This window comes from Schistocerca gregaria, chromosome 5, assembly GCF_023897955.1.
Source record: "Schistocerca gregaria isolate iqSchGreg1 chromosome 5, iqSchGreg1.2, whole genome shotgun sequence".
Lineage (NCBI taxonomy): Eukaryota > Metazoa > Arthropoda > Insecta > Orthoptera > Acrididae > Schistocerca > Schistocerca gregaria.
The window spans coordinates 642,071,445-642,200,758 of record NC_064924.1 but is presented as its reverse complement, the minus strand read 5'-3'; the positions used below and the strand labels follow the sequence as shown (position 1 = coordinate 642,200,758).

General features: G+C 39.5%; 1 protein-coding gene across 1 annotated transcript; it reads right to left on the bottom strand.

Moving 5' to 3' along the window:
- Positions 1-9,504: 9,504 nt before the first annotated feature.
- On the bottom strand, positions 9,505-114,845 carry LOC126273094 (phosphorylated adapter RNA export protein). The gene is made up of 6 exons (XM_049976520.1): positions 114,054-114,845; positions 99,850-100,160; positions 76,560-76,864; positions 25,817-25,908; positions 17,287-17,461; positions 9,505-9,968 (listed from the first exon to the last, which is right to left on the bottom strand). Exons 1-6 carry the CDS (start codon positions 114,090-114,092, stop codon positions 9,628-9,630), a joined length of 1,263 nt encoding a protein of 420 aa, XP_049832477.1. The 5' UTR covers positions 114,093-114,845; the 3' UTR covers positions 9,505-9,627.
- Between the last annotated feature and the right edge of the window lie 14,469 nt (positions 114,846-129,314).

Sequence of the window (129,314 nt, the reverse complement as noted above, 5' to 3'; positions counted from 1 at the left end):
ACGGCATTGTAGGAACGTAACTTCGCCTGGGTCTCAATTTTTTCACTGTTTTAAAGGGAAATGAAGGACGAGAGATTGGGTTCAATGTCTGTTCCACTTCCTCCCTTATGACCTCTTAAACCGTCTTGGTTTTTTGTGCGCCATGCAATCCAAGTGCCTTCTGAACTTCCTCTCTCACTATCTGACGAAGAACACTTTTGGAATCAGTTGCTTCCTCCATAACAGACATCTATACGACATTTGGAAGCCATTCAAACTTCTTGCGTGTAATTCTTTTTTTATGGATTGTCTCGATATACTGGCATAATTTTATGAAGTCGTCTGCTGTTGAAACCTTCTTCAGGAGTAGGGCTTGATACATGTCCTCAGCAACACCCTTCATGAGATGTGCAACCTTATCTTCCTCCTCCATTCTAGGATTCACTTTTTTACACAGCTCCAAGACGTCTTGAATGTAGGATGGTGTCGTTTCTGCTAGACGCTGGGTCCTGCCTTCAATTTATCTTCAGCCTTGCACTTCTGTCATTGTATGTTGCCGAAATACTTGTGCAGTTCTGCCTGCAATACTTCCCAGCTTGTGAACTTCTCCTCGTTGTTCTCATACCATTGCTTGGCAGTACCCTCCAAGTAGAAAAATACATTAGCAAACATACGGTGTCATCCCATTTGTTAACTTTGGCTATACGCTAGTACACCTTCAGCCAATTGTTTGGATCTTGGCCATCGTCACCAGTGAATCCGGAAGGATGTCTCATGTGGTGGCACACAGTTGCTGTCATCATGACGTCCTCTTCTTCTTCTGTCTCGGATAGATTGCGATCTGTTGAATATGGCTCGAACTCGGGTTTCTTGTCACGTAAACGGCGGCTCTGTCGTGGCCTGATGGGAGCCTCTGTGTCATCGATAATGTGCGCTATCACAAATTCTAATACCCGGAATCTACATCAGAATAATGTCACATAGAAGAAGGTGTAATTAGATGAATGACAAACACTAACTTCACTTAACGAAGGTTTATTCGACACTTGCACATACAAGAGTGCAGAGCGAACTGCCTCCGGCCAGAACACAGACAGTATATATCGTATATATACAGTTACACAACATTCCAGTACAATGATTCTTCTAGAATCTACTCGAACCGAATATGGAAATTAAAATTTTACAGTTCAGGTGAGTTTTGAACTCAACGACCCTCTATGCAACAGTTTACTATCATAACCACTACACCACAGTTCTACTCAGCTTCTTCTGTGACGTTGGTCCCTCCTTAAGAGAACAGTGTCTCAGTGTTACGTCCTCTTAGTCCGGGAACAAGTCATCGTAACCGCTACACCACAGTGATGGTGCTACTCAGCTTCTGCGACAATATTGATTTGATGTAAGAACCATGGAGGATATGCAGTACAGATATGATGAGAATAGAAGCTTTTGAAATGTAGTGCTACAGACCAATGCTGCAGATTAGATGGACAAATCAGATAACAATGAAGCAGTACTGAATCAAATCAGGGAGAAAAGAAATTAATGCCACAACTTGACTAAATGAACAAATTGATTGACAGGACAAATTCTGAGGTATCGTTGAATAATTAATTTTGTAATGGAGGGAAGTGGGGTATAAGTAATTACAGGGAGACAAACAGAGACTTGACACTCTTCAAGCAGATTAAGTGGCTGTAGGAAGAAATGTCTTGCACACCGATTGACTAGTAGAGAGAGCTGTATCAAACCTGTCTTCAGGCCTGAAGACCAAATCGACATTATTTCTGTACCTACATGGTCAATGGCCCACATGGCAAATTTTCCTGTTGTCCCCCAGTGTGCTTTCCACAGTAATTCCAAAGTGATGGAATGCTCTCCTTATCTTTCAAGTGACCAGAGTGAATTAATAAAAATCAGAATGATTCCAGAATTACATTTTTCACTCTTTTGACAAATTGCGGGCTCTTTTGAAACTTTGTAACACATTAAAATTCTGTGCTACACTCAGATTTGAAGCCAGAATTTCACCTTACCGACTGAGTTATCCAGACATGATTTCTGAGCTGCTCTCACAGCTTCAATCCTGCAGGACCTCTCTCCTCTACTGTTCTAACTCCCAGGAAGTGCTATCCCAGCACAGTATGCAAGGGACCATCTGCAAAAATTCTAGATAACAAGATGTATTGGCAGAAATAGGGCTGTGAAGGTAGGCTGTGAGTCATGACTGGATAGCTTAGTCAGCTTGAATACTGGTCTGTCACACAGTTTTAATTATGTATGTTGACTATACTCATTTCCTGTGATTGAATTTTGAAATAAGAGTTGGAACCTCTCTCTTGTTGATGCATTTCTCTTAGCCATGAAAAACTCAAGCCTTTCTTCCCATGTTTATCACTTGGTTAAAGAATGAAATTAATATGAAAGCCCATTATTGCATATTTCATGTTGTTTTGGATTTCAAATTACGTACTCCATGAAGTCACAATTTTAGGACTTCTTGCTTCCTGAGCTGCAGCAGTTGTTTACATATGTTCCCAAAGTAAATAACACACAAAAACATGCCATCAAAAATTTATGCAGCAGATTTGTGCACAGTTTAATGTGGTATTGCTAATTTCACCACCTATTTTCTTTATTTTCTAATAAAATGATCTTTTTCGTTTTAGAGACACTCTGGAAAAGATTTTTGTTTTATGATACTGTAATTTTCCACATTTTCAAAATTTTTACTTTGTCTCTATATTTCATCACAGCGAAGAACTTATTATTGCAAAGGAATAAAGAACAACAAGCTACTCTCACCTATAGATGACTGCACAAATATACAATACACTATTTCAAGTGTGAGAGACATTTTCACCCCTAAAAATAGATTGACTTATGCACAGTGTGTTTTAATGTTACATGTAGCCATCAACAATCATCCATATACCACACTGCCAACAGTAATCAAAACACTGCATGATTTAGGCATGACTCTGCACAGGTATGTCTAGTATTAGAACTACATTTTTACAATCATCTGTAAGTGAGTGGTGGCCATGTCTCCTGTTTCAGTTAGTCCTAGCTCAAATTTTGACTGTCACAATACATTTCTCTTTATGATTATAATTTTTTTTTTTTTTGAAATATAAAAAATTTGCCACACCATCAAGAACAGACTATGAAGGACCCTCTCCCCCGCCCAAACTGAACAACTTAGCCATATCCTTTCCCAGGACTCTGCTTATCATCATACCCGAGAATGAGGAACACATTACTCACGATCCTTCCCACCCCTTCCAAAATGGGATTCTGCAGCCTACCCGATCTATGAAATATCCCAGTCCATATTTATGACACACCTATTCCTAACCGCTTGCCATAAAGGTCACACACCCTTGTGGTAGGTGCAGAAGCAAGGCTACTTCACTCCAGTCACAAGTCAGTCTTATCCTGTCTGAGGTAGGTCCACATGTGACAGAAGTCATATCCTAGTCCATCCTAATGACAAACTTACTCCTAACCCCTTTCTCTGCTACAACTTCTGTGTAACATTCTATGTGGTCATGACCAACAACCAACTCAAATGAATGGCCACCATAAAACTATGACTGAGTGCAGAGTTTACAACATAGTGGCAGAATGTCTTGTTAAGCACAAGATGCTCAATTTCAATGGCTACTTCGCAGTCTGTGCCATCTAAAACCCACCACCACCAGCACCTTAATGTAAATGATGACAGTCATTGTACCACACAGTTCAATCCTGTACTAATCCTTGTCTCAACCTTCACTAGCACCTGCCACACACCAACTTTAACCCATGATCCAACTCATCCTCACATTTGTCTCTTCATAGCCTTCCTCCTGCTCCTCTATGTCAAATCTAACCCATCCACATCATTATGTGCGCCAAACAACTACCTCTAACTGCTGCCAGAAGAGGTCACTGGTGCTACATTCCTATCCTGTCCATCTGCTGCCCCTCCCTTCTAGCTGTCAACCAATCTTCCCCAACCCCTTCTCGTACTCCTTTCTCCCATTCCCATCCCCACCGAACACAACCTCACGCCCCAGGCAAGCTGTAGTGGTACCACATTGCAGCCAGCTGTGCATATGTACATGTAGGTCAAACTGCAAGTCCCTCTATAACCTAGTAAACCACTGTGGCATTCAGCTTAATCTTCTGGCTGGGAACAGTGTTACCCATTTTTTTAAGTCACTGGAATCATCTGAAATAATGTGTGAAGCTGACTGAGGATGATATACCTCCAAATAGAATGGTAGGTCTTCTAAACTTTTTTTTTTTTTTAAAAAAAACCCTATAAATTGATATCTACACAGCAAAACCTATTGTGGAGTCAGTCACAACAAGGTAAGGTTATCAAAAACGGAATGGTGTCAATATCTCCCAAACCCACACTAAAAGTAACTAACAATCTGTCTTCATTCTAAGTTTCAGACAAAGTGACAACAGATATTTCCCCCACAGCTGTTAAAGGCTAGACAATAATAGCTGTTTGAACATACACACTTTTTCTAGTTTTAGGGAAAGAAGTTAAAATGTCTTCTTTCCATGTGTCAGAAAATATTAAATTAAAAAGGTATAGAAAAATAATCTTATCACTCATAGTAGGAGGTTACATAAAGGACTTTGTTGTAGTGCAGTGAACTGTTATGCACTGCAGACAATGCTGAATTCAAACCCCATTTGCAGGAGCAGTCATTGTGAACTTAATTACTTGCAGAACTAGAATCTGGACCACCACTCTTACTCTGCAATAGTGGTGTCCTGGATTCTAGGTGGCAGTAATTTAAGTGAACTGCTTCACCACTGTACAGGCAATGACTCCTTTGCTAGTCTGGAGAATCCCAGTCTTGATTATAATAGTAATAGGACACTTTCTAACACCTCCTATACATAAGCTCACCTGACAAAATATTAGTCACTCCCTTAAAAACATACTGATCACTCTGGAGCACTTCATAGCAGCAAAGTGGTGTGTGCCAGTTGGACATATAGAATGAATGCAGTAAAAGGTCAACATGGAGACATGACAGAATGGTAGAAAGGAAATATCGTGCTTGGATGTGCCTATAACCACACTGTGAATAAAGCTGTCCAATTTGTTCGTGCATCAACACACACTGATGCGTCTATAAGTAGTAATGTGCCACTCACAGCCATACAAGAAAATTGTTGTAAAAAGATTTAAATCAGACATCCCTGGAGATGAGTGTCATGCCTGTACTCCAATGTTTCCTTAATTTTCACTCTTCAACTATCTGTCTTTTCCTGTTCATGATTCTGGGTGGATGTATTGTGCACCTATCTGACAACAATATATATTTGTGTAAAAGTTTTTACAATATATCTTCTTTCATTTATAAATCGCTCATCTTAAAAATGATGCCTGGATACACCATAGTCAGCAAACTTCGGAAAACAAGATGATATTATTTGTGATTGTATTATACTGCTTTCTTTATCAAGGAGCTGAAACGTTCATATTTTCTTCACAAAAGATGAGATAAATATCACTCTCTTCAATGGACAGATAATATATAAATCAATTTAGACTGCTACAGTGGTAATCGTAGCAAAGGACTGTAGAGTTGCAAACTTAAGACGTGTGAATTGCTGCTGTTCACAGTATCCACCAACCCCTCACTTTGAAACAATCCATATTATTTGCACCTTCTTATGGCGCCAGTATAAGTGGCATGTACTACAGACAATGCCTATTATTATTACAAAAAATTAAGCACATTTTGAAAAAAAAATATTTTTACAGGAGGTTTTTTTTATGCATTTAGCTTCTTAGCACTGTTACTTATAAGTCATTTTAATTCCTAAATATATTTTGAACATGAGATTTCTGTTCATGAAACATTCAGGGAGCTATGCTCCAAAAAGGTTTTGGTACGTTTAGTGTTCGAAGTCCCTGATCTACGAGATCACAGTGGAAGAGCTGCAGACTATTTAATTCCAAGAAGACACTGAGGCTATAAACTCAAGTAGGGACATACATAATTCAGCCAAACTAATAAAACTATGGCAAAGGAAGTATCCCAGATGTTGTTCACTATAGACGGTTTTGGTTTCACAGCTCTCCATCTCCAATGGCACACATTAAGGTTGACTTCTTCACATAGGAGCTTGTACCATTATCAAGGCCGGACACTGAAGTTATAGTGAATGTTCTGTTAACAATATGTGTAATACAGAGCTTAGCAATTGGTGCCATTTGCTATTCTGAGACGTAAAACTTGCAACCATCTCCTGTCTTGTCTACATATTTATGAAATCTTGGCCAGTTGCATCGAAAGAAAAATTCAAATGACAAGACTGCAAAATTACAAGGAGCTAATGGCCAGTAATTACCTTCACGAGGCAAAACTCCAAGTATATATATATATAACCATAAAGACTTAAAAATGGAGTGTTTGCTTAATCAATGGAATTTCGTTATTTTCTCAATTAATTTTTATTTCCATCCTTTCCTCTCCCCTTTTTGGTAACTATTAACTACACTAATTATTCTACCTTTCATTTTTCGTCCTCCTTGATCCACCTCTACTTCCCTCCCAGTCTTTTCAACAATTATCTGGACTGAAACTTATCAACGTGTTATCCTACACAGTACGTATATACCACAGGACAACCTGGAAATCGAGGAATTTTTTCACCTGAGTATAATCTGGGGAAAACCAGGGAATTTTTTAGAATACCAGGAATTTTTTGCTGTTTTAGTTTTCCGTTAAATTTTTATAATTTTGACTAGTAAGAACTGATATTCTAACAAAGAATTTCCCTTCAGCCCACTACTGCAGAATAATACTGTACCAACCAAACACAAACAAGATAACACCAAAATACAACTTTAGCTGCAAAGTAGCTGCATCATTTACAACAAAATACAGCGTGCGTCTGTTGACAGCAAAATGTGTCAGAGGTTTTAGGAAGAAGATTATGCCATACTTCGTAACAATAAACTGCTTTCAATGACTGACATTACAACTGTTTACATTTCTAACAGGTCGTGGGAAAATATTGCAAATGATGGTTTGAGAAGAGTTATTTTCAATGTAAATTTCATTTTACACATGATGAATTGTGTTATGTGTGAGAATGTGCGATGAATTTCTTACATTACAGAGTGTCTGACTCTCATTCAAAACTTATCACATTTTAAGGACCAGGCACTTAGAAAAATTTTAGACCCGGAAGACCAGCCATTTATGCCATTATTTGAAATTTTACTGGCACGTGTGTGTGTCTGATGTATCTAAATGGGTAACATGCACTGAAAGAGGCCAAACAAGGTTAGTTTTACATATTTATTTTAGTGCTTTTGTAGATTACAATTTATGTGGTAATGAGAGCAAAAAGCACAATTATCCTTCAAAAAGAAAGTGCGAGGTGAGTTATTGAGCAATTTCACAGATTCTTCATAGCCACACCCCTTAGAAAAAATAGCAAAACATTTTTGACAACCAATGTTATATGTAAAGCTTAGTTTTTCTTGTAGCTATACTTTACTTTAATTTAAACCAGTAACTTTTCCCACCTGTGTGTTTGCACTGCTTAATAGTGATGTTACTATTGGCTGACTCCATCATGTGTCCTGTGCTCTGACTATCTGCTGTCACCGAACTGGTGAGATCACTTGATATGACCTGTGACTGGCTGACAAAAGCACACTGCAATCTCAATTTCCGTGGTTCAGAAGTTACCATTGTGGAATTCGTATTTACACATTTTTAATACAAAATACTCATTGTATATGTTCCCACGCTTCAAAGATCTTTCCTAAATGCGTGGCTTTTTTTATCATGTGTTTCATTTCTTAAAGTGCTAGAAGTTCTAAGCTGGTGTATAAAACCTTTACCATTCAAAGGACTGATAATTTTTACAGCTCCAAGGGGAAGTGTATTGCCTCTTAACATAGAAAATATGTGCTTTCACCAGGCAAAAAGTGTATTTTCACCCATGAAAAAGTTTATTATCAACCAGGAAACTTTTTTGTCCCCTTCCCCTTCATCTTTATCTCTCATTTTCTTCATGACAGGTGGATTCCTCTCAGCTTGTTATCTGTCATTTGTATCCCCATCCCAGTATTCCACAACCTATCCCTGTTTCTTCCATGAGGAAGGAACACAGTCTTTATGAAATGTTTATCTTTACAACAACCCAGTTACTTTAACATCCATACACTGAACAAAAGACAACGTCAAGTTCCATTCTACCAAAACTCTATCCCCACACTTTACTCCATTCTTGGACACACAAGCTATTATTACATAAAGGAATTTTTTGGCAACAAAAGCATTATCTTTGGAGTATAAGGCGAAACTTGTGCGGGCGGTTGAAAATTAAAGATTAACTTAGACATTTCATATTATGGATAATGTGTCCAAATTATATTAATTATGTTTAAAACGTTGTAAATCATCATTCTACTAAATACACCATTTGTACTAGCTGAGCCACCAATACATTGATTAATGATTTAAATTTGTTCGTAATGAAACAATAAAATTCTGATTCACTGGGGGCACTTCAAAGCTGCCCCCCCCCCCCCTCCCTCATACCCATCTTCCACCATCATCAGTATTTTAACTGACTAGTAAACGGCAAATACAGGACAGGTTTTAGTCATAAATTCCAATAACTTGGGCAAAGAATCTTCCCAGTGATACAATGTAATTGATTTCTTCAAAATGGCTATTAGCATCGCATAATTCATTTTTATTTTTTTAGAGTATATGGAGGCTGATGGTACTACTATCCAAAATGAACTACTGCTTTTATAATAAAACTTTCTCTCTTTTGTCATCTGATTTTGGCCAAAAATTTCTCTCTGAAAATTTAGGTAACAACTCACAGAACAGTAGAGGTGTCAACAGGCACATAAATAAGACTGAAACTTTGCTAGCTTTCAGACGAATCAGTCCTAAAAAGGATTCGTCCAAAACTAGCAAAGTTTTCAGTCATGTTTATGTGCCTGAAGATGACTCAACATCTCTAATATTTGGTGAGTGGTTATCTTTATTGCTAAATTATTTAAATTCTTCTATGATTTTCCGCTACCATTTCTGTGAATTTAGTTTGATAAGGAGGAGTATAGCAGCATATACTAGTTCTGCTCTCTACTAGATTCTTGAAATTGACTTCCAAATTGGTTTTGTCTTTTCTGAAATTATGGTCTGTTGTATTCCTGAACAGATACAACTATCTGAGCCCCATCCAGACACCTAGCGCTCATACTGCAACTTCATCACATCTGATAACAATAAGCTTCCATATTCTGTGAGAAAACTACATTAAACAAATTTTGATATCAGGCCCCTTCTGAATCTCTCTCTGAGCAAGATTTTCACAATGTTTTCTGTGAGAATTTAGATTTGGTTGCATACCCTATTCAGAAATTGGCTTTTGATTGCCAATGCTGACTGAAATCTGTAATTGAAGCAATAGTCATCATAATTTTTCAATTGCAAGTGTTACTAAGAGCACACCAAATTAACAGTCATCTCCATTTTTATAGTAACTTTATTTTAGTGAACAAGTAAAATTTTTCATCAAAGAAAAAAGTTCAAGTTTGCACATTTAATTCTTCTATCAGTCATTTAGTACACTGAACTGCACATTTGAGACCTAAAAAAGGTCCATGGGGTTGCAAGACACATCCAGAAAGTCGTCATCATCGTAGGTGACAGTACGGCGGTTGCTTTCACAATCTCTGTTTTCAAACGATATCTGTGCAGTCCTATCCTCTCCGTCACTGCTGTTATCCCGTCCATCTGTTGCTGGTGATGGGGGAGGTGGAGGATTAGTGGTGTCTTCCTTGTCTGTAGCCTCTGCTTCACCCTCTTCCTTGTCTGTAGCCTCTGCTTCACACTCTTCTCGTTCATCATCATCGTCTTCATCATTTGCCTTCGCTGCAGCTAGTTCTGCTCTAGTTAGTAGTGTTGGAAGGTCCACATCTGACAATTTATCTGTAAATAAAGATAAAATCATGTTTTTAAACAGATACATAATTTGGGGAGGGGGGGGGGGGGGGGAGGGAGGAGGAGGAGACTGGTGAGTGACACAACCACACAAGTTAGAGAAATATCCTTGTCAAGAAATTCTCTCCGAGTTATGTGTATCTAATTTCATTAACTCATGCCTCTTTCACTCCTCCATTCCCACTATTTTCATCTATATCAACTTAGCTTACTCTACTGTTAAAATAATCTATTAGTGAGAACACAATTCAGTTGCTAATGGCACTTTTCCAAAGGAGTAATCAACCAATTTCATTAGATCTGTTTAAAAATACAACAATGGGTGCAATTTGTTGGTGTTACACATAAGGAAGTAAAATAATTTACAATCTATGAAATATGATCTAATTTACAGTAGGTCAAACTATTGCAAACACACTTCTTCATCAATGCATTTTTGGCCTCTAGATGTGGATGTGTTTGGTATTCATAAAAAGAATACTTGCTGTTATCCTACATGAACAAATGTTTTAATTCGCTGGATTAGTCGTAAACACAATGTTTAAGGCCAATGTGACCACTTCTAATATAAAGAAGATAGACAGACTCCATACGGATAACTTTATATGTTTATTCAGATTACCAGTTTCGACCTTTGTTAGAGATCATCTTCAGATCCATGTCTAATTACTGGGAATTATAGCTCATCACCAGGACAAGGATTCTGTTAAAACTACAGAATTCAATATCTTCTCCAATGAAGGTAAAAACAGGAATCTGAAAAAAAAACATAAAAAGTGACCCATATGGAGTTGGCCATCTTTGGTAAGTTAAGGTTTCAGGAGTATTTTCATTCAAGCATGAATGTTTCTGGCTATGATGGGATGCAAGTATAAAATCAATCCCATTGTCTTTTGCTCCCTTTTGTCCAACATGCTGTGTTGGAAATTGCAATACAATGAAACAGCATGTGATTTTAAGCATTCCAAAAATTTATTTATATCCTCAAGTTAAGTTCATGAGCAATTTTAGTCTAACGAGGATATGTTCCCAAGAGTGTGACTTACTTTTTTTAAGCCACATATATGGTGATGTAGGCTGTTGGTTTGTTGGTTTAAAAGAGGGGGGAAACGGACCAAACTACGATGTCATTAGTACCTTGTCCCGAATAAAACAATGCCACAAGTGCGAGAATAACACAAACGAGACTGACAACTCAAAACGGAATGAAAGGAAAAATCACAAGAACAATAAGGGGCAACAGACATGTAAATGGACAAAAGGGGACAAGAAAACCACAGAAACACAAGAAATGGGATGAAGTGATTAAAACAATAAAGCAGATTACCATGGCTGGCTGATCATGAGAATAAAAAATGAGAAGCCAGCCACTCTGCAACACATTAAAAGCTCCACCCTAGAAGCACTGGGGTAGAGGGCACCGAGGGACAAAGGACATGCACTAAAACTTAGATCAAATGATAAAACCCTCCCTCACAAATAAAGAACTGAATGAGCTGATGAGGCATTGTCAGGTAAAATTAGCAGCGATGAGTCCAGTAACCCAATATTTCGTTACTGGGCAGTCAAAGTGTGACAGTGCACCACAATATGGGCCACTGTCATCTAGGTGCTGCACCGACACTCAGGCGGGTCTTCACGGCGCAGTAGCTAACCGTGCGTCGCCCAAGCGTGGCAAATGCGAAGCTGGCAAAGGACAACTGATTCCCTGCAAGGCCCGCATGGAAGAATTCCACACATTCGTAGTCTCCTTAATGACACGCTGTTTGTTGTGTGTACTGTTATGCCATTCTGTCTCTCACAGCCAAAAAACCCTATGGCATATAAGTCAGAACAAAGGTCAGGTTCAGGGATGCCCATCTCTAGAAACGGCTTTCGCGTAGCCTGTTTGGCCAACCTGTTGGCAAGTTCATTGCCTGGGATGCCGAACGTCCTGGGGTCCACACGAACACCACTGAATGACAGGACCGGTCCAGGGCATAGATGGACTCCTGGATGGACACTACCAACGGGTGGTGAGGGTAGCACTGGTCAATAGCTTGTAGGCTGCTCAAGGAGTCAGTACACAGAAGAAACGATTCCCCAGGGGATGAACGGATATACTGAAGTGCACCAGAGATGGCCACTAGCTCTGCAGTGAATACACTGCAGCCATCGGGCAAAGAATGCTGTTCAAAGTGGCCTCCGTGGACGTAGGCAAAGCCGACATGACCATCAGCCATTGAGCCATCGGTGTACACCACTTGAGAGCACCAAAACATGTCAAGATTCGAGAGGAAGTGACAGCTGAGGCTCAGGTGACAGGTCCAGACGAATCTGCGGCTTAGGTGTACACCATGGAGGTGTATGCAGACGGACCTGGATGGGAGGTGGTAAAGGGTACTCAAAGAGCTGATTTTTAAATGAGTGTCAAACGCTCTGTAATTTAAGAAATTCATCATACATTCTCATACATAGTTCATCTTGCGTAAAAGGAAATTTACTTTGAAAGTATGGGTTTTCAAACCACCATTCGCAATATTTTCCCGCGACCTGTTAGAAATAGGTTCGTTTCAGCAGTTGCCAGAGAGCACCAGATAACTAGCGTCACTGTGTTGCGCAGCTACGCAGGAAGCCCGTATGTTTGTACGTGTAAAACATTAAAAGATCTAACATAATGCCATAAGAGAAACAAGACATTAGAGGATATTCCAAGAGCACGGGAATTGCGTGCACCATACTAAAATGCATAATTCGGCTGAAAGTGAACATTCGTATGTCCAGATTCGGATGTAGATTTTCTTGGAGCACCAGTACTGTATTATTGATGTTTGGTTCTTTATTATGGCATAATGCCATATGTGCTAGAAGATGAAAACATGCACTTGAAATGCAGCGAACAGTTGAAACTGGCCAATAGTGTGGAATTAAATGCTCCGTTTCAAATAAATTGGCTGGCTCAGCAGAAAAGATTAATTAAAGCCAAATTTCTTTAGCAAATCGACAAAAATAACTTCATTGTTCTGCAAGGCAATTAATGCTTGACTGTCAGGAAGGGGACATAAAATAAAATCTGAAACTAGTAACGTATTTTAGCCTTCCATAATTACGTAAATTTATTTTAATTGACTTGACAGCTCCCAGCAACAGAAATCCATTTTGTTTTCATTTGAGCAATAAACAAAAAGGAAACAGCAAACTCACTAAATGTAAACATGGGTCACGTGAGACTACCCACCTCCCCATTACAACTTAATACTGCTCTGTGGATCAGCCACAGATCTACGGTATTTCCGAACCAGAGCGATACTAGATAGTGGTGCCGCTCCTCCCTAGAGTGTTTGGGGTACGACGCCAAAAATTTTAAAAATCGACTTTTAAAAAATATGTGCATTTTGTAGCACACATCTCTCTGAAGAGTCTGAGACGTAAAATATACGAGTATGAGGAAATGTTTGGTCTTATATGTGCCAAAGTGCAGTGCCACGTCTCTTCACACAGTATTCTTCTATTGCATGTCACTGTATTTCGCTCTGTGGAACTCAAACATGTGATGTTTTCTAATGGGTGCCATCAAACTGTATTCAGGACAGTGGAGATTAAAATGTCCTGTGGTGCCTCTCCTGCTCCCAGTCGGCTGGTTTGACTATCTGCCCCTGTTTGAAAAAACTCACAAGAAATACTGGATGGGGTTATTTGTAAACGGGAGAGCAGGAACTCTTCCGAAAATTTGCACTCTTAATTGCCTGTTAGCTAATAACTTAATGTTTTGTGTGAAATAAAATTAAATATAGCATACATAAAACCAGTAAAGACAATAGACAAGCAAGACAGTACACATTTCTTCAATCTTTAAGTCCTAGCATTGCTTCTCACACTAACCTTAGTACAGCTTTACATGGAGTGCTTTCCTTTTGGGAAAGAATCCATTAGCTCATCAAAGTTCGTTAAGTTTTTGCTACATGAAAAAACCAAATGTCGTTGGCTAATACTGAAAAAGTTATTAATACCTATGAATAGTACCCAAGACTGGTGTGCTTTCTCGATCTTATAACGTGTATTTTGTCACTGTCTGCTAAATAACACGAAATAGGTCTGTCTAATATTGCAGCAATTGTAACACACACCACCACTGTTTTGGCACAAATGGTCATTTTTATGACACGACAGAATATAATCACAAAGCATCAATATCAAATGCCTATTAGGCCTACTACAAGCAAAACGCTTCATGTTAGGAAATAGTTTCACATTTCATTCATACGCTCTGGCTTCTGATGCATGAGATCAAAAAGTAGTAGTATATAAATTTGGAATCATCATATTCTTCCATAATTTGTGTGATGTCCCAGTTTCTTCTCCTTTCTCGTGCTAACAAACAATCTTGTCATAATTAATTCTCTAACTGTTCCTGTCAGGGCTAAAACTTATTCTCCAGTTAACTTAACTAACCCTGCCACAATCACCAGTTTAGTTACCCTGCATTTATTCTCCGGTTACGCGTTATTACATGTTCGTACAATGTGTTTTCCATGCTACTCCCAGAATAGAACTTTAGCGGCTTCTAACCGGTGACTGCACAACTGGCCCTTACCAGTGTAGCATTCTGGCAAAAAATTTTCTGCCAAAATTTCATTTTCTTGGTTACACCGAGAAGATAATACGTAATCTTTCTTACCTGTTATTCAACAGGGATTCATTTCAATATCCCCTCAGCCAAGTGAAATTGCCACTCGGGACAGATATCCCGGTTTGTCACCCGACCCCTATGTCCAGGCCTGTTGATATATGCGTCAATCTGACAGCTTAGGTGTGCCAGTAAATTTTTTTTTTCCGGGTAGCATCTGGGTTATTGCCCCTATTGCTTATACAGCTAACTGCCACACTTCTTTAACTAGAAGCGGGAGAAGGTACTACTCATACACGACTCAATTGAGTATGCGCTCGCTCACAACTGCTCAAACGAATCAAATGTAAACAGTTGTGATGTCACGCTCATCGGAGGCAATTTGTTGTTATGAAGCATTGCATACTCTTCCTAAAGCCGTTGACACGTTTTGCTTTTGGCAGATGCATGTGTGAGCACTTTGTTTTGTTGCTGTATGCGACACATTTCCTTGGCAACTTAGTTTTATTTTTGTTTTTTTTGTTCTCTTTCGTGTTTTATTGCTGCACTATTATTCTGCACTAGCGAGATTCAGTAATATTATTTGTTAGACTATTGGTTCTTACCTGTCAATGTTACAAAAATTTAACTGGAAACTAAAACAATGAAAAATTCCCGGGTTTTTTCTGGATCTCCCGGGTCGTATACACCCTGGTATGATACATAAAATTACAGAACCATTTTCTGACCATTTCATTCCTGTGAAAAGATTTAAAGCAGCAGTTATGGTTCCAGAGTTACAACAATTGTTTTGTTGCAGGTAACTGCAGATGGCTTTGACCAAGGAGCAGAGAACTGAGCTCATTTTGATGCCTGCAGAACAGAGATCCTTGTCACAGCGGCAGATTTAACCAATCAGCACCCAGAAAGAACGTGCAGTTTCACACAACACTGTCAGGTGCTCAATTTTCAAATTCTGAGAAACTGGGACTGTGGCTGGCAAGGCACAGATTGGCTATCCAAAAAGTGCTACTGAGAAGACAACCTCAACAATGGTTTTGGAACCTTCATGAAGAGGCCAAACCGCAACCACCGCATACAACGTTTGTCAGCAGAATCTGGAATCAGCCAGTCACTGAGCGTACGAATCATTCGTGCTTATCAATGGCATACATTGAAGATTCAGCAACTCTAGCACCTACAGGAGGATGACCCAGGCAGAAGTACACAGTTTTCACATGAGCCCTGAAGCAAGTTCAACAAGATCCCTGTTTTGTGCAAAGCATCTTGTTCAGTGATGAGGCAAACTTTTTTGATGGTGGAGAAGTCCACTGTCACAACCACAGATACTGGAGTGACAAGAATCCACCCTGGATGGAAATCTTCCAAGGTAGATGGTAATGTAAAGTTTATGGTGTGGAATGTGGGATACTTGGGTAATTGGACCAATTTCCATTCACAAGAACCTAAATGTTCAACACTACCTGGAAATGTCGCAACAAGAGGTGTTTCCCTTACTTATAATGAAGATGGCAGCTTTCCCTCTCACTTCCAACAGGATAGGGCTCCACCACACTAGGGAGCAGTTGTTCGTCAGCAGTCAGATGGTCAATTTCTGGTCATTGGATTGGCCGACGTGGTTCTGTCGAATGGCCTGCCAGACACCTGATCTCATACTATTTGACTTTTATCTGTGAGGTCATTTAAAGCAACTCTGCAGAGAAACTAAGACACAGACATCATCTCAAGCAAACACTGAAGAAGTGTGTGTCAGTATTTTTGCGGAAATCCTTCTGCTTGAGAATGATGATTGGATTCAGCACTTTCAAATGCGTGTTGACCGACACAATGTTGAACACAAAAAATAACTGTCGTTTAATTGAGAACAGTCTAGCCTGTAATTCCAACCAAAATGTGTTGTAACTTTTGACCCATAACTGCTACTTTGAATATGTTTACGGGAATGAACTCGTCAGGAAATGCTGATGTTATCACACGACCCCATTTCTACTTAAAAAATAAATAAATTAATTAAAAAATGTAGAAAAAACTACTGAAGATGGCTAATTTCAAGATGGTGTCATGGCTGGTATGTACCATAAAAAACCGATCACCTCACCCATACTTCACAGGAATATTCAGGTTTCCCCATTCCTGCAAGGTTTTTGACGTAACCTGGTGTACTGTGACTTTTGACTCACCCTGTACAAAGTGTACAGTCAACTGGTTGCAAAAGTTTAATGTAAAAATCTTGACCACGTTTCAATATCACTAAGGGTATCTGCTTCAGAAGGAAGTCACATAAGTTACACAACATTAAAACTGATGATGAGATCATCATCATGTATGTTTACAATTTTAATGTCATATAATTTATGTGATTTACTTCTGAAGAAGATACCCTTGGTGATATTGAAGGAAGTCACATAAATTACACCACATTAAAATTGATGATGACCTCATCATATATGTTTACAATTTTAATGTCACGGTGACTTCCTTATGAAGAAGCTACCCTTAGTAGTGTCAAAATCTGCCTGAGGTTTTTATGTTGAACTTATGCAACCAGTTATATACTTTATATATTGTTATGTAACTGAAGAAATAGACAATGCACTGACCATTTTGGTTTCATTTGAATATTTTCATACTGCTATTTCACCACATGAAACCGGAAAATATCTGGTATTATTTATCTGAATATAATTATTTACAACATACCTGATGACAAGGTCTTCTTAATAAACTTCCGTTTCTTCCTAATCTTCTTAAGCTTCTTCCAAGGATCTTTACCATTATCCATGAGAATTTTTTGTTTCTTCTCCTGTGGTACGCCATTGTCCATTTTCAGTAAGAACAAGTAACTTCCACCAGGTGTTCTCCTCCTCTGACCATTCTGAAATTGTTTTTGTGATACCATTAATAATAATAATAATAATAATAATAATAATAATTTAGTAATAATAATCACCATTTAAATTGCTGAATTCCAATTTACATAAGTGTTTGTTTTGTCAATGACATGCAGGTCTCTGAATCCATGTAGGTAGGGAAGCAGAAAACATTGTATAGTTAGATTTAGATTTGAAAATTAAATATTCAGTAAATAGCGATAGTGACTCAAATTTGGCCTGCTGTGTGGTTTAATATTTCTGTAAACTTTCAAGAAATCAGACCATGAAATTTTGTTTAAGTACTAACTACTTAAGTTATCTATGACACTTCAAAAATACCCGAGGAAAAAAATGAGTGTTTTAGGCACAACTAACACCCTAACAAGGGCAAAACATTTTCAGAAGTGTCTACTTACTAGGAACAGGAAAATTTCTTGCCTAGTCTTCCTTAAATGCTGAAGCAGCCCCAACAATTTGGGAAAATCTGCCAACAGACGTTCAGCAGCTATGGAGTTCTTGAAAGTGACACATGTTGTCACAGAGACAGAACTGTTACATCACTTGGCAGGGTATCAGTAGCATAGGCATCCTCTTTGCCTGTATGTTTCTAATTGTCTTGAAAAGACAGGAATGTTTGCAGCATCCATTTTTAAAAGGCTGCTGGTTTTCTTGATTGGTAAAAGTACCAATTCATTACCAGGAAAGAAAACAGCACTGATGTTAAACAGCTATGTCTACTGTCTCATTAAGTAATCATCATGTCGTCATGAAGCCCAGTCAATCTGCAGCCCTGCAGAAGGAACTCTCAGAGAAACTCGTGGTCCAAAAGTTCAGACACATTTATGTGTGTCTAACATTCAAGTATGGCAAAAGGTTATCTTCACTACTTCATTTGTTTTCTACTCTATCGAATATTATCATTTCACTTGTAACTCCACTATGTGTAGCAACTGAATATCAGAACAATTGAGAAGAGTCACTATGTTTATCTCTGGCTAGGATGCTACCAGCAAGTGAACCACAGAAACTCTAGCTGACAGATCACGAGACCAGACAGCCAATCAATTTCAGCCTGAGAGGCCATGAGCTTCCTCTCACTCTCTGCAAGACAATTGATCCAGTGCTCTGATCGTAACAGATGCTTCCACAGACGATAAAGTTATATTTATGGACATTTCCAGATAAAAAATTGGACAGCTCTTACTGTTGTGCAAGTCGGCTACACTTCTCTGTGAGATTGCTAGAGTGAATTCACACTTGGGCACCACTACACTGGTATACCCAGGGTATTTTTATTATTATTATTATTTCTTAATTTTCAAATTCACAATTATTTCCAGATTAAAATAATGATTTTCCAGGTTGCCAGGTCACATGTTTTTACCTAAATGAGGTTAGCAAACATACTGTGCTAGAAATAACAAGTAACTTATTTTTAAAATATATGTAATAGAAACTGAACCATATCACGTTATGATGTACAACACCGAGTTTGAACAGTTGGAGGATATTGCTCATTATAATGTGACATGGTCGTATTCGAAGTGCATTCATTTATACAACTCTGTTCGTTTAAGCTAGACTTCTGATGATCATCTGATGGTTTAAACAATCAGTCTGTGACAGAAGCAATAAATGCTGGACACACTACAATAGAGAGTCATTTCTCATGAACTAATGGCTGTAGAATGTTGCATTTCATCATGAAACAATACTTTAAGTTTCATCTAGAACTTTCTCCTTGAAGTTTTTTGAGGCAACAGTAACCTAAAATTGTTTCTGTTAGCAAAAAAATGTCGTCGTATGATTCCAAAACCAATATTTCGCAGCAAATCGTATGTTGCACATACTGTTTTTCTCAATTTGTCTACATGCCTAGACTATGAAGTGACAGATCAGTGCATGGGTTATTTTTGAGGAAATGCTGTGGGGAGCCATCAATTATTGTGTGACATATAGCAGTTTGAATATTCATCAAAAAAGTAGAATCCTCACCTCTACAACACACGCAAAAAGAGAAAGAGAGAGAGAGAGAGGTGATTGACAACTGATTTCCAAAATTTGAAAAAAATAATGCACTTCATATGACACACTGTACTTTCATGAAATGAACAGCTATTTTTCCTGTTTCAGATTTTTCCATTTATATTTTTCCCAACAACAGTTTTAAAACATCTGTGTAGTTAAAAAAGTTTTGTTCTGCACAACTCTAGTACCACATCAACGAATTTTAATGCCTCAAGTGTGTGTAACTAACACACATGCCTAAAGGAGAATGTTGGAAGTTATGAGTTCTGGAATTCATAGGAGATGAAATGGAAAATGGAAAACAACATAACAGGAATGACGGACATGTAGGATTCAGCCTCCCAGAGTGCCCACCCATAACAAATGTATTACAAGTACATGCTCAAAAGCGCATTTTAAACGAAAATATTATTTTGTTCTAATTAAGACACTCAATTTTTTTTGTTCTTACAGTTCTAAAAAGACACCAAAATAAACAGAGATGGTATGCAAACCACATAACTGCGAGGTTGCACACTTGTGTGACTTTCTTTTTATCAGTTTTAATACAAGTTGTACAACTCTGCTTCCGCCGTTTGCCGATAGGTGGCGACAACAGTAAGTAGCGGTTGTAAGAAACAGATCGCAGATGTCAGACAGTTAGCTTGGACCTCGGTCAACATAACTTCATTCAAATATCAGTCGATTTGTGTCTGCATCATACAGTTGTTCTTGATTGAAAATGTGTTTGTTTGAGTATGAAGAAAACAGCAGCTGAGTGTCATATAATGCTCTCAAGTACATATGGTAAGAACACTATCAGTGAAAGAACGTGTCGTAAGTGGTTTCAACGCTTCAAGAACGGTGATTTAAGCATTGTTGACTGGCATAGTGGTGCAAGAAAGAATGTTTTCGAAGATGCAGAATTGGAGACATTGCTGAGTGAAGACTCACGTCAAACTCAAGAAGATTGGCATGATTAGTGGGAGTGACACAGAAAGCCATTTCAAAATGTCTCAAGGCTATGGACATGATTCATCAAGAAGGAAGTTGGGTCCTGTGTGGGCTGAAATCAAGAGACATTGAACGGCGTTTGTGTGTTTGTGACTAGTTGTTTCAGAGGCAAAAACAGAAAGGATTCGTGAATCGCATTGTGACCAGAGACGAAAAATATGTTCATTACGATAACCATAAAAAACTCATGGTAATATACTGGCCATGCTTCCACGTCAACGACCAAACCGAATATTCACAGCTCCAAGGTCATGTTCTGGATTTGGTGGGACCAGCTCGGCGTTGTGTACTATGAGGTGTTAAAACCAAGTGAAACCATCACAGGTGCTCATTATCGAATGCAATTAATGCATTTGAGCAAAGCATTAAAAGACAAATGGCCGCAATACAGCAAGAGGCACTATAAAGTGATTTTGCAGCATGCCACTGCTCGACCACACGTTGCAAAAGAGGTCAAAACGTACTTGGAAATGTTAATGGGAAGTCCTACCCCACCCAGCGTATTCTCCATATTTTGCTCCCTCTGACTATCACCTGTTTAGATCAATGGCTCATGGCCTGGCTGAACAATACTTCCGATCTCATGAAGAAGTCACAAATTGGATTGATTCGTGGATTGCTTCAAAAGATGAACAAGTTTTTCAACGCGGGAATTGTACGCTGCCCGAAAGATGGGAGAAAGTGGCGGCCAGCAATGGAAAATACTTTGAATGATACATGGGTAACCAATTTGTTTCATTGAAGCCTCAAATCTTGGGGAAAAAATGGCGGAAGCAAAGTTGTACACTTTGTAATATTGTTTGAAGCACTTACACATGATACTGCTTTTGTCTCTATAAATAACAAGTTTTACAGAGAAATAACTTGGAACACCTATAAAGTCTTATAATTTATATTGTATTATGAACAATAGGATCAAAGACCAACAAAAATATTTAGATGACAACTACTTTTTCAAATGTTCAAATTTAGCTGTAATTTTGGCTGCTTCCGCCAACCTTTTTCTTCTTCTTCTTCTTCTTCTTCTTACATTCTAACATCTTAATTTCTGGCAAAATCTTGTTCTTGTTGTTTCACTTAGTTGTTTCTTTTTATCGTCTTTATACAATGAACTTGTATTATGCATAGACAGAATTAAACTTTTGTAATTTTGAAATTATCAACACCACAATCATCATGGATCACAGTGTAAATAGGTCTGCGAGCAATAAGACTTTTTTCCATTTGATTCTAAACAATACGCTCCGAAGTTATTGAAAAACCTCAGTCCACAACAACATTTGTACGTGAAAATATTAAAATCATTTTGAGAAAAATCTTCAAAGCTATAACATTCTTTTTGTGACAATTTAATCGCTTTCATCCAAAATTCATCCAAACAAGTTTCCCTTCTTTCGAACATTCTCATTTTGTTTTGAATACAAGACCCATTACAAATATTGAAAAATTCTTAATTAACACTATCTGCTTTTACGCCACATAACCTGTCACCATGGACAAGAATTTCAAGGCACAATGTCAATCTTTTTACAGCCATTTCTTGATTTAATGATACTCAAGGGTCCAAACATGAAACAGCATGTGTAAGTTTTTATTTCAGTGGTGATCTTTCAAGTAGCTTTTGTATCATGGCAACAGCACAAAAATGCATTTCTTCTTTAAGCCTCAAGATGTCAGTCAGGTCCTTAACTTTCTTTAGGGCATCTTGTGTAGTAAAATCCCATGCAAAGAACTGAGAAATGATCACATTCTTCTTATCCTTCATGTCGATTTTTGTGAGGGATTCTTTGTTTACCAAAATGTCTGGTCTGACAACTTGCTGCATCAAAGGGGTGGTACGAGTGAAAAATTCATTGTACAAAAAAGGAGCCATTGGAAATCACATAAATAACCTCTGAATGCACGTGCAGTCACAGGAGGGAAAAAAAAAAAAAAAAAAAAAAAAAAAAAAAAAAAAAAAAGTACCTAAGAAATCATCTTTAACAGCTTCCGATATGGTCTTACAACTCGCAGAATTAGGGAGGTTCTTGGTGTTGCATAAATATATTCATTGCAAAGACTTCTGTTTGTTTGTGGAAAGTTTATGTTTTTGGTTGTTAGCGTGGCTGTCTAAAGCACTTTTCCCCATTGTCGAAATATTTATTGTTGTGCTGAACCAAGAGCAAATGCATTTGTTAGTAATTTGGTGTCACGCTTAGCCTATGTACTCTGGTATCAAGTTATACTCTATTTAGGCATGGAGAAAAAACACTGCACTCTGAAAATGTCATGAACTTTTTCAATTGCACGGAAGATTCGCACAATCTGTCTCCATTACTTCTGGTTTCTGTTGTGACCTTCCATCTCGGAAAGATGTAGATAGCACTAGTCTCGGAAGAGTTGTAACGATGGGTTCGTTTAAGCAACTGCCAGACAGAAACTTTCAAGCACTAAAAAACCGGTGTTAGTGCGATGACATAAAAACCCATGAGCTAATTGTGTGAATTTCTTTCTTGTGGATCATGTCATTTCTTTTAATGTGAACTTTTGTTGCAAGCTGTAGTGTATTTATACAAATGTAAAAAATAATTGCTGCCATAGAAAAGTGAGGCACAAAATCACTAATATGTCATGCCACAGATGTAAAATAAATGCTATTATAATGCTAATGAAGAAGACGGGTTGCTACTCATCACATAGAGGTGTTGAGTGGCAGACAGGCAACATGAGGATAGAGGGGTGTTGGGGGTGGGGGAGAATACTGCTAGACATTATTAGCTGTTGTATTAAGCCCTTCATCACACGTACACAAAATAAAACGCACACACCTTCACACATGCTTAACTCACACACACGTGACCACTGTCATCTCCAGGCACAAAGAGCAGATTGTGACTGACAAGGAGAGATCCCCATCGGAGTGACATAGGTTGTGATCCCACGTATCACATACTGCAGTCATTCACCCTGGTGGGCCCTCATTTGCGAGTAATGAAAAAAAAAAAAAATAATAATTTGGAATTTTGTGTGACACTCAATAGTGTTGTGTTACATAGTTTGGTTGCATGGTGTAATCAATAGGATAACAGCTTCACATGCAGGAGGTTGTGGATTCAAATCTTGTCAGGGGCACAAAATTTTATTTTTAAATCTTTTCTAAATGACGCAGATTATCATTTTTATTCAATTAATTGATATACATGTAAGTTTTTAATTCCTTTCCTTTGTCACACAATTTTAATCATAATATCAACTTCTTTATTTGCTGTCATTTTTCTCCCTATCATTCTTTCTCCACTTGAAATATTTATTCATGTGCTTTTAATTAATTTTATGTATTATTTTTTATTTAATTTCTATTGTTTCATCACTCTATTCTTTTGCCCACACTATTGTGCTCATTATATCTGTTTCTTATTTTGCTTGAATTTTGTTTTACTTATAAACTTACCTGTCATTTAAATTTCCATCTGTATTATTTTCTCCACAGTGCAATAGATGTTTAGGTCACGTTTTAAACGTTTGTATGACAATAACCATGAAAAAAAAAAAAAAAAAAAAAAAAAAAAAAAAAAAAAAAAAAAAAAAAAAATTTTGCACAACTGATAACAAAAATATATTTTCACACCATTGAACAAATGTAAATAGATTATTTCATCTTTTATATTAAAAACAAAGATTCCAAGACTTACCAAGCGGGAAAGCGCTGGTAGATAGGCACAATGAATAAAACACACAAACACACACACAGAATTTGAGCTTTCGCAACCGGCGGCTGCTTCGTCAGGAAAGAGGGAAGGAAAAGGAAAGATGAAAGGATGTGGGTTTTAAGGGAGAGGGTAAGGAGTCATTCCAATCCCGGGAGCGGAAAGACTTACCTTAGGGGGAAAAAAGGATAGGTATATACTCGCCCGCGTGCACACACACACACACACACACACACACACACACACACACACACACACACACACACACACACACACACACACACATCCATCCATACATACACAGACACGCCCGCGTGCAAGTATATATCTATCCTTTTTTCCCCCTAAGGTAAGTCTTTCCGTTCCCGGGATTGGAATGACTCCTTACCCTCTCCCTTAAAACCCACATCCTTTCATCTTTCCTTTTACTTCCCTCTTTCCTGACGAAGCAGCCACCGGTTGCAAAAGCTCAAATTCTGTGTGTGTGTTTTATTCATTGTGCCTATATACCAGCACTTTCCCGCTTGGTAAGTCTTGGAATCTTTGTTTTTAATATATTTTTCCCATGTGGAAGTTTCTTTCTATTTTATTTATTTCATCTTTTGTTGAATGACTGTAGGGCAAATGGCTGCAGTGTATGATACCTGGGATCTTCAAACAATGGAAAATCCAGGCTGGAAGGTAACAATATTACGAAAAGTATACTTGCTATTCACCATGTAGCGGAAATGATGAGTCACAATTAGGCACAGCAAAAAGACTGTCACAATAAGCTAAAGGTCTTGTTGGCTGAAAGCTTACTGTGTGACAGTCTTTTTGACGTGCCTATTCTGTGAGTCAGCATCTCTGTTATATGGTGAGTAGCAACTATCTTTTTCATATTGTTAAGTACCTGGGATCTTAATTTACCTCACCGCATAGGAAGTGAGGTTACAGAAGAAGTGGATTGGTAGGAAGGGGGGGGGGGGGGGGAGTGTAGAGGCTGGTAAGGGGGAGGAAGATGGAAGATGCCAGTCTGCCTGTGGGAGAACGCAGGAATGTGGTGGGGCCAGGAGAGTGGGAATATAGGACCAGCATAAGGAGGCTGTGCTGAGAGAGAGAGAGAGAGAGAGAGAGAGAGAGAGAGAGAGAGAGAGAGAGAGAGAGAGAGAGAGAGAGAGAGAGTGGGGATGGTAAGAACAAAGTGAAGAGGATAGAAGATGAAAAGGGTGAAGGACTCCACAGGTATACTAGTAGGATAGAAGGCAAGTGTAGGGGCAGGGGTGGGAGCAGACAAGGGGATAGGTAAGTGGAAGACAGGGACTAGTAACGGCTGAGGTCAATGGGATTACAGGAAGGAATTATATGCTGCAGGATGAGTTCCCACTTATGAAATTAAGAAAAGCTGGAAGAATCCAGATGGCACTGGCTTTGAAGCACTCACTAAAATGATTGACTGATTAGACAAAACAACCACAGAAAGCTTGTAATTTCAGGCTACTGATGAGCCTTAAAAAAATGAAAGGTAGATATGCCAAGCATAAATAAACAGTACGCCAACATTTTATTTGCTTGAAAGACAACAACATAAAAAAGTTCAATGATTTATTTTCTTAAATATTGGTAAATGGCAGAGGAGTTTTAGAAATAATGTAAGAAACACCTACTCACCATTATCATCAGCCCACCAACTTCTTCTACTTTTCTTGTTTTCTCAAATAGGTCTATGGCTTTCTGTTTTCCTAGGACTTGAACAACTTTCACTGTAAAAAAGGCATAATAATTATTCAGAATTCCACTAACCCTAAGGGAATAACATTCAGACAAATCTTTTTAACAATATTTATGTGCCAGCAGTCCTCTGTCATATCATTAACTCAGATATATGGTTACCAGCATTCTTGTGGCAATTATCACCCCTTCCCCCAACTACCCACACTCATGCTCCTGCAAGCATTTATGTAAAATGAAACAGCTCTTTTACTGTCAAGGTAAAAAAAATGTGTAGATATACTGGATTGTTTTAGTACATAAGATATTTGTCCAAGTTGGAGTGAATTTGTACAGATATTTCAAAAATTATTTAAATAATCTTCCAGTAAATGCATCAAGAGCTGCAGCAGCAATTCCTGTTCATACACAGGATTTTGTTTACTTCTTGTCCTCAGGTGCTTCAGTGAAGAGATGAACTGTATATGTATATTTAACTGTGTTGGCTGGCTATACTAACTTATTCTAAATTACTGTGTACATTTTAGTGCATTTGGATAGTATGAGCTGCGTTTGTGTGTAGTAAAAACCAGAAGTAGTAAGCAGTGCTCAGACTGCATCTGGTGACTGCCTAGGTTACTGTTATATTCCTTGTGACATAAACAAACAGTGATTAAAGATGGATAGGGACTATGCCTGTTGTGTACAGATAGTTGGGGAATTGGCCACTGTCCTAACAGTTGGAAACTGTGTTGGCCACAGTCGACAGGATTCAGGCAGCTGCCAAGGGCTGCCGTTACAGTGGGGCACCAGAGACAAGTGCTTTAACACCTCTAGTGTCTGCAGCATTACCTGAATCCCTCATGTCACAGCACTTTCTGATCAACTCATAGTGACTGGTTGACACTTACGTCATGCTGAATGGCGTATAATAGCGAGATTGCGAATTTCAGGGTGGAAAGCGAAAATGGCTACTGGCCACACAGCTGTCCCCTTATGCCTTAAAAACAGGTTTGACATATTGCCCACATCTGAGCCAGCACAGGACATCTTGCCTTCAGGAAGGCAAGGTGTAGATAAGCACAGTGTTGGACTGCTGGTCACTGAAAGCTTCAACACTGGACAGTTGATTTGAGCCCCCTTAGGGAAATAGCAGACAGGTATGGAAGGGTGGCTGTATCCAAAATATGGAGAAGCCTGGCAGCAGTGATTAGGCACACTGGTGTAACCAGCTGTAAATTGTAGCTCATAAACAATGCTTACCACCAGGATTCAGACGCCAGCCTCTGTTTCCACAGGCAGCTGGCCACATAGGTGAAGACAGCTGGACATGCACACAAGTTGGAAGCAGAGTTAGCGGTTTGTAGCATTTTTCCTGCAACCAATTGTAGTCCTATGGTTTGGAGCCAAGTGGACAGCCCATAACAGAGGCTCAGATGATTCTATGATAACCTAGGACCCAGATTCCTTGACCTCTAATATCTGTGAAACCGTGGTCTAGGGACAGTGTCTCTGTCTAATAACCAAAACATCCTGGCTCCTAGATTCGAACTAAGCCACAGCTTAAATTTTGAATAAAATAATTAACAAGGGCAGCAGAAGACTTCACCTTCACTCTGCCAACAGCCTTGTCACAGCATGCCAAGGAGCCTCTCACCCTTGAGGTGGGAAACTAACCCAAAGGGCAATCAGAATCAGCGATGATCAATGGCATGAGGATACAAAAGACAATGGACACAACTGCACTGAAGACACATAAAGCATATCCACTGGACATGTGACCTGTAACTGAAGAAATGTCATAATGATCTTTCCAATGGCAAAAGATTCTGGGTTAATTCGCCATTCAGATCTCCAGGTAGGGACAGCCAAGGAGAAGGCAACAACAAGAAAAAATGGAATAACCAACAAAAGGATAACATTCTCCAAGAGCATGAAATGTCAGAGGAAGTTGGAACATAGTAGGAAAGCTAGGAAATCTGGAAATGGAAATGCAATGGCTCAACCTAAATATAGAGGTGGTCAGTGAAGTGAAGTGAAATGAAAGAAGATACAGATTTCTGGTCAGACACATATAACGTAAAAGCAAAAGCAGCAGAAAATGGTATACCGCAAGTACAATTTGTCATTCGTAGGAAAGCAGGGCAGTGAGTGAGATACTGGGAACAGTTCAGTGATAGGGTTGTTCTTACCAAATTTGACAGCAAACCAATGGCAGCAATGACAGTTCAGGTGAACATGCCGACATCAAAAGCAGAAGATGGAGAGATTGAGAAAACATATGGGGATACTGGACAGATAATTCAGTGTGTAAAGAGAGATTAAAATCTAATAACCATGGGGGATTGGAATGCAGTTGTAGGGGAAGGAAAAGAAGAAGGGGTTATGGGAGAATACGGGCTAGGCAGTAGAAACGAGGGAAGAGAATGGCTAACTGAGTCCTATAATAAATTTCAGATGGTAATAGTGAAAATCTGTTAAAAATCACAGGAGTAGGAGGTATACTTGCGAGACAACCTGGAGACATGGGACGATTCCAACTACATCACATCATTATGGTCAAACAGAGATTCTGAAATCGGATATTGGACTTTAAGGTACATCCAGGTGCAGATGTACACACAATTGTATTGATGAGGGGTACACTAAGTTTAAAAGAATCAATGTGGACAAAGTGGGATACTGAAGTGTGGAAAGAAGTGGATACGGAAGCACTAAGGAATGACGAGACACATTTGAAGTTCGCTACGGATATGAATACTGCAATAAAGGGTATCACAGTAGACACTTTTTTCAGTCGAAGAGGAGTGGACCTCTCTAAAAGGGTCAGTCACCAATACTAAACCGACAGACATAAGGTACAAGGACGGTAACTACTAAGAAACCTTGGATAACAGAAGAAATACTTCAATTGATCAATAAAAGGAAGTACAGAAACGTTCAGGGGAAGACAGGAATACAGCAATATAAATCACTTAGGAATGAAATCAACAGGAAGTTCAGGACAGTCGAGGCGAAATGCCTGTATGAAAAATGTGAAGAAATCAAAAAAGAAATGATCATGGAAAGGACTGACTCAGCATACAGAAAAGTCAAAACAAGCATCAGTGAAATAAAAAGCAAGGGTTGTAACATTATGAGAGCAATAGGAATTACATTGTTAGTTGCGGAGGAAAGAGCAGGTAGGTGGAAAAAGTACACTGAAGAACTCTACGAGTGGGAGGACTTGTCTGATGACTTGAAAGAGGAAACTGTAACTGATAAGAAATATATAGGGGACCCAGTATTAGAGTCTGAATTTGAAAGAGCTCTAGAACATTAATCATCAAATGAAGTAGAAGGGATAGATAACATTCATTTGGAATTTATACAATCATTTGTACTAATGGCAACCTTATGACTATCAAGCTGGTGTGTAAATCTTTGAGACTGCCAATGTACCATCAGAGTTTAGAAAAAAATGCCATCCACCCAATTCTGTAGGCAGCAAGGGGAAACTACAGCAGGCTGACAAGAATAACATACAGAAGAATAGAAAAGAAAACTGCAACTGTGAGGGATGATGATCAGTTGAGCTTTAGGAAAGGTAAAGGCACCACGGGCAGTTTTTACCATGTGCTTCTAAATAGACTGACTGGAGAAAATCAAGATAAGTTCATAGAATCTGTCGGTTCAGAGAGAGCATTGAACAATGTGAAATAGTGTGAGATGCTGGAAATTCTGAGGGGGAGACAGAGGGACAAGTAAGCTGCAGGGAGAGATGTGTGACATACAGTAAGTATGAGAACCAAGAGGGGACACAATATGATTGGAAGACCAAGAACGAAGTGCTCGGGTTAAAAATGTTGTATGACACATAAGAAGTATTTTGCCCCCTACTGTTCAATCTATACACCAAACAAGCAACGAAAGAAAGAAAAGAAAGGTTCAGCAGTGGGATTAAAATTCAAGGTGATATGATAACATTGCTATACATCATCAGAGAAAATGGACAATAATTATGAGATCTGCTGAATGGAATGAATAGTCTAATGAGTGTAGAATAGAGATTGTGAATAAACTGAAAAAAGACAAAAGTAATGAGAAGTAGCAAAAATGAGGATAACAACAAACATCAAAACCAGTGGTTACAAGATGGTTGAAGTTAAGGAATTTTGATACATTGGAAGCAATATAACTCACGATGGACAACGCAAGGGTGACAAAAAAACAGAATAACACAGGCAAAGAGGATATTTCTGGCCAAGGGAGTGTAGTGAACTGTGGGAAAACCAAAACAGAAGAGAATTGAAGCATTTGAAAATTGGTGCAATAGAAGAATGTTGAAAATCAGGTGGACTAATAAGGGATGAGTAGGTTCTCCATAGAACTGGCGAAGAAAGGAACGTATGGAAAATACTTACAAGGAGGTGCTCTGGATGATGGGAGACATTCATTAAGTCATCAGAGAATAACCTCCATAGTACTAGAGGGGACTGTAGGGGGTAAAAACTGTACAACTGAGGAAATAGGGTGCAAGAGCTACTCTGAAATGAAGAGGCTGGAAGAGAAGAATTCGCAGTGAGCCGTATCAAACCAATCAGAGAACTGATGACTAAAAAACTATAAGGTGAAGAATTGTATGCTTCCTCTTCTTAAAAGGTCAACTAAGCACTAAATACAAGAAATGGTTACTGGAGTAACAGAGTATGTATGGCATGAACATCTGGGTTTGTTATGATGTAGAAATCCTTCCAATGGCCGGATAAGATACGTTCTGATTTCAGACGAGGCAGAATACTATCTTCATTAATGGATCAAATCAGAGTGTGGCATTCGATATGGCAGATTGGAGAAACAATATGTTACATAATTTTAATTTACTGCAAGAGCGTATATGGAACTGTCCCAGAGCTTGTCTTGCTTATTAATGGTAACAATGCCGATATAGTACTAGGGACAGGAAGCTGGCTGAGATAGTGATGGAATAATTCCGAATGAACTGTAAACACAAAGATAGGTTGAACCATGGACCTTGCCATTGGTGGGGAGGCTTGCGTGCCTCAAATGATACAGATAGCCGTACAGTAGGTGCAACTACAACAGAGGGGTAGCAGCCTTTTCAGTGGTTGCAGGGGCAACAGTCTGGATGATTCACTGATCTGGTCTTGTAACACTAACCAAAATGGCCTTGCTGTTCTGGTACTGCGAACGGCTGAAAGCTAGGGGAAACTACAGCCGTAATTTTTCCCGAGGGCCTGCAGTTTTACTGTATGATTAAATGATGATGGCGTCCTCTTGGGTAAAATATTCCGGAAGTAAAATAGTCCTCCATTCGGATCTCCGGGCGGGGACTACTACATCTACATCTACATTCATACTCCGCAAGCCACCCAACAGTGTGTGGCGGAGGGCACTTTACGTGCCACTGTAACTACTCAAGAGGACGTCGTTATCAGGAGAAAGAAAACTGGTGTTCTACGGATCGGAAGGTGCAATGTCAGATCTCTTAATCGGGCAGGTAGGTTAGAAAATTTAAAAAGGGAAATGGATAGGTTGAAGTTAGATATTCTAGGAATTAGTGAAGTTTGGTGGCAGGAGGAACAAGACACTTGGTCAGGTGAATACAGGGTTATAAATACAAAATCAAATAGGGGTAATGCACGAGTAGGTTTAATAATGAACAGGAAAATAGGAGTACAGGTAAGCTACTACAAACAGCATAGTGAACACATTATTGTGTCCAAGATAGACACGAAGCATACGCCTATTACAGTAGTACAAGTTTATATGCCAACTAGCTCTGCAGATGACGAAGAAATTGATGAAATGTATGATGAGATAAAAGAAATTATTCAGGTAGTGAAGGGAGACGAAAATTTAATAGTCATGGGTGACTGGAATTCAAGGGTAGGAAAATGGAGAGAAGGAAACATAGTAGCTGAATATGGATTGGGGCTAAGAAATGAAAGAGGGAGCCGCCTGGTAGAATTTTGCACAGAGAGTAACTTAATCATAGCTAACACTTGGTTTAAGGTTGTATACATGGAAGAACCCAGGAGATTATATAATGGTAAAACAGAGATTTAGGAACCAGGTTTAAAATTGTAAGACATTTCCAGGGGAAGATGTGGACTCTGACCACAATCTATTGGTTATGACCTGTAGATTAAAACTGAAAAAACTGCAAAAAGTGGGAATTTAAGGTGGTGGGCCCTGGATAAACTGAAAGAACCAGAGGTTGTACAGAGTTTCAGGGAGAGCATAAGGGAACAATTGACAGGAATACAGTACAAGAAGAATGGGTAGCTTTGAGGGATGAAATAGTGAAGGCAGCAGAGGATCAAATAGGTAAAAAGACAACGGATAGTAGAAACCCTTGGGTAACAGAAGAAATATTGAATTTAATTGAGAAAGGAGAAAATATAAAAATGCAGTAAATGAAGCAGGCAAAAAGGAATACAAATGTCTCAAAAATGATATCGACAGGAAGTGGAAAATGGCTAAGCAGGGATGGCTAGAGGACAAATGTAAGAATGTAGAGGCTTATCTCACTAGGGGTAAGATAGGTACTGCCTACAGGAAAATTACTGAGACGTTTGGAGTAAAGAAAACCACTTGTATGACTGTCATGAGCTCAGATGGAAACCCAGTTCTAAGCAAGGAAGGGAAAGCGGAAAGGTGGAAGGAGTATATAGAGGTTCTATACAGGGGCGATGTACTTGAGGACAATATTATGGAAATGGAAGAGGATGTAAATGAAGACGATAAGATACTGTGTGAAGAGTTGGACAGAACACTGAAAGACCTGAGTCAAAACAAGGCCCCCTGAGTAGACAACATTCCATTAGAACTACTGACAGCCTTAGGAGAGCCAGTCCTGACAAAACTCTACCATCTGGTGAGTAAGATGTACGAGACAGGCGAAATACCCTCAGACTTCAAGAAGAATACAATAATTCCAATCCCAAAGAAAGCAGGTGTCGACAGATGTGAAAATTACCGAACTATCAGTTTAATAAGCCACAGCTGCAAAATACTAACGCCAATCATTTACAGACGAATGGAAAAACTGATAGAGGCTGACCTCGGGGAAGGTCAGTTTGGATTCCGTAGAAATGTTGGAACACGAGAAGCTGACTTATCTTAGAAGAAATATTAAGGAAAGGCAAACCTATATTTCTAGCATTTGTAGACTTAGAGAAAGCTTTTGACAATGTTGAATGGAATACTCTCTTTCAAATTCTAAAGGTGGCAGGGGTGAAATACAGAGAGCAAAAGGCTATTTACAATTTCTACAGAAAGCAGATGGCAGTTATAAGTGTCGACGGGGATGAAAGGGAAGCAGTGGTTGGGAAGGGATTGAGACAGGGTTGTAGCCTATCCCCGATGTTATTCAATCTGTATATTGAGCAAGCAGTAAAGGAAATAAAAGAAAAGTTCGGAGTAGGTATTAAAATCCATGGAGAAGAAATAAAAACTCTGAGGTTCGCTGATGACATTGTAATTCTGTCAGAGACAGCAAAGGACTTGGAAGAGCAGTTGAACGGAATGGACAGTGTCTTGAAAGGAGGGTATAAAATGAACATCAACAAAAGCAAAACGAGGATAATGGAATGTAGTCGAATTACGTCGGGTGATGCTGAGGGAATTAGATTAGGAAATGAGACACTTAAAGTAGTAAATGAGTTTTGCTATTTGGGGAAAAAAATAACTGAAGATGGTCAAAGTAGAGAGGATATAAAATGTAGACTGGCAATGGGAAGGAAAGCGTTTCTGAAGAAGAAAAATTTGTTAACACTGAGTATAGATTTAAATGTCAGGAAGTCATTTCTGAAAGTATTTGTATGGAGTGTAGCCATGTATGGAAGTGAAATGTGGACGACAAATAGTTTAGACAAGAAAAGAATAGAAGCTTTCGAAATGTGGTGCTATTGAAGAATGGTGAAGATTAGATGGGGAGATTACATAACTAATGAGGAGGTATTGAATAGAATTGGGGAGAAGAGGAGCTTGTGGCACAACTTGACTAGAAGAAGGGATCTGTTGGTAGGACATGTTCTGAGACCTCAAGGGATTACCAATTTAGTATTGGGGGGGGGGGGGGGGAGTAAAAATCGTAGAGGGAGACCAAGAGATGAATACACTAAGCAGATTCAGAAGGATGTAGGCTGCTGTAGGTACTGGGAGATGAAGGAGCTTGCACAGGATAGAGTAGCATGGAAAGCTGCATCACACCAGTCTCAGGACTAAAGAATACAACAACAACAACAACAACAACAACAGGTTGAACACTGGTCGTAGAGGCACATTATCTACAGATGTCAGTACAGAGCCTGAACACATGATAATTTGGGTGAAGATAAGTGTTAAAGGTGTGTCAAATGTGGTCATCAAATACTCTTTATAGACCCCCCCCCCCCCCACGTCAGGGGAGGTGATGCTGAAACATTTGACAGGAAACATGGAGAAGATTTTGTGTAACTTTTCTGGTCATGCTGGCACATAAACAGTGCTCTTGCTCGTGTGCCGCAGCTCTTATCGCCTAGTTGCACAATTCCCCCACTACCATAATGTGCTGTCTATGCGCGAGGAGGGTAAAGGCAGAAACTGTAAACACGCACCATTTACTTGGCAATGCTGCCGTACTGGATGTGACTTGAGTTTCATATTTCTCAACAACATACTTGTAGATCACAAATGAAACAAATTTTAAAGATTATTTAATTAGTTTTGGTAATAATATAACTTTTACCTAACACAATCTGTTGACATACAGACAAAGTCAGAACATTTCTGAACGTTTTGCACTACTCAAGTGGCCACATAATCCTGACTTATTTAGTTTCATAATAGAAAAAAGCTTTTCACACACATCTTAACAGAAATATTTTGCCATGTTTGCAGCTTCATTATGGAGACATAGAAACTCTGCCCAAAGAAGCCGAACAAAGATCTCCTGGGCAGTTTTATGTTTAAAAACATTAGTTTTCGGACAGGAATTACAATGCAGATCAATCAGTTACATCAACACATGAAAAGGGGCACATTCAACTGAAATGGCAACAAAGGATCCTGAAAACAGATGTAAGATTGTTAGTCCTAAAAAAGTTTAGAAAACTACCCTTGTAATTCTTTAAAGACCACAATGAATTCCTCAAACCTTGTGTTTTCTTTAACACCAGTGAGCTTAGGGAAATGCACGGTCTCTCTTACCAGAATTTGTTTTACCACAATGCAATTCTCTTTTAAAAGAATCCCTATCAAATCAGAAATAAACTGTTTTTTACCTTGCAATGTCTTATTGTGGGCAGCGGGCAGTCTAGTTTATGTTTCCACTCTCTTTTTTCCTTCACAAATTCAATAGCAGATTTTAAATCAAAATACCATTCCAGGCATGCCCCTTGATTTTGCCAACTTTGCACTAGCATATAAAGTCTCGATACTCTTTGTTCAGTTCAGTCGGAAAACATCGGAACTGACAGTCGAATAATGCTTGCAACTTTAAAAAATTTAATGCTTGCAACTTTAAAAAAATTACTATTTGTACAATCTATTTCATCGCTTGCTCCATGCCTGCAAATTTTGCACAAAATGCACCTTGGGGTGCAAAATGAGGTACCTCGTAGGTTGTAATTTTTTGCTCTTTCATCATCAACTACATCTTTAAATTCTTTCTGGATGGTGGTGGTGTAATGTAATCCCATAACAAATTTTTGGCATCCTTTGATTATGCAACTGTCCATGCATTGTGCTTTATTGAGAATTATTACCCTTCTCCCCTGTTATTCATATTCATTTTTAAAGGCTTGTGACAAAAGATCACTATATCATCTCTTCTGGTGCAAACGGCAGCTGGACCTGTGAACTTCCATCATACCACGAACAAATAGTGAAGGGCAAACAGCACTGACACCACGACTATTGTGCACTGAAGAATGTCATGCTGACCGAAAAATGTTGCATTGAAATACCAAGTACCTCTGGGAAAGACCGAGTGAAGGCAAGCCTTGGCCTGCACTCGTACAGCACAAAGTGCTTGCGTACATTTTGCCACACCGTGGCCAACGCTGTGTTATGCTGTCTGATGGAAATTTCAACTTAGCAACTACTGACTTGAAAACTCAATTGAAGGATGGTAGCAGGGACAAGGAATTGTGTGTAATTGTTCTGAATGCCTCAACCAAAAATTTTCTTGAACAGCTAATCAAAGGACTGACTTGTGAAAATAACATATTAGATTTACTTGTCACCAATAGGTCCAAACTTTTCAACTAAGTTAGCATAGACCAGGGAATCGGTGATCATTAGGCTGTTAACAGCATCAATGAAGACAGCTGTAAATAGGAATGCAAAGAAATGTACGAAGATATTTTTGGTTAGCCAGAAGGACAAGAAAAATATTTCATATTACCTGAGATTCAACATGAAAAATTAATTTTCAGGACCAAAATTATGAGGCATTAATAAACAAAGTTCAAGAGTATCATAAAATATGCCTCAGACAGTATGTGTCGAGACAAGTTGTGAGGGATGGGAAAGATTCACTATGGTTTGACTGCAGTGTTTCAAAGCTGCTATGAAAGAAAATAAGAGCTTCACTGCAGTTTAAACAAAGCCAAAGTCTAACAGACAAACAAAGACGGGACAATGCCAAAATTTGCGTCAGGAAAGCCTTGTGTGAAGTGTTCAATGAATTAGTGTCATAACAACGCACCTACAAAATTAGCCATTTTGGTATGTCTGTTACACTGCCACCAACCTAATCAATGACAAAACATTGGAACTCCTATCTTTAACTGTTCTGTAGACAGAGTGTAGCGTATCTACAAATTCACTTTAATGTTTAATGCCACAATAGCATATTGCCATTTACATTATTTTGGCTTCCTCTATGATACTGCAAGACATGACAGTATATATGGCAGTGTATTCTTAGATGCATATCAAAAATATGGAGCAACCTGTACCCTAATATACCCATTTTTACATCAACAAACCACTGTTAAGTGCATGGTGGAGGGTACATCTGACTGAACAAGATATTAAGGTTTCTTGCCATTCCATCCATAAATGGTGTGCAGTAAGAATAGCTGTTTGAATGCCTCTGTGCATGTTGTGATTATCCTAACCTTGTCCTCATATATGAGTGATAAGTATGGGTTTGCAGTATATTCCCGAAGTCACTATTTAAGGTTGAGTCTTAAAACTTTTTTAGTTGACTTTCTCAGGGTAGTTTACACCTATCTTCAAAAGTCTGACAGTTCAGTTTCTTCAGCATCTCAGTGACACTCTCATATGGGTCAAACAAATCTGTGACCATTCATGCTGCCCTTCTCTGGTATGGATCCTACATATTTGAGCAATATCCTAGAATAGGTTGCACAAGTGATTTGTAAGCAGTCTCCTTTGGAGGCTGACTGCATTTCCCCAGTATTCCAGCAATACACCAAAGTCTCTTACCTCCATTGCCCACAACTGAGCCTATTCTGTGATCATTCCATTTCATATTCCTACAAAGTGTTACACCGAGGTACTTTTATGAGTTGGCCAATTACAACTGAGACTCACTGATATTGTAGTCACAGGACAATACATATTTTCATTTTGTGAAATGCACGATTTTACATTTCTCAAGATTAAAGGAAGTCGCCAATCTCTGCCACTTTGAAATCTTATCATGATCTGACTGAATATTTATGCTGTTTCTTTCAGACAGTACGTCATTATAGATAACTGCACCATCTGCAAACAGTCTGAAGTTGCTATTAGTATTGTCCCTAAAGTCATTGATATACAACAGGAACAGCAAGTGTCCCAACACACTTCCCTGGAGCACACCTGAAGTTACTTCTACATCTGACGATGACTCTCCATCCAAGACAACATGCTGTGTCCTCCCTACCCAAAAATTAACAATCCAGTCAAAAATTTCGCTTTATGTCCCATATGGTCATACTTTTAACAGTAAGTATATATGTGGTACTGAGTCAAATGTTTTTTGGAAACATTCTACAACAAATCAAGGTCAAGGATACTGGCTGGTAGTTTTGTGGATCACTTCTACTATCCTTCATGTAGATGAGTGTGACCTATGCGTTCTCTACTGACACTAATACTTATTTCAATTATCCTTTCAGTGACACAAAGGTTAAATTCAGGTAATTCTATGGGGTTTTTCTTTGTAAAAGAACATTTGAAAAGTGAGTTCAGCATTTCATCTTTTGCTCTAGTGCCCTCAGTATCACTTATTGGCTCATTTTTGAGAGACCGAACACAATCCTTAGTGCCACTAACAGCCTTTACATACCAATGCCACCAACATATCTGTGGGTTTTGTTAGATATCATTGGACTATACTATGCTACAGTTTAATTACTGAAGGCATCACACATTGCTCTCTTGACAGTCAGGCATGTTTAATTCAAAATCTCTGTATCTATAATCCTATGCTTTGTTTTACACCTATTATCCAGAAGTTTCTTAACAATGACTATATACCAATGTGGCTCCCTTCCATTATGAACTGTTCTTCTGGGTACGTACCTACCCAGTGGACGGCTAATTATTCTTTTAAACTTGAGTCATAATTCCTCTACATGCTGCTCATCTGTGATGAAAGTTTCAAGATACTACTGCTCTTTTATCTACAGCGTGTCACAATCAAAAGAGGCCCACAAACAAACATTTGCTTAAATTACACTTCAAGGCTTTGCATAAAAATCAGGAAATGAAATGAACATGTCATATCTTGTTCATGTTGAAATAAAAGTGAATCACAAAATTTGCTGGAAGTGACCACTCTTGAGTTGTAAACACAGTTGGAACACAACACTCGAATGCTGCTGCCAGAATCTCTGGTGTGACTGCCTGAATTTCATGCATGATGCTCTCTCGTAAACCTTTCAAGTTGTGTGGTTTGTTCCCATACACATTGCCTTTTAGGCCACTTCGGATGAAAATGTCAGGCAGTGTTAAATCAGGTGACCTTGGGGGCCACAGTCCTTTCACAATCACTCTGCCAGAGAAAAATGATTCGACCTCAGCCATGGTCATTTGAGATGTGTGGCATGTAGCGCCATCCTTGTTGGTATCAGCCGTTAATTTCCAACTGGTTCAGAAATTCCCTAAATGTTTCGATGTAAACTGCACTTGTCACAGCAGACTCAGAAAAAATTGGACCAATGGTGCAACACTGTGATATTGCAAAGACTACACCATCTTTGGTGAATGCAGGGGTTGCTCGACCAGTGCATGTGGATTTTGATTATGCCACAAATGGATATTCTAAGAATTTACATAGCCTGAGAGTTGGAACCACGTCTCATCACTGAATAATGTGCTCTGCAATATTCCTGGCCTCCGAGCAATAAATTGCTGAAACCGAAGCCAAAACGTAATGCATTTGTCTTTGTCACTGATATTCAATTCCTGAACAACATTAAACATGCCGGCTTTCTTCGCAGCTCTGTGACGTGCTCCTTGACATTCTATATTCCTGAGATTAACATTGGACAGAATTTGCAGGAGAGATCAACAACTGTTGTTTCACGTCAGCCACTTTTTCTTCCGATAATGGAGTCCATCCCCTGCTGTGAAGATCCAACACTGTTCCACTGCTCTCCACCTTGTTCACTAACTTTTGTATGCAGCATTTAGACAGTATACACTGGTCACCACAACATTCAACAAACATTTGCTGACATGTCTTAATGGCATTGACAGAACAGCGATACATTGTTAGTAAACACTGAACCCTGAGCTCCAGCCACAGTGAAGCACAGAAACACACTGTTGCGTCAAACAATGTTGCAGAATGCAGTTTTGCCACATCAAACATCACAAATTACGGAATTCTAAACATGTTTGTGGGGCCTCTTTTGAGTGGGACACCCTGTACTTTACTGAAAATGTACACCTTTCTACTTGTTTTAATTGTCCACTGTACTCTGGTAATCATCATTGCCACAACTACACCATGGCCGCTGATACCAGTTTCGATGTGGACATCGTCAAGGAGATCAGGTCTATTCTAGGTAGTTTTCAGAGAAGGCATTTAGAAATATTTCATGGGATGTCTTGTCACATCCACCACTAACAAAATTGTAATTTTCCCAATTGATTGTTGGATGAGTCAAGTCTCCAACGATTATTACAGTATGATTGGGAAACTTACTTACAAACAAACTGTGGTTTTTTCGAAAGTTTTTTGTTATATCAGGTGATGAGTCTAGTAGATAGAAGGATCCAATTACCATTTTAAACCCACCCTTGATAATGAGTCTTGTCCAAACAATGTCATATGAGGCTTCAATTTCCATCTGGGAGGATTTGAGTTTCTTGTTTACTGCAACAAATACACCACCTCTATTTTTCATTTGCCTAGCTTTTCAAAACACACTTAAATTTTCCCCAAAAATCTCACTGCTATCAATTTCAGGTTTCAACGATCTTTCTGCATCTAGTATTATGTGAGCTTCATTGTTTTTCAGGAGCACTTCAAACTCTGGCACTTCGTTGTGAATGCTTCAGCAGTTAATTACTATGATTTTAATGCTGTCACCTGTGTGGGAGCACTCCTTTTGATATTATACTTCTAGACCCCCCTACAGCCGCTATCTGTACTGGATTGATAGCTACCTAATCTTACACAGATAGATACTTGGGTAGCAGCCTCTGATGTGTAGTACTCACCTCACCTGTTTAGCGGGACCCTACAAATAACAACCCTATGTTGCAAGTCCAGGGATTCACAGTCTAACTTTGTCACAAAATCTTCGAAGTCTCTGATTTAGTCCTTTCACTTAACTTGGAACCATGGAACCACGGAACCACAATCATTATGCTGCAAATTGTGAGCTTTTTTGAAAGTCCACGCACAAGGACGGTCTTCTCAACCTTCTCTGCCAGTCACTGGAACGATCCAAGTTATGACTTCGAGCCCAGATGAGACAAGTATAATTTGTTCAAATGTGCACTACAATCTGAAATTGATTGCACCCTGTTCCTCTAATGTCTGCCAGAATAGCCTCTAACATGTTGACTTAGGCCCCTAGGCACATACATTGAGTGCACCTGGTGTCCTTTACTGTCCCTTGCTGCCACTTCCCTACAGGATACCATTACTCACTATATGTTTGAACTGTCGGCAATTAATAGACCCTTCCCTTTCGTGTTTGACTCCTTTTGACACAGGTCAAAGCATGTTTCCCCAAAACAAGTGAAGTTAAGTCGCACTGGCCCAGTTTCAGTGAAAGACAGCACCTCAAACTTATTATTCTGTGTCTATGCTGTACACAGTGCCTAGATCTACCACTGACATGCCAGCTGCAGTCGAGTGGACAATAAATGACATATCCTATACTTCCTGCAGATGATACAGGACCCACAGGAAAGGATACTACTTTAGGTACCTTTGTGAGTGGTACCACAGGTAGATGGCCCTCAGCAGCTTGTCCAAGAAACCAATCCGAAAACAGCGTTCACAGTGGGGCTGCATTGGCTGGCACAGTGTGTTACGGGACAGTGAACGAACCACTATAAACTAAGCCTGTAGACTACTTTTAATCTGTCAAACTAAAAAATACTAATTCCATATAAGAATATTATGCACTTCACTTCATGAATCAAACTTGATGTTTTTTGCTAAAAATGACACACACCAATTTTGTAATTTATCTCAATATATTTCTATATTTTTCCATAATATTGTCACATTCCATCCTGGATTTTCCGTTGTTTAATTCCACATAAGAAATGAAGCAAATATAGAAGATGGGATTTCCATTAAGGCAAGAGAAAAATCTGTGATAAAAATTAGTAGTTTCTTAAAGCTTTTTGAGGCTAATTATAGTAGTTAATAAATTTGAAAATAAGAGTTGATTTATGATAAATGTAGGGAATATACAGGGTGAGGCAAAAAGGACATTACAATTTTGGAATGATTTAGAAATTGATTGTCATAACGTACAGAATCAATAGATGTGTCGTTTTGGTTCTATGTGACTATCATTTGTGGCGTGACAAACATCCCACTGGTAATCAATTTCTTCCCACACCTGCTGCAGAAAATCGATCGTAACTAGTACAACAGTTGGGTAAGTTCCATTTTTCAGGTCAGCTGAACTGTTTGGCAGGGAAGGAACATTCAATCTTTAATGAAGCCCCAGAAAAAGAAATCCACTAATGTCAAGTCTGGGGAACAAGGTGGCCGTAAGACTGGCCCTTCATGGCCAAAACACCAACTTGTGAAGCAATTATTGAAGAAACCTCAAATTTCCGTGAGAAAATGATGTGGTGCACTGTCTTGCTGGTAGTAAACCAATCCATCTCAGTCATCTTCATCGATCTGTGGAATTAAAAAGATTTCAAGTACACCCAGATACACAATATCAACGACAGTTTTCTCTATGAAGAAGAAAAGGCCATACACTTTCAATTTGCTAAGGGCACAAAACACATTAACTTTGGGGCTGTCACAAACATGTTTCAAGGTTGCATGTGGATTTTAACTGGCCCATATTCTGGAGTTGTACATGTTCACTGGCACGGTAAAATGCTGACTCATCACTGAAGATTGTGTTCAGGAATGTCTCGTTCTCTACCCGATGCAACATTTCTGCATGGAATTTCCCAAGAGCAACATTATCTTCATCACTAATCTTCTGTGCCATTACGAATCTGTATGGTTTCAATTGAAAATGTCTACACAGTACTTGCCAACCAGTCTTTTGCACAAAGCCAATCTCACGAGATGCATGCCGCGTTGATTTTTCTAGACTGCAGGCAAAGCTCTCCATAATCTGTTTAACATAATGTTCAACACGTGGGTGATGGTCAGTGCTGTTTTTCTGGGGGAATGATGGGGGATGGGGGATGTGTACTCCCAAACTTCTTCATCGAAAAAGTAATTTCTTTACGATGTTGAGATCTTGGAAGAGTGTCAAAGATTTATTTTACGAACGTAAATTTTTTATTTCATTTTTTCGTGTTGGTAATTGCAATTTGAACATTACCAGTGCAGTTTTTGGTGAGAAAAGCGATGTAATTGACTGTTTCAAGCATTTCAAAGCTGCGGCAACCGTTCTTGACAACTGAATCACTGGCAGCCAGTTTGACAAGTGTGTAGTGCCCTTGCCTGTTAATAGTGGGTGATAGCAGTGCTAAACGGATAAGCGTATGCTCAAATGCCGAGCAGACATCTTGCTACTGATAGCAAGAGTAAAGTAAGAAGGTGTGAAGACTACAGCAGCCATGAACTAAAGTCAATTTGGAAACTGTTGTAATGCTATTAAAGTAAGGTACACTGTAGTTTTATAATTAAATAAATTTTCAGCTGTATTAAAAATTGGGTCAGTTGAAGCACGGGATACCACCCATCATCTATGCCATTTCTCGAGCCAAACAAGGTTACAAAAGATTTTTATAGTGTACTTTCTATTGTTGTTGTTGATAGGTGTGGATGGTTTTTGTTGTATTGTGTCTTTTAGTGGTGTTTTATGGGTTAAAATATGTGTTTGGTAATATTTCCTTGTATTGTTTTGTATGTCAGAGGGTTGATTGGACTCACCTGTTTCATTTGAGGTGTATTATAGGTCAACTGAAGTGTACAATACCATTTTCTTTTATTGTTCAAGGGTTGATGGGAATCGCATGCTTCATTTGAGATGGTGTAAACTGAAGTGTTCAATAACACATTCTCTTGTATGTTTGGGTGTTTCTTGGTATTGTCTGCTTCATTTGAGCTGTAGTAAAGTCAACCAAAGAGCCCGATGCAAATTTTTTTTATTTATTTTTTTTTAATTCGACATGTTGACGACGTCATGGCTAAAAGCACACGGTTGGTATCCCATGCTTCAGTTATAAGTAATTTTCGCTGCATTATATCCAATGTCTGGGGAGTAAAAAAAATAAACACTGTGAAGGTGACCTGTCATAACACAGTGAACAACCTGTGTCAACAAAGTTTGTGCCAAAAGTTAATTGTAGGCCTGCTTGGAGGTTTTTTAGCATATTCGGTGTGAAATTTACACCAAAAGGTTGTTACAGAGTTCATTTAATGAAACCAAAACACACAATGAGCACGCTACATACCGGTGAAAGTAGACATTTTAGCCGTGCACTACACTGGCACTGCTGGTGGCAGAACGGGGTACTGATGCACTATGTGAAACAAACTTGAGGTTTTTTCCTAAAAATGATACATACCAATTTTGTAATTTATCTCAATAAATTTCTATATCATTCCAAAGTTGTTAAGTTCTTTTTGACTCAGCCTGTACACTCCTCTTGAAGGGGAAAGTAGAAGTAAAACAATATGTTGTTAGTTACAATGTTTGCTATAGTAACTATATTCAAAATTGATTTACTACGAATTAGATTATGCACTGGGCAACTGTAACTTCTGAAAATTCTAAGAAACGTATGTTCATTTGTACTGAAATATTCTGAAATTCAGAGTGATCTATTCTTTGGTAGTAAATGCAAATCACAAATGGTGATTTGCTACCATATAAGTTATCCACAAATCTTGTAGCAGTAACTTATGAAAATTTTCAAAAACCTAGTTTTGCAAGTATGCGAAAATTCTCAGAAATAACCTTCTCACATAATTATAAATGAAATTAGAGAACTATTGTTTTGATTGCGGATAGGTCTACTGTTATCAAACTTTTTTAAAAAATAGCACAAATAAGTTTAAGTCTACAATTGATGATAACAGTTACAAGTTTATTGCAAATGTTCAAAATTTCACAATCTATCACAATAGAAACAAGTACTGATAGAATCAATGAAAGATTATGCAGAAGCGACATGAACAGTAGAATTTCAAGTCGACACATGAATCTGGCACATGCAGTCTCACACAATAGGAAATTCTGAAGTTGGCTTTTACATGCAAATAAAAGTGTAAATTGCAAAGATTTTTTACTTAGCTGATTCTGTGATAACTACTACACTGGCTAGTCAAAGAAAAACGCTGCAGCGTCAGTTTATCTCAGTCAATACGGTGAAAATGTACAGCATCAACGAAGCATGCCTTCTGCTTGTAGGAGCTAGCAATGTAATGAATGTAAACACACTTTAAAAACCATAAGGTATCACAAATATTTATAATGTGAACTTAGACTTCATCTCAAAACATGAATTTTGTAGATATGTTGTATGACTCTATTCTGTTTACTGACTCGACAGAAAATCTCAAAACATTTTTTGTGTTATGTTAAATCAGTAAATGGGCCAAATCCATCTGCCCAGACACTATGTGACCCTAATGGCATTGAAAAAGGGGATGACAGAGAGAAGACCAAAATGCTGAATGTCTTTTTCCAAAACTGTTTTGCTGAGGAAGATTGTAATGCAATTCCTTCTTTAAACACACACATGAAAATCTAAGTGACAAATATCGAAGTAAGTAGCCACATGAAAGGAAAGCAATTGAAATCGCTCAACACAGGAAAGGGCACTCGGCTTGACAAGATACCTAAAAGAGATAATAATAATAATAATAAAAAAAAAAATTTAAATTTTAAAAAAACTATGTGCCATATCTCAGACACTGGTCTGTTGTGAAACTTTCGAAAACATTTTATGCTGCATATTATGACATTCCTGAAAATCAAAAATCTCCTCTGCAGGAACCAATTTGGGTTCTGAGAACAGCTACCATGTGTAACCAAGCTCACACTTTTCATCTGTGAGACGCAGAATCAATAGATGTTTATGTTTACGAGTTTGTTTGCCGTTCATATAACAATCAGTTTTCTAACTTTGTAATAGATTTTAGTTCACATACAAAGGTTTAGTTAACATTCATAAGTGCACACATTGATATAAATACTGAAGGTCAGAAATTATTTTTGTTGTTGTTGCAAAAACAATAATATGCTATATACACTGTTTTACAGAGAAACTTTACAGCTTGAAATATAAATGCATACTTTGATATAGTGTGTGAAGATAAGGAATTATCATTTTTGTGTTGCAAAAACAACTTGCAAATTCTGTGAAATTCTTCCCTTTCCTGTGTATTGTACCTATGAACATTGCTGTTTGTTACATTATATTCTGGATTCTGTATCACAGACATTATTAGGATGTAGGAAGCACAGACGTAACAAGAAAAACTGCAACACCACAAGGTGATTATAGACGTTACTGTCTGCAGGATGTACATAGAGTACATGGTTAGTATTTTATATTTTCTGAAGATTTCTCTACAAAGCTCCCTCCTGTTTATCTTAGCTACCACTTTTACTGCCATTTTTTGGTAATCTGAAGAGCCTGACTGTACAGAGAGCTGGTGCCTCACCTCATATCTCAGTACCATACTGAAGAAGTGAATGGGTGCTCAGTCATGTGTGCCATTTGTGCCAATTGTACTAAACATCTGTATGAATTTCTACATCTACATGACTACTCTGCAATTCACATTTAAGTGCTTGGCAGAGGGTTCATCGAACCACAATCATACTATCTCTCTACTATTCCACTCCCGAACAGCGAGCGGGAAAAACGAACACCTAAACCTTTCTGTTCGAGCTCTGATTTCTCTTATTTTATTTTGATGATCATTCCTACCTATGTAGGTTGGGCTCAACAACATATTTTCGCATTCTGAAGAGAAAGTTGGTGACTGAAATTTCGTAAAAAGCTCTCGCCGCGATGAAAAACGTCTATGCTGTAATGACTTCCATCCCAACTCGTGTATCATATCTGCCACACTCTCTCCTCTATAACGCGATAATACAAAACGAGCTGCCCTTCTTTGCACCCTCTCGATGTCCTCCGTCAATCCCACCTGGTAAGGATCCCACACCGCGCAGCAATATTCTAACAGAGGACGAACAAGTGTAGTGTAAGCTGTCTCTTTAGTGGACTTGTTGCATCTTCTAAGTGTCCTTCCAATGAAACGCAACCTTTGGCTCGCCTTCCCGACAATATTATCTATGTGGTCCTTCCAACTGAAGTTGTTCGTAATTTTAACACCCAGGTACTTAGCTGAATTGACAGCCTTGAGAATTGTACTATTTATCGAGTAATCGAATTCCAACGGATTTCTTTTGGAACTCATGTGGATCATCTCACACTTTTCGTTATTTAGCGTCAACTGCCACCTGACACACCATACAGCAATCTTTTCTAAATCGCTTTGCAGCTGATACTGGTCTTCGGATGACCTTACTAGACGGTAAATTACAGCATCATCTGCGAACAACCTAAGAGAACTGCTCAGATTGTCACCCAGGTCATTTGTATAGATCAGGAACAGTAGAGGTCCCAGGACGCTTCCCTGGGGAACACCTGATATCACTTCAGTTTTACTCGATGATTTGCCGTCTATTACTACGAACTGCGACCTTCCTGACAGGAAATCACGAATCCAGTCGCACAACTGAGACGATACCCCATAGCTCCGCAGCTTGATTAGAAGTCGCTTGTGAGGAACGGTGTCAAAAGCTTTCCGGAAATCTAGAAATACGGAATCAACTTGAGATCCCCTGTCGATAGCGGCCATTACTTCGTGCGAATAAAGAGCTAGCTGCGTTGCACAAGAGCGATGTTTTCTGAAGCCATGCTGATTACGTGTCAATAGATCGTTCTCTTCGAGGTGATTCATAATGTTTGAATACAGTATATGCTCCAAAACCCTACTGCAAACCGACGTCAATGATATAGGTCTGTAGTTAAATGGATTACTCCTACTACCCTTCTTGAACACTGGTGCGACCTGCGCAATTTTCCAATCTGTAGGTACAGATCTATCGGTGAGCGAGCGGTTGTATATGAGTGCTAAGTAGGGAGCTATAGTATCAGCGTAATCTGAAAGGAGCCTAATCGGTATACAATCTGGACCTGAAGACTTGCCCGTATCAAGCGATTTGAGTTGCTTCGCAACCCCTAAGGTATCTACTTCTAAGAAACTCATGCTAGCAGATGTTCGTGTTTCAAATTCTGGAATATTCCATTCGTCTTCCCTGGTGAAGGAATTTCGGAAAACTGCGTTCAATAACTCCGCTTTAGCGGCACAGTCGTCGATAACAGTACCATCGGCACTGCGCAGCGAAGGTATTGACTGCGTCTTGCCGCTTGTGTACGTTACATACGACCAGAATTTCTTCGGATTTTCTACCAAATTTTGAAGACAATGTTTCGTTGTGGAACCTATTAAAGGCATCTCGCATCGAAGTACGTGCCAAATTTCGCGCGTCTGTAAATTTTAGCCCATCTTCAGGATTTCGCGTTCTTCTGAACTTCGCATGCTTTTTCCGTTGCCTCTGCAACAGCGTTCGGACCTTTTTTGTGTACCACGGGGGATCCGTTCCATCTCTTACCAATTTATGAGGTATGAATATCTCAATTGCTGTTGCTACTATATCTTTGAATTTGAGCCACATCTCGTCTACATTCGCATAGTCAGTTCGGAAGGAATGGAAATTGTCTTTTAGGAAGGCTTCTAGTGGCACTTTATCCGCTTTTTAAAATAAAATTATTTTGCGTTTGTTTCTGATGGATTTGGAAGAAATGGTATTGAGCCTAGCTACAATGACCTTGTGATCACTAATCCCTGTATCAGTCATGATGCTCTCTATCAGCTCTGGATTGTTTGTGGCCAAGAGGTCAAGTGTGTTTTCGCAACCATTTACAATTCGCGTGGGTTCGTGGACTAACTGCTCTAAATAATTTTCGGAGAATGCATTTAGGACAATCTCGGAAGACGTTTTCTGCCTACCACCAGTTTTGAACAAGTATTTTTGCCAACATACCGAGGGTAGGTTGAAGTCCCCACCAACTATAACCGTATGAGTGGGGTATTTATTTGTTACGAGACTCAAACTTTCTCTGAACTGTTCCGCAACTGTATCATCGGAGTCTGGGGGTCGGTAGAAGGAGCCAATTATTAACTTAATTCGGCTGTTAAGTATAACCTCCACCCACACCAATTCGCATGGAGTATCTACTTCGACTTCACTACAAGATAAACCACTACTGACAGACACCAACACTCCACCACCAATTCTGCCTAATCTATCTTTCCTGAACACCGTCTGAGACTTCGTAAAAATTTCTGCAGAACTTATTTCAGGCTTTAGCCAGCTTTCTGTACCTATAACGATATCAGCTTCTGTGCTTTCTATTAGCGCTTGAAGCTCAGGGACTTTTCCAGCGCAACTACAACAGTTTACAACTATAATTCCGACTGTTCCTTGATCCAAGCACGTCCTGTAATTGCCAAGCACCCTTTGACATTGCAGCCCATCCCGCACTTTCCCGAGGCCTTCTAACCTAAAAAACCGCCCAGTCCATGCCACACAGCCTCCGCTACCCGTGTAGCCGCCAGCTGAGTGTAGTGAACTCCTGACCTATTCAGCGGAACCCGAAACCCCACCATCCTATGGCGCAAGTCAAGGAATCTGCAGCCAATACGGTCGCAAAACCGTCTGAGCCTCTGATTCAGACCCTCCACCCGGCTCTGCACCAAAGGTCCGCAGTCGGTTCTGTCAACGATGCTGCAGATGGTGAGCTCTGCCTTCATCTCGTAAGCAAGACCGGCAGCCTTCACCAAATCAGATAGCCGCTGGAATCCAGAGAGAATTTCCTCAGATCCAAAGCGACACACGTCATTAGTGCCGACATGTGCCACCACCTGCAGCTGGCTGCACCCTGTGCTCTTCATGGCATCCGGAAGGACCCTTTCCACATCAGGAATGACTCCTCCCGGAATGCACACGGTGTGCACACTGGATTTCTTCCCCTCCTTAGCCGCCGTATCCCTAAGGGGCCCCATTACGCGCCTAACATTGGAGCTCCCAACTACCAGTAAGCCCAACCTCTGCGATTGCCCGGACCTTGAAGGCTGAGAATGATCCTCTGAAACAGGGCAGGCAGCTGCATCTGGCTCAGCCAGAGACAGTGCCTGAAACCGGTTTGTCAGACGCACCGGGGAGGCTTTCTGATCAGCCTCCGGGGACGCCTTTCGCTGCCTGCCACGCCTTGGAACGACCTCCCAATCAACCACAGGCGAGGGCTCAGCCCCACTGCGGGCAGCAACCGGGGCAACCACAGCGGCAGACCGATCTGGGGACAGACGGGACGAGGTTGACATCCCCGTGATACCCGAGTCCAGCTCCCCACAGTGGTGCCCATTGGCAACAGCCTCAAGCTGTGCGACCGAAGTCAGCGCCGATTGCAGCTGTGAGCGAAGGGATGCCAAGTCAGCCCTCATCCGAACACAGCAATCGCAGTCCCTGTCCATTCTAATTGATGTTTAACAACAGTTACTGAAACACGAGTCCGTGCCTAGATAACGCAAGCGGAACACACAAAGCATGTATCAACTAACCTGTACAAATGCCTAACGACTGCGCTACAATCTGCTGAATTTACGATTACAGTAACTAAAACTCGAAATTGCACCTCCTATACGAAACTCACACGCAATTTAAATAAGAATCTACGAAGTAAACACTAAAGCGCGATGCTACAACTGTCAAATACTATAATACGCCCGAAATATATGAATTAAACAATGCAAGTACCCAAAAACACGCAAAGAAATTAATTAAACTATCTAACAAATAAGTAAGCTAGGGTTATACGACTTGCTGCAGCGGCTGCTTATCCAACGGCGGCAGGGAGCACACTGACTGGCCAACCGACACTGGCCGTTCACAACAAAAACAGAAGACAGACGACTACGCGAATTTGCACTATTCAGGTACTAAGGCGCGATGCTACAACCCTCAAATACTATAATACGCCCGAAATATATGAATTAAACAATGCAAGTACCCAAAAACACGCAAAGAAATTAATTAAACTATCTAACAAATAAGTAAGCTAGGGTTATACGACTTGCTGCAGCGGCTGCTTATCCAACGGCGGCAGGGAGCACACACTTCTTTTGGGTCATTTGTTATATCATCATTTTCTTTTAGTATTATGCTGGTGTGTTCATGAGATTGCTGTTTCCCAAATTCTTTATACATTATTTTTCAGGTTGTTTTACTAACACAGATTGAGTCACTTATTTGATAGGCTTATTTATGAACTTTAAGCATAGTTAAGGAGCTCCTATAGTTTTTCTGAGCAGTTTGTATTTGGTTAAATAGTGTTGTAAATTAGTATCTCCAAGAGTATGTAACTATCTTCCATGCACTCTCCCAGTTCAATGATTTCCACAGGAAAATTCTCAGCTTTGAGATTAATAGCTCTGTTTATTTGTAAAGGACATATTTCAGTTAAAGTTTTATTGAATACTTTATAGAAATTTTTGCATTTATCATTCACATTTGTTGCATTGTAATCTGGTTCCCATTTTTCATTGCCTAATATCCTCTGAAGTTTACTATAGTTAAATTTTCTTCTATAAATGAATGTACCACTTTATTATATCTACATTCTCTACATCCATTTCCATAGTAAGGGCTCTGTGGTCAGATATGTCATTATCTGCAGTGGTTATACACTGAAGAGTCACAGAAACTGGTACATCTGCCTAATATCGTGTAGGGGCCTGCGAGCATGCAGAAGCGCTGCAACACGATGTGGCATGGACTCAATTAATGTCTGAAGTAGTGCTGGAGGGAACTGAATCCTGCAGGGCTCTCCATAAATGCGTAAGAGTGTGAGGGGAAGAGAGTTCCTGGAGCCACTCTGTAATTCTGGAAGTGAGGGGTGTCACATTGTCCTGCTGAAGTTGTCCAAGTCCGTCGCAATGCACAGTGGACATGAATCAATGCAGTGATCACACAGGATGCTTATGTATGACGCTTACACATGTGTCACCTGCCAGAGTCGTATCTAGACATCAGGGGTCCCATATCATGCCAACTGCACACGCCCCACACCATTCCAGAGCATCCACCAGCTTGAATAGTCCACTGCTGACTACAGGGTCCATGGATTCATGAGGTTGTCTCCATAACCATACACATCCATCCCCTAAATACAATTGGAAATTAGACTCGTCCGACCAGGCAACATTTCTCCAGTCATCAACGTGCAATGTCAGTGTTGGCGGGACCAGGCGAGGCATAAAGCTTTGTGTTGTGCAGTCATCAAAGGTACATGAATGGGCCTTCGGCTCCAAAAGCCCATATCGGTGATGTTTCGTTGAATGGTTCACATGCTGACACTTGTTTATGGCCCAGTATTGAAATCTGCAACAATTTGGAGAAGGGTTGCACTTCTGTCATGTTGAATGATTCTCTTCAGTCATCCTCGGTCTCATTCTTACAGGATCTTTTTCCAGCCGCAGTGATGTCAGAGATTTGATGTTTAATCAGATTCCTGATATTCACGGTACACTTGTAAAATGGTTGTACGGGAAAATCCCCACTTCATCACTACCTCGGAGGTGCTGTGTCCCATTGCTCTTGTGCCGACTGTAACACTAAATTCAAACACACTTAAATGTTGATAACTTGTCAACAACGGTAACCATTTTAACAAGTGCATCAGACCCTTGTTTTGTCATATAGGCAGTGCCGACTACAGTGCCGTATTCTTTGTATTTGAATACACATGCCTATAACAGTTTCTTTGGCACTTCACTTCAGTGCATTTTTGTCTTTCTACAGTAATTCTTGTAGGTTTTGAGTTTATGTGATAATATAACACTGAAGTAGGTAAACATAATGCAAATAATTACTGCTATTATCTATATTTGAAAAATTCACCAATACTGCTTATAGGTGAGCTACACAGAGTTGCTATAATCAGGCTGTTGCTCCCTAGTTTTAAATTTATTGCAGCAATCTCAGGTGCCACTTCTTTACTCAGATCATCAATCCATTTGACTTTTCCACTGTGCTGTATCATTTCTGCTATAAATGCCTTTCCTTCACATTTATGTGCCCTTCAATAGTACAAGTTTACAAGTTCGCAATTTCTTAGGCTGTATCCATACACTTCCTTTTCCTTGCAACCTAATTCACTCGCTGTGAAGAAATGTTGTTGTGATTCATTTAGGTACACATCCAAGCGCACTGTTTTATTCATTACATACTAAACATTGCGGTGCATAAGGATTAAATTACTACGATTTACTCTAAAAAGGCATCCCTATTACCTCTGTGATTGATAATTTTGTTTAAGATACTTCCTCTGTGATGATTTCACTAACTCTCTCACAGTTGCTTGCCTTCAAAATTTAGATGTATCCTGTGTTTGGTATGTAGGCATTTGTCCATTCACGTACACCCATTATTCCACATTTTCCAAATGAAGCACACATGTTTGAGTTTGATGTTTCTTTTTTCATAGCTCCTTGTTGACATACGAATTGCACATTAGGTCATACCTGTGATGTAGCATTGTAACTATTGTCTTTCAAGATCTGTTAGTTTCTAAGAACTTTTACAAGCAATGCTGTGCCTCATTTCTTGTGACATCGTTGGCACCAGCTATGCACACGACACATTCATTTTCATCTTTCATTTTTTTTCTGCAGGTCAACATCACTATCATTTTTCATACTTGCTCCAAGTTTTATTATTCCCATTGCATGAAAGTCTTTGTCACTGTCTCGTAAAATACTTACCAGGTATCTGCCGTGGCTGTCTGTTAACAAAAGAATACTGAAACTTTTATGCAACTGATTTTTGGCTCTGTTGTCACTGTGTCTTGCTGTTATTTTGTTTGCTCCAATGCTGCGTTGTTTATGAACTTCGTTGCCACCACACTTCACACTTTTATTTTGAAGCCATCACACTTCACACTTTCATGTTTATCAATAATGCTTGTTTCAGTAGTAATTGCAATCCACTTATTTGGAAGAGTTTGACTGTCATACATAAACATACATGATTTTTGTAGTGATAACGGTTCACTACATTTTTTAGACATTAGTTTTTTCATATTCATGTTTGGAACAGTTTGGCTGTCACATGAAAGTATACGGGATTTTCATGACAGCTCACACTTTTCAGATGCAACTTTTTTCTTATCACCGACATCAGTTGTCAGTTAGATACTACTTATACAATCATTTAACTTTCTAATCTGATCACTACAATTCGTGCACATGCTGCCTTTACCAGCATAATTTTCACTTTTGCCCGCCTGAACATGACCAATGGCTATATAAGCTGCCATCTTACCAATACTTATACCCATGTTAATGTTGCATTCATTGATAACCAGAAGGCTTTCCAGTATAGGTCTAGATTGCTGTCTAATGGGGGGAAAAAAAGTGTCTCAGAATATCTGACAAGCTGTGTAGGTGAACTGAAGAGTTCCTAGTAAATAGAGCACGTAAGGTGATTCTTAACAAAGAGGGATCTTCAGACACAAAAGTAACTTCAGGCATGCCCCAATGGAATGTCATAGGAGTATAACCTTTCACAATTGTATGAATGACCTACTGTATGAATGTTAATGGATAATGTTGGAATTCCATGAAGCTTTTCGTGGATGATGTTGTACACAGAGAAACCACAATGCTAGAGAACTGCATCAAAATGCAGGAAGACCTGCGGAAGATTTACATTTGGTGCAGAAATTGACAGTTGATCATCAACATAAACAAATGTAACATTCTGCATATAATCAGGCAGAAAGACTCATTACTGTATGGTAACATGATTCCAGAACAATCACTGGAAGTAGTCACTTCCATAAAATACCTAGGATTACATGTACATAAAACTAATGACAATAAAGGCACATGCCAGACAGATTCATTGAGAGAATCTTCAGGAAGTATAGTCCGCCCACAAAAGAATTAGCTTACAAAACCCTTGTTCAATCAATATTTAGCTATTGCTCATCAGTCTGCGACTGATACCAGGTATAACTGATAGAGGAAACAGAGAAGATCCAAATAAGAACAGCGTCTTTTTTTACAGATTTGTTCATTAAGTGCAGAAGCATCACAGAGATGCTCTGTCAACTCTAGTGGGAAATGCTGCAACATAAGCTTCCTGCATCATGGTGGTGTTTACTAATAGAATTCTGAGAGTGTACATTCCTAGGAGAGCCAACCGACACACAGCTTCCTGTTAAGTGTCTCTCTCAAAAAGAATTTGAAGATAAAATTAAAGAGATTTGGGCTCACATGGAGGCTTACTGACAATTGTTTTATGCATGGGTCATTCGCGACTGAATAGAAAATTATTGTTAAAACACTTTCCTTTACCACTTAGTAATTCATATGATTTTTCAAAAATGTGATTATGTACCATTTTATTGCATTTTTATACAAGCAATAAAATCTTTAAATTCGAATGTCTCAAATTTTGCATATCAGGTGCCATCAAATTTAAATAACCAGGAAATTTGTTTTACTTTAAATCTGCAAAAGTTTGTTAGTGGGATTGTAATTTTTTGTGAATATGGAACTATGAAATTTTAAACAAATTGTTCTGGGGGAGGGGGGTACCCTTAGCTAAACTAACTACATCATATCAGGCAGAAAACTTAAATTGCATCTGAAGTCTGTAATACAATTTTGATATTTACTAGGAATGATAGCAAAGAAAGCAAATGGACAATTCCACTTCGACGCATTTCATCTGAAATTGTTTGTTTACCGGGAACTTTTCCCTTGCCAAATTTCAAGAAGGAAACTAATATTTCATATTCTCAGCTTGTAAATTGTCCTAACATCCAGATCAGACTGGAAATTGTTAGTAAAATATATTAAGCTCTGCCTGAGAGTTCGTATAACACAAAGTGGTGGTTTATATGAATACCAAACATATGGTCCTTTTTTTAAAAAAAAGTTCAATTCTTATAGTAAATAAAAATAATTTCATGTTAAAATGTATTTTCTTGTTACACAGAAGCCTATTCCTTAATCTACTTTCCTACATAACATTCACCAGGCAAGCAGGCGGAAAAGGAAAGTAATTTCCGTACTTTTCCCGATTTTCCCAATTAAAAATACTCTTTTTCCTGAGTGAAAATACACTTTTTTTCCATGTTAAGTAACTGTATACTTCCATCATAACTGTAAACTTATCAATCCTTGGAATGACCAAGGTTTTATACACCAGTGTAGGGCTACCCAGCACTTAAAAAGAAAAAGGCATTTTGGAAAGATCTTTGAGATGCAGCAACATGTACACGGAATATTTTCATGTTACGAAAGTAAAAATTCGAATTCCACCAAAAGACAGCATATTACTTTTTGAAGCACTGAAATCAAGTTTACGATGAACTTTTGTAAGCCAATCATAATTCATGTCATGTAATCTCACCAGCCAATGACAACAGATATTCAGTGCATAGGATGTAGTCAGTCAACAGCAACATCACCGTTAAGTGGCATGAACACATGTATGGGAAAAGTTAATGATTTAAATTAAAATGCATACTGAAAAAAAAACCACTAAGCTTTTGCATATAATATTGGTATTTTTTAGCAAGAAGCAATGTGCCAGTACAATTTTAAATAAAATGTCTGGTCTTCCGGGCTTGAAATCCTTCTAAGTGACTGGTCATCAATATGTTAAGTTTTAAATGAGAGTCAAAGACTCTGTGATTTAAGGAATTCATCGCACATTCTCACACATAACCCATCTTGTGTAAAAGGAATTTTACTTTGAAAGTAATAGTTTTCAAACCACCAATTGAAATATTTTCCTATGACCTTTTAGGAGTAGGTCATTTCACCAGTTGCCAAACAGCGCCAGGGAACAGGTGTTGCATTGAATGCAGCTACAATGGCTAGGAAGCCAGTACGTTCACATGTATATAAACATTAACATATCTTCCATTAGCTCGATGAAAAAGGGTACTTTGAATTCAGCGAACAGTGGAAACCAGCCAATTGTGTGGAATGAAACACTTCATTTCAAGTAAATTGATGGCCTCTGCATAAAAGATTAATGAAAACCAAATTTATTTAGCAATCCTACAAAAATAACTTCTTTGTTCTGCAAGACAATTAATGCAACTGCCAAAAATGTGGAAATAAAATAAAATCAGTAAACTGAAATTATTAACATATTTTAGCCTTCTATAATTCTGTATTTTAATTCACTTCATGACTCTGTTTTGTTTTCATCTGACGTTGAAGCTGTAAATGAAGCGGCTAGCAAAATCACTAAACGTAAACAAGGGTCATGTGGCGACTACTCCCTCCCACTACAACTCAGACTGCTCTGCGCATACACGAATCCAACAGCTTGGGTGTGCCAGGAAAATTTTTCTGGGTAGCATCGGACTGCTTGTTGCTACTGCTGATACAGCTAACAGCCACACTTCAAATAGCCAGAAGCAGGAGATGGTACTGCTCATATGCGACTCAACTGCGGATGTGCATGAGCCCGCTGGCAACTACCCAAAGGAACCTAATGCAAACAGTTGTGACATCACACTCATTGGAAGCAATTTGTTGTTATGAAGTATTCCATGTCTTCGCCCTAAAGCCTTTGACAAATTTTGCTATTGGCTGATGCTTGTGTGTGCACTGTGTTTTTTTGTTGTTAATGGTGCATTTCCTTTGGAACTTAAGTTTTATTTGGCATATTTCTCTCATTTATGTTTTATTGCTGCAGTACTATTCTGCAGTGGTGGGATACAGTAAAATTCTTTGTTAGAGTATCAGTTCTTACGAGTCGAAATCACAAATTGAAAACTAAAACAATGAAAACTTCACAGAATTCTAAAAAACTCCTAGATTTCTCCCAGATAAAAGAATTCCTGGGTTTTCCCAGATTTCCCAGTTGTCCCAGGGCCTACACGCCCACCATTTACCAATACTAAAGCACTTATCATAAAGAACAAGTAACTTCCCTTATAAATTCTCACTGAGTTATACTGTCGAATTTGCCAATCATTGATGAAGAATCATTTGGATATAATTGTTGTTGTTATGGTGTTATTATTTTCCTCCCAAGTTTAGAAATAACTGAGTCCTAGATCACATGGTTATGCAGAGGATAATCATTTCACTTCCAGCCATACATATGCCCCATCACGTATCTCAAGGTTGTTGTGACATCTGTTAACTGGAATTGTAGACAAGTTTGCCAGACTTTTGATTTCTGTTGCTCGAACAGTATACTTAATTAAGGTCTCAGAATCGAATAAGTAACACTGAGGATGGGAAAATTCAAAGGAAACATCCACTGCCTACACCACAAATAGTGCCCACACCTTTTCAGACTGTAATCGTTTGCTTGAACTTAATTTTCTTTAGCAGGGCCACTCCAAAGATTGTTGTTTTGATTCTAGTGCAAGACAAGCTATGCATGTTTCACCTCCAAAGATAATTTGGTTTAAATATGTCTCACCTCCATTACTATATTGGGAAAAGAAATTCAAAGCACTGGTTTTGTGCAACTCCCAAAGAGGTTCCCAGGGCTGGGATCGAATTTTTGAAATAACCTATATGGTGGTGTAAGTTTTGGTCCCACATATTACACCCTACAACTGTTCACCCTGGTGGGATCTGGTTTGTGAGCAATTGATGCCTTTTTTTTTTTTTTTTTTTTGGGGGGGGGGGGGGGCATTACAGAGTTTCTTGTGATTCACCAGGGTATTACAAATAACACAAATTTCTTAGTGTACCATAGCTCAGCGATTACATTATTAGGGTGGTATGCTAAAAGTGTTGCATTCAATCTTCTTCTTCTTTTTTTGACATCTTTGTCAAAATGACCTAAATCATTATTTTTATTCAATATGGTGGTTTAAATATGAATTTATTTAATTTCTAATCTTTCACTGTGTCGTTGTCGTCGTCGTCGTCGTCGTCGTCGTCATCATCATCTTTCACTGTGTCGTCGTCGTCGTCGTCATCATCATCAACCACCACCACCACCATCATAATACTGACTTTCTTATTCTCTCTCATTTTACCTCTTTTTATTATTTTTTGATTTGGAATCATCGTGCAAATGATTTTGAATATTTTAATGTTATTTACTTAAATTAATTTTCTTCTTTTTTGTACATTTTATTTTTGTATCCATCTGCATCTATACTCTCAAAGCACCTTGAGGTGCTTGAAAAAGGATACATACATATCATTGTACTAGTTATTTGGGTTTCTTACTATTCCATTCACTTATGGAATGCAGGAAGAATTAATGATTGAATGCCTGTAATTATTATAACGTGTCCTTATGATCCCTACGTGAACGTCAAGTATGAGGTCATAGTATAATCCCAGAGTAATAATTTAAAGCGGATTTTAAAATTTTGTAAGTATATTTTCTTGGGACAGTTTAAGTCTATCTTCAAGAGTCTGCCTGTTCAGTTTCTTCATCATCTACATCTACACTGATACTCCACAAGCCACCATACAGTGTGAGGCAGAGGGTACCCTGTACCACTACTTGTCATTTCCTTTCCTGTTACATTCACAAATAGAGCGAGGAAAAAATTACTGTATGTGTGCATCCTTATGAGCCGTAATTTCTTATTTATACCTTATCTTCGTGGTCCTTACGTGCAATGTATGTTGGAAGCAGAAGAATTGTTTGGCAGTCTGCTTCAAATGTCAGTTCTCTAAATTTTCTCCATACTGTTTCCCAAAGAAAACATTGCCTTCCTTCCAGGGATTCCCATTTGAGTTCCCGAAGCACGCCCGTAACATGTGTTTTTTGAACCTATGGGTACCAAATCTAGTCTCTGGATTGCTTCAACGTCTTCCTTCAAACCGACCTGGTACAGATCCCAAACACTCAAGCACTACTCAAGAATAGGTTGCACAACTGTCATATATGCAGTCTCCTTTTACAGGTAAACCACTCTGTCTTAAAATTCTCCCAATAAACAGAAGTCGCCTTCCCTACCACATTTCTCGCGTGCTCATTCCACCTCATATCGTTTTGCAAGGTTATACCCAGATATTGAAATGACTTGACTGGGTCAAGTAGGATGTTGTATTCAAACAATACAAGTTTGATCTTCCTACTCATCCGCATTAACTTATATTTTTCCAAATTTAGGGCTAGTTGCCATTCATCACACCAACTGGGAAATTTGTTTTAGTTATCTTGTATTTTTCTACCGTTACTCGCTTCGACACATTACCGTACACATCATCATCATCAGCACCTTACCGTACACCGTGACATCATCAACAAACAACAGCAGATTGCTGCCCACTCTGTCAGTCAAATCATTTATGTGTATAGAAGACAACAGCAGTCCACTCACACTTTCCTGGGGCACTCCTGACGATATCCTTGTCTCTGATGAACACTCGTCATCATGGACAACATACCACCGGGTTCTCTTATTTAAAAAGTCTTCGAGCCACTCACATCTCTGTGAACTTATTCCCTATGTTCATACCTTTGTTAATAGCCTGCAATGGGGTACCGTATCAAATGCTTTCTGAAAATCTAGAAATAGGGAATCTGCCTGTTGCCCTTCATTCATAGTTCTCGGTATATCATCTGAGGAAAGAGCAAACTGAGTTTCACAGGAGCGATGCTTTCTAAAACCACGCAGATTCGTGCACATACGCTTCTCAATCTCAAGAAAGTTTATTATATTCAAACTGAGAATAAGTTCAAGGATTGTGCAGCAAACAGAAGTTAGGGGCATTGGTCTACATCTACATCTACATCCATACTCTGCAAGCCACCTCACGGTGTGTGGCACAGGGTAACTTGAGTACCTCTATCGGTTCTCCCTTCTATTCCAGTCTCGTATTGTTCGCGGAAAGAAAGAGTGTCGGTATGCTTCCGTGTGGGCTCTAATATCTCTGCTTTTATCCTCAAGGTCTCTTCGCGAGATATACGTAGGAGTGAGCAATATACTGCTTGACTCTTCGGTGAAGGTATGTTCTCGAAACTTTAACAAAAGTCCGAACCGAGCTACTGAGCGTCTCTCCTGCAGAGTCTTCCACTGGAGTTTATCTATAATCTCTGTAAGGCTTTCACGATTACTAAATGATCCTGTAACCAAGCGCGCTGCTCTCCGTTGGATCTTCTCTATCTCTTCTATCAACCCTATCTGGTACAGATCCCTCACTGCTGAGCAGTATTCGAGCAGTGAGTGAACAAATGTACTGTAACCTACTTCCTTTGTTTTCGCATTGCATTTCCTTAGGATTCTTCCAATGAATCTCAGTCTGGCATCTGCTTTAACGATGATCAACTTTATATGATCATTCCATTTTAAATCACTCCTAATGCGTACTCCCAGATAATTTATGGAATTAACTGCTTCCAGTTGCTGACCTGCTATTTTGTAACTAAATGATAAGGGATCTATCTTTCTATGTATTCGCAGAACATTACACTTGTCTACATTGAGATTCAATTGCCATTCCCTGCACCATGCATCAATTCGTTGCAAATCCTCCTGCATTTCAGTACAATTTTCCATTGTTACAACCTCTCGATACACTACAGCACCATCACCAAAAACCTCAGTGAACTTCCGATGTTATTCACAACGTCATTTACGTATATTGTGAATAGCAACGGTCCTATGACACTCCCCTGCGGCACACCGAAATCGCTCTTACTTCGGAAGACTCCTCTCCATTGAGATGACATGCTGTGTTCTGTTATCTAGGAACTCTTCAATCCAATCACGCAATTGGTCTGACAGTCCATATGCACTTACTTTGTTCATTAAGTGACTGTGGGGAACTATATCAAACGCCTTGCGGAAGTCAAGAAACACGGCATCTACATAGGAACCCGTATCTATGGCCCTCTGAGTCTCTTGGACGAATAGCGCGAGCTGTGTTTCACATGGTCGTCTTTTTTGGGACCCATGCTGATTCCAACAGAGTAGATTTCTAGTCTCCAGAAAAGTCATTATAATCGAACATAATACGTGTTCCAAAATTCTACAACTGATCGACGTTAGAGATATAGGTCTATAGTTCTGCACATCTGTTCGACATCCCTTCTTGAAAACGGGGATGAACTGTGCCCTTTTCCAATCCTTTGGAACGCTACACTCTTCTAGAGACCTACGGTACACCACTGCAAGAAGGGGCAAGTTCCTTCGCGTACTATGTGTAAAATCGAACTGGTATCCCATCTCGTCCAGCAGCCTTTCCTCTTTTGAGTGATTTTAATTGTTTCTCTATCTCTCTGTCGTCTATTTCGATATCTACCATTTTGTCATCTGTACGACGGTTTCCTCTGTGAAACAGCTTTGGAAAAAGACATTTAGTATTTCGGCCTTTAGTCTGTCATCCTCTGTTTCAGTACCATTTTGATCACAGAGTGTCTGGAAATTTTGTTTTGATCCACCTACCGCTTTGACATAAGACCAAAATTTCTTAGGATTTTCTGCCAAGTCAGTACATAGAACTTTACTTTCAAATTCATTGAACGTCTCTCGCATAGCTCTCCTCACACTACATTTCACTTCGCGTAATTTTTGTTTGTCTGCAAGGCTTTGGCTATGTTTATGTTTGCTATGAAGTTCCCTTTGCTTCCGAAGCAGTTTTCTAACTCCGTTGTTGTACCACGGTGGGTCTTTTCCATCTCTTACGATCTTGCTTGGCACATACTCATCTAACGCATATTGTACGATGGTTTTGAACTTTGTCCACTGATCCTCAACACTATCTGTACTTTAGACAAAACTTTTGTGTTGAGCCGTCAGGTACTCTGTAATCTGCTTTTTGTCACTTTTGCTAAACAGAAAAATCTTCCTACCTTTTGTAATATTTCTATTTACGGCTGAAATCATCGATGCCGTAACCGCTTTATGATCGCTGATTCCCTATACTGCGTTAACTGTTTCAAATAATTCAGGTCTGTTTGTCACCAGAAGGTCTAATATGTTATCGCCACGAGTCGGTTCTCTGTTTAACTGCTCAAGGTAGTTTTCAAATAACGCACTTAAAAAAATTTCACTGGATTCTTTGTCCCTGCCACCCATTATGAACATTTGAGTCTCCCAGTCTATATCCGGCAAATTAAAATCTCCACAGATAACTATAACATGGTGGGGAAATCTACTCGAAATATTTTCCAAATTATCCTTCAGGTGCTCAGCCACAACAGCTGCTGAGACAGGGGGCCTATAGAGACATCCAATTACCATGTCTGAGCCAGCTTTAACCGTGACCTTCACCCAAATCATTTCACAATTCGGACCTCCGTCAATTTCCTTCGATACTATTGCACTTCGTATCGCTATAAACACGCCTCCCCCTTCACTGTCCAGCCTGTCTCTGCGGTATACATTCCAATCAGACTTTAGGATTTCATTACTGATTACGTCTGGTTTCAGCCAACTTTCTGTCCCTAGTACTATATGGGCGTTGTGACCGTTTATTAATGAGAGCAGTTCTGGGACCTTTCTATAGTCGCTCCTGCAGTTTACTATTAGCACATTAATACTGTTATTCCCTGTTGCATTTTGCCTACTCCTACCTTGCCACGTCTCAGGAGGCATCTTTTCGGGCCTAAGGAGGGAATTCTCTAACCTAAAAAAACCCCATATGCACTCCACACGTACTCCACTACCCTTGTAGCCGCTTCCGGCATGTAGTGCATGCCTGACCTATTCAGGGGTCCCTACATTTCTCCACCCAATAGCGGAGGTCGAGAAATTTGTACCCCAGATCTACATCTACATCTACATGACTACTCTGCAATTCACATTTAAGTGCTTGGCAGAGGGTTCATCGAACCACAATCATACTATCTCTCTACTATTCCACTCCCGAACAGCGAGCGCGAAAAACAAACACCTAAACCTTTCTGTTCGAGCTCTGATTTCTCTTATTTTATTTTGATGATCATTCCTACCTATGTAGGTTGGGCTCAACAAAATATTTTCGCATTCGGAAGAGAAAGTTGGTGACTGAAATTTCGTAAAAAGGTCTCACTGCGACGAAAAACGTTTATGCTGTAATGACTTCCATCCCAACTCGTGTATCATATCTGCCACACTCTCTCCCCTATTACGTGATAATACAAAACGAGCTGCCCTTTTCTGCACCCTTTCGATGTCCTCCGTCAATCCCACCTGGTAAGGATCCCACACCGCGCAGCAATATTCTAACAGAGGACGAACGAGTGTAGCGTAAGCTGTCTCTTTAGTGGACTTGTTGCATCTTCTAAGTGTCCTGCCAATGAAACACAACCTTTGGCTCGCCTTCCCGACAATATTATTTATGTGGTCCTTCCAACTGAAGTTGTTCGTAATTTTAACACCCAGGTACTTAGTTGAATTGACAGCCTTGAGAATTGTACTATTTATCGAGTAATCGAATTCCAACGGATTTCTTTTGGAACTCATGTGGATCATCTCACACTTTTCGTTATTTAGCGTCAACTGCCACCTGACACACCATACAGCAATCTTTTCTAAATCGCTTTGCAACTGATACTGGTCTTCTGATGACCTTACTAGACGGTAAATTACAGCATCATCTGCGAACAACCTAAGAGAACTGCTCAGATTGTCACCCAGGACGCTTCCCTGGGAAATACCTGATATCACTTCAGTTTTACTCGATGATTTGCCGTCTATTACTACGAACTGCGACCTTCCTGACAGGAAATCACGAATCCAGTCGCACAACTGAGACGATACCCCACAGCTCCGCAGCTTGATTAGAAGTCGCTTGTGAGAAACGGTGTCAAAAGCTTTCCGGAAATCTAGAAATACGGAATCAACTTGAGATCCCCTGTCGATAGTGGCCATTACTTCGTGCGAATAAAGAGCTAGCTGCGTTGCACAAGAGCGATGTTTTCTGAAGCCATGCTGATTACGTGTCAATAGATCGTTCCCTTCGAGGTGATTCATAATGTTTGAATACAGTATATGCTCCAAAACCCTACTGCAAACCGACGTCAGTGATATAGGTCTGTAGTTAAATGGATTACTCCTACTACCCTTCTTGAACACTGGTGCGACCTGCGCAATTTTCCAGTCTGTAGGTACAGATCTATCGGTGAGCGAGCGGTTGTATATGAGTGCTAAGTAGGGAGCTATAGTATCAGCGTAATCTGAAAGGAGCCTAATCGGTATACAATCTGGACCTGAAGACTTGCCCGTATCAAGCGATTTGAGTTGCTTCGCAACCCCTAAGGTATCTACTTCTAAGAAACTCATGCTAGCAGATGTTCGTGTTTCAAATTCTGGAATATTCCATTCGTCTTCCCTGGTGAAGGAATTTCGGAAAACTGCGTTCAATAACTCCGCTTTAGCGTCACAGTCGTCGATAACAGTACCGTCGGCACTGCGCAGCGAAGGTATTGACTGCGTCTTGCCGCTTGTGTACTTTACATACGAATCTCCGCAGAATCGTCTAAGCCTCTGGTTTAAGCCTTCCACTCGGCTCCAAACCAGAGGACCGTGATCGGTTCTGGGAACGATACTACAAATAGTTAGCTCTGATTCCACCCCGTGAGCGAGGCTTTCCGCCTTCACCAATTCCGCCTACCGTCTGTACGAACTGAGGATGGCCTCTGAGCCCAGACGGTAGGAGTCATTGGTGCCGAAATGAGCAACAATTTGCAGTCGGGTGCACCCAGTGCTCTCTATCGCCGCCGGCAGGGCCTCCTCCACATCTCGGATGAGACCGCCCGGCAAGCAGACAGAGTGAACACTGGCCTTCTTCCCCGACCTTTCTGCTATTTCCCTAAGGGGCTCCATCACCCGCCTAACGTAATTTTCCAGGTCCAGTCTTTTACCTTTCTTATATACTGGAGTCACCTGTGCTTGGGACTTTGTTTGGGGTGAAAGATTTGTGATAAATGCAAGCTAGGTAAGGAGCCACTGCCATAGAGCATTCTTTTTCAAATCAAACTGGGATTCCATTCGGACCTGGTGATTTATTTGCTTTCAAATCTTTCAGTTGTTTTTCTACACCAAATACACTTATTAGTATGTTGTCCATATGGGCGTCTGTCCAATGATCAAATTATGGTATGTTTGTACGATTCTCCTGTGTGAATGATTTCTTGAACATGAAATTTAAAACTTCAGCTTTCATTTTGCTATCTTCAACTGCCACACCAGACTGGTCAACAAGGGGCTCAATGAAGTAGACCCGCTTAGCGATTTTACATACAACCAGAATTTTCTCAAGTCCTCTGCCAGATGTTTTACATCTACATCTACACACATACTCCGCAAACCACCATACGGTGCATGGCACAGGGTACCTCGTACCACAACTACGGCATGATGGAGGTAGTTGTATGCTCCACGGATATATCTTTCCACAGACGCACGAATCCTTACTAACCTTCGTTTGTTGTCATTTATGCTTTCCCTTTTGAAGCAAGAGTGCAACAGCCTCTGCTTCCTCAGCATCTGCCAAATTTAGTTATTAAAACATGGTGGAGCTTTTCGATCCTTTATCCGCTTACTAGACACACAAATCTCCAGACCATGATTTACAATCTGCTTAAACTTTGCCCATAAATCCTCTACACCCATCTTACTGGAAATAAGTGATGCCAATTCACCGTCTAAGTGATGGTTTAATACCTGTTTATATGCTCTATCTAGCAGAAACACTCACCTAGCCCTCTTGACTGATTTACTGACTTTCATAATCATAGTTACTTCCCTGTTTCTATACTGACATGGTAGATAAGGTCCGGCATATTTGTAGCTACAAGGTCTAAGATATTTCCACTGCATGTGGGCTCCTGAGATGCTCAAGACAATTTCCAGAAAACATGTTCAAAAGCATTTTGTGTGATCGTCTGTCTGCACCCCCCCCCCCCCCCCCCTGCAATGAATCCACAGACATCCCAGTCTATATTTGGCAGTTTAAAGACGCCTCCAATGAGTACTACATGATCTGGGTATTTACATGCTACTGACCATAGACTTTCTTTGAATGACTCTAGAAATGTCACAGCAGAAACGGGTGACTGGTAAAAACATCCATGTTATACATGACCAGATGACTTCACGCTCAACTTCTACCTCAATAGAGACAATATTTTTGTCAACTGCAATGAATAATCCCCTTCTTATGGCCTCTAATCTATCTATCTGATATACACTCCATAACTCACTAAATATTTCAGAGTGTTCCACTTCATGTTTCAGTCAGCTCTCAGTCCCAACAATAATTTGAGTGCAAAAACTTTCCTGGAGGGGAGTAGATTTAGGAACTTTATCACGAGTACTTTGGACAGTTCACTAATAAAACTGTGGCAGTTGAAGTGTCTTTATTCTTAACGCTGTTTGATTCCCCTCAAACTACTGCCTAGCCTAAAAAACCCTCATGTGCACTTCACAGGTACTCTGCTGCCCACATAGTTGTTTCCTTTGTGTAATGCACCCCTGACCTATCAAGAGGAGTCCTACAAATCCCTACACGATAACACAGATCCAGAAATCTGCAGCCAAGACTGCCACAGAGAAGACGAAGCCTTTGGTCGAAACCTCCCATTTGGCTCCAAACTAAAGGACCCTGATCAACACTGGGAATGACACTGCAAACTGCGAGCTCTGCTTGCACCCTGTGTGTGAGGCCAGGGTCTTCACCACCTCTGCCAGCTGCCTGTACAAACCAAGGACAGCCCGGTGTCGACGTGAGCCACAACATGAAAATGACTGTTCGAGATAACTCATTATGTTTGGAATCAGAACATGTTCTAATATTCTACAATACATCAATGTCAAGTTTAGTAGAATATTGTTATTCAAATTGTTAGCGATGGTCAACTGCCAGTCTACAAATCCAAAGGTCTCAGGTTCGACCCGTGGTCAATCCTAGGATTTTTACCTATGACTTATTGCTTTTTTCATCTCTGGCAATATCTGTTGATGCGAAAAATGTGAGCTGCACTGAGATTCAGAATCCACACACTGAACTGTAGGTTCCCCCACAGCTAGTTCAAAGGTCAGAGAAAGGCAACAACATACCACCTCCAGCAGGACCATGACTAGTAAAGCACATTGTGGTGTTCAAAATCATCTTCAGTTTGATGACTGCTTCACTTTTTACGATTTGCTCTACTCATTTTGCTTGAATTTCATTTTATTTATATCTTCATTTACACCATTTTCTCCTGGGTTTGAGAAGAATTTATGTCGTAAATGTATGTACGATTACCATCCAAAAAATGTACCTCTTGTTGTAACGGCAGGAAAAAGACAAGTCTAATTTCAGTTGTTCTCAGGCAGTATGCCGGAAATAGTACGTAGTAAGTGAACTAAAAATGTAGTGCCGGACACAAGGTATGGCAGAGGGGTCATAAAAGAAACACAACGCACCTGGAGAGCCAAGGCGGGCGTCCGAACTGCCTGCCGGGCAGCTGTGCGCGATAAGAAAGCAAACAGCCACCGAGTTATAAAGATACAAAGAAGCTCCGTGCAGGGACCTGTAATAAGCACTTACTTAGAGTATCAACAGAAAGCACTTCTGGTTAGAGAGAGAAGTCTGGGAGTAGAGAGAGAAAGAAAGAGGGCCCCTGGTGCGGATTTCACTACTCATGAGGAGCCAATGAAGGGCTCAGGACACAGTGCATGACCATATAGGGAGAGGCCTCTCTATCCCTCCACCCAGCTTCTGAAGAAAAGTAATGAAATTAATACTTAAAGACTGCCCAATAAGGACAAGTTGCACTTGACACTACGTCATGCCAAGCGCTGGATCAAAGGGGAAAAGTTAACAAAACTTGGGAGCACGTTGCTCTGGGTCTCTCTCTCGAGGTTAGGCTCCCGGAATGACAAAAGTCAGTATGGGTAGCAGCAGCCAACTTGGTCTGAGGAACGGGCTGTTGGCAGGCAGCTGGAGATAGACACTGATGAACGTTTAGGCAATGGTCGCAGGACTCTGATGTAGGGTGCTAGTGTGGGCAGAAGGTACTGAAGAGCTTCTACCAGGCAGTCGGAACGGTAGAAGTTAGTCCCATCTCGGTAACAGACTTGGTCAAAAAATGGTTTAAATGGCTCTGAGCGCTATGGAACTCAACTTCTGAGGTCATTAGTCCCCTAGAACTTAGAACTAGTTAAACACAACCATGCCCGAGGCAGGATTCGAACCTGCGACCGTAGCGGTCTCGCGGTTCCAGACTGCAGTGCCTATACTTGGTCATCCTGTAGATACAATCACTTCGCAGTTAGGGCAATCTGTATTATTTCTGAATAAACTAGAACTTGTGTAACATTCGGGAGAGTTTACTTCTACCCACTTTCTAGCCTTGTACCTTCACATCAGGGATTTCAACATCTTAGCCAGATCAAAAGTCTCCTTCTCACTAAGGTCAACCGGCTAAATCCCTTTTACAAACTGTGTCGCTCAATCCCTTACAAAACCCACACTTGGGATGCGACAATCTTATAACAAAGAACAAATTTTCAATAAACTTGCACAGACAAAAGAAATAACTCATTTTATCTTTTATTGGTATTTTCAAATACTTAAATTATTATTACAATACATAAACAAAAATATTTAAAAGTGCAGAGACAAAATTCGAAATGCAAAAAGAATAAAAGGACGTAAGAAAATTAACAGAATTTTTTTAAAAAAAGTACAATGATTAAAATGATGTGGCAAAGAATTAGAAATGAAACAAATGATATTGAAACAAATACTAACAAAGAGATAGAGGGGCTGGCCAGTACTTACCTCAACTCAGTACAGCCGATAGATACACAAAAAACAACTGAAAATTTAAGTTCCTAGCTTTCGGAATAAATGTTCCTTCATCAGGGAGGAGAGAGGGGAAAGAAAGGGAAGAAGGGAAAGTGGATTTAGTTACTCACAACCCAGGTTATGAAGCAACAAGGAAAGGAAAACAGGGAGGGTAGCAAGGATGGAGGCATGGTTGTCAGAGGGAAGCCAAAGATATTCTACTGTACGTACTGTGCCAGCTTCAAACCAAAGAGGATGCATACAGAAGTAAAGAGGTATATGGTATAAAGATGTAGGATGAAAAGATGCATGAATGGCTAAAGAGGAAAGGGAAAGAGGAGAAGACTGAACAGTAAATGGGAGTGAGGTTGTTTAACGTAGGTTCAGTCCAGGGGAATGGCGGGATGAAATGATGTGTTGGAGTACAAGTTCCCATCTCCGCAGTTCAGAGGGACTGGTGTTGGGTGGGAGAAGCCAAATGGTACATACAGTGTAGCAGGTTCCTAGGTCCCTAGAATTATGCTGGAGGGCATGCTCCGCTACTGGGTATTGAACATCTCCTAGGCATACAGTTCGTCTGTGTCCGTTTGTGCGCTCAGCCAGTTTAGTTGTTGTCATATCAATGTAAAAGGCTGTGCAGTGTAGGCATGTCAGCTGATAAATGACGTGTGGTTTCACACGTGGCCCTGCCTTGAATTGTGTATGTTTTACCAGTAGCGGGGCTAGAGCAGGTGGTTGTGGGGGGATGCATGGGGCAGGTTTTTGCAGCGGGGTCGGTTACAGAGGTAGGAACCGCTGGGTGGATAAGGTAGTCTGGGAATATTGTAGGGTTTAACAAGGATGTTACGGAGGTTAGGGGGGCGACGAAAGGCAACTCTGGGTGGTGTAGGGAGAATTTTGTCGTCAAGGGATGATCTCATTTCAGGGGTTGACTTGAGAAAGTCATATCCCTGGCGGAGTAATATATTGATGTATTCGAGGCCAGGATAATATTGGGTGACAAGGGGGCGAAAAGGAGTTGAGGTTATGAAAGAAATTAAGGAGTGTTTCTTCACCATGAGTCCAGACCACAAAGATGTCATCTATAAACCTATACCAGGCCAGGGGAAGCAGCTGTTGGGTCTTCAGGAAAGCCTCCTCCATGCGGCCCATGAAGAGGTTGGCATAGGACGGAGCCATCCTGGTTCTCATGGCAGTTCCCCTGATTTGTTTGTAGGTCTGGCCTTCAAAAGTGAAGTAATTATGGGTGAGGATGAAGTTGGTAAGTGTGATAAGGAACGAGGTTTTTGGAAGACCTTCGGGTCGGCGTTGGGAGAGGTAGTGCTCAAGGGCAGAGAGACCATGGGTGTGTGGGATGTATGTGTAAAGGGATGTAGCATCTATAGTGACAAGAAAGGTTTCAGGTGGGAGAGGAGTGGGAATGGATTTGAGGCGATCTAGGAAGTGGTTTGTGTCCTTGATGTAGGATGGGAGTCTGCGGATGATAGGTTGGAGGTGTTGGTCTACCAGAGCTGAGATATGTTCTGTTGGGGCTTTGAAGCCTGCTACAATGGGACAGCCAGGATGGTTCTCTTTGTGGATTTTGGGTAATAGGTAGAAGGCAGGGGTACGTGGCTCAGGTGGAGTGAGTAAGTCTATGGAAGCCGTTGTGAGGCCTTGTGAGGGACCTTGGATTTTTAGGATTTTCTGCAGCTCAGTCTGGATGGGGGGAATGGGATCCTGGGTAACAGCTTTGTAGGTTGAGGTGTCGGAGAGTTGACGCAGTCCTTCTGCCACATACTCCACACGGTCAAGTACCACAGTTGTGGAGCCTTTATCCGCCGGGAGGATTACAATAGAGCCGTCTGTTTTCAGCTCCTTAATGGCATGGGATTCAGCTGGGGTGATGTTGGGGGTTGTTGGGATGTTCTTCAAGAAGGACTGGGATGCAACACTGGATGTGAGGAATTCCTGAAATGTCTGCACCCACTTCTTAGGTGTTGCACTAGCACTGTGGATAGTTTTTTCAGGTGGTGTGTGGCATGGGACTCAAGTTTGCAGCAGGCTTCTAGGATGATGTTCCTGAGTGTGTTCTCCAAGCAAGAGTTTGAGAGGTGGAGGACTTTGAAGAGAGATAGGAGCTGTTGGGAGTGGTGGTTACACGAAGTAGTGTAGAGATTCAGGACAAGTTGGGTAAGGGCTAAGGATTGAAGGTTCTGGAAGTCCAGGAGAGATTGGTGGAAGGAAGAATTTTACCCAGAGATGGGAACTTTTAAGGTAAGTCCTTTAGGGGTAATTCCAAAGGTTAAGCAGGAGCTGAGGAAAAATATGTGGGATTGCAGTTTGGCTACGGTAAATGCTTGTTTCCGGAATGAATGTAAATAATGTGGTATAGGATTAGGGTACATAGTGGGTAACTGGTGGGAAGGGAAATTAAATAACTAAAGTTAAAATAGTAATCATAAGAAGGAATAAAACACGGAAGGAAGAACGAGAAATAAATAAATTGTGTTGGTAATGTTAAATACCAAAGAAAGACCACTAAATAAGAAAAATACGGAAAAAGTTGACCAGACCAAGCAAGTATGTCCAGATCAGGGGAAAAGAACACCCGCTGCTCAAAAACAGAGACAGCGAGTAGCGAAAAAAAGATGATCGCGTGTGCCGCAAAAAAAGGTCACGCATTCCGCAAAAAAGTTCGTGCGTGACGCAAAAAAATTTGCGGAATGCGCAGAAATGTCCCAAAAAATGTTTCCCGTGGCAGAGAAAGATAGCCAATGGCACAAAAATATCACCAGCAACACGAAATCGACGGAAATCAGCTGACATGCCTGCACTGCACAGCCTTTTACATTGATATGACAACAACTAAACTGGCTGAGCGCATGAACGGACACAGACGAACTGTCCGCCTAGGAGATGTCCAATACCCAGTAGCGGAGCATGCCCTCCAGCATAATTCTAGGGACCTAGGAACCTGCTACACTGTATGTGCCGTTTGGCTTCTCCCACCCAACACCAGTCCCTCTGAACTGCGGAGATGGGAACTTGCACTCCAGCACATCCTTTCATCCCGCCATCCCCCTGGACTGAACCTACGTTAAACAACCTCACTCCCATTTACTCTTCAGTCTTCTCCTCTTTCCCTTTCATCTTTAGCCATTCATGCATATTTTCATCCTACATCTTTATTCCATATACCTCTTTACTTCTGTATGCATCCTCTTTGGTTTGAAGCTGGCACAGTACGTACAGTAGAATATCTTTGGCTTCCCTCTGACAACCATGCCTCCATCCTTGCTACCCTCCCTGTTTTCCTTTCCTTGTTGCTTCATAACCTGGGTTGTGAGTAACTAAATCCACTTTCCCTTCTTCCCTTTCTTTCCCCTCTCTCCACCCTGATGAAGGAACATTTATTCCGAAAGCTAGGAACTTAAATTTTCGGTTGTTTTTTGTGTATCTATCGGCTGTACTGAGCTGAGGTAAGTACTGGCCAGCCCCTGTATCTCTTTCTTAGTATTTGTTTCACATCTTTATATGAGATTTTCCATTAATTATTTAGATCACAAATGATATTGAAACCAATAAAAAAAATATTCAAAGTTTTTTCCAGTATATATAAGTTTATTCAAACCCCACAACAGGGCGTGAACCCACGAACTTCTGCATACCAGCCAAGTGATTTCACTGCCAGGCCACAGCACCATTTTGAAGTCTGCTTTATCTGTAATATTCTAGCAAATCACAAGGAATTCTGAATTCATTTATTTTCTCGAGTTCTTGTAAAGGCGGGTCCAGCAAGGTGACTGGCTGCAGGATGTGATACCTATGAGCCTAATCTACACTATTATATAGGTTGCTTTAAAAGGCCAATCTCACCCTTGAGGACATCTCCTTATCAATCAGCAGCATATTCAGTAACCAGCACGAGCACAAACTTCTGGTAGTTTAAACTAAAAATGCAGAAGTGACCTAATTGACACTTCTGAAACTCGGTATGCCCAGAATAACTTTTTATGTGTAAAACTTTGAAATTTTGTTACTCATGCACTAACTGCATTCGCAATTACTTAACTGTATCTATTATACTTATTGCCTTCATTTCTCACTGTATACCTAGAATTTTCTTTATGCAACTGCACGTGAATTGTGATGCTAAAATATATGCTGAATCCTCTGAGGTGATTACTTCAACTCAGTATACATGAAGTACTTTGTTGTGTGTTAGTTATTAGACACATATTGAAAATGGCTGATAAGTTGTCAGACAGTTAAGTAATGGAATATTTAGAACATTTGCAGTGAGTTTCAGACAAAGAGTCCAAAGGAAGTGAAATTGAAAGTCAAGCAGAAACTGTTACTGATGATTATAATCCAGGCACCACGAAAGTAAGTGAAATTAGTTGTTATGTGCCCTGTAACACCGATGGCTATTCCAGTGATAAGACGAACTCCTCCATCAAAACAAACATGTCAGTCAGGATGGGATGACACTTGGTACAACACGGAAAGACAGGGAGGAAGATGAAGGTGTCAGTTACCTTCACCACTTTTTGGGGGAGCATTCATAAATTGCAAAGGATGGAACATGATGGGATATTCTTGATTGTATCTTGAATGCAGCTGGAGGACTACACATGCAAAATGTTTTCTATTAGACAGCAGAACCAATGCTACTGGTGAAGAAACATGGGAAAATTCACAGTACTGCTAGTTTTGGCAGCTGTTCACAGATGACACAGTTCTAAAACATACAAAACTGTGCTTGGAGACCGAAGGCCACAGGCAACTTCAACAGTTGGTATTGTTCTCTTTATGAGCTAAATGCATTCATTGTAGTTTTGTATGGCGGTGGGTTTTATTGCATCACAGGAATCAAAATTGATAGCTTGTAGTCAGAAAATCTGAGACCACAGTTCTTTTGCAATACAACGTTAAGAGGTAGAGTTAAGAGATCTTGTGAAAATTCTTACGTTTTGATATCAGGGGACAAAGATCGGCAATACTCAAAATAGATAACTCTGCTTTGCTATTAGAAGCTTGGAATCATTAACAGAAAATTGTTCCATGCTTTACAGTCTGAGACAAAAACCACACAGCTCTTTCCCATCAGGCCAGACGTTGATTTAAGCAATCCATGTCTAGTAAGCCACATAAATTTGGCATCAAATTTTGGTTATCAGTGGATGAAGGTACCAAATGCCTCTAAATGGATTTCCGTGCCAGGGAAAGCATGGATATCGATCTAAGAACCTTTGTTCACATCTTTACACCTACCCAGTAAGCAGTAAGACATAAGCCTAAGTAGGTACATTAAACTGTTCGAGAAAAGAGATATGACATCAAAAGCACCCACTATACGAAACTATCATGACGCATGGAGATAAATTTATCGATTTACTAAGGCAAAAAGAGAGAGAGGAAAAAAGTTCTCAGTATTTGGAAGTTGAGAATCATTGTGTGTGGAAGCTGAGAATGATTCAAACACAAATATGGATAAATGCTCGCGTTAGGGCTCCTGTGAATAGCCAACAGATGCATGCACATATCATTTATCACAGCACTGCAACAGCTTTATTAAAAATTATACTTGCTTAAAAAGCATCCCATAATATACTGCCATGAGGTGCAGAGAATGCTGAAACCGGTTACAGTAGTTCACTGTTGTTAAAATTTTTAGGTTCTTCCCTCAGTACTGGGTGTGCAGATATGGAAGGCTGGACCATAATGGGTGAAGGACTTATCTCCAGCAAATGTAACATCCCTGTCTGAGCTACATGTGTAGGTCTAGTCTTAAATTATCGACTTCAAATTACAGCTGTAGATGACTTCACAAAGCCCTCTCCAGAGGCTATTTATTGCATGGTGAAGCTCCCAGGACATGTATCTCTGATGGAACTGTCATTGTAGTAACATCTCTAAATGTTCACTTGCCACAATTTTATACATGTTTGTTAATATTTTTTGTGTTACTTTTCTGTTTTATGTTCGTCTCACTTTTTCTTTAGTTTTGAAATACGCTAAATAAAATAACAACAACAATAACAGTCACTGGGAATAGTTTCCAGCCATTGGATTGGTCTGTTTTGCACATAGGTCTTGCCACTTTCCTCAATCGTCATTGCTGCTTAGCCACAGTCCTATTCTAGTCCTCTCATTTTCTCCCAATACTCTACACCACTCCTTTCGGCCAAACAAAACTAGGCATGTAAAATGCAAAGCATGCCTCTATAAACAGGAAATTGTACCAAACCTAGAACATTATCATCACAAAATATATAAAAATGCCAAAATTGAGGATCTTCATTTTCCTTTATCTCACTACTGCAAGAAATTGCAATTACTTTAAAAAATTTGCGGGCTCCCTCAAATAGAATGAGTTGTCATTTGATTAAGACCATTGTAACTAAATGGGACAGCTTTCACTTTATACTTTCACAAGATATTGCTCTCTATTTATTGCACAGCTTCTGAAGGCAGGGTTGAAATTATATTATGAATTGTTCCCTATTCTTGTCTTTGTCTACTTGAAGATGCACAGATTTCTGTCATTTTTATCTTTTGCCACATATCATTGAAATATGTATGTATTTGATAATGAAATACTTTAAGGTATCTGTAAATTTCCAGTACTTGTAACTGTTTTGAATTCTGATAAAGTCCGACTAGGAAGGTTCAAATGACTAAAATTTTGGTGATCTTTGGGCATCATTCTCTCTTTGGCTTAGAGGTTGGTGTGTGGCATATGAAACTTGACCTTTTTATTATTTTTCTCCTGATTGAAGACTCTATTCTACTCTGAAATGGATGGCTTCCTATTATTGTCATTCTATAAACACTTTTTGTCCCTTAGATTGCATCTGGTACTACAACACTTAAGTTGTAGGTGTACTGTTTCTTCTGTAGATAATTTGAGATGACAATGAGGTCAAAGCTGATTATAGCTTGATGAATGCAATTAGATTGTGACTGTGAAATTCACTTTGCAATAACTGACAATTATTGTTTCTATCCATCCCAAAGCAAATATACATACATAATGATCAATAGTAACTAAAGAAGTGTGAGACGAAAATGATGACAACCAGTTGAGCAATTACATAACGTCCCATGTATTTGCAGACTAAAAATTATTTTAAATGCTTTCTGTTTAGTGGTAAGAAGATCACTTACATGTAATGTGTTTTCTGCTGAAGAAAAACAGGATCCACAATACTAATAGCAAACTACTTGAGTAAGATAACTTACATATAAGCTCCTCCTTCTGCTCCCACAACTTGTCAGCAATGTCTTTCGCAAGCTCCTCTTCAGAATCATCTGGGCTGCAATTCAATGCAAGTAAATGCCTTGGTGCACAATGTTCATTATCATTATTGCTCCCACTCTCTCGTCGTCCTAACCGTTGTTTGATACTGCCTCTCTCATCAAATCTACGCTTGTTGCCGTACGTTGGTTCCAAGTGACCAGTGAGAACAGCTGAATCTTCAACTGTATCTACAGTGGTATCACTGTGCTGTCTGAATGCCAGCCTGTAGTCGTATGACTCCACATTCCTAATAAAATAATATACACAATATCATAAGGACAAAAATATCTAAAGGACACAATCTTCAACTTGTTACATACTAAAAAACAAGTCAATATAGTGTAATACAGAAGAAGGGTGCCTATTTATCAATTTAACAACCGAGAAAATCTGCAACAGAATGACAGACACTCACACGAAAAATATTTTTCAAATTTCTATCATTCTCAACATTTAAGCAGGCCATTTGTTGGAGGGGGAAAGCCAAAGACCAAGTTAACGGAAAATATAAAATGACTCAGATCATGAATATTATATAATAAGAAAGTAATTTAAAATGGTCAATTAGAAGGTAGTTCATAATAAATAAATACATAAATAAATTGAGAGTGAATGCGCACTTAAGAGCACACAAATACATCACAGCAACAGTCCTGTACAACTCTGATCAGAATGAAACGGAACATAGCAATTTTAGATTTACATACAAAACAGCTGCAAGAAAACAATAACAAATTATGTTACACACAAGAGTTTAAACCAGCAGTAAAGAACATCACTTCTCACAAAGGCAAACAGATCCACAATGAGTCCTACAAGGTTCAATACTAGGACAAATTATTTTTCTTCTTTTATATAAATGACTCATCTGTCAATGTAAATTCACATTCAATACTAGTGACAGTCCTAACTGAAACAAACAGCACTGAGCAAATTCCACTCGACGTTGAAGCCTCTAAAAAAGATTATATACTTGGTTCCACCTAAATGACTTAAAATTAAACATAAACAAATGGCTAATTTCACTGTTTAATAATGCTAAGCATTCAAGAACACATTAACTCAGGGAACAGGCCACAGAAAATTCTTACGGAAGTGACTTGAGAAAAATCTATCATGGGCCACACAAACAATTTAATACAGAGATGTAATAGTTTAACACTTGCACTTTTTGTACATTGCACCTCAACAAACATGTCTCCAAGAATTAAGTTATCTATATCTTTATATGGTTGCAATATGCATTGTGTGTGTGTGTATTAGAAACATGAATAATGAAGAAGCAAGACACTCATGTTGTCCATTATTAAGAGATGAGAAGATACAAAGCATTCTCCATTTTATGTTTTTGAGCTAATTTTTTTCATGTATAAAACTTATAATTACTTCAAGAAAAAATATTTCTATGATTCACATTCAACCTCGAATAACAATAGTTTCATGTTCTTTGGTTGGTCAGTTGATTTGGGGGTGGGGACCAAATAGCGAGGTCATTGGTCCCATCGGATTAGGAAGCATAGGAAGGGAAGTCGGCCACGATATTTCAAGGAAACCACCCCGGCATTTGCCTGGAGCGACTTAGGGAAATTATGGAAAACCTAAATCAGGATGGTCGCACAAAAGTTCGAACTGTCGTCCTCTTGAATGAGAGTCCATTGTGCTAATAGATATCAAAGTTCTACACTTAGACTCCAGAACACATGTACCCATGTCTGAATTTTATGCGCGCGCGCCCACACACACACACACACACACACACACACACACAATTTATAACAAAATGAAGGGAACAATATCCACTGCATAATCATATGAATCCTTACTATACTGTGTATTAACCATAACAATGCCAAGGTATTTTCCGTAACACACTTTCTAGGTGTGTGCGTGAGCATGCACAAAATTCATTAAATTTTGTTGAATTGTATTAGCAACATACTTTTTGAAGAGGTACTAATATGTAAGAAGCATCCAGAACCTGAAATTACCTCTTAGCACTCTCTTAGCAATAACAATGCACTTTCAAAAACATGTACTACTGACTCTATGATCACCACACGCCACAAAAAAATTTGAGAAATGTAAATTTTGATCATTGTTGTTGTTACTCTCAACACACTTTTTAAATAAATATTGATGTGTAAGTAAGGAAATATAAAGCATGACATTTATTGGGAAAAGTGACATCTACTATTGAGAATTGAATTTTTGTGTTAACTGTAACTGAAAAATTTAAAGACAGTAAAAACAACAAATACTTTTCAAAATTTTAAAATATAATGGAAATGACTACATTATAAATAAAGATTTCATGACTTACCAAGCGAGAAAACACTGGTAGATAGGCACAATACCCTCCTTCCCTCTTTCCTGACGAAGCAACCGTGGGTTGCGAAAGCTCGAAATTTTGTGCGTGTGTTTGTGTGGTTTTTTTATTGTGCCTATCTACCAGCACTTTCTCGCTTGGTAAGTCATGGAATCTTTGTTTTTGACTATATTATAATATTTTTAGAAGGTTGACATTGAGTACCCCTGTGTAGGATTCATTATGTGACAACAATTCTTACCCCAGCTGCCTGTCTCATATTTCATGTTTCCTGAGGCAGTCAAACTCTTCTCCTATCCTATTTAAAGTTCATAGGTGAATCAGAATTATTCTATCTTTGCCTTTCATGTGATTTTGTGCAATAGGATACTTTAGTATAGGAATATTTTAGAAAAGTTTTATCCAGCATTATCTATGTATATCTTACATTGTGTTAGTGATAAGGAATGGAATCATAAGAGGATGGAAGAAAATAAATTGGTACCATGGTTAAAGGATTTAAGTAAAGAAGATAAGATAAACTGAAAATGAAAGGTGTCAGCATATGTGAAGGACAATTAATATCTGAGGTAATTAGCTCATGTGTGAAATTAGTATAATTAGTACAATAATCTCCTTCCCCACCTCAGCCTCGTCCTTATATCCATTACCCAGATTATTTCTCCCATCACGTCCAGTTGCTCACACTCCAGCCTCGGTAGCCACAGACAGTGGTCATGTGTGTGCGTGTGAGTTGTGCTTGCATGAATATGCGTATTGTCCGATTTAGAAGAAGACCTTTCGGCCGAAAGCTCGCTTATTTAGCAATCTTTTCTTACGCCTGCCTGCAACTCAACATCTCCACCATATGGTAAGTAGCAATCTATTCTTTTCATAAACCTGTCATTATTCCATCCTAAGTTATCCATTGTTTGATTTTGACTAATGGCTTTTCTTCCATCCAATAACCTAGTGTTTTTTTTCCTTTGTTAGTAGTTTCTAATAGATTATTTTACTCGGTGTCCATTCTTTTCTCTCTCTTCTTTTCTGTGTTTTACATGCTACCTTCCTAACTGCACCACATGCTCTTGACTTATGAGCCGTACTGTACTAACCATCTCGTCCGCATGGAACACACGACTACATGACTGCGCTGATAGTAAATGCAGTCCCATATTATTCCCGCTGAAATCATTAATCCTAGACTTTCGTACTGATCACTCTTCCTGCCTCACTTTCGTGTGTTATTTTTTGTACCTTCCTGTGCCATAAAATCTGTACTTTCCTGCGCCATAAAAACTTGTACCTCATCTTACCAATTCCCTCCCAACTCCCCCTCTTTTTCCTCTCTTATTTCAGTATGCACACACTAATCTCACCTAATCCAGTCATACCAGCTGTCCTCCTCCACACATATCCTCCCATTGACCTGCATCCCACATAATCATCCTTTATTTATTTTTATCTTTAATCTCCTGCGTTTTTCAGGTCGATTTCAGTTCATTTTTGCCTTTCACAATCAGCCCTACTCCCAAAGGTTTTATCCTATTTCCCAATAGCTTATCAGTTCCACCCTTTTTATGATTTTTCTCATGTATTTTGCGTTTTTCTTTTTTTGCGCATTCTTTCACAGGTATTTCTTTGTAATTTACATATTTTTACATTTTTTTTATTCTCCACTATGAACCCTTGCTCCTTCCATCAGTGCCAATACAGAAAAGTTTCCTTTTCCTTAGCCAAGACCCAGTCCCTCATGCTGTTGCTGTTTTGTTGCCTGGCTCATGGAATCAACCCAACTGGTCTTATCACCCAACACTGACTGCAAACCCCTCCTTCCATCTGTTCAGATTCCAGTCCTTCGTCTCACCAATTTAGTCTTGCAGAACCATGTAAATCAGGGCCAAATCTCATTGCTGTAGGTGCTCTCCATCTGTAATATTCTCCTGGTCTGCAATTCCATATTCCTGTATCCCACCTCTCACATTGAAACTCTTGCTCTCCAGGAACTAGATCAGCATGTACAATGCCACCAAAAAACTCTCTCTACAACTTGTTCACCTCTTACTCCCACCTTGGACCACCACTATCCACCACCTCCACATAACAGCCTTCTAACCTCCACCACATCGCCTCACAGATGGCAAACAATGCTTTGTACCCCTATTACATTTACCACACTTTCAGAAACTCCCTCCCACCACCATACAGAACCCTGAACATAAACAGCCCTGAAACATAGTCATGAACCTATCCTCAAAAAGCCTTAGTCCCACTGGAATATCAGTCCTTTCCTTTTGCCCGCCCTCTGTAATTCAGTCATGGTGGACTTGTTATAGACTACCTCTCCTTCTCCCAGTTCCTACAGTTGAAACACTTTCTCGCCAGTAACCCTACCAATCAGATTCAACCCAAAACCAACACTGAACTCGGCCTGACTCGGTTCACTCCTCCATCCAATTGTGATCCATCTCTACTGCCTCCGAATCACCCAGTTAACATTCCCGAATTTCTTAACGTAAAAAAAACCTTGCCTCTCCATCATTTCCCAAATCCCTTAATGTGCAACCTAACCTTATGTTTGCAGAAAGAACCACAATCCACCACCTAAAATCTGACCCTGACCTTATAATACTATATGCTGAAAAACGTTTTGAACCACAGGGATTACCTGGCATATGGACTTCGCCAGCTGTCACATTCGTCCACCTACAAATTCTGCCACTGTGATTCCATTCTATACATCCAACAGGATCTCCAGTCCCTCCTCAAATACTTATGTCCATCCTGGATATCTTGCCCAGATCTCTCCCCCCCCCCCACCCCCCACCCTTACCTTCTACATATTTCCTTAAAACCATAAAACCAACCACCCAGGACACCCCAAGGGCCAGTTATCATGGCCCCACTGAGAGAATCTCTGCTCTCGCTGACCAACGCTTTCAACCTATTACCCACAATCTACCCTCCTATATAAAAGACACAAATCACTTCCTCCAACGACTCTCCACAGTTTCTGTTCCTTTACGACAAGGGACCCCACTCATTACTATTGATGTTACCTCTCTTTATACTAACATCCCTAATACCCATTGTTTTGCCGCTATTGAACACTAGCTTCCCCAACACCCAATGGATTCCAAACCCACAACCTCCTGCCTGATTACCACGATCAACTATATCCTCACCCACAATTGCTTCACCTTTGAAGGCATCTAGATGGACCATCTAGAGAAATCCTTCGCAGCCACCCAGAATCCGTAACCCCTTACCTCGTTCCGATTCATTCACATCTTCGTGATCTGGATCACATAAAGGCTGGCTAAATCAGTACCTCTGTCCTTACCAAACCTGCCAACCACTAGCAATACCTCCAATTCAACAGCTGCCACCCATTCCATAACACTCCCTTCCATACAACCCAGTCACCTGTGACCATCACACCTGTAGCGAAGAGCAGACCCTCTCCAAATTTACCAAGGTTAGTTGGTTGTATGAGTAGAGGGACCAAACTACTAGTTCATCAGCCCCTTTTTACTCAAGCCGGCAAGTCTACATGACTGTAGATTACAGATAGCCTACCTCATAAAACCTAGGGGATAAAATCCTAAGGTCTACAAAAAGTCAACAAAGCTGAGATAAGGAACAAAAAGAAGAAAGGGAGACAAAGGGGAAAAGGCAGGCATGCTGACCCACCTAGGGAGCAACTGGAAGCCCCCCAAAATCAATGTGCAATGGTGGGACATAGATTCCCCACTCCTGCCACTCACCAGCAGTACTCCACTCACTCACGAATTGCCTTGGAAAGACTAGCAACATGGACAGGGCATGAGAAGCACAGAGAGCAGGGCAGCTAGGTTGAGACAGTCCAGCAAAATGTGCACCACCATCAAATGAAAACCACCATGACAGTGGGGTGGGTCCTTGCCACAGAGGAGATGACCATGAGTCAGACAAGTATGGTCAATGTAGAGCCAGCAAAGGGCAGTACAGTCCTTGTGAGACGCTTGCATGGAGGATCTCCACAGATTTGTAGTCTCCTTTATCACCTGTGGTTTGTTAGGTTGAAGTCGGAGTTAGCCATTCCGTATTCCAGATTCCTAAAACTTTACAACATAATACTGATCGGAGGTCTGTTTCTGGAATTCTGATCTCAAGAGTCATTTTAGTGGTAGACAATTTGGCCAGGATATCAGCGAGTTTACTCTCCAGGATCCCAACGTGGCCCAAGGTCCGAGCATCCACACTGTTTGAGGGCATACAGGGGGTCCTGAATAGCAATGACCAAAGAATGGCGAGGTTAACATTGGTTGAGAGTTTATAAACTGCTCTAGGAGACACTGCAGATGAGAAAGACCCACCAATGTAGGAATGGATATGCTCAAGAGTACAAGAGATGGCTGCCATCTCTGCAGTGAACACTACAACCATCCGGCAAGGAGCTCAGTTCAGTATGTACCGTTGCGAGTATAAACAAAGTCCAAGCGACTAGCAACCATAAAGCCATCAGAATAGACTACTTCTGAACCCCAGGACGCGCCAAGGATGGAGAAAAGGTGGTGGCAGAGGGTCTCTAAAGGGACAGAGTCTTTCAGACCTTGTGATAGGTCAAGATGAAGCAGTAGCCGAGGCATGCACCACAGAGGTGTAAATGAGTGAGGCCAGAGAAGAGATGGCAGAGGAAGATGGATTTCCATGTTTGGAAAGAGGAGATGGTAGTTTAGATGCTTAGGGGAGGTGTGAACAAGGGTAGCATAGCTGACAACCTGATGTTGGCACTAGATCTGCAATGGATCAACGAGTAAGCTGTTCGCTAATGGAAAAATTCCTGTAGTAGTTGGTGTTAAAGCTGCAACTTTTCTAAACTGAAGTCAGCTGATAGGTATACCTCTTTAAATGAAGTCAGTCTAACTAATGGTTCACCTTCCGAGGATGTAATGTTTCCAAGTAGAGAAGGAATTGGCATATTTCATCAAAATATAAGAGGTATTAGAGATAAAGTTAGTGAATTGCTTATAGATGTTGACTCTGAAAATACTGGTATAGCAGAGCACCACTTAAATAATTTGACAATTCAGAGGCTTCCTTTACCAGGATACAGATTAGCTGGCTGTTTCTCAAGATATTCCTTGTGGGGTGGGGAGTGGCTATGTACGTAAAAAACAGTATTCCATTTGAGTCCACAGATGTATCATGACACTGCACTCAACAGATATTTGAATGTTGTTGGATTCCGTAAAAATGTTGGAACACGTAAGGCAATACTGACGCTACGACTTATCTTAGAAAATAGACTGAGGAAAGACAAACCTATGTTGTGCAGAGGCAGTTGAATTTAGTGAAACTAAATCTCTAATTGTTGTTTATTGGTCCCTAACTCCCATTTCAGAGCATTTCTGCTCAAGCTAGAGAGAGTACTTGATTCGCTTTGTTGGAAGTACCAGAAATTAGTTATATGTGGTGACTTCAATATTAATTTTGTATATGATGATGCAAGGAAAAGGATGTTGGTAGATCTCCTAAATTCATATGATCTGATGCAGTCTGTGATTCTTCAAAATAGGGTGCAGGGGAACAGTAGCACAGCCATAGACAATATTTTTATTCATTCTTCATTACTAGATGGGCATTCTGTTAGAAAAAGCATGAATGGCCTTTCAGATCATGATGCACAAATTTTAACACTAAAAGGCTTTTGTAATCAAAACAATGACATATTTAATTACAAACTATGTAGGCCCCGGGAGTAGACAACATTCCATTAGAACTACTGATAGCCTTGGGAGAGCCAGCCCTGACAAAACTCTACCATCTGGTGAGCAAGATGTATGAGACAGGCGAAATACCCTCAGACTTCAAGAAGAATATAATAATTCCAATCCCAAAGAAAGCAGGTGTTGACAGATGTGAAAATTACCGAACTATCAGTTTAATAAGTCACAGCTGCAAAACACTAACGCGAATTCTTTACAGATGAATGGAAAAACTGGTAGATGCGGACCTCAAGGAGGATCAGTTTGGATTCCGTAGAAATGTTGGAACATGTAAGGCAATACTGACCCTACGGCTTATCTTAGAAAATAGATTAAGGAAAGTCAAACATATGTTTCAGAGAAAGCTTTTGACAATGTTGACTGGAATACTCTCTTTCAAATTCTGAAGGTGGCATGGGTAAAATACAGGGAGCGAAAGGCTATTTATAATCTGTACAGAAACCAGATGGCAGTTATAAGGGTCGAGGGGCATGAAAGGGAAGCAGTGGTTAGGAAGGGAGTGAGACAGGATTGTAGCCTATCCCTGATGTTATTCAATCTGTATATTGAGCAAGCAGTAAAGGAAATAAAAGAAAAGTTCGGAGTAGGTATTAAAATCCATGGAGAAGAAATAAAAACATTGAGGTTCGTCGATGACATTGTAATTCTGTCAGAGACAGCAAAGGACTTGGAAAAACAGTTGAACGGAATGGACAGTGTCTTGAAAGGAGGGTATAAGATGAACATCAACAAAAGCAGAACGAGGATAATAGAATGTAGTCGAATTAAGTCGGGTGATGTTGAGGGAATTAGATTAGGAAATGAGGCACTTAAAGTAGTAAAGGAGTTTTGCTATTTGGGGAGCAAAATAACCGATGATGGTCGAAGTAGAGGTATTGAATAGGATTGGGGAGAAGAGAAGTTTGTGGCACAAATTGACTAGAAGAAGGGATCGGTTGGTAGGACATGTCCTGAGGCATCAAGGGATCACAAATTTAGCATTGGAGGGCAGCGTGGAGGATACAAGTCGTAGAGGGAGACCAAGAGATGAATACACTAAGCAGATTCAGAAGGATGTAAGTTGCAGTAGGTACTGGGAGATGAAGGAGCTTGCACAGGACAGATTAGCATGGAGAGCTGTATCACACCAGTCTCAGGACTGAAGACCACAACACCAACATATAGTGTTGCTACAAGAAAAGAATAGCTTTCGCATATAATATTTGTCTCTAAGATAATTAAGTTACAAGAGAAGCAGCTTTCACATATAATGTTGATCTGTTTCGCGGATGTTACTCTTTAAGATACGTCACACAAACACGCAAATAAAATTTTATATACCGACATAAATCTCTGATCTTCTGGGCTCGAAATTCCTCTAAATGGCTACTCATCAGAGAGTTGATTTTTAAATGAGAGCAAATGCTCTGTGATTTAGGAAATTCATCGTACATTCTCACACATAGTTCATCTTGCGTAAAAGAAAATTTACTTTGAAAATAACGCTTTTTGAACCACAATTCGCAATATTGTCCTGCGACCTGTTAGAACCAATATTGTCCTGCGACCTGTTAGAACGAGATTCATTTCAGCAGTTGCCAGAGAGCGCCAGATAAGAGGTGGCACCGCACTTGCGCAGCTACGGTGACGTAGGAAGCCCGTATGTTCGTAAGTGTGAAACATTAAAAGATCTTTCTTACATTATGTCATAAGTAGACCACGGATTTTTGGGTCGTAAAAAAGTGTGTTTTAGGCACCTAAAATAGACTCCTTCAGTAGTTACTTTAGGCTATGTAATACCTAAAATAGGCTCTAATAAAAATGATGCAGAGAAAATAAAAATAAATTAAAATACACAGTGTTAAAAGTATGAACATCTTATTAGTAATTAAAACAAGGAGAATGAATATTTACACAGTTACAGAGCACAGCAATCTACAACATTAATGTTGAACATAACTCCAAATATTTTTGAGTTCCTGCAAGATAAAGAACTCCTTAAAAAAGATATAGTTGTTGTTGTTGTGGTCTTCAGTCCTGAGACTGGTTTGATGCAGCTCTCCGTGCTACTCTATCCTGTGCAAGCTTCTTGATCTCCCAGTACCCACTGCAACCTACATCCTTCTGAATCTGCTCAGTGTATTCATCTCTTGGTGTCCCTCTACGATTTTTACCCTCCACGCTGCCCTCCAATACTAAATTGGTGATCCCTTGATGCCTCAGAACATGTCCTACCAACCGATCCCTTCTTCTGGTCAAGTTGTGCCACAAACTTCTCTTCTCCCCAATCCTATTCAATACTTCCTCATTAGTTATGTGATCTACCCATCTAATCTTCAGCATTCTTCTGTAGCACCACATTTCGAAAGCTTCTATTCTCTTCTTGTCCACACTATTTATCATCCATGTCTCACTTCCATACATGGCTACACTCCATACAAATACTTTCAGAAATGACTTCCTGACACTCAAATCTATACTCGATGTTAACAAATTTCTCTTCTTCAGAAACGCTTTCCTTCCCATTGCCAGTCTACATTTTATATCCTCTCTACTTCAACCATCATCAGTTATTTTGCTCCCCAAACAGCAAAACTCCTTTACTACTTTAAGCTCCTCATTTCCTAATCTAATTCCCTCAGCATCACCCGACTTAACTTGACTACATTCCATTATCCTCATTTTGCTTTTGTTGATGTTCATCTTATATCCTCCTTTCAAGACACTATCCATTCCATTCAACTGCTCTTCCAAGTCCTTTGCTGTCTCTGACAGAATTACAATGTCATCGGCGAACCTCAAAGTTTTTATTTCTTCTCCATGGATTTTAATACCTACTCCCAATTTTTCTTTTCTTTGCTTTACTGCTTGCTCAATATACAGATTGAGATGTGGCAATGGTTTAATTAATACATTCGTAGTTGCACATATTCTGAACATAGCTGGCTTCACAATTAATAGCCAAAATATTTTCTAGGTTTTCTAGTGAAAAACTGTAGCGCTTGTCAGTTAGAATCAATTTATACGCTGAAAAAGAATGTTCTACATCAACAGATGTGACAGGAGCGTACTTCATTTTCAGCACATGTCGGACAGGAATGCTGCACTCAGGAGTGCTGGATTTTCCACTAAGTATGTCGGCAGCTGCACATAACTCCTTCAGACCAGTGTTGTTCTGCATTTTTCCCCTACTTCACCTGGCGCTTCATTAATTTTCATTTTGACTTCTTCAAGCAAAGAAATATTGTCATAGATAGGTCTCCCTGAGCCTTCTAATTGTGAAATTATTCTTGCCATAACTGTGTAGTGGGCCCTAATGTAAGATAAGTCCCATTTTAAATAAGAATCTTTGAGTAACTCCATTGCTGCAGTTACGAATGCAGCATCCTCCGGTATATTTTCAACCACCTTCTGGACAGCTGAGAGATGCGTACTATAGTATTCTGCTGCCATCAGCCATGTGCCCCAGCAGGTGACAACAGGCTCTGGCGGCAATGGGACATCTGGAAGCGGTTCTTTGAATGCCTGTATTCTTGATGGTGCCTTAACAAAAATTTTCTTCACCATAGATATTACTTTATTTACTTTAGGAAATTATAGCCTTACTTGCTCTGCTATGAGGTTGATCCCATGCACTGCACAAGTTATGTGCAGCATCAATGGGTAGAATACTTTTAATAGTTTTAACGCTGCTATCATATATGCAGCAGCATAAGTGACGGCCAGAAGCACCTTATGCCCATTGTTCACAAACTGTGCTATTGTTTATTGGTTAGTTTTTGCAAGCTGTTTTGACTCTGCAGGAATAGACTGATGGCAGTACTTCTCAAGAAAACCTCTGAAAATAGTGTTTTCTAGTTTCCGAAAGGGAATATTTGCTGCCACAAGTGCATGACGCAAATCACCGCAAAACTCTCTCTCTCTCTCTCTCTCTCTCTCTTTTTTTTTTTTTTTTTTTTTTTTTTGGAATGGATTAACCAGATATATTGGTTAAAAGAGTTTGCTTCAATTTTGACTTTCATTCAACATTAGCTTTATGTGCGATTCCATCTGCATGCTGAGTTAAGTGAGATTTCTTAACACTCGAAACCTAATACGAGAGAAAAGGGAAATGCAGTTTAGAATCGCATAAAAAGAGTATTACTTAAGGATAGTGATAAAAAAGAATCCTAAGTGACAGGAAAATAAGAAATCTAAGAAAAACATCAACTAACCTCCTTGTTGCATGCTTGGCAGAAAATAATTTTCCCATCTGTTGTATAATGCGGAAAATCCTGCATCCACTGTCTTATATCTATAGTCTTTGAACTAGCTGTTTTCGGCATGGCGTAGTATTCTCACACAGAAACTAGAATTTATTTTGCACTTAGAACGTCAGTAACACTTTAACACAGTGAACGATGGCCTGTGAGGTTGTTACCCCCGCCCCCTCTCCTGCGGAGCATAGGAGCGGTAGGAGAAGTACCGTACTCATTGCCGGACATATGGCACCTGAAAGATGGCCGTCCCTTCTGAACAAGCGAATGGAATCTGCCGGTGCTTCAGATGAAAACGTCTCACTACTGGCAAATGATTTTCCAAATCGGAAACAGAGTAATTTGATAGGACTACCTGTAGACAGCAGCGAGAAAATGCGCGAAGGGCAGTAATTTAGCTATAGAGGGCGTCTACAATTAACTTTGTGATTTTTTAATCCGTGCTCAGCTTAAGGCCTATGAAACCGTTTCTTTGCGAAAATACACAGCTGGCCAGAATCCTACGAACGAAATATTTTCAAATATAACATTTAGTACTCCCACATTCGATTCTAATGTGTAACTCAAATCTTTGACCTCTTCCCATTCACTCACCAAAGTTAAGCACTGTCGCGCTCGGCACGTACTTGGATGGCTAACTATTCAACCGTGCAGAGTGCTGTTGGTAGTAAGGCAAGCAAAGGAATTGTAAATAGCCTCTAACGACCTTCGCCTTCGACGAGACGTAAAGCCCTAAGTTTACTTCCTTTTTCTAATCTTTGAAAACACAACAACTCTATGTCAGATTGACGAAATAGGTACTTTTAGGATTTTGATGCCGAAATAGGCAAAATTAGGCGTCGACGTCGAAATACGCAATTTTAGGTCCTACAGAGCTAACGGTATTCAGTTTAGTTAGTCATGAAATGCATAAATATCAACTTATGTGCAGATTGGAGCTAGGGAAAAAAAACAAATTTTAACCTAAAGATCCGAGATCTATTTTTTTACGTATTAGTAATAAAACACCTATAAAGAGAATTTGGTATTAACAGGGATAGTGATAAAAAGAAATAAAAAAAGACCAAAGTGTTAGGCAAATACAAAGCATGAGCACATATCAATTAGCCACCTTGCTGCACGCTGGGCAGAAATTTTTTTTCCATCTGTCGTATAGTGTGGAAAAACTTGGAGCCACTGTCTTATATGGTGAAATATGCACTTTTTAGGATGTTAAAGCCGAAATAGGCAAAAATAGGCACTAACATCGAAATAGGCTTTTTAAGGTCCTATAGAAATAACACTATTAAGTGTAAATAGTCATGAAATGCATAAGTACAAATTTTTATGCAAATAGGTTTTTACCTCAAATCTGCGGTCTAGTCATAAGAAACAAGACATCAGAGGATACTCCAAGAGTCTTGGAATTTCGTGACCGTACTAAACTGCATAGTTCGCCTTAAGCGCGCATTTGTATGTTCAGATTCCCAATGACGTACGCCTCGAGCTGATATTAAGCATTCTGATATGGTTTTCGGGGCGTAAATTTTTTTGGAGTACCAGTACCGTACTGTATTCTCTTCTTTATTATTGCATATTACCATAAGTGCTAGAAGTTGAAAACGTGCACTTGAAATGCAGCAAACAGTTGAAACTAGCCAATAGTGTGGAATTAAACACTTCGTCTCTAATAAATTTACTGCTTCAGCAGGAAAGCTTAATAAAAGCCAGATTTCTTTATCAAATCGACAAAAATATCTTTATTGTTCAGCAAGGTGATTAATGCCACTGCTCTCCTCACCAGAACGTCAAAAATTAAAAAAAGACTTTTCAAAAATAAGTTCATTTTGTAGCGCACATCTTTCTGAAGAGTCTGATGCATAAAAAATATATCCTCGAGGAAATGTAAGGCATGTTATTTTGTCTTTAGTGCGCTGAAGTGCGGTGCCACTCCTCTTCAACAACATTCTTATACCACTCGTCACTGTATTTCGCTCTGTGGAACTCAAATGTGTATATTTTGTAATGGATGCCATCAAACTATTTCAGAAAAGTGGAAATTAAAATGTCCTGTTGTGCCTCTCCTGCTCACAGTCGGCCGGTTTGACATCCTGCCTTCTAAAAAATAAAAAAGAATCGCAATTAATACTTGATGGGATTATTTGTAACTGGGTCAACAAGAACTCTTCACAGGATCTGGACTCTTTATTGCCTATTAGCTAATAACTTGCTCTTCTATGTGGCAAAATTAAATATAGGATACCTAAAACCAGTACAGACAAGAGACAGGCAAGACAGTACACATTTCTTCAATCCTTAGGTCCTATCAATTTTTCTCTCTTATCTTGCTGCAGCTTTAAATGGCGTGCTTTTCTTTCTGCGAAAAAATAATTACCTCGTCAAAGTTCGTCAAACTTATTGCTACATGAAAAATCGAAATGTGATCATTTAATACTGAAAAAGCTGTTAATACAAATAGCATCCAAGGCTGGTGTGGTTTCTCAATCTGTTTACGTCTTATTTTGTCACTGTGTGCTTGATAAAACAAAATAGGCCTATCCAATATAGCAGCAATTGTAACCCACACCAAATAAGAGAGACTGTTTTGGCAATAATGATCATTTTTATAGTACGACAATATAATTCACGAAGTACCAATACGAAATACTTATCTGGCCCACTACAATCAAAAAGCTTTGTTAGGAAATAGTTTCAAATTTCGTTCATACACTTTAGTTTCTCGAGCACGAGACCGGAAAGTAGTACAACGAAATTCTTGTACAAATTTGGAATCGTCATATTTTTCCATAATTTGTGTGATGTCCCAGTTTCTTCTCCTTCCTCGTTCTAACAAACAATCTTGCCATCACTAATCCTGTAACTATTCCTACCACTGTCAAAACTCATTCTCCAGTTAAATTTACAAACCCTGCCACAATCGCCAGTTTAGTTATCCAGCGATTATTCTCCGGTTAGGCGTTATTACATGTTCGTACAATGCGTTTTCCGAGCTACTCCCAGAATGGAACTTAAGCGGCTCCTAGCCAGGGACTACAACTGGACCTGTGTAGTGTAGTGATCTGGGCAAACATTTTCTGTCAGAATTTCACTTTCACACCGAGAAGATAATACATTATCTTTCTTAACTGTTATTCCTGTTAGTCGTTTATTTCTACTCTGGTAGTCTGAAGCTATGGATTTCGCTAGTAATTATAACAGCGTTGAACATTTGCAAACCGAATCAACCACATAAACAATCAGCAGTTGGCATTCACCGGTACGGCTTTATTCCGCTCAGCTCGTATAGCCCCATCTCGCTCTGTCTGCAGGAAAGTTAATTTCTAGACGCGACAAGGATTCCCCCGGTAGAGACGTCACGTACACTATACACGCATTCAAAAATCAACTAATAACTCATTCAGAAATCAACTTAGAATGTGTTCAAAAAATGTCCAAAAACCAGCACTGGTGCGTTTCTAAATCATATAAATAATCGATAAACTGACGTGCGCTGGATGCTAGGTGCTTTGTGAAACAAGGTTTTTTCCGTCTAGAATATAGATTTGTCCCCTCCCGCCGAAACTGCCGCTCGATTCTGATACCCCGGTTTGAACCGCCCCCCCCCCCCCCCCCCCCGCCCCACCTCCGTCCAACACTAGATCCAGGCCTGCTGCATACGAATTAATCTGCCAGCTTGCTGCTTACACAGCAATCAGACACATTTCTGTAGCCAGAAGCCAGAGAAGGTATTACTCATACGCGACTCAACTGCACATGTGCACGAGCCCGCTCTTAACTGCTTAAATGAATCTAATGTAAACAGTTGTGACATCACACTATTTGTTGTTATGAAGCATTGCAGTCTTCCTAAAGCCTTTGATACATTTTGCTGTTGGCAGACACTTGTACATGCACTGTGTTATTTTATATGGTGCATTTTCTTTGGAATGTAAGTTTTATTCCCCCCCCCCCCCCCCCCCCCTCACCACCACTCTCGTTCATGTTTTAATGCTGCAGTATTATTCTGCAGTAGCAGGATACAGTAATATCCTTTGTTAGAGTATCAGTTCTTACCAGTCAAAATTACAAAAATTTAACTGAAAACTAAAACAACAAAAAATTCTCAGAATACTAAAAAATTCCCAGGTTTTTCCCAGTTTTCTCCCGGATGAAAAAAGTCCTTGGTTCTTCCCGGATCTCCCGGGGCATATACACCCTGCCTGGAAGAGAAGCTGAACGAAATGGAGTGTGTCTTGATAGGAGGATATAAGATGAACATCAACAAAAGCAAAACGAGGATAATGGAATGTAGTTGAATTAAATCAGGTGATGCTGAGGGTATTAGATTAGGTAACGAGAGTTTTTCTATTTGGAGAGCAAAGGAACTGCTGTTGGTCGAAGTAGAGAGGATATAAAATGTGGACTGTCAATGGCACGGAAAGCGTTTCTGAAGAAGAGAAATTTCTTAACATCGAGTATAGATTTAAGCGTCAGGAAGTCTTTTCTGAAAGTATTTGTATGGAGTGTGGCCATGTATGGAAGTGAAATGTGGACGATAAATAGTTTGGACAAGAAGAGAAGAAGCTTTCGAAATGTGGTGCTACAGAAGAATGCTGAAGATTAGATGGGTAGATCACATAACTAATGAAGTGGTATTGAATAGAATTGGGGAGAAGAGGAGTTTGTGGCACACCCAGGGATCAGTGTTGGGGCCACTCCTGTTCCCTATTTATATAAATGATATGCCATCTAGTATTATGGTTAACTCCAAAATATTTCTGTTTGCTGATGACACTAGCTTGGTAGTAAAGGATGCTGTGTGCAACATTAGCTCAGTTTCAAATACTGCAGTATATGACCTAAGTTCATGGCTTGTAGAAAATAAACTAACGCTAAATCACAGTAAGACTCAGTTTCTACAGTTTGTAACACACAATTCAACAAAAGCTGACATTTTAATTTCACAGAACAGGCATACGATTAGTGAAACTGAACAGTTCAAATTTCTAGGTGTTCAGATAGATAGTAAGTTGTCGTGGAAAGCCCATGTTCAGGATCTTGTTCAAAGACTTAATACTGGCATTTTCACTATTCGAATGGTATCAGAAGTGAGTGATTGTTCGACACGAAAATTAGTCTACTTTGTTTATTTTCCATTCACTTATGTCATATGGTATTATATTTTGGGGTAAATCTCCCCATTCCCATTCTAAAAGGATATTTTTGGCTCAGAAACGGGTGGTTCAGGCACTAAGTGGTGTAAGTTCGCGAACCTCTTGTCAACCGCTGTTCACGAGTCCGGGTATTTTAACATTGGCCTCTCAACATATATATTCCTTACTGTCATTTCTTGTTAACAATATTAGCTTATTCCCAAGAATAAGCAGCTTTCACTCGGTTAATACTCGGCAGAAATCAAACCTGCATTTGGATCAGACTTCCTTAACTCTTGTGCAAAAAGGTGTGCATTATACTGCTGCATTCATTTTCAATTTAAGCTACCACTCGAATTAAAAAATCTTAGCAGTAATCCACGCGCTTTAAAATCGAAACTGGAGAGTTTCCTCATGGGTCACTCTTCTTATTCTGTTGAGGAGTTCCTTGAAAAATTAAGCTGATTCTTATTGTACTGTTGATTGCGTTTACTTAAACATATAGACTGACTTTTTCGGTTTCATAAACATTTACTTTTATCTGTTATTACTTTTATGTTGTAATTTCATGTACTGACCTTGAAGATTTGCTCCTCAATTTGGTCCTACGGAACTTTAAGTGTTAATAAATAAAAGTTCAAAAGGCTCCTGTCGCAAATTGAACCTTGCAGTGATGTACCAGATCCAGTATCTGCAATGCTTAGGGTGATACCGAACCATAATCAAGATGGTATTATATCACGGCTTTTGAGGAAGGGTAGCGCAACCCCAACTGGTGTTAGAAGTGTTAAGGTGCATTCAGCACTTTCACTTAAGCTGGCTAAGATGAGAAATCCACATCAGTTAAGAATCGAAGACCAATCCAAAAAAGCGAGAAGTTCCACCACATTGAGTAGTTGATCATCGCGGTAAAGGTCTGGTTGTGGTCAAATGGTATGACGCCGACAGAAGTGCGTGATCCGAGTCTTGATGGCTGAAAACCGAAAGCTATGGATGAGAGCCCATGCCTGTAACTTTTGTATGGCACCTTGAAGTCGACATTCAGTTACACCCACACTAGAGGAGCAATAGTAGAGGCAAAAGTCATCGGCATACAAGGAGGGTGATACTGAGGATCCTACAACTGCTGCTAGACCATTGATGAGCTAATAAAATTTTAAATAAGGGCATCAATGGCTTGTCTTCTGGGCCCAAATTTTTTCTAAGTGGCTGGCCCTCAAAGTGTTATGTTTTGAATGAGATTCAGGCACTCCGTGATTTAAGAAATTCATCGCAGAGTCTCACAAGTAATATAATTCACTTTGTATAAAAGAAAATTTACTTTGAAAATAATGCTTCTCAAATCGCCATTCACAATGTTTTTCTATGACCATGACATCATGCTCATTGAAAACTGTTTGTTGTTGCGAAGTACTGCATAGTCCTTGTCCTAAAGCCTTTGGCACATTTTGCTGTCAGTACACGGTTATGTGTGCACCATGTTTTGTTGTTTTAAATGGCACATTTTCATTGCAACTGAAGTGTTATTTTAGTGTTATTCTCTTGTTTATGTTACACTGCCGCAGTATTATTCTGCAGTAGCGGGCTGAAGCAAAATTCTTAGTTGGAGTATCTGTTCTTACCAAAACCACAAAAATTTAACTGAAAATTGAAACAATGAAAAATTCACGAAATTCCAAGTAGTTTCTGAGTTTTTTCCCTGGATTTTCCAGTTGCCCCTGGGTGTATACACCCTGTTCACTTAAATGACAGCTTCACAGCCTGCACCATCTGGATCCTTCCTACCAGCACCAGAGTTTCTAAATTGTGCAAGTGGAAACTATCCCTGCGATATATCACATGTTCCCACAGTCCGGCCTTGGCAGCCAGAGACAGTGGTTGTATGTGTGTGTTAGTTGTGCTTATGTGAATGTGTGTGTCATCTTTTTTTGACCGAAAGCTCACTTGATTAGCAGTCTTTTTGTTGTGCCCATTGGCAACTCAACATCTCCACTATGTGGTGAGTAACAATTTATCCATTTCACAATATTGGCATTGTTTTATATATAGAGAGATATTTACTTCAAGTTATTGACAGTGATGGAATAGTTAACAAGTCTGCAAACCGAAACAAGGAAAAAGACTTCTGAATATTTTAAAATTTTGTCACTTCAATACAATTTTAATTATTTCTGTACAAATATCCAATTTAATACTTATTATATTAACTCAGCTCTCCAGCTTACACAAAACATGAATGAAGCTTATAAAACATCATGTAAAAGCGAAATGTAGGTTTTCAGCCCCTTGAGACACGGTGGACTTTTTTTCTGCCACCTTAGTGACTGCCTCAGCTTCCATAGCAGAAAACTTGCACTACTTTACTGTACCTTCAAAATCCACACTGCTACATACTAGTGAAGCAAGTGCGTGAAATTTTGGCCGAATATAACAAGGAACAAAGTCGCCAAAACTCTAAAAGAACACATAGAAAGGTCCAATCTTCATAAGCATTATGTGAAGATTCTTTTAATAAAGTATTACTCAACAGAAGTTCCTGTTGCAGTAATACAAGCTTGGACAAGTTGGAACTTGGAACCAATACTCTAGGACTGGATGTGTGTTGGATACTTCAACTGACTTTATGCCATATCTGTGCATGTGTAAAATGGATTTAGGAACAGTTTTTTGATACGAAATATGCTACACCACATGAACTATACAATATGTTACAAAACAATTTTTTTTTTTTTTTTAAGTTGATTTGACATATACTTGAACCGTGTGCATTTATACTCAACTGTTGTAATTAATTACGTTACTTCCCTACGGAAGAATTGGCTTGACAGATGACAGAACGACATGTCCTCAGTGGGAGTTACACTTAAGAGACTCTTAAGAATGTGCAAGGTGAAGCTAATGTGCAAATGATTGGATGCTGATTGAAGGGAGGTGAATAGAAGAAAGTATACTCACAGAATTTTAATATTTAACTGAAGATAAAAATTTAATGCAGCCTAATATATTTTTTCTCTAAAACTAATCACAGAAACAATTCAACATAGCTTTGTGTGGAGACACGTGAACACCTGGCCTTGAGATGCTTCCCCATTCACTGATTCACCAGTCTAAACATGGCTACACTGCCAATAGTAGGGCAATCCAGTGGTTGTTTCTTTCCACTGAATGTGTCTATCTGTGTTATGCAACAGACTATGAAGTACAGTGCACTGTATACGAACATACTGTAATGTCTATAGCTGTAATTGTAACTTTTATAAAGGACATTACTGTAGTAGGTATTAGATGTTCGTAGCTTACCTGAAAAAACTGCTATTTGAAATGGCTTCTCTTCTTTTAGTTTGGTTAACCGGGTGGTAACTGCTGTGTCCTGTTACTAGTGTGTGTGCGTGTGAGTGTGCAGAGTGTAGTGTCATCATGCATGTATACTTAAGCCGAACTAGAGACTGCCAGTACAAAACGTGCACACGGGATGGTCTCCAACTCACTAACTACCACTGACTTGCACCTGTATATGTGTGGAGCAGTGCTGACTCACACTGTGTTCTTTTAGTTTGTACCAGTCATATCAGTGTATTTGTGTATCGCTTATGTAGCACCTGGTGTATAATTCTTCTCTCTTGTTACGTGTGGAGTCACAAGAGGCTTATTTCCGTTACTGTTCAGATGTTTATGAATAAAGCCGTACTCATGTTACTTGAACTGATTCAGTGTATTACTTGGTTACTACACGATTCGCAACGAGTTTGGAACACTTTCCACATGTGCAGTCTTTACATGCAGTTTCATCTGATTTAGCCATGACAGATGTTGTGCTGTAGCCCAGATTGAACAGCTTAATTCGGCAGTGACCACTTGTCAGGTTCTATTAAAAGATAGGGTACAGTTCGGCTGGTCTATCTATCCATTTTTCCTCCATATGATGATTCGGCCAAGTATTGAGAAGTTGATAAGAAAAGATTTAGGCAGTATTTTTTGGCTTTCAGTGTGATAGATTCAAATTTATGAAAAGCCTTATACCTCTCACTGATTCCAACTATGATGTATCAATTACTATGTCAGCTTGGCCCTCTGCAAAAACCAGCAGCTCTTACTTTTGATCAAATGTGCAGTTTATTAATTAAACACCACTGCAAACAAATTAATCTAATAGCTTTGCAAGTTGAATTTTACTGATGCCTCAAGAAACCAAATCTGTCACACAGGGTCTGGACAGCTGAACTTCACAGCCTTTGCCGTAAGTGTCATTGGATGAGGTTACATTACTTACGCTTTTGAGGGTCTTTTTTATAATGAGTGGTTGCCTTGAGCCTTAGCTTCTGATAATGGGCCCCAATTCATTTCTCACACATTTCAATTGTTTTGTTACAGTCATAGCGTTCGTCATCTTATGGCTCCGCCAATCCACCCTCAATCAAATAACGAGGCGGAACGACTAGTGTGTATATTCAAGTCCCAAACGAGGAAGTTTGTTGTGGATTCTTCACTGAATGTAGCCTTTCTGCATTTTCTGAGCACCTATCGCTTCACGCCAAGGGGTCACAGCTGGCTGCCACGCACACTCCTCGTCCTTCTGCGGCCTGCGCTACATCTTCTGCGGTCAGGCAAGTGTGGACGTGAGGGTTGGAAACCGGACCAAGTGCATACTGACCACTCTTGTCCACCGCCAGGGACACCATCTTTGTGACGTCCATGCAGCCGATGGGCTCTTGGCGCAACACCTTGACCAGCTACACCCTCGCTCGCCACTGGAAGCTACTAGAGGGTATGGCCCCTGCTGATGCAGCCTGCCCCACCACCCTATGCCTTGCGTCCATCGTTGCCTGCTATGGAAGTGTCCCCATCCCATTGGCTGCCTCCGTCATGCGCAAATGTATTAGTGATTTACTTGCCACACATTACTTACTGCGAATCTGCATTAATGTTAGGTTATTGCACGCAGAACAATCATCACTGTTATAGCACATCAACCAAGTGCAGTATGTGGCTTACCCATTACCTGTGCATAAATAATTGTAAATGAGACTTGATATGTCCATTAACAGTAGGTTATTGAATATCAAACTGCAATTAAAGTGTTTTGGACTGTAAACCAGGTGTGGACTGCATCATTTGAAACTGCCCACTTTCGATAACCACTTTTCAGCAAGATTCAATGGAGGTGTAACTACAGGAGGTGTATTAGCACAGGTAAACATGGTAATGTTACAGCCTGAGTAAGTAAAAATAGTTTAAAGAAGTACGATGGCAGTAAATTACCGATATACTTTTTATCAGCTTCCTGTCTTTGTAAATGTACAACTTCATTTGCTCCACATCCCCGTAAGTTCTCCTTCATGATGCAATCTACATGGTGAATGTAAGTGTGAAAACTCAGTATTTTATGTATTTCAGGATCTTTAGTTTTCAACATATTGAAATCTGACCCTGGTAAATGTGAAACTGAAGTTTCTGTCTTCAGAAAATAAATTCCTTTGTCTGTTATCTTTAATTAATATTTACAATGGTTACTTTTTATCACTGTTCCAAAATAATATTTTAGTTTTCACCATTAGAACAATGCCACCATACCATGAAAAATAATAATATACACAATTATACAATCAACTTTTGACTCACATCACACATGAGGAAACAAATCCTTACGATTCTTAACACTTGTCCTTACTGAACAATATGATTTAAATTATTTAGGCACCGAAAATCACATGCGCAATTCACAATCACTGAAACTTGTGTTGAAAAAAAAAAAAAAACTACCAATAATACAAAATGTATCTGAAACATACCTGCTGCGGTCTATAATCTTGTTGGCAACGTCAATATTTACAAGATCATCCGTAAGTGCCGACTCTTGCAACTCTGCACACCAAATATCATACTTCTTCTTTTTAATTTCTGGTTTCAGGCGTGTATCAACAGAAGTAGTGCGTTCAGTTTGCATTTTATGTCTTTTTGCACTGAAGCACGGAGAGTCACTGTCTTCACTTCCACTGTCTGAACCATCATCAGCATCATCATCACTGTTTGCATCGTCCACATGGACATTAGGAGCAGCACAGTAGCTTACTGGCCTCTCGAGCGGTGTGTACTCCACGATCTGTGTAATTACAGGAAATTGCATTATATGAAACCTATTTCTAAAAATTTAGAGCAGCTCATATGCAAGAATTAACAACTACCCGAACATATCGTAAACAGTACCTCAAAATTTTCTAAAAGCAACATACCACTACCTGCAATGCTGAGGGTGATGCTGAACTGTATGCCACACTCTCATAATCAAGATCGGATTACATCATGGTTTTGTAAAGCTGCAGAAGAGTAGTGAGATCTGCACCCCAGCTAGTGTTACTCAGGCAGCAAAGTATATGAAGGTGCAGCAAGCATTTATGCTTTAGGTGAAGAAGATGAGGAATTCATGTTAACCGAGGGCTGAAAGACCAGCCCTAAAAAGCAATAAGTCTCCACCACATTCAGTAGTTGGTTACGGAGGTAAAGTTCTGGTTGTGGACGAATGGTATGACGCCGACAGAAGTGCGTGATCCGAGTCTTCATGGCTGAAAACCGAAAGCTATGGATGAATGCCCATGCCTGCACTTTTCATATGACACCTTGCAGTCAAGATTCAGTGACATCCACACTCTAGGATCAATAGTAGAGGCAAAAGTCATCAGCATACAAGGTGAGTGATACTGAAAACCCCACAGCTGCTGTTAGACCATTGACGGCTACTAGAAAGAGAGGGACACTCACTACAGAGCCCATATCTCTTGGATATGGGGGGTACTGTGGGAAGCACTGACTCTAACGCAATAAGGACGGTGCATCAGGAAGTTCTCGATAAAAATTGGGAGCGGATCCCAGAAACCCCACTTGTGTAAGGTAGCAAGGATGTGGTGTCATAAGCCTTTTGCAAGTCGAAGAAGGTGTTGATGTTGGGAGAACGGTGTTTGCATAGCAGAATACAGGTAAACCAGATTATCAGTAGTGGAACGGCCTTGGCAAAAACCACCCTGGAACAGAGCCAGAAGACTCCAAGACACAAGGACCCAACACAGCCGCCTGCTCGTCACGCGTTAAAGTAACTTACAGAGAACATTGGTGAAACTTATTGGGCAGTAACTGTTCATCTCTAGAGGGAGCTTACCCGGTTTCAGCCATTGTGGTGGAAACTCGTCTTCATTCCAGATGTAGTTAAAACTGGCAAGTATACGACAATGACAATCCACCAGGGGGTACTTGATCATTTGGTTGTGGATGCTGTCCGGCCCAGGTACTGTATCAGGCAGTGGGCTAGGACACTGATGAATTCCCACTAGGTAAATGGAGTATTATATGGATCCACGTGGCATGTAATAAAAGATAATTGCTTTTGCTCCACTCATTGGTTTAGGACACAAAAGGCTGTTTGATAATTCTAGGACACCAAGGCTCAAGCATAAAACACAGCAAAATGTTCGAAACGGCGTCTGTGTAGACAGTGCCATTCTACCAGGTACTCCTACAGGTGTCTGGTATCTGTAGAGACATCTGATATTCATCCAAACCTGCAAAGCAGAGGTATGTGGTCTGATGGTTGAAACATGTGTTCCCAGCATGCTTGTTTCCATTGTTTCATTAGAGGGTGAACCCTTCCATGGAGCCATTAAGAGGCAATGAGGTGCTCCATTGATGGGTCCCACTTACGGTGCTGGGAAGCCTGCCTACAATCTCTAATGGCCTCTGTGACTTTTGGTGACAACCAACGTAAAATCTTCCATTGAGGCGGACCTGAGGAACAAGAGATCGCTAAATCAGCTGCCGAAAGAATGGCTGTAGTTGTATTTTGGACTGTGTCGTTAATATCCCCATGCGGTGGAGAACGAACAACAACAAGAGACGCAAAAGCACCCCAGTCAACACTGTTGAGAGCCCATCTGGGCAGGCATCCAGGGGAGTGATGCTGAGGCAGGGACAGGAGGATCAGGAAGTGGTCAATAGCATGCAGGTCATTGCGAACTCTTCAATGGGTGGATGGAAGAACAAAAGGGATGCAAATAAAAGGTCAATGGCCGTGCACCACACTGAAGTGTGTAATATCCTGAAACGCCCTTACCCACAAAGTCAAGGCCTCCAAAGGTGTATCACCTGCCTCGAGATGACTGGGTGTTTGTGTTGTTCTCGTCATTTAATTCATTAGAGGGCAAGATTGGACTGAACAAAGGTTGGGAATTTGTATGGGCGCTGATAACCGCGCAGTTGAGCACCCCACAAACCAAACATCATCATCATCATCATCATCATCATCCAAATGTGTATTAATTAAGAAGCACAAGATCACTGTATAAAGTGTCCAGAACATATGCGCAAACTCCACCCAACCACCCTGTCATAGGTAGCATGATTTTTATAAAAAAAAAAAAAAAAAAAAAACAGTATTCATGAAGGGCTGGGGTCCACGTCTTGTGAAAGGATGCAGAAGGTACAGGAAGTGTTTAAAAGCTGTCACAGCTCAGAAAGGTGGTGGAAAAACCGGTACAATTCCACTGGATAATAATGCTGTCGATGTACTGTGAGGCCATGAAGGGATCAAGGAGGTAGGTTATGCCCTAGAGTTATCTGCTGATGCAGGTTGAGGGGTTATGGCATCAATATACATAGGTTCTTGGGTCAGTTGTGCGGTGTAAATTTGGGTCTCAGGACCACTGAATTCTCCACATCAGCCACAGGGATGGAAGAGGTGGGATCTGATGGTTTGGGGGCCACCGTAATGTCCGTCTTCTAGGAGAGTTGGGTTGTTTTGGAGGAAGAGACCAAACTGCGAGGTCATCGGTCTCATTGGTTTAGGGAAGGGCGGGGAAGGAAGTCGGCCGTGCTCTTTCAAAGGAACCATCCCAGCATTTACCTGGAGCAATTTAGGGAAATCACGGAAAACCTAGATCAGGATGTCCGGACGCGAGACTGAACTGTCGTCCTCCCGAATGCGAGTCCAGTGTCTTCTAGGAGGACTTTTTCTTGTATTTCCTCTCCTTAGAGGACTTTCGACGATTGCAAGGGCTTCTCTGAATCAGTTTTAGGCAAAGATAATCGTAAGCCCTGTGATCGGCAGGCCACTGGCTCATGTTTGGTTGTAGACCAGTGGAAACCTTGGAAGAAAGTGTCCTGAGGGACCCTTCCCTGCCCAGAGAAGCTGAAAGAAGGTGATTCGTGTCTGGCTGAGAGGTGGGGACCAATGTCCCTGGTTGGTGGGAAGCCACTAATGCCTAAGGATATGTGGGGCAAGCAGCAAGAGGGGAATCCGCCAACCATCAGGGAGGCAGATATGGTTGAGCCGCACTGAGGGACCGTCGTAGGAGGTGTAACATGCATGATTACCATCACCCAAGTGGGTGATGTGATAGCTGTAGCATATGGCAGTGTTTCACTTGCTGGTTGCAACTATTCATACTATTTCTTGGCCTGCTGGTTAGTTCAGTTTGTCCAGAGACCTGTATTTCTATATTTTCTTTTCTCTCTAGAAAACAGTGCAGTCTAGTGAGCAGTGAGAATGGTGAAATGGTGCTTTCCACGGCTGACACGGATAGGAGGTGAGGCATAAGAAGTGTTGCATGCAGCTCTCATTCACAATCTCTACAGATGGGGCTAGCATTGCAATGCGAAAACACGTGCACAAATTTCAAACACTTGAAGCATGGCAGAAGGGGGAGGGGGAGGAAAATATATGGTTTCACATTGCATCAGTATACAATCACCATGACCTTTCCAGGCGATGAATCACCCTCAAAGGCAAAGATGAAAGCAGCAGTAACAACCCTATTGTCCTTTGGCTCTCTATGTACACAACGGACAAAGTGTACAGCCCGTCACTCCAAGTTGATTCATAGCTCTTTATCAGACTGCAAGAGCAGGTCTCAGTGGAAAGTGATTCCCTGAACAAGATTTAGACTATAATGGGGAGTGACAGCTTGTTACAAGCGAGCAGCGCCCATGATGGGCAGGGGACCAATAACAGAACCAAGTATATAGTCCTCGGCAACAAGTGTCACATCAGGAGTGTTCATCAGGAATACCCCAGGGAAGTGTGATAGGACCACTTTTGTGCTCAATATAAATAAATGATTTTGCGGACTGGATGGGTAGCAATCTGGGGTTGTTTGCTAATGATGCCATGGTGTATGGTAAGGCGTCAAAGTTGAGTGACTGAAGGAAGATACACGACGACTTAGACAAAATTTCCAATTGATGTAATGAATGGCAGCTAGCTCTAAATATTAAAAATGTAAGTTAATGTGGATGAGTAGCAAGGGCAAACCTGTAATAATTGGATACAGTATTACTACTGTCATGTTTGCCACAGTCAAGTCATTTAAATATTTGAGTGTAACGTTGCAAAGCAATTTGAGATAGAATGAGCATGTGAATACCGTGGTAGGGAAGGCAAATGGTCAACTTCGGCTTATTGGGAAAATTTTTAGGAAAGTGTAATTCACCTGAAAAAGGAGACCGCTTATAGGACACTGATGTGGCCTATTCATGAGTGCTGCTCGAGCATACGGGATCTGTACCAGGTCAGACTGAAGAAGACATCATCAAAGCAATTCATAGGCACGCTACTAGATTTATTACTTGTAGGTTCAAACAATACATAAGTGTTACGGAGATGCTTCAGTAACTCTAATGGAAATCCCTGTAGGAAAGGCAACATTCTTTGCGTGAAACACTATTGAGAAAATTTAGAGAACTGGGATTTGAAGTTAACTGCTGAACAATTTTACTGCCGCCAACATACATTGCGCATAAGGACCATGAAGATAAGGTACAAGAAATCAGGGCTAATATGGAGGCATAGAGACAACTGCTTTTCCCACATTCTACTTGCCAGTAGAACAAGAAAGGAAATGACTAGCAGCGATACAGGGTATCCTCTGCTATGCACTGTATGGTGTCTTGTGGACTACCTATGAAGATGTAGATGTAGAGATGGTTGAAACTTCCTCAAACTTATCTTCTAAATTCTCCAAAAAGATTAAGAGCTTCGCGGCCATGAAGGAATCACCATTACTCCTCGTGCAAAGCAAGCATTTCTCTGCTTGCTGCTTAGTCCTACGTCCCTCCCACAGCGAAGTAAGAGAAAGGAACATTTTAGGCTTGTCTCTCTCTGTAATAAAAGATGACTTTCCTTCCATGGAGACTGCTGGAGCTGTATGGCGACCAGCGGGAGATAATTTCATCCGTTTCATTTGCAGCTCATCCACCATGGTGCCATCCACTACTAAATCGGGCTCTCAAAACGGATACCGCCCAGCCTCATTATAGCTACATGGCCAGTAATCTGTTGATCAGAGTCCCCACGCCCCAATCCTGATGGTCACATACTCCTTGGCACACATCATGGGGAGTTTTCAGCTCAACTACGAACATTGCAATCCCTGTGTGATCAGGAGGCTACCAAGGCTACCACCATGCAGGTACTTGATGACCTCCCCCCCCCCCCCCCCCCCCCCCCCCCCAGTAGATGGCTACCATGTTCAGTTTTGGGTGTCCTGCTATATTAAAGCAAAGGGTGCAAAGACAGAAAGGTGCAAAGGTAGGGCATACACCACACTGGGCAACCTTGCCTGCACAATATGCATTTCTGATGAATTTTGAAAATGGAGGCAGGTCAAACGTAACAATGGGGACCAATGTGTTTATTTAATGAAAAGTTGTAGTAAATGCCGGAAACGGAAACTCAAATCTCAGTCATAAACCAGATCCAAGCAGGGTAACCAGAGAAAAGGCACAGGAGGAAAGGGGTAATGGAAATATAAGTTCACAGCACAGAAAGCAAGTAGTGCTGCAAAGGCTGGGGCCTACGGTGTAGCCAAGCACATATTGACAAAAGAGTTGTCAGCCCACTGGGAGTATAATGACATACAATCAAAGACCTGATATAGGATTTGATTCAGTTGGTCCAGTCTGCGATGTTACTGGGTGACAGAGAGCATTTCTTTGTAGATGGTTCTTGGGGATGGTGAGAGGGCTGGGGATGCACTGAGAAATGGCACGGGAGATCTGCTTACAGACTAAGTCTGGAGATAGTGCCTATCTGTGAAGGCCTTGATGATGTTGTTGTTGTTGTCTTCAGTCCTGAGACTGGTTTGATGCAGCTCTCCATGCTACTCTATCCTGTGCAAGCTGCTTCATCTCGCAGTGCCTACTGCAACCTACATCCTTCTGAATCTGCTTAGTGTATTCATCTCTTGGTCTCCCTCTACGATTTTTACCCTGCACGCTGCCCTCCAATGCTAAATTTGTGATCCCTTGATGCCTCAAAAACATGTCCTACCAACCGATCCCTTCTTCTAGTCAAGTTGTGCCACAAACTTCTCTTCTCCCCAATCCTATTCAATACCTCCTCATTAGTTACGTGATCTACCCATCTAATCTTCAGCATTCTTCTGTAGCACCACATTTCGAAAGCTTCTATTCTCTTCTTGTCCAAACTAGTTATCGTCCATGTTTCACTTCCATACATGGCTACACTCCAAACAAATACTTTCAGAAACGACTTCCTGATACATAAATCTATATTCGATGTTAACAAATTTCTCTTTTTCAGAAACGCTTTCCTTGCCATTGCCAGTCTACATTTTATATCCTCTCTACTTCGACCATCATCAGTTATTTTACTTCCTAAATAGCAAAACTCCTTTACTACCTTAAGTGTCTCATTTCCTAATCTAATTCCCCCAGCATCACCCGATTTAATTTGACTACATTCCATTATCCTCGTTTTACTTTTGTTGATGTTCATCTTATATCCTCTTTTCAAGACACTGTCCATTCCGTTCAACTGCTCTTCCAAGTCCTTTGCCGTCTCTGACAGAATTACAATGTCATCGGCGAACCTCAATGTTTTTATTTCTTCTCCATGAATTTTAATACCTACTCCAAATTTTTCTTTTGTTTCCTTTACTGCTTGCTCAATATACAGATTGAATAACATCGGGGAGAGGCTACAACCCTGTCTCACTCCTTTCCCAACCACTGCTTCCCTTTCATGCCCCTCGACTCGTATGACTGCCATTTGGTTTCTGTACAAATTGTAAATAACCTTTCGCTCCCTGTATTTTACCCCTGCCACCTTCAGAATTTGAAAGAGAGTATTCCCGTCAACATTGTCAAAAGCTTTCTCTAAGTCTACAAATGCTAGAAACGTAGGTTTGCCTTTTCTTAATCTTTCTTCTAAGATAAGTCGTAAGGTCAGTATTGCCTCACGTGTTCCAACATTTCGACGGAATCCAAACTGATCCTCCCCGAGGTCCGCATCTACCAGTTTTTCCATTCGTCTGTAAAGAATTCGCATTAGTATTTTGCAGCTGTGACTTATTAAACTGATAGTTCGGTAATTTTCACATCTGTCAGCACCTGCTTTCTTTGGGATTGGAATTATTATATTCTTCTTGAAGTCTGAGGGTATTTCACCTGTCTCATACATCTTGCTCACCAGGTGGTAGAGTTTTGTCATGACTGGCTCTCCCAAGGCCGTCAGTAGTTCTAATGGAATGTTGTCTACTCCGGGGGCCTTGTTTCGACTCAGGTCTTTCAGTGCTCTGTCAAACTCTTCACGCAGTATCGTATCTCCCATTTCGTCTTCTTCTACGTCCTCTTCCATTTCCATAATATTGTCCTCAAGTACATCGCCCTTGTATAAACGTTCTATATACTCCTTCCACCTTTCTGCCTTCCCTTCTTTGCTTAGAACTGGATTGCCATCTGAGCTCTTGATATTCATACACGTGGTTCTCTTCTCTCCAAAGGTCTCTTTAATTTTCCTGTAGGCAGTATCTATCTTACCCCTAGTGAGATTAGCTTCTACATCCTTAAATTTGTCCTCTAGCCATCCCTGCTTAGCCATTTTGCACTTCCTGTCGATCTCATTTTTGAGATGTTTGTATACCTTTTTGCCTGCTTCATTTACTGCATTTTTATATTTTCTCCTTTCATCAATTAAATTCAATATTTCTTCTGTTACCCAAGGATTTCTAGCAACCTTCGTCTTTTTACCTACTTTATCCTCTGCTGCCTTCACTACTTCATCCCTCAGAGCTACCCATTCTTCTTCAACTGTGTTTCTTTCCCCCATTGCTGCCAATTGTTCCGTTATGCTCTCCTTGAAACTCTGTACAACCTCTGGTTCTTTCAGCTTATCCAGATCCCATGTCCTTAAATTCCCACCTTTTTGCAGTTTCTTCAGTTTTAACCTACAGGTCATAACCAATAGATTGTGGTCAGAGTCTACATCTGCCCCTGGAAATGTCTTACAATTTTAAACCTGGTTCCTAAATCTCTGTTTTACCATTATATAATCTCCTGGGTTCTTCCATGTATACAACCTTCTTTCATGATTCTGAAACCAAGTGTTAGCTATGATTAAGTTACTCTCTGTGCAAAATTCTACCAGGCGGCTCCCTCTTTCATTTCTTAGCCCCAATCCATATTCAGCTACTATGTTTCCTTCTCTCCATTTTCCTACCCTTGAATTCCAGTCACCCATGACTATTAAATTTTCGTCTCCCTTCACTACCTGAATAATTTCTTTTATCTCATCATACATTTCATCAATTTCTTCGTCATCTGCAGAGCTAGTTGGCATATAAACTTGTACTACTGTAATAGGCGTGTGCTTCGTGTCTATCTTGGACACAATAATGTGTTCACTATGCTGTTTGTAGTAGCTTACCTGTACTCCTATTTTCCTGTTCATTATTAAACCTACTCCTGCATTACCCCTATTTGATTTTGTATTTATAACCCTGTATTCACCTGACCAAAAGTCTTGTTCCTCCTGCCACCGAACTTCACTAATTCCCACTATATCTAACTTTAACCTATCCATTTCCCTTTTTAAATTTTCTAACCTACCTGCCCGATTAAGTGATCTGACATTCCACGCTCCGATCCGTAGAATGCCAGTTTTCTTCTCCTGAGAACGACGTCCTCCTGAGTAGTCCCCGCCCGGAGATCCGAATGGGGGGACTATTTTACCTCCGGAATATTTTACCCAAGAGGACGTCATCATCATTTAATCATACAGTAAAGCTGCATGTCCTCGGGATAAATTACGGCTGTAGTTTCCCCTTGCTTTCAGCCGTTCGCAGTACCAGCACAGCTAGGCCGTTTTGGTTAATGTTGCAAGGCCAGATCAGTCAATCATCCAGACTGTTGCCCCTGCAACTACTGAAAAGGCTGCTGCCCCTCTTCAGGAACCACATGTTTGTCTGGCCTCTCAACAGATACCCCTCCGTTGTGGTTGCACCTACGGTACGGCCATCTGTATCGCTGAGGCACGCAAGCCTCCCCACCAACGGCAAGGTCCATGGTTCATGGGGGGGGGGGGGGGGGGGGGCGGCTTGATGATACCTACAGCATACTGGGCAAGGAGGAAGTTCTCGTCACTGCAGATATACTGTCTCTGGGCAGCCACACTGTACTGGCGGGGGTGGATTTTTTGTTATGGTTAGTTGTTGAAATGCAGGTACTGGTTAGTGGCTCGTGGGTTTAATGTGGACAGGCGCGTGGATGGAGCTATCAGAGGACGTCAACAACCCTTAAGGTGGCGCACTGGGTTGAGGAAGGCCAGGCAAAGCAGATAGGAAAGTAGGTGTTGAGCTTCTGAAGGGAGGAAAATAGGGCGTCTTTGCCCTGAGTCCAATGAACCTGAACTAGACTACAGATTTGCCATTTTAGGAAGCTAAGAAGGTCTCCTCTAGACAGCCCATAAACAGATTGGCATACGAATGTGCCACGCAAGTAAATTTCACACAATTTGCACACTTAGCTGGCCTGTAACTTTTTTCAACACTGTCTTGCACCTCTGGAAATTTGTATTTTCACCAGCTTTTATTTGGGTCATTGGATGCATCAAACTTGAAAGAAATCCGAGACAATCCAATTAAAATGCTACTTTTCTGTGTTAAACTGACAAGGAATTATCCCTAATAGAACATGAGCCATACACACTATATACACTAAAATTTATTAGTCTACACAATGTGTTTTAAATGACATTCTGAACAATTATATGAAATACTTAAATATATAAGTGGAAATCCTATTCCATCAAAGTCCATGCAGTTTTTTTGTTTGTAATCACATCTTAGTCTAAAAAAAAAAAAAAGAGGAGGAAGAAGAATAAGAAGCCTTTCAGGTAGAGCTGGTATCAGCCTGATACCAGCTCTGCCTGAAAGTATTTTGCATATTTAGGAACTCAGTGTTTGAACCATAAAAATTGAAGTTGTTTTTCTGTATTCTCAGAGGTCAACCAGAGTTATTAAATTTTTTCCCCATCAAAGTGTAGCCTTTATCTGGTATAAGGAAAAATATGACTGGTGTTCTTAAAACAAACTAAGTTACACCATTTTTCTGAAGTAAAGCAGCCTGAATGGGAAGCTTCAGCCACAGCATCTATGTACACTTTTTGAAAACTTTGCCATATTTTCCTCCAATAACTTTATGAAATATGTGGAAGAAATTTTACACTGATTATTACCATGGTAAAAATAACAAGTAAAAAATAGTTTCATTCAAATCTGAGGCAGTGGATGTTGGGCCTGGATGAACTACTTGAAATGACCATTCTTTCATCTCATAAGACATTTGTTGATTTTCAGTTCATTTCTGTGTCCATTGGCAGAAAACACATTAAAATTTTTATTTCATTAGAAAGCCTATAATATAGGGAATTATTTCAGACCAAAATAAGGTTCCCAACAGGCTGGAGAAATGTGATATAAACATGTTTCAATGCCCGGGTAATTTTCTCAGAAAGTGGAAAGCGACATACATTAAGATCCAAGTTAAAAGAACATTTCTGTATATAAGTAGCATTTTGCACGTACGTCTTACAGAGCCCAGTTATCAGAAGATCACTACATTGAAAATTCAATATAAAGAGAAGTTTTATTGTTAGATCAATAAAAATCTGCAGAAGTTGTTATGTTGTAAGTACAAGCAACTGTACAAAGTTTCATGAATATCTGAAACAGCGGGTGACATGATCCCGGTGATTTGATTTGGGATGACCCATCCATTACTAACCAAAACAACAAGTAAAATGAAATCGTCAGCCACAAACAACACACCACACCAACAATTCCAAACCTGAAACCAATCTATTGCCCACAGCTATCAACATCCAAATAACCCACTACCAAACTGCCATAAACTCTTCCCATATTATTATTACAAAGAATGCTCAAGGAGTCCAATATCTTTAACACCACTCACTAACAATTTACAAACCAATGAACTGTGTCACCATGTAGTCACACAACCCAACACAGTTATGTCACAGGTGAAAACAGGTAAGCGGTTTTGAAAGTTAAGAGTAGACCTAAATTTGGAATAAAGCAGGGAAAAAGACAGCAAAAAAGGAAAAAAATCCCCAATAATCTTATTTTCCATGTGATAGACCATTCTTTGAGGATGATTTTGGAAAAAAAAGATTTTGGCGATTATCACATTCGCTTTAAGTGATATTCAATGCAATGCTGCTATTTTTCTTGCCTTGATTTGTATGCTTATAGGTATTATGTAACATTACTAACAATCTTTATGCTTTAGAGTATGTAACCACCAAACTTCACACAGATTGAGTGATAAATGAAAATTATATTTATTTTCAAAATTTCAGTAAATGTCATTCTGCATAACCACAGTGTCAAAAATGTCAAACTACTCAATTCTGAAAACGGGGAGTGATACAAAATTTTGTATGGGTAGGCCAACTTATCCCTGTTGGAAGAACAAACAAATCAAGATTAATCAAAATCTTAAATGGTGGGTGTTCTGACTTGACATATAAAATTGTTAAAGTTTGATTAAAGCACATCTTTGATGGTTGGCTAAGAAGATACAAGTTGCTTGTTATTTTTCCACATACAAAATCAAAGTGGTTCACTCAATGAAGATCTTCACTCATACACACAAACACTAAGAAATTAGTGAATATCACTCTATGTTACTTTAGTCATTACACACCCATACAGGCCTATTATTTGTATTTCTGTGATTTAACAACCACATTCAAAAGTCGATTCACCTACAGCCCATACCAGGTCCTACAAACAGGCCACTAAAATCACAAAAAGAAAAGGGAGTGATCCCAGAAATGAGCTGCAGTTTGTTTCTATAATTGTCCACCATCTGATGACAAACCTGCAGTGGCTCAAAAACTGGCTAATGGGAAAATAAAAATATATGAAAGTGTGATAAGTATTCTTCTGTTCTCTATTACCATAATGACTAAGACACAATAGCCACATTATTTGAGTTAATACTACTGTAATGGTGAGTAAAATAAGGCATCTTTGTGTTCAACTACTGTACCAGTGCAGTCTACACATCATGGTTCAATGCTAACATGTCGGCAATTTGAATAAACCAAATTACGGAAAAATTTGGAAAATGAGTCAAATCCATGACCTTAAATCCTTAAGACTGAGAATCAGTAAGATTACAAACTACAAATTTAACTATAAAATAATACCAAGACTTACATGAAAAATAACATGTAATGAAATGTTCGTAGCGACTCAATTCAATTCAGCATGTTTCGCTCTGACAGCCATTTCAAAAATTTGATTCAGGAAAGGTATTCAGACTGGCATATTTTGGATAATTCCACTCCCTCGAAACCAATGGAAAAATATTCCAGGGCAGAGCTGACAGCCGCCATAAAAGAAACTTGTTATGGTAGAGAAAATACCTACGGTATTTGAAATACATCAGATAGCTCTACAAGGCACACACTGCAAAGTTCACTTTAAAAAGCTGTGAATAGGCTACTGACAGCACAAAAACAATGTGCATGATGATTAAGAGCTTTAAGCTCTACAAACCTACAGTGACTTACCACAATAACAACTATGTCTCCCTCCACGAAAAGCAAATATGATCTCATGCTCAGAGACATGAGCTGCATTGGTGTCTTACTTTATAATGCACTGTTGGCATACATCCATGGAAATGGAAGAGAGAGAGAGAGAGAGAGAGAGAGAGAGAGAGAGAGAGAGAGAGAGAGAGAGAGAGAGAGAGAGAGTGGTTTTGGAGCAGAACCAATAGCAACTCTGCTTGTGGAACTTATTTTAAATGGATATGCCATCTTATACAAATACTAACTACTTATGATTATGGTAAGTATATTTTTAAAATGATAAAAGGAGCATGTCTATGGTGTATTTAAAAATGAGTGTTCCTAGTGCTAGTTTTCAGTTCACTTTATAACAGGGATAGCTGTATATGGATCAGTTTGAAAATATGAATCCTTGACAAGGAAATTAATGAAGTAATTCAAGCAGATATTCTTTTGTTTTTATTTGGTACTGACACAGAAAGTTTCCATGTACCGGTAATGTAATTGCTTATAGTTTTTTGTATAATTTAAGATTCTAATTCTAGTCTCCAAAAATATACGTCATTAGGTCTTTTACAAGAAGGCTAAGTGGAAGAGGAGCTGGGTTCAAACCCTCAGCTGATTATCCACACTTTGGTTTCTCTCCGGTGAAGGTTGTGCTAGTTTTATTTAAAAATGCACGATCTGTTTTCTTTTTCGTCCTGTTCAAAAAGGTTAGTTACTTTACCCACATATTAATTTGACGAGTAAATATGTCTATGTCGTACTTGGTACGTCGTGTAGTAATGATTTTATAGACTGAATGAACTGGATTATAAGGAACTGGGAGGTTTGATGTGTTAATACAACGAATGACGCACAATGTAGTATCTATTACTACAGTGGAGAGTATAATACTGTGGCACCCCCGAAAGTAGTTTTGGCATAAAGTGAAAGTTCTCCTAAATAAATTCATCAAGTTTAGTACCCCACGGAAGAAATGATAAAACAACAGTAAGATTTTTGATATGTAACAACTATGTGTTTTACTGATTAAAACATAGAAAATCAACATGTAACAAGTGATCAACAACTGTAATATTTTTGTTATGTTAATACTGTAAAGCTTCTTACCTCGCCATCTTCCAGCTCACTGCCATCAGTATTGTCCATTTTCTAGCGTTGTCTACTATACCCGCTTCAGTTTATAAAACATTACGCGTACATGCATTGCAGTCCTACGCCAGTGCAAAATCCAATTGACAAATGTTTGACAGTAAACTCCTACAATTACTGTAAGTTCAACTACAGCTTTCCAGTTGCAAAACTCGCTGACTATACAATACTACCAACGAAAATACGCTCAAGCAAAACTCATTACATGCAACAATGTAAATTGTCAATTCTTCGTAACAACAATCATTACACCAAGTTAAACTTCCTTCCCTCACAGACCACACAACACACCGAACATAGAGCACAGTAATGCGAATGATAAGCTTTGAACATCGATACTCGAATCCTTTTGTAATACCACAGTAAATGATTTCTTTTTCCTCGTGTTAACTGCCAGTTTGATTTAGTTTTCTCCAGTCAACGACTAATTACTTATAACGTAACATTTGCAATACAATGAAGCATGTGGAAGGCAGCTGGTTTCACACAAATAAATTGATTTGACTTTTTTGTGCACCCTTCGACAATTTACACGAATTTATTTCATCTATTAATATGTCCAAATTAGAAATACAAAATTATATCGCAAAACAAAAGAGTTAGATTTAAGTGTAGATTGAAAGTGCTAAACTGGAATCATGTTATAGTCCCCTTAGGCTTCCAAATGTGTTGAACAGCCCTTGGGCACATTTAGCAGCATTCTCTTTGAAAATTTTGAAGTCTCCTGCACAAAACTACATAACGTAATAAAACTAACCTAAGGAGACAGGGCTATAAACTTTACACCAGATTTTTAGTTGTGTTATAACGGGACTTAGAGATATACAGTCCATAAATAGCTAGTATTAGTCTCATGAAACAATAAGGAACAAAGAATATATGTAGTAGCTCACTGAAACAGGGCATTTTCCAGATAGACGAAAATATACTATTGTTAAACTATTGCATAAAAAAGGGGATAGGGCTGTGCAAACAACTATTGCCCAATCTCACTTCTGACAGTTTTATCTAAAATTCTTGAAAAAGTAAAGTATTCCAAAGTAATTTCACATATATGGAAAAATGAAGTACTAATAAAATCTCAATTTGGCTTTCAGAAAGGCTTTTTAACTGGAAATGCTGTATATACTTCCACAAACCAAATATTAAATGCCCTGAATAACCGAACATCACTCATTGCTATTTTTTGTGATCTCTCAAGGACTTTTAACTGTGTGAATCATATAATTCTTCTAGATAAGCATAAGTAGTGTGGTATGAGTGGGACAGTGCACAAATGGTTTAATTCATATTTAACTGGAAGAATGGAGAAGGTTGAAAATGACAGTACAGACAAACTGTAAAAATCAGCAGAGTCCTCTCACTGAGTAAATATTAAGAATAGTGCCCACAGGGTTAAGCCCTGAGTCCCTTATTGCTCTTAATATATATTAATGACTTGCCACTCTATATTCATGAGGATGCGAAGCTAGTTCTTTTTGCTGATGATACAAATGTAGTAATCATACCCAAAGAACAAGATTTAGCTGAGAAAATTGTAAATAATGTACTTCAGAAAGTTATTAAGTGGTTCTTTGTAAATGGACTCTCACTAAAGTTTGAGAAAACACAGTATATAGAGTTCTGTACAGTAAATGGCGTAATACCATTAATAAATATACACTTTGAACAGAAGTCTGTTCCTAAGGTAGAATATTCAAAATTTCTGTGTGTGTACACTAATGATAAATTGAATTGGTAGCAACACATTGATGATCTGCTGAAACGTTTAGGTTCAGCTTCTTATAGTATTAGGATTATCGGAAATTTTGATGATAAGCATATCAATAAATTCGCCTACTATGTCTGTTTTCATCCACTGCTTTCAAAAGAGAAAAAGTATTCATTGCTAAAAGGATGTAATAAGAATAATACCTGGAGCCCACCCTAAATCAACTTGCAGACATTTATTTAAAGAACTCAGGGTATTCACAGTACCTTCGCAATAGATATATTCAAATAGGAAATTTGTTATTTTAACTCATCCCAATACAAAAATAATAGCAAGTTCCATAGCCACAACACTAGAAGAAAGGATGATCTACAGTATTCTGGAATAAATCTGATTTTGGCACAGAACACAGTGCATCAGACTGCCACAAAAGTAATTGGTCACTGACTAAATAGCACTGAAAGTCTTACGAATAGCCATCTAGCATTTAAAAGCAAATTAAAAGAATTTACGAATGAGAACTCCTTCTACTCAATAGGTGAATTTTTAGATATGAAGTAGTAATTCTAACAAAACTGTGTAGAGAAAACTTATATTAAACAGGAACTTTCCACATCATTACAAAATGTCGTATTCATGATCTATGGAACCATTATTATTGTAATGTAATGGTTAGCCCACTATAGGGCAAATAATGAGTACATTGAAAACTCTTGTTATAAATGTAGGCACCAAGGCTTCTTTCAGTTTGTTTAATGTAGAATTAGATTGTAGTAGAAACTGAAAAAAAATTACAAAATATATTCATATTATGGCAAGCGGATTCACTCACTTTGATTAACGTTACATTTTACAAAGGACATTTCCCAAATTTCTGGTTGTCAGAAGCCCACTTTTTACTTTTACTCTGCTTCAGTGAATTATTTTCCAAAAAGGTGTATAAATACAGGGGCAGCTTGTACCTGGATAGATGCAGAAGTGCACATTTCAATCTATTCATTCACCTGTTAAACCTTTACTGGGTGCAAGGGATCATTTATGTCCACATGGATTATGCAACTTTTCATATCCTCATTGACGCCACCTGCCGTTGTTTACATTTTCAGTACCTTCTCACTCTTCACTGCATTATGCCATCAGTGAACTCAAGAACATTCTGCAGAAGCCAGTTTAGGGAAATAGGGATACTAACTACTGCTTCCCAGTATATTTATTCCTTAATAAAATTTGTCATTAAAATATATAACTTATTCAAACCAACATCTGAATTCATGGAATCAATACTAGAAATAAGAATAATCTTTACAAGGATTTAAAGTCACTTAGTCTTGTACAAAAAGGTGTGCATTATTCAGGAAGACGCATTTTCAATAACTTGCCAGCAGCCATAGAAAGCTTAATAACCAATGAAATTCAGTTTAAGAGAGGCCTAAAGCATTAATTGGTGGCCAACTTCTTCTACTCCATTGATAAATTTCTGAGTAAAACCAACTGATATATATATATTCTCCCAAGTTCCTCATGAATTTTCGTCATAGTAAATAATTAGCTTTTGGGCCAATGTTATATAGCAAATGTGCATTCATATCTATTACATTCAGAAAATGGAAAAATATGGCTAGTGGCCACCTTATTGTTCGTCTACCAACATTAAAATTTGCAGACAACTGATCACATGAGTTGACCACCTTCTCTGGTAGCATCATAAAAGGTGTTATTTGGTGCTTCATTTTCACACCAGTTTGTGCCTCAAAGGCAGTATCATGTTGTATATTTAATGATAATATTAATGTCTTACATTTGGAAGTAACGTAGTCATACCTTTAGTGAAGTCGTATCTTTAGTGAAGACAAAAACACTGCTATACATTGTTTTATGGTTACTAGGCTAAACTTCTGGTGAAATTTCTCGCTTATTTTTTCGTTCGTTACCCACAACTGTTAATTTTTTCGTAAGGAGAAGCTGAGCTAGTTGGTAACTCGTATGCTCACTGTCACAAGTTACACTGGTCTTGGTATCTGCAACAACTTCAGTCAGCCTGCTCACAACTGACAATACAGCACTGTCTTGACGAAAAGCTCCATCCAGTTGTGTGCCTGTATAAATTTTAAAGCTTACTAAATAATTCACATCGGCATCTACTACTGTGAAAACCTTTATTCCATGTCTTTTGGGTTTTTGCAGCAAAAATTGGCTAAATGGAATTTCTGTTGAAGGTGTAAGCTGTTCATAAATTGTACAATATTCACTTGGGCTAAATGCATTTTTACAACTATTATTTATAGCATGGGAAAGTCCTTAAGTAGTGCGAATTTTTCATTTCTTCTTAAAGTTTCATGGGTGTGTATGTCACTAAATATGGTGAGCCTAAGTACAAACAAAAATAGTTTGCATGACATTGTGAGACTAAAGATTTATGTGTCTTACCATAAATCCTCATAATTCACATGAACGGCTTTGTGAATCCCAGCCAAACAAAATAGCCCAAAAAGCGCTAGTAATTCTTCTCTAGCCGTATGTTTGGCACCCTACTTTCTGGAATATTTATTTTTAGCGACTCTATGTATATATTGGTGCAATTTACAACTGAGGTCACTATATGTTCATCAAACAAAACGCAAAAAGATCGATGACAGACACTACACTTTTTGGAGTACTCCTTTCTTCTGGGATCTCATGGTTCTGACTGATATTTCCTTTTTCCATTGTGTGGACTTGTCTTTGCATACAAAGAAATCTGCCCCCCTAGAACCAACCTTGGATTCACTTCCTTCTTCTTCTCTGTTAGAGGCATGGTCACTCTCCTCCTCATGGTCCTCATATTCTGTATCCATTCCTCCTACATCTACATCTGCATCAACCCTCTACTACCAAGTAAATGTCTCCCATATTTCTTCAGTCATGTGGGATGAAGTCATCGAAAAATACTGGAAATGGTACATTGGAAAAGGTGATAATGAAGCGTTTCCAAGGCTGTCAATGTGACTAAATATGTGTAAAAGATTGAAAATAATATAAATAATACTTATCTGATTGTACTTCATTACTAATTGTATAATTTATACCAATATTCATGGAGAATTACAGTTCTAAAAGCAACTTACCTCAATACCAATTGATGCAATTGGAGTCAGAAATATCTTGTGAGGCTCACAACAACTAGACAGTTACTGGCAGGGAGATAGAAACACACTTAGTTTAGATTACTTTAGTTTTACTTTCATTCCAATTGATCTGTAGTGAGGAGATCCTCCAGGATGTAGAACATGTCAGAAAAACAATACATGACAAATATTTACAACTAAAACAAATATGCTAATGTACCATTCCACAGGTCCCAAGTGGAATGATCGTCATTTTTTAATGAAGACTATATGAAAGAGTCTTTTACAAATACCAATGCACTGAATTTAAAATAAAAAAGTTTTTTATTTATTTATAAGGTAATAAACATGTAATATAATTACTACAATACTTATTTACGATAAACACATTACTGCTCTGATATGATGCAGAGGCTAGATTGTACTTACACACACACACACACACACACACACACACACACAAATGAACACATTACTGCAGTGAAATTGTGCAGAAGTTATATTGTATTCATGAGGAACTTGGGAGAATCATTGGTTGAAAAGCACACCAGAATGCAGCAGTGTATAAGTAACGTTCCCAAGCCCTGAAGAAAAAATGAAACTACAATTAGGAGAGGATATAAAACGGTCAGGAGTGGTCCCTAATGCTCCTGGACCTTCTCATTCCAGGTGCAAAATGTGCCCCAGAAAAGATGACAAGAAACCTTCACACAAATGCTGAAGATACAAGTCCTTTCTTTTGCATAGCTCATTCAAACGTAATATGTGGAGTCTGTATCAATGATTTACACTAAACTGTATTAGGAGTGTTAATAGAAATTCTCCATATTACATTTGTGTTACTGTTATTTTGTACTATATTCAATAAAATCGTTCATGTTTGCTGTTTTCTAAATGAGTTATTTATTTTCCCTCCTGGAAGAATGTTTCAAAGACCATACAGCGGAGATTATCGTTCCTAAAAGGACCTAAAGCACATATTGTATATAGAGACATAAGTAACCCAAGGCACCCGTAATTACACTTCCACCTGGCGCACCTACCTAAGACTTAGGAATATACACTGTAAGGATGTACTCTATTCATAGTCAGGGGTAGTTACAATACAATTTCTCATATTTAAGTTGATAACAAACTTACATATAAATCCAATCATCTCACATCAGTCTGCATAAATAATTTTACTTTTTCATATTAAGATATTCTTCAATGTTATAAAAGCTAATGGTTAATAAAGTTTTTGTACCTTTACTTTGAATTTATGAAATTCTTTAATTTTTTGTTGCAGTGGAAATAAATTAAAAAGTATTTTGGATTGATAATGTACACTATTTTTGTAAAAGGATTTTTTGTGGATGTGGCTATGAAAATTATCTCTGTGTCTTAGTATATAATTATGAACATGATTCCCCAACATTGAAAATTCCTGGTGAGATTTCAGAAAGCACTCACATTCATACATGTATAAGCTAGGAAGTATTATTATTTTAAATTCTTTAAATACAGAGGGGTTCAAAAAAATGTATCCACTGTTTGAAAGTCCATAACTGGCAAACTAATTTACATAGTTGGCTCATCTTTGGTCGTGTAATACTTTGTAGATCTGGCAATCGCCACACAAGCATTTGTATTGCGTTGTTTTGTTTTGTCAGGTGACAGTCGCCAGATAGTCAGTGTTTTGTTCTTAGTTGCACCTAATTACTCGAGTAAATATGGTTGGCGCAAGGCTTACATTCAATGAAAGGAAGTCAGTTTTTAAGTGGTCTTTTAAGTACGAAAACAAAAATGAGGTTCAACGGCAATGGCGAAATGAGTATCAAACGTTTAACGATTCGTCGCTTTAGAGACAAATTTGAAGCTGAAGGCTGTGTTATAGATGTACACAAACAACGATCTGGCCGATCTGTAACAGTAACAAGTCCAGCTAACTCACGTCGTGTGTTATAACAATTCACTCACTCACCACAGAGTGGTGAACTTCCATGTAGACAAAGCCGTGAATTTGCCAGGAGTAAATGTGTGGTGTGGGTTGTCTTACCGGGGCTTGATTGGGCCATTCTACTTTGATGGCACAGTTACTGGTGAGGTGTACCTTCAGAAGCTTCAGACATTCATTTTACCTGCCATCTGAGACTTGTATGGAGACAGAAGAGTTTACTTTCAAGAAGATCATGTTAGAGTGTATCTCGACGAAAATCTACCAGGAAGATGGATAGGCCGTAGAGATGCTGTGGAGTATCCACCACGTTCCCCAGACCTAACTCCTCTGGACTTTTACCTGTGGGGAACACTAAAGGACGTCGTTTATCGACAAAAGCCACGCACATTGGATGAATTTCGAGAATCCATCATACATTCATGTGCAAATATACAACTGAACACGTTGCAGTCAGTAGTTCGTGCTGCAGTTCGGCGGCATTGTTTATGTGTGGATGTTAAGGTGGCCATTTCGAACACCTACAGTGATATCTTTAAGTTGGACTTTTGGCTACACTTTCACCAAAAATGAGACAACTCTGTCAATTAGTTTGCAAATTAACGACTTTTAAACAGTGGATACATTTTTTTTGGACCCCTCTCTATTTCACGGCATGCCTATCAATGGGGAACTCCTTTCATTATTCTGATAGCCCTTGAAGCTTGAAAGTTTGTTTTACTTTATCTGTACTTCCCCTGAAGATCTCACAATATCTAAGCAAGCTGTTGACATGAGTATAATAGTCACACAGTGGCACTTGACGTGCATATAAGCTGCTTCGAATCCTGGTGGTGGAAGAAATTTTCATTGCCAGTATTTGGCTGATAAGGGGGAACAGGTGATGGCATAAAATTCCTGACCTCCAGAGTTTGAACTACTGTTCTGATTTAAATACCAGTCCTTTGCACAGTGTGTCATGAAGTGAGGGGATGCGATACTGTTGATGGTCATCCCTCCATTGGATGGGGGCCTTATGCATGGCCGCTTCCTTGGTGCTACTTGAAAAGAATAGGCTCTCTCCTTCTCACATCATCATCATAACAACATAAACATTACACACACACACAAAATACATATAGTATATAGAATTACAAATATTGTGATATAGCATTTTGTAACTAAAGCAACAAGAAAATAGATACACACAGCACAATGATTCAGTGCTGTAATGGTCCAAGAATATTCTTAGAACATAATAGCATTGACTTATATTCTTCTTTAAAATTTGTAATTTAATTGCTTCTACCACCTCAAGTACTCATTCATCCACATGCCTAGAAATTCTGAGCATGGAGCTTGTGCAATAGCACAGTTTCCTAAATCAGCTTTTATGCTGCTTCTAGGTTTACTTCTAATATTACTGAAATTCATCCATAGGTTTTTTTTCCTTATTTATGATTAAAGCTCTACCCCTAAACCATTTTCCTTCCTAATTGATTGTCTTAGAGACATTCTACAGTAGATTACCATCAAGTGCATCCTTATATAAAAATTCTTGTGTCATTGGCAAACATCGCTATATCTACAACCCTTGGACGATATGGCAAATTAAGCATATATATGTGTAGAGACTCGATTAACCAGACTAATTCTTGTTGTAAGTCATTCAGATAATCGAAAATCTGGATAACTGAATGTATGAAGAAAAGCGATTTTTGTCTTTTTAACTCTAGAAAAATAACCTGCGTCATCCATATATAGTTATCTTACAGGTACTTTGTCACAGTGTCATCTTTTAAAATAAATACATAATGTTAGGTGTTCTTTCAAACAACAGAAACAATTTAAACTTTTTAAAATCCACAAAAATCATCATTTATTAACACATTAGAGCCTAACGGCTCGCCAATCCAGTTAATACCCAGATCCTGTGGAAATTTGTTACAATTTACAATTTTTGGTATATTTACTTATCCACTTACCTCTTTAGGCAGTATATCAGCTTATCCTTCCATCCTTCCTCTTTATGAATATGTATACATTTAGCACAAATAAATCATACACTGATTTGTAGGAATTACTCTAAAGACCCCTTTTTCAGTATTTTTATTTTTCCCCAAAGTGGACAAAATTGTCGTCAGTCGTAGGGAATGGTAGACTATTGATTTAAAATCACTGTGAGCAGAAAATACTAAATGCTTCATTTATGGGTAAAGTGTTTTATTGTGAAATGTTTTTTTCTCACTTTTATAAATTAGAGGACTTTACTCAAATATGAAATCTTTCAAACACTCAGGAAAACAAAGGCCTCTGTTACATGGCCTACAGTCGTATCTGGACTCTTTTCTCACTATCTTTCCTGTAGCTTTCCCTTATTCCCAACAAATCTTGCATCTTCCAGCTTGGTTTGTTTTCCTTTCTGTTGGTGGCAGTTTCTCAGGAAAATGACGTGTTATGAGTTTGTTTGCACTTGCAACTTCAGATGATGAATGTTATTTAGTTCTGCTCCTCCTTCTTGAACCAATTACTTTGCTAATTTACAGATAAAATCTGCTAATGGACACTTTTTGATATTTTGATGTGACTAATGTTAGCATTCACAACTGCCCTCATGAAAATATGGCAGAAAATATTTTTCCAGCATTTTACAGTCTTTCGCTGGAAGGGATAGTAAGTCATCAGCTGTTTTAAACAAGCTGTAGTCTAGTACAATGTCTGGCTTTACTACCTCAACATATCCACTCCTTGATATTACACTGTGTTTACAGCATGTGTAAATCACGTTTGTCTTTCCATTTCAAGCAGAAGAGGTGTCCTTTGTGATGAAATGTAATTTCTCCTTTCTTTAGTTTTTGATTTATTAGTTCTCTCGGCAAACCTATCCTGTTCTTTGTCACAGTTCTAACTCCCAATGTGTTTCTTTCCCAAAGTTCTTCAAGGACTACAGGACTTGTATAAAATCTGTCCATTTATACAATATGCCATTTCCCAAAGTAAGAGGAACATAGCCTCAGCAGTGGGATTTGACAGAATTGTCAACATTTCCTTTTCCTCCAGTATAAACTTCAGTATTGCATATGTAACCTGTTTGAGAATCACTTACAACACACTGTTTTATCCCACATTTCTCTGGTTTGTGTTTCATATAAACTGGGAATCCACTTCTTCCTTGAAAAGGACATATTGCTTAATCCACAGTCAGATTTTGTAATGGTTAAAAGACTTTAGTGCGTCTTTCTGTGAAAAAGTGCCAAACACGTCTTATCTTATGCAGAGGGTTAGGGCCTGGTTCCTGTTACTGTAGCAGATAGAATCGAAAAAGGTGATTCGTTTCAAAATATGAGGGTGCCACAAATATGATTTACTAGTGTCTGTAAATCACAAAAAGACATCTCCATAGGATCCAACACAGGTGTGTAGTTGAATGGAAGGACCTGATTCCAAATTGCAGACAGGATTTCTACCAGAAAGTGTACCACTATAGTCCCTTAAAGCCAGTGTATTTCTCATAGGATTTTGTACATTTCTTATGACGTCAATCTAGCTTGGCATTCGTCGGATAGCACATCTCCTATTGTATGTGATCATTCTCTATCAAACATCGTCCTTACTCGCCTACAGCCCAGTGGATATATTGCAGAACCTGTGGCGTGAACCATGGACCTTGTCGTTGGTGGGGAGGCTTGCGTGCCTCAACGATATCGATAGCCGTACCATAGGTGCAACCACAACAGAGGGGTATCTGTTGAGAGACCAGATAAACGTGTGGTTCCTGGAGAGGGGCAGCAGCCTTGCAGGGGCAACAGTCTGGATGATTGACTGATCTGGCCTTGTAACACTAACCAAAACGGCCTTGCTGTGCTGGTACTACGAACGGCTGAAAGCAAGGGGAAACTACGGCCGTAATTTTTCCCGAGGGCATGCAGCCTTACTTTATGATTAAATGATGATGGTGTCCTCTTGGGTAAAATATTCCGGAGGTAAATTAGTCCCCCATTCGGATATTCAGGTGGGGACAAGTCAACGGGAAGTCGTTATCAGGAGAAAGAAAACTGGCGTTCTACGGATTGGAGCGTGAAATGTCAGATCCCTTAATTGGGTATAGGTAGGTTAGAAAATTTGAAAAGGGAAGTAGATAGGACAAAGATTGATATAGTAGAAATTAGTGAAGTTCGGTGGCAGGAGGTACAAGACTTTTGGTCAGGTGAATACAGCGTTATAAATACAAAATCAAATAGGGGTAATGCAGGAGTAGGTTTAATAATGAATAAAAAAAATAGGAGTGCGGGTAGGCTACTACAAACAGCATAGAGAACGCATTATTGTGGCCAAGATAGACACGAAGCCCACACCTCATACAGTAGTACAAGTTTATATGCCAACTATCTCTGCAGATGACGAAGAAATTGATGAAATGTATGATGAGATAAAAGAAATTATTCAGGTAGTGAAGGGACACGAAAATTTAATAGTCATAGGTGACTGGAATTCGTTAGTAGGAAAAGGAAGATAATGAAACGTAGTAGGTGAATATGGATTGGGGCTAAGAAATGAAAGAGGAAGCCACCTCATGGAATTTTGCACAGGGCATAACTTAATCATAGCTAACACTTGGATAGAGAATCATGAGAGAAGGTTGTATACATGGAAGAACCTTGGAGATACTAATAACTTTCAGATAGATTATAGAATGGTAAGACAGAGATTTAGGAACCAGATTTTAAATTGTAAGACATCTTCAGGGGCAGATGTGGACTCTGAATACAATCTATTGTTTATGAACTGTAGATTAAAACTGAAGAAACTGCAAAAAGGTGGGAATTTAAGGCGATAGGACCTGGATAAACTGAAAGAACCAGAGGTTGTACAGAGTTTCAGGGAGAGCATAAGGGAACGATTGACCGGAATGGGGGAAAGAATACACTAGAAGAAGAATGGGTAGCTTTGAGAGATGAAATAGTGAAGGCAGCAGAGGATCAAGTAGGTAAAAAGACGAGTGCTAGTAGAAATCCTTGGGTAACAGAAGAGATGCTGAATTTAATTGATGAAAGGAAAAAATGCAAAAATGCAGTAACTGAAGCAGGCAAAAAGGAATACAAACGTGTCAAAAATGAGATCGAAAGGAAGTGCAAAATGGCTAAGGAGGGATGGCTAGAGGACAAATGTAAGGATGTAGAGCTCAGATGGAAACCCAGTTCTAAGCAAAGAAGAGAAAGCAGAAAGGTGAAAGGAGTATATAGAGGATCTATACCACGGCAATGTACTTGATGATAATATTATGGAAATGGAAGAGGATGTAGATGAAGATGGAATGGGAGATATGATACTGTGTTAAGAGTATGACAGACCACTGAAAGATCTGAGTCGAAACAAGTCCCCCAGTCCTATGAAAACCCTGAGGCTTTAAGAAGAATATAATAATTCCAATCCCAAAGCAAGCAGGTGTTGACAGATGTGAAAATTATCAAACTATCAATTTAATAAGTCACAGTTGCAAAATACTAACGCGAAGCTTTTACAGACAAATGGAAAAACTGGTAGAAGCCGACCTCGGGGAAGATCAGTTTGGATTCCATAGAAATGTTGGAACATGTGAGTCAATACTGACCCTACGACTTATCTTAGAAAATAGATTATGGAAAGGCAAACCTACATTTCTAGCATTTGTAGACTTAGAGAAAGCTTTTGACAATGCTGCCTGGAATACTCTTTCTCAAATTCTGAAGGTGGCAGGGGTAAAATACAGGGAGCGACAGGCTATTTACAATTTGTACAGAAAGTAGATTGTAGTTATAAGAGTCGAGGGACATGAAAGGGAAGCAGTGGTTGGGAAGGGAGTGAGACATGGTTGTAGCCTCTCCCCAATGCTATTCAATCTGTATATTGAGCAATCAGTAAAGTAAACAAAAGAAAAGTTCGGAGTAGGTGTTAAAATCCATGGAAAAGAAATAAAAACTTTGAGGTTCGCCGATGACGTTGTTATTCTGTCAAAGACAGCAAAGGACTTGGAAGGGCAGTTGAACGGAATGGACAGTGTCTTGAAAGGAGGGTACAAGATGAACATCAACATAAGCAAAACGAGGATAATGGAATGTAGTCGAATTAAGTTGGGTGATGCAGAGTGAATTAGATTAGGAAATGAGACACTTAAGGTAGTAAAGGAGTTTTGCTATTTGGGGAGCAAAATAACTGATGATGGTCGAAGTAGAGAAGATATAAAATGCAGACCGACAGTGGCAAGGAAAGCGTTTCTGAAGAAGAGAAATTTGTTAACATCGAGCAGACATTTAAGTGTCAGGAAGTCGTTTCTGAAAGTATTTGTATGGAGTGTTGCCATGTACGGAAGAGAGATGCGGACGATAAATAGTTTGGACAAAAAGAGAATAGAAGCTTTTAAAATGTGGTGCTACAGAAGAATGCTGAAGATTAGATATGTAGATCACATAACTAATGATGAGGTATTGAATAGAATAAGGGAGAAGAGAAATTTGTGACACACCTAAACTAGAAGAAGGAATCAGTTAGTAGGACATGTTCTGAGGCATCAAGGTATCACCAATTTATTATTGGAGGGCAGCGTGGAGGGTAAAAGCCCTAGGAGGAGACCAAGAGAATAATACACTAAGCAGATTCGGAATTATGTAGGCTGCAGTAGGTACTGGGAGATGAAGAAGCTTGCACAGGATAGAGTAGCATGGAGAGCTGCATCAAACCAGTCTCAGGACTGAAGACCACAACAACAACAACGTGGTATGGCATCGAAGTAGAATGCATTACAAATACTGGAGAAAAACCTAGTAGCGGCATGAGAGGGTTGCAAATACTGGCTTAATAGCACGTTCCTTAGCCGAATCACTTTTTAAATTCGGCGTTTTTATTACGAGCTTATACTGCCCGTGACGTGCACGCACGTTTTCGGTCTGTTAATACACATCCTGCGATCGCGGTCTATATTCAATGTCGCGGTTTTCGTCTGGAGGACCACTTCATGCGGAAACAGTACCAAATCTCGATTTATAAAGCTTGGGTAGTTTTTAACATGGATATCGTTAACGATACTTATTTGCGCCAGTAGAACCAAGATGGATTTTTACGCACGGTGACAGTAACATAGCCGTTGAGATTGTGTTTTTTAATAGTTGGCCGCTTGTAAGACGAATACGTCTCTTTTCCTGAGACACGCGGGTACCACTCGCAAGAAAAACAACTGGGGCATGTTCATCCGTCACGGATTTTCGCTCAATAAGGATAAGGCATTCAGTTATTGGCAAGGTATTATACTTAGTTGGAGATGAGTGGCAGATTCGCTGTGATCAGCAGGCTTATTAAGTATGTGTACTGTTGTCAGTGTTCTGACAGATTAAAAGCAGTGACTTGTTTGTTTTAAATACTTTCCTATATGAATTTAGGAAAGATCCCTCTAGAAGTAAATTTAGTGAACAGGCTATATTTATTTAATTCAAACTCGCTATCACCTATTCAGGATAAGGCAACCAACTTTCACCACATCAAGTGGAACTTGTTCATGACTCACAGTGAGCCATGACTTTTCCTTTATTCAGACGGCAACACCTTGATTTAGTTATCAGCAGGTCCATAAGAGCAGTGGTCGCAAAAGGTCTGTGAGAGCAACTGGGCACCAACAGAGAAAAGCGTGAGATCCGCATGACCTTATGGAGAACGATTAGGCAAAGCAGTTACTGATTAATTAATTTGTTACTCATAAGGGTTAATAGGGGTTTCAAGCTGCTGTTACGTGAAAGGGGAGTTTCATTGAATTGATGAAAGCAGATAGACATTAGTATGATATCTTTATTACAAAAAGGGTGCAAACGAAAACTTACATAAATACAAAGAAAAAAATGTCATTATTTCCGCTCGTACTGATACTACTGAACTTAATTTTACACGGAGGAAGAAAAGATCGATTCAGTAGTCGGCCCTCTCCACAATGGCGAAGAAAGAGAAGTTGCAGGAAGCGGAATAAGGGTCCTGATCGTTGTAACTAAAAGAATACGCTACCATTTCTACAAGAGAATGGCATTGCCATCGTGCACTCACCATTACCGTAAACTAAACAGAGTAAGGGATAAAAACCAGAATAAGAAACTGCTAAAGTGGCCTCCCCTCCGAAAAGCAGGTAACTCACGTGAATATCCTTAATTCGTTTAATCGATGAAAATAAAATCACTGCAAGAATAAGAAGTGGCTATGGAATTAGCACTTCACAAGACCAACCGCTCGCCAAGTGATCTCTTGTCTAGCACAATGGAGCATGAGTCCATTTCGCGAAGTTACAACCTAGAAACTTAAATCCACACACTTATCGCAATAGAAGAAGTAAAGAAGAGATGCTTAAAGCGATACTGCAACTTTGAGGACTAGAATCCTTATCCTTTTATGGCCCGTAGCTGACCTGGCGCTCTTAATGGACAAAGGTCAGACGCCATGTCCAGCATTACTCACGAATTATCGAATTTACGAAA

Bases quoted from the DNA above. Each gene is read 5' to 3' on its own strand.
- LOC126273094 (XM_049976520.1), bottom strand. From the start codon at position 114,092: ATGGACAATACTGATGGCAGTGAGCTGGAAGATGGCGAG. The intron at 76,865-99,849 runs GTATGTTTCAGA...TTATTTTATTAG, and splicing joins AAGATTATAGACCGCAGCAG to GAATGTGGAGTCATACGACT. The intron at 25,909-76,559 runs GTAAGTTATCTT...CCTTTTTTACAG, and splicing joins GCAGAAGGAGGAGCTTATAT to TGAAAGTTGTTCAAGTCCTA.